Source organism: Oryzias latipes, chromosome 10 (genome assembly GCF_053564925.1).
Source record: "Oryzias latipes strain Hd-rR chromosome 10, Olatipes_Hd-rR_3.1".
Classification (NCBI taxonomy): domain Eukaryota; kingdom Metazoa; phylum Chordata; class Actinopteri; order Beloniformes; family Adrianichthyidae; genus Oryzias; species Oryzias latipes.
In genome coordinates, this window is record NC_136246.1 from 32,820,700 (window position 1) to 32,949,814 (window position 129,115).

The 129,115-nt window shown below is 44.1% G+C and overlaps 1 protein-coding gene across 1 annotated transcript; it reads left to right on the forward strand.

Moving 5' to 3' along the window:
* The first annotated feature begins 6,310 nt into the window (after positions 1-6,310).
* On the forward strand, positions 6,311-100,227 carry fat2 (FAT atypical cadherin 2). Its single transcript, XM_023959404.2, has 29 exons — positions 6,311-6,534; positions 27,440-30,700; positions 32,711-33,022; positions 40,726-40,784; positions 41,680-41,991; positions 42,450-42,660; positions 48,688-48,827; positions 50,984-51,046; positions 51,361-51,573; positions 52,108-52,318; positions 53,332-56,999; positions 57,922-58,318; positions 61,417-61,616; positions 62,666-62,819; positions 63,895-64,128; positions 66,735-67,124; positions 74,389-74,600; positions 75,356-75,493; positions 75,576-75,719; positions 77,794-77,991; positions 78,089-78,686; positions 78,768-78,968; positions 85,467-85,624; positions 88,324-88,762; positions 89,785-89,938; positions 93,638-93,719; positions 93,797-93,945; positions 94,021-94,295; positions 97,957-100,227. Exons 2-29 carry the CDS (start codon positions 27,469-27,471, stop codon positions 98,448-98,450), a joined length of 13,038 nt encoding a protein of 4,345 aa, XP_023815172.1. The 5' UTR covers positions 6,311-6,534; positions 27,440-27,468; the 3' UTR covers positions 98,451-100,227.
* The last annotated feature ends 28,888 nt before the right edge of the window (positions 100,228-129,115 follow it).

Consider the following 129,115-nt stretch of genomic DNA (forward strand, 5'->3'; position numbering starts at 1 on the left):
TGCTTTGTGCTGGAGGAAATACTGCTTTGTCTCTTTAAAGAAGGTGAACAGAGGCTTCCCTGAGGCTTCATGTTCAGGATCTACTGGGTGGGGCTGAGAGACAAGCCGATATAGAGGAGGAGGATGGAGAACCTGTGGCGAAAAGAGGAGGAATGAAATGAAACTCCAGGAATGGTCCAGTGTTTTTAGGTTCAGGACATTTCATCATTTATTTGAAAGTCTAACATCTAGGATTACAAAATGTTTAACTGAAGTAGTTGTTGCAAAATTAACAAAAGCTGCCAAGAAGTGGAGTAAAAGTGAGTTAGAAGACTGTTTGATAAAAAATAATCTACTTAGCTGCAAATCTGAAAAGCAGCTGCTGAACTGTTTTCACCACAGACGTTCATCTTTGGTTTCCCTTGATGCCTTTATTGCTGAAGTTCTGCTGCCCGTTTACGTCACTAAAAACACAAAGGAACCTTAAAAAAAATGACATTTCCAGTTTGAACAGAGACTATGAGCATGGAAACACATATGGAGGTAAAGCTGTAAACCGGTTTGTTGGAAGACTGAAGGATCAGTTTCAAGCCCCACAGACATTACTGCACATGTGTAAAGATGCTGGAATTACAGACTAGAGGGAGGATTCCTGGTGAAAGTTGGGCAGCAGTTTGAGGGAAGCTGAATGGATTGATTTGGTGAGAGTGGAGAAATCTCCTCCTAAACTTTCTAAGAAAACAACAGATGGGCCCCACCACCTCCCACTTTGAATCAAGTACCAGTTCTTTTGGGAAAGTCGTGACTGAGATATGTACTTGGGTGGCGGTCCTGTTAAAACCTAAAAAAGAAAACTTTATTTAAAAATGTGAAAACTTAAATGTCCCTGAACCTTACCATGAAACCAGAGGAGATCTGGCCTTCAGAGCGGTTGCCCCTCGGCCGAGCAATCCCCTCCCTTTGTCCGCAGAGACAGATCGACTCAGTTGAGTGTTTTAAAAGATAGTTCAAGACGTTTTTATCCAGAAGTTGTTGTTGATTTTAAACAGTCTTTTGCTGCAAGGATGAATGAGATGATTGTTATACAATATATACTCATTTACTTCTATGGGCGTGCTGCGAGCGACAGGCCTTAGGGAACACTTATACAACACATGAGAGGGAAGTGGGTGAGAACAGAATGACCTTGTTCCAAGAAAGCACCATCCCAAAGACATTACATCCCTCCTCCATACCCCCCCCCCCCACACACACACACGTGCATACACACTCTTTTGTTACCATTCATGGCCCAAGGCTTCCAGTTAGAGAGTTCTATCTACCGACTGCTTTTGCTGTGTTTACACAACATACACACAAAGCTTGGTGAGGCTAACTGCAGATTAATGGCTAATTGCCCCCCCTTCCCCATTCCACTATCAGACCCAGGCTGTTTTAGTTATCAAACCTAGCAGAGCCTCTGAGATACTCCCACAGTCATTAATGTAGCAAAGAATCACTTTTTTAATATTTGATGTTTTAGTACATTTGTAAAATTTAAAGTGGAGTATTTCTATCTTCTATAGTAAAAAACATTTAAACAAAAGTCTGCAAATAGACATTTTTCAGAGGCTCTAAGAGGCAACTCAAGTTTATTTATTAAAGAAGGAAACATTTTATGTTGAAAAAAGAAAGTGAGTAAGGGATAATGGTAAACGAGGTGTCCATTATCAGAAATTATACCATGGTCCGGGTGAATACTCGATTCTGATTGGCTGCTGGGTGTGCATTAAAACCTGATAATCGCACGGTGAAAAAAGAAGTTCCGGTCACCTAGCTTAAATGTTTTGTATCACTGCGCCGGCTTCTCTAAAACAACCTTTTGCTTCATCATCTGGACAAAAACAAGCGGTAAGAGGAGAACTTTCTCTCTGAACTGATGCTTTTTTCAACCCATCGGAAAGATCAGCATATATATCGCCGAATCTTGACTGCAGCGGTGATGCAGTCAGATGGTTCAGGCTTCCACGGCGTCGGTTAAAAAGTAATCGCGCACACTTCGTCGGCCATCAACCCTGACTTAACGGACTTTGCGGAAGCAGTGGTGACCTTGATGGCTAAGACCGTGGTCACTTACAAAAAAATAAATATTCACTTAATTTTAGTACTTTCTTCTTATCTTTTATTTAAATCGCTTTTTCACAAACAGCGGACCACTTGACGCGTGGTGTGGCGACTGACCTTAATGTCCGCGTTTTCACGTATTTACAGATTTTTTTTCTTCAGTCACGTGTCTCCTCAGGTTCATCACAAAAAGCTCATATGAGGCTTTTGCGTCTGAAGGAGGTGCTGGGGAGATTATTTAAGCTTTGTGACCAGAACTTCTTTTTTACTTGTGCATTATCACTGTGGTAGTCACTTTTTAATCCACACCAAGCAGCCAATCAGAATGGCCTTCACCTGGATCATGGTATAAATAAAAATATAATAATGAAACATAGACTGGAGTTTCCTACCCTTCATCCAAGCATTGGGTCAGACTACTAAATATTTTTTATTTTATCTGTTAATGCATTATTTTTAAAGAATGCGTTAATACACACGCACACATACAAATTTGATCCTTTTGTGTTCCCTATCTTCTATTTGGCCATTTTACACAAAAAATGCATGAATTTTATAACTCGTATTATAGGGAGGGGTCAAACTCAGTCGTACAGGGGGCCTGAATTAAAAACACCTTTTAGGTTTTGGGCCAAACAAGATAAACATTTACTGAACACACTAAAGCTGAACTTTTAACCTTTTAAACCTTTAAAACTGAACTTTTTGAACATAAATATGAATAAAAGCAGACATGAACATTAATCCAGAATAAATCAAGTTAAACCTTAAATAACATTTAATATTTTGCTGGTCTCCTGCATCATTTTAGCAATAATGTCTTGGTGTGTGACGTCCTGAGTGTGTCTTTGTGAAACATATTAGAAGGATTGGATTTAAAAAAAATAAAAATTCATTGTAAATATCATTTTTAGGTCTTATTAAACATTAAAAACTAAATCATAAAACCTATCACTGATTACTCCAAAAATATTTGGCATTTCCCTAATTTTGTGCACCAACAGTAAAAATCCTCCAAAAAACCTCAATACATTCATAACCAAATGATCTATAGATTTTTTATATTTCATAAAGTGTAGCTGTTTTCCTGCATTACCTGCTGTCTTTATGTCAAATACTGACACCAACTAAAACGCAGAAAAGACACGTAATAAAAATATCTACAATAGTTACTAAATAATGACATTATTACCTTGAGCTGCTGAGTCATCCAGGTGTTGCGTAATCGAGGCCACAGCCTGCGCCCACCACCCCTCCCCTTCCTTCTGACGTATGTGGCTCCGTCTCTATGACGGGGGGGCGTAGCTGCGGCCTAAAGATGATTGTTAGACTGAAAAAGACTCCCAATTACCTGTGTTAGTGTGATTCACCCAGCCAGCGGTGAGTTGCGCTCCCCTTCTTGAATTTTTTTACTTGTGTTCCAAAGACTACCGCAAAGAGGTGTGGGCGCAAGTGTCTTGTAGCAGAGGGCGCCTTGTTACATTCAAAATGAAACCTTCAGATGTAGTGCTGGTCACGTGCACGTTGGGTCTACTGTGTCGGAGCGGGGAATTGTGGGAAATAATTTCCTTTGCTTGCTCTGGTCAAAATTGGGTTGAGTACGGGTTTTTCTTCTGCCTAATTCCTTTTCATGTGGCTGTTTTACGTTGTTTCACTCTTTGTAATTTCACCCTTTTTTTTTTTGCACCATAAGTGTGGAGAGGGGAGAGGATGAAGACATGGGTGCCATGTTCAGTGTCGGATGTGTCAAAATAAAAGCTGAAAATCTCCTCGTTAACTGAGTAACTTTCTTCTGTGTATCACTGCGGTCATGGAAAATGCCGCCCCCTGTGCTGTGCCGCCCTGGGCAACCGCCCACCTCGCCCATATCAAAAACCGCCACTGAATATAAATAAAGTTTGGCCTCAAATACAAAAGGGGTTTGTAGAAATAAACACCTCGTTCTTCAGCTTTTATCTGTTTGCTCAGCTGCCGGACAGGACATTTAAGTGAGCTGTAGGTGAAGGTAAATGTTGCGTATTTGGTGAAATCTATTGGAATGTGTTTCCTTCCTTTCTCCTTTTTTAGTCTTAAACTCAAAGAAAACGAGACTTTAACTTTCTAGTTTTGGGGGAAATGAAATCATGAAAACCGATATTTCACAGTTCATCACCAGCTTCTTGCTGCTTCACTCCAGGTGGCTGTAAACCACTGAGGTCCACCACCACCACCACCTTTTTTAAAGTGAGAAGTGCCATTTGGGAATGCAACTGTGGTCTTGACAAAGGTTTACATAGTGATCCCTCGATCATGCAGGAACCATGACGGCTCTTGATAATGGATGAGTGATCCGACAACACGATCAGGCTTGCACCTTTCGCGCCTTTTGTCCAATGAAAGTCGCATTCTTTGCTTATGTGGGTTAATGATATTGCATTGTAGGGAGAAAAATAAAAAGAGAACATCTTTTTTTTTTGACAAGTATGTTGCAGATTGCAAATATGTTGGTAAATTCTTTGTAACTTTCTTAAAAACAACTCACAAAAGTGCTTTACAGAACACAAAAACTCATAAATTACAGGTAAAAACAGTCCTCTTCAGGTGTTTTCAGCTGTGAAATCAGAAAAAGGACTAGCGCCTGTAAGTTTTGGGACCGTTAGAGCAGTGTTTTTCAACCTTTTTTGAGCCACGGTACACTTTAACCTTGACAAAAATGCCGCGGCACGCCAGCGTCCAAATATAAAATAAAAAAGGAGAAAATCATAGTCTGTATTGATCTACAGCCCCTCCACAATCGCACATGCATTTTTGTGGCAGAAAAAGCTGCAGCTTTTTTTTCTAGAAGATGCAATAAAAGTTAAGTTAGAAGATTTAAAAACTGTTTGATTTGTGTTCGTTGTTTCAAGACGTTAAGAGGAGACACTCATTGTGCGCCGAGGCGCTGTCACTTGAACCCAATGCATCATGGGAGATGTAGTGCAAAAATCCACCGAACGCAGAAAGACTAGCATCTCTGAGCTTCATTCTTTTGTTCACGTGTTCCACGGTCTGACACCGGATTCTGTGGAAAGCTACACCGCTAAAGACGAGCTTTAGCTGGTATTTTTGTTGGAACTGAGCGACTTTACGAGCTAAATCGGGACAAGGAAGTGAAGACTTTAACCACTTCTGATTGGTCAGACTGATGACGTGTGATTAAGCCTCCAAGAATGGAGGGGCGGGACTTTTCAGAAAACGGCTTTAGTTGCAGCTAAATCGTTGTACGGTCATTCTTATCAAAATGTTGTTAATAGAATCAAATAAACACAAAGAAAAAAGTATTTTACGATCTTTCATATTCCTAACTACTCAGTGTTTTATCAGGGCCTGTTTGGATCAACACAGAGCTGATATCCTGGAGATGGGAAATGTTTTTAGATCAGTGAATGAGGGCAATTTCCCATGGCACACTGGTTGAAAAACACTGCGTTATAAGGTTCTGATCAGAAAAGATTAAAAGTTTCAAATGTTTTCAGAAGAGCTTTTCCAAGTAAATGCAGCACTAAAGAGTTCAAAATAACTCTGAACTTTACTGGTATTTGGTGAATGGATGATAAAATCTGAATGTGGTGGGCTGTTCTGCAGGATCCTGTTGGGACAAAGAAGAGCTTGAGTTGTTCACACAGAAGGAAAAGTCACAGTGAATGACGAGCCACTGCAGGTCTGACGTGCCTGGACACGCTGTTGGTCCATCACCGGGCTGCACTGAAGCGAAGCAGACAAACAAGCATGGCTTCTCACACTCGCCCCGTGGACAGTGGCTCACCCCGTCAAACCGCCAAGCTCCGAATGAGGCAGAACGCTCATGTCCCAAAGCAGAGAACGCAGTAATGATCAGCCACTCCTCCACCGTGCCGCCCCAGCTCCACCATGTAAAATGTCATTTTTTAAGTCTTCCCAGTTTTCCTTGTTCGGACTTGAAAGGAATGTTGCACAGTGTGGAAACATCCATTTTCCTAACTTTTTAATGTAATGTCTTCATGTGTTTTCTCTTTTTTTTTTAATCAGGGTGAATGTTCTGAATCAACAAGATGGGACTGGATGTACAGTATCAACACTCACTGCCCAGGAGCCGCCTTGGCTGAGGACCAAGGGCCTTGGCTCAAAGGCAAGGGGAGGGGGAGGGGGCCCACAATCTGTGCACATGGAGGAGGCGTGTGCGTGTCGCTATAGGAGGAGGAGGAGGAGGAGGGTGGGTGTGAGAGGTGGGTGGAGATGTGACTCCTGAATGTGTGGAGGTGTTTTTGGTGCAGCTCGGTTCAAAGTGGCCCCAGCGTTCGGCTGCTGACACCGATGCGTCCTGCTGTCGCTCCTTCTCCTCATGGACTTCATGGAAATCCTCGGTGGAGCCGGTGGGCCGTCTCCATTCCAGCAGAGGAGGTTTGACATTTGAGAAGAAAGTATTCCTGGAAAAGTTACCTAACTGGACCTCAGGTACGTTTGCTCACACTCACACTCACCGCTGTGCGGATGAGAGGCCAATTATTTATGAGCAAACATGAATGAACAAGAGTTCAGAAGTCTATCTTTTCTATGATTAAGAAACTTTCTGACAAATGTCCATGTTTGCTGATTTTTACCCTTATTTTACAACCAAATCTCTATTTTTATTGTAATTGCAAGAATCAGAATTAAAAACAGAAATACTTGATTGTTCCCACATTGATCCAAGAATTGTAATCATAAAAAGTAAGTAGAATGATATAAAAACAAAAGAAATGTGAACAAATAGGTTGGTTTAATTTAAACACTATTTGCAAACAGCACACAAATGTGCAGAAGTTATCTGTTACCCTGTGAGTTATTGTAAAATGTAGTTTATTACATTTTCAGAGGAAAAAGAGCAGAAATCCAAACTGATTTGATGCTTTAGACATTTCAAAGTTTGCTGCTATGAAACTTGAATCTCAGTTCAATGTTTTGAGAACATTTTGATTGCATCCATTTAGTTTAACCCATTTAAACAATTTAAAAAGTTAAGTTTGTGTTGCTGATCAAGGGTACATATCTCATTTCATCAATACGTTCAAAAACAGGCAGAAATCAATGGTAATGTGGTCCAGTTATTTCAATAGAAATGTCTTCATGAGTTGCTTTCACCCTGCAGAAACCCCCAAATCAAACTCTTCATTTACGGCATCATTTGAAATATTACGATTTAGTCAAGAAAAGTACAAAATCCCTATTGCCATGGCAACAATGCACTCATTGTGAAGGTAAAAATGTAAAGTTATGGAGGATTCAAAGAACAAATCCCAGCTTAAAAACTCTAAAGTAAAAAAAATATATGTTAAAAAGTATAGTTGCCATTCAGAATCAAATGTTGACATCCTTGTAATGGTGTTATGTCAATTATATTTGATTTGCAAAATACCTGCCCCCTAATTGTCCCATCGTCAGCACAAAACCACTTAAAATGACGAGCATCATGTACCAAACACCTTTACTCTTTATCAATCAGTCCCGTTGCATGGCATTGCTATGGCAACAAAATGAAAGGAATAGCTTATATAACAAGAAAAAAAAACTCTATTTGCTGAAACATGACATTAATCTGTTTACTGTTAAAACTATTGGCTGTCTATGAGAACTGGAGTGAGTGACATGTGACATCATCCACAGAAAATGCGACCAAATGGAATCAATTCAGTCCCTATTTTTTCGCGAACAGGACGCCGCCATTTTGGAGCCAGACGTTTCCAGTAGTTGAGTTGCTCTGAGTCAATGTTTCTATTGCAACCACTCTAGCCAATCAAGAGTGAGCTTGTTGGAAGGACTAACCCCTAACACTTTAAGAGGGCTTGGAAGAATCTGTCAATCAAACCATCTGAATCTTGGTAGTTTGATTTAAAAAAAAAAATGGATTAAGGCGTCTGATTGGTCAGTGAATAACTTGAACTAAAGAAAAATATCATAAAAAAAATGAGGATTATCAAGAACATGTTGAATAAATGTATTGGAGCCAGAATGGTTCTTCTGACCAATAGAACGACTGAGTAACAGCTGGTTTTTCTCTATAGAAGTCTGTGGGATTTTGGCTTCTTGGAGGAGTCGCTCAGTCCAGTTCCCATATACAGTCGATGGTTTTAGCTATCAACCTTATTTCTACCAGGTCAGCGAGCAGCTTAAAATTTTGGCTTGACGATATCTGAGGAAATGTCACATCTTCAGAAGAAGGTGCAGGTCTGAAGATGACGCGTCGGTTCCGAGCTGGAGGACAGTGTCCGGATGAAAAAAGGAAAATGGTTTAATCTGACTTTCCTTCTGTGGAATTTTAGAAAAACTGCAGAAAAAAAGGAGAATTTGAAGCATCAAGAACATGAAACCAGTTTGAACCTCGAAGCTGCTCATATGTTTGAGGCTTGAGTCAAAACTCAGACTTGTAATCCTCGGTAGTTGTGGGACGGGTGGCAGCAGAGATATTTTTTCTACCCCACCCCTCACCCCCCTGCCCCCTTGTGATTATGGTGGGTGTGCTTGGGCGGCGTGTCCGTTTAACTTAAAGCGAGTCCCTTAACCTCTCGATTTAACCTTTCACCCCTGCAATCACATGACAGAACCCCACAGCTGGGAGACCCTCCCCACAGAGAAATCCCCCCCCCCCCCCCCCAGTGTGTGCAGTATAGAAAGCTTTTATTAACAGAGCAGGGCAGAGGTGTCATCATGATCATGCGTTGGGGGGGTTTCCACCCTCATGTGTTCCTACTTGAGCACGGATGTGGATCCAGAACTGACACTCCGGTTCTTATGAGCGCTGATCCTGTTGGGGGGGGGGGGGGGGGGGGTGTTATGTTAGACTTTGGTGACGTAATTTAAAAAAGGACAGTTTAGTAAGTAAACAATCAAGAAAAAAGAAAACTGTGTCTTATTTTGACATGTCTCAGTGTTTCTGGATACTTCCTGTTGTTGCACCTGCCTGTGGCTCTTCACTTGTGACATCTGAGGCTCAAAGGACATTACAATGAGCAGGACGAGTGTTTGGGAAGGTAAAGCAGCTGGACAGATAAGATCTGACTGTTGTGGTGCCGATGCTGTGCTGCAGATCCACCTCATTAACTTCTACATTAACATCACAGGCAGTGGCTGCACACGCTTTGTTTTCTTGCAAAACATTTTCAAAAGTGAGCATGTTTCATATGGAGGCGTCATGCAGGCTCTGTGGCGCTTCGTTCTGGAAGTTGGTCCTTTCTCACCCACTGTTTTGGTTCAGTTGGGTACGATTGGGATTTGACCTTCATTGACCTTTGGGAGCATGAAGTGGGTTCCTCATAATTACAACCGACTGAAAGTTGGATATTGAGAGTTTGTGGTTGGGAATGCTGTCGGGATGCACTTTTGTTCCCAGATAGTCAGAACCACAGATTCACGCTGGACCAAGGAAGACTTTAAAATGTGGAGCGGTTTAGTTTGTTGTCTGGACTTTTCTGTGGGTCTGTGAGCCTAATGATCCTTCCTCAACACACAGGTCTCTTGGACAATCTGAGACATTTTGCTTCACACGCTGTGATTTTTTCCCAAAGGAAGAGAAATGAACTAACAAGTGGGTTTGGGATCATACCCAGGACCTTTACAGAAACAAACTGATTACAGAACTCAGCAGGTCTGATGAAGGCCGGTTTGCTTCAGTTAAGCTGGTCTGTAAATGAAGTCCAATCGTCTGGACGAAAATCTCTCTTTTGTGACTTTTCCTCGTCTACTTTAGCTTCAGAAGTCTCTCAGTCTGAATAAAGACGTGTTGGTCCAGCGAGGGTCATCACATTGTGATTGAAAGTCCAACTTTGTGATATGTTTTCAAACGATGTTAAATTTTTTGTGGAGAGTCAGGGAAAAACATAAAATATTGGACTCCATCGAGACGACTGTTGTTGTGAATTTGGGCTCTACAAATAAAATTGAATTGAATTGATTTGAACATAAGCTTGGCCTGTACATCACCAGTGCCCTCTACGTCACGAGCGGCCTGTACGTCGCATTCAATGGCTGCACGTTTTGCACGTAGTGGCCAAAAGCGGCTGTAGAAACTCGCGTCGAGATCTCAGTGCTGTCCCACCTCACTGTTGACTCTGGATTACACAAAGTACCAAGAATCTGACTATAGAAAGGATGGAAGAATTTGAATCATAACAGAAATGGCGTTTATGGTACAAATCAATGTAAAAGTATTCATTGTTAAGCAACCCCGCCCCTGGTGTTTACCCGACAACACTGTAGTCGTCACACAGCACAAACGTTTTACATTGAAGAAGCTGCAAGAACTCCACGTTTGAGAGAAGAACAACGTCTCTCACGTCTTACAGCTCTGCAAGAACAAATGACGTCTTCCGGTTTATTCCCATCATTGACTTTTTTATTGTATTAATTTTTATGAACTGCACTGTTTATTGATTCGTTTAAATATGAACTTCTCTTTTAGTTCAGTGCTTTAATGATTTTTGATCAATCTTAAAGGATAACTTTGATGTTATTTCTTCAATTAATTTGAATTTCTTCAACAATTGTCCCATTGAATATCTTAAGGATAAATGTATTCAGACTTCAACTTTTCTTCCCTGCATGGCTGAATATTAGTATTAGTTGTGTTTTTGCTGCCAATGACGATAGTCACAGTTGTTTTTGCTTCGGTTTAGTCTAATTTTCAAGACTGCAGCCATGTTTGTTCCAAACTCTTTCTGTTCATGCTTCTTTCTTTGAAGAGGCAGTTGATCAGCCTGCTGGACAGAAATGCAGTTTGTTCACTGAATTTGGATATCAAACACTTCTGTTTTTCTTTTTCAACCACGTCCACGTCGCTCCGTCTTTCCCAGGAATCCAGCGCAGACCAGATGTTGTCTTGTGTCCTGCAGGTTGGGGTGGTGAAGTGCTGCTCAGGAGGAGCACGGCTGAACAGAACCTGAGATCAGAAGGAAGGTTTATTAAGCAGAGTTAATAGTGTCTGTGTGGGCTCCTCGTTTTGCTGCAGCGTTTGTTTCAGGAGGTTTAATTGGTTTGTGAAACATTTTACAGGCTTTAGCTCAGCCCATAAAGATTTAAGCTCTTCTCTCATGAACTCTTGTGGAAAGAGTGGATTCATGCTTCATGTTTTTCATCCTCAAGGCGGTTTTATGGATAACACCATGAAATATCTGGTTACGTTTAATTCCTTCATCCTTTTCCAGTGTTGCTATAGCTTGAGTGGAGGTTCTCGCGTTGTTTTCTTGTCCCTGAACGTTTCTCCTCCCTCCAGTCCCATCAAGGTTGAAGTCCCTGCAGACCACTGCTGCACAGCTTCATCTCCACGGGAGCTTCTCTTTGGTGAGGTGGGTGTGAGAGTGGCTGGCTTTCACACCGCGCCCTTCTCAACCTCAGACAGAGGGTTAGCGCCGTAACCCCGCCCTGGTCTAATCCAGGAGCTCTCGATGAAATCTGAGCGTCTTCTTCTTCAGCCGGGAAAAAGTCTCAGCTGGCATTGAAGTGTCGCCGTCATGCAGACGCAGAAAGGAGCAGAAACTCATGCCTGGTGAGAGAAACAGCGGGTCATTTATGGCAGCAGATAATGAGTGGAGGACGAGACGTTACCATGGTCCCGATAACAGTCATGCAGGACAGATGTGATAACGGGGGAGGGGGGCAGAGCGCTGGAGGACAATTCCCATTAATGACAGTTAGAGAGACTCGTCCAGACGTATTCAGACCTACCTCTGACCCCCAGAAGCCCCTCAGCCCAGATTTAATTACCATCCACAAAGACTTATTAGAGAGGAGGAAAAGTTTATAGAGTTTCTGTTCTCTGGTTCAGTTTTTACATTCCCCTTCTGTCCTGAAGCCTCCCTGACAGCACCCATCTGTAGCCGGATTTGGAGGTTTTAGTGTGAGGTTTGAATCAGAATCTTTATGTATAACACACTTACCAACACTTCAGAAGACAGAAAATGCAAAATTAAGTATTAAAAAAGCAAAATAAGTCTAAAAATTTAAAACAATAGCATAGAATTACATAAAAGACAGATGCAATTAAATAAAACCAGAAAACCAAATAACATTTTTGGTAAAACTTTAACCGTCTAGAGACAAATCTGAAAGGTTTGGCCATGAAATCCCTTAAAAGTGGATGCTTTTTTTTTTATTACTTTATTTTTATTAGTTTTTGTTACATGTAAACAAAATAAAAATCAAAAACAAGGGTCATTCTAGGTGCTCCTTGTGTCTATTTGTTATAAAGTATCCATTTTTCCCATTTTCTGTGTAATGGTGCCTCTTGCAGTCTCAGCCTGAATGTTATTTTTTCCCTTGAATGGATGTCGTTAATTGTTGAAGTCCATTGCTCCTTTGATGGGATGGACGCAGTGCCCCAGTTCCTGGTAAATGATTTTTTAGCGGCTAGTGACATAACTTTAAATAAGTATTTGTCACTTTGGTGGACAGAGTTCCCTGAGAACATGTACAAATAAAACAGTTCTGGTTCCAAAACACACCATTTTCCAAAAACCTGTCACATTTGAACACTTCCAAAATACATGAGAATGGTCTACATTTATTTCTCCACATCCACGCCAACAGCTCTGATTTGTTTTTAACTGTTTGTTCTTCAGTTTTGGTGTTATGAAAAATCTAATAAGGTTCTTCAGGTGAACTCTCTCCACGTTCGTGATCCGGTGGTGGTATTGTGGTGTCTCCACATGTCTAACCAATCCTGCTCAGTTATCTTTATGTTTAATTCTTTGTCCCAGTTACATTTAACTTTTAAAGTTGTGTTTTTGTCATACTCCATTAGAGTTTTATATAGAGTACTAATCACTTTAGAATTGCTGTCTTTACATGCCTTTGTTATTGTTTGAATGATCTCACCCTCATCCCCAGAAGAGCCGCTTTGAATTTTAGTCTTATAATAGTTTCTCATTTGTAAGTATCTAAAAAAATCCAGATTTTCAAAGTGAAAATGCTTAGACAAGTTCTCAAAACTCTCCAGCTGCCCATCCTTCTTTTCTGATAAGCACCATAAAGGTGGGTGCTTTTGTGTTTTTTTGGAGATTCTTTCTGCAAAAATGGAACAGAAATGTACCTCAACATTCTGTTTTCTCTGAACTAGAGAAGTGCCAACCAAAAACAACGACGCCTAAGGAGATAAAATGCGAATGGATTTGAATGTTGTGTGTGGTTTTTGCAGCTGAAATCTCATCTGAAGTTCTAGAGTTTCTGAGGGAATTTCGTCCCGTTTTGTCGGCTTTGTTTTCAGACAGTGACGTTCTGATCTTGGACTCAACTCGCCGCCAAGCTGTAAATATTTGACAAAATATGAAAAAAAGTAATCCAAAAGTACAAAGGATGAGAACAGAACTCTTGAAGGATAAATTTTTTTTTGCTCTGAGGACTGTTCAGATTCAAGGTCATCTTCTTCTGAGGACAGAATTTAAGACTTTATTTGCTGCTGGCAGAGATTGCAGAGAGCGAATCTCGATAAATCAGGGTCAGAGGATCTCCATCAAAACATTTGCAACAAGGTCAGACAGACTGTGCTGCATACGTAATGCCAAGTCTGTTTTTAATCAAAGCAGGGATTGAAAACCATTTAGAGCGATACTCCACTCAGAGTCTGTGATGTCATGGGGAGGATGGAAACGCGGAGGTAAAAAAATGGACGGTTATTGATCAGCTGTCATCTTCATCCAACACGTCTGCTCCTACACCTGGCTGTGGTTCCTGTCTCCGGCTCGACTCGCGCCTTTGACTGTCCCCACAACCACGGCTGGATGAAGCTCGTCTGCTGGACTTTTATATATGTAGTTGTAGATTTAGATAAGTTAATTCTTCTCTAAGAGTTCTGGTAAATCGCCTGTCCGTCCTGGGGGAGGATCCCTCCTTCATGTGGGCACCCCTGAGGTTTCTTCGTTTTTTCCGGAATCCGTTTTTTTTTTTTTGGGAGTTTTTCCTTACCGCGAAGGGGGGTCTAAGGGCAGGGATGCCAGTATAGCTTAGTCAGTTTGTTAGTTCATTTTAGTATTTTTCTATTGAACTCTTTGTATTCGTGATCCTTTTGATTTCATGTTTTACTTCGAAGCCCATCGAGACGACTGTTGTTGTGATTTTGGGCTATACAAATAAAATTGAATTGAAAAAAAAAATTGAATTGTTACTGTGGTCTGTAATCCTTCCTGAAGACATGAGTCACAACCTGCCATTGCTTCCTGAAGGAGCCATGTGGGTTCACACACAGGAAGCTGCTCTGTTTCAAAAAAAACAGTGATTGATGATCACAGAAGTCAGCGGGTCTGATTAAGACCAGTTTACTTCAGTCAAGCTGGTCTATAGTCTTAGTCACATGTAGCCATGTGGGGGTGGACCCGTCCGGGGACGTTATGACAATTGTGACGTCCCATTGTCGTGCACGCGTATGGATACGGTGTCCTTACGCCACACTTAGTTGTTAGTGAAGTGCAAATGGGCGTGCACGTGATATGTAAGCGCCTGTCAGATGTCCACACAAACTACCCTGTGATTGTCAACTTTTCTAATAGTCAGACTTCACGCAAAGGAGCGCGCTCGTCTCACGTCAACAGCACCAACTGGCTCCTTTGGAGGGGAGTTGAAAAAAATCAAAAATATGCATGACACCTACGTCACCCCAATGTGGTGGAAGGCGCTCACTACGACCTGTCGTTCAAATCATTCCCATAGAAAGAATTGTGTATGACCTTTTTTTGCTCCATGGCTTCACCAAGCGGCCTAAAACCTAAAAATGTTATTTCTACCCTTTTTTCACCCACAGAAAGCCTGTATCTACCCATGAGGACAGTTGTGACTGAGGCTTTACCTTTACTTGTAAATGAAGTCCAAACGTCTCTGCTTCTGGACAAAAATCTCCGGGACTTTATCGTAAAAGTCCTCCTCGTCTTCTTTTAGCTTTCAAAGTCTCTCTGTCTCCATGGAGATCAGTTGGTCCGCCATCGTGTGAGATGTCCATCATTTGTTACTCCACAGATGTCTTTTTTTGAAAAACTTTTGAGCTGACAAATCAAATCCACCATTTTTATGGTCAGAGAAAACATAACAAACTGACCTCTATTGAACTTTAGTAGCAACCACTGAAGAACAAGCGTGAGCTCTGGAGCTCTGCAGAACCCAGAGACACAGAAAGACTTTCCTTTAGAGACAAATCTCTAGAGATACGTGCATCAGAGGACGTCTGCTAACTGTCAAGAGTGATGCACGGTCAGCAGAGTATGGAGCGGAATGTCGGCTTGTACCACACAGAAAAGTATTAAAGAGGATTTTCCTTTAGGGTTTTTGACAGGAACCAACTTTTGAACTCTTTCTTTCTCGTCTTAAAGGTTTGTGTTTGAGCTGTCGGCGAACAAAATCCTGCAGAAAATCCCAAAGTTTCCATCTCTTCATCAACACCTCTTCAGTAGTTCAGTGAAGCCGCTGGGAAAACGGTCTGCTGGTGTTGGCCCTGCCTGAAGGAGACCAGCTTTAGTCGTTTATTGTGTGACATTCAGAGGTCGTTCCTCTGAATCCTGAAGTAGGGAAACTGAAATCAAGTGTTTACAAAAGTGAACACTTAATAAAGTGACTCCATCCATCATGGCTTAATGCTGCAGCACAGTCATTACCGCCTTAGGTTGTTGTTGTTTTTCTCACTTTTTTGGATTAAGATGGAAATAAATTGAACTTGGTCATTATGCAAATGGGAGTCAGGAAGTGATGAAATGTAAAAGAGAATTATTATTTCATGTTCTTGACTGGTTAAGAAAAAAATCTATAGAATATTGATATTTTTTAATGTAAGGATAAAGCCACCTGGTTCATATGAAGCACTTAAATTATTTTTTATCAGACACTGGGTTTGTTTTGTGTAAAACCTACCGACATGTTGCGGCGGAATGCCTTCCGCCTTCGTCAGGGTCGTGACACGGCACCATCTGATGACGACCCTGACGAAGGCGGAAGGCATTCCGCCGCAACATGTTGGTAGGTTTTACACAAAACAAACCCAGTGTCTGATAAAAAATAATTTAAGTGCTTAATAGAACTTATAGACACAATGAACTTCATTGAATCACCTGGTTCATACTTGACCAGATGTCAAGAAGAAGCCGTTGAGACTCACTGTTTTGGTCATGGCGAGCCCAAAGCAAACCTATGGCGTGCTGAGTGGCACAGAGATGGATGTCCTTCCTTTGAAAAGTTTAACAAATGGAAAAATGTGCATTTGAAACAAAATCAACTATCTAATCGTTCAATTGTTCATTTAAAAGTGTAGAAAAAGGTTGATAAAAGTTTTGCAAAGACACCTCATGGATGACTTGAACCAGTTCTGTAGAAGAAGAATCAGATTGTGGTTATTAGGCTCAACTCATCTCTCCTGGTTTTTAGAGGTTGTTGTGTTTTTTGACATTCTTTTGAGTTTGGATGAAAGTAAAAAAATACAGAATATAGATGTAGAATTACCTGAATTCTAATAAAAGACATAAGAGAGGATTACAGACCCAGAACGGTTCTTCTAATAGAATGACTGTGGAACAGCTGTTTATTTCTCTATGGACGTCTAGGGGATCTTGGCTTCTTGTAGCCACTTCCTGTTTGGAACACCAGTCCAGTTCTCGTTTACAGTCAGAGTTGTGACTTTTTACTAACATTAATGCTGTACTTAAAAGTGTGATTCCTATTAAAAAACAATGTTTTGGTGGGAATAGGAGAATGTAAAAACTACGTCACACTGTCTCTCACTAATTTCAACAAACCTTTTAATCCACTTTCATTAGCTTCATATAAATATCTCAGGGATGAAGGGTTTAGTCCTATGTAAAAAATATATATATATATATTGAAGAAAAGTCTGTTAATGTATAAAAATAGTGTCTTTGTATGTTAGAGGTTTTTTAGAAAGTGCAGGCATCCCGGCCAGTACCTCATTGTGATATTGAATTGCCGTTAAATCCACTGTTCTTGGATTACAGTTTGTCTGGAATCACCTGACAGAAACCAGGAAGCAGGTTGATATAATGAACACCGTCACAGCAGGTGGGGGAATAATAGCGTCTAATTATAGTGACACAGAACATGCCTGGATTTTGTTCTTCCATTTAGAATTTGTTCTTCACTTTTCTATTTCTGCGTCGCCTGGCACACTGGTCCAGAGGACCGGACAAAGGCGGGCTGCTAACAATACAGGTCGATAATCTAAGAGCTGCAGTCGCAGCCTCTCAGGAAGCCAGGGCCTCTGCTGCCTTTAAACTGACAAAGACCCACCATGCCAGCAGGACGGTGTGTTTTTGGATGGGCGGTCCCTGGGAGTCCCCTGGAACGGGAAGGAATGGCTGATAAATGTTTGTCCTCTTTACCCTTTGGTCATCAGAGAGAACCAAAGACTCAAACCAGCCAAACTGCCTGAAAATACAAGTATTTTTGTCTGAAACGAGGCCAATGAAAAAAGGTTTTAAAAAAATGCCCACATGTTCTGCTCGTCCTCTGATAATCATCTCTGAAAAAGCTCCTGCACCAGCTGACATTTCCAAACTTTTTCATGGTTCCTGCTTCTTCAGATTCACGCAGTGGCTGTAATTCTCCTCTCAACACACCAAACACACAACCGCTTCTCGCTTTTGGTTCTCCTCCTCTTTTGGTTCAGTTGCGTTCACACTGATGTGAACTGGACCAGAGCTTATATGTGTCAGAACAGAGATCCTCATTCTGACATGTGCCTGAGTTTTTTTTAGTTCTGGGGAACTTTCAGACCTGCTACGAGAAGAATATAGTATCCAACTCAGTGGCCTAGTGGTAGAGTGGGTGTCCTGGAACTGGAAGGTCTTGAGTTCAAATCCATGGTCGATTCATACGACAGACTCTGAAAGCGTTTGACCTTTTACACCATCAATCCGCTGGTTTTGTGGCGGAGAAAAGCGGTTTTGGGTCGTTATGCAACACTTGACATTCACATTTGATGGCGCAAATGGTCAATGACCTACAGTAAGTCAAAGAGTGTGTGTCATTGTGGTGTTAAGGGGTTGAATTGGGGGGTTGAACAACCAAATGGTTCCTGGGCTGGGTCTGCAGCTCAGTGCTCCACCAGGGGAAAGGTCAGATGTGGAGAACAAATTTCACACACTCAGGTGTGGATCAAGTAATGCGACTTTGAGTGGAGTGCCATAAGAAACCAGTTCTGCGGAGGATCAAACCTGCCTTTGCTTCCATCTGCTACCTCTTCTCATTGGTGGAACAGATCAGGTTCAGGTCTTCAGTAGGATGTTTGAAAACCAGACAGGACAGGACAAATGGAACTGATTTAAAGGTTAAAGACCACCTGATCATGAAAACGCACTTCATAAAAGAGGTGCGTTCTTTTTGAACCCAGATTTCCTTAGAATACAGAAGACAAACGTTTCATCGCAGCTTTTCATTATAGGTTTGCCACCCCTAATGCACTTTATGTTGCAATCTAATTGCCCCCTGCAGTTACAATAAAGTATTTGAACCTTAAACCTTTATGCAACTTTATGCTTGTAGGTTCTGAAGAAGTTCATAATTCCTGTGACACACCGTCACCAAGGAAACAAAGTAAAGTTTAGCCAACGAAAAGAGTTTCTTTGATTTCTATGTTCAAACTTTTGGAAGTTTTTTTTTTTTTATAACTTTATTTATTGAACATTTTCTGTATTAAACAGACATACAGAGTGTAAAATGAAATGTAAAAAAAGCAATGTGTAAAAATAAACACTCACATGTCAACCCGTCCCACCCACCCCCGTCAACAACCCCCAGAGACCAAGTCAGACACAAAAAATAAATTTAAAAAAACACAAAACACTTGGGCTTTTTTTTTTTTTTAAATAAGAAATACGTCCAGAAAAAAGAAAAAAAAAAAAAAAAAGAAAAAAGGTAATTAAATACGTAGTAATAAGTGAGAAAACCAGGGTAACAGCAGTGGCTTTTTGTTGCACTGGTGCTCAGTCAGCCTCCAGATTGTGAGGAAATGTCAAGGAGTCCACATATTGTAGGAAAGGGCTCCAGGTCTCATGAAACGCCCTGAGTGAGCCTTGAAGTGAGTACCTAAGCCTCTCAAGTTTGAGATTGTAAAGCACCTCGCGGACCCAGCGGACATGCGAAGGGGGACGGGGGAGCTTCCAGTTCAGCAGGACCAGCCTGCGTGCTAATAGGGTGGTAAATGCAACGGCCCGCTTTAGTGCACTCGGCGTGTCTGAAGTTGGGGGGAGACCAAATATTGCCGACATGGGATTTGGTGTGACGGTGTATCTGTAAGCCCTCGTTAGTGTATCAAATACATCCGTCCAAAGAGCTGCGATCACTGGGCATGACCAAAACATATGGGCATGATTGGCAGGAGAGAGATGGCATCTGCTGCAGGCATCACTAATAGAAGGATAGATTTTGGCCAGTCTGGCATTGGTATAATGGACCCTGTAAACAATCTTACATTGAATCAATCTATGGCGGGCGCAAATAGAGGACAAATGGACAAGAGACAATGCCGACCTCCATTGTTGTTCCGTCATGTTAAGGTTTAGACTGTCTTCCCACGCAGTTTTGACAGTATCGGACGGCTTTGAGGATGCTGTCCAAATTGACTTGTAAACGCTTGAAATGCATCTATTAACAAAAGGGTCTTTGGAGAGAAGAACATCCAGAAGAGTTTCTGGTGGGCGATTTGGAAAATGAGGAAACAGTTTTTTAACATAGTCAGTGATCTGGAAGAAACGGAAGAGATGTTGATTCGGGAGGGCATATTTCTTTGACAATTGTTCAAATGAGGAAAATACATTGTTAGTGTATAAGTCAGAGATTGATTTAATCCCATTCCTGTGCCATAGTTTGAATGACAGATCTGTTTTGGACGGATCGAATCTGCAGTTTTTGTAGACTGATGTGAGGACTGTAGAATTTATAAGGCCGAAATGTTTCCTGAATTGACTCCAGATTTTCAAAGAAGTGGACACCACTGGGCAGGTATGGACACTGGGAAGGGGAAGCTGTGCACACAGTATTGAGCGGAGACAAAATTCTGAAGATTTCCCTTCCAGTTGAGTCCAGCTTGAAATGGCCGCATTGTCGTCGTTCATCCAGAAAAGAAGTTTCTGGATATTTGCTGCCCAATAATAAAATCTTAGGACTGGCAGGGCCAGTCCTCCCTCATCCTTCGGGGCTTGTAAGACTGATTTTCGCATACGAGCCGGCCTGCCCGACCATAAAAATGATGAAATGGTCCTGTCTAGCTTGTCAAAAAATGATTTGCCTAGGAAGATTGGAAGATGTTGGAATAGGTAAAGAAACCTGGGAAGGACGGCCATTTTGACCAGACTAACCCGACCTGCAAGCGAGATCGGCAGAGCTGACCAACGTAAAAAATCCCTCTCTGTCCTGTCAATCAGGGGGGTAAAGTTTGTATGGTAGAGCCCAGACAATAATGGGGTGACCTGGATGCCTAGATATCTGAACCCACCAGGTGACCACCGAAACGGAAAAGTAGAGGAAGGGATCATTCGGGCTAGGTCATTGATAGGCAAAAGTTCGCTCTTCTGATAATTAAGTTTGTAGCCAGATATATTGCTATACTCTTGTAGGATATTAAGGATGATGGGAACGGAGGTGATAGGGTCTGAAACGTAAAGCAAAAGATCATCCGCATATAGTGAGACCTTATGGACTGTGCCTAGACGCTTGATGCCAATAAAGGCTGCTTCTGAGCGTAACCAGATGGCCAATGGTTCAATAGCCAGGAGAAACAACAAAGGAGAAAGAGGACAAACTTTTGGAAGTTTTGTCTAAACTGATGTTATCATGTTTACATGAGTAAATGAAAATGTTTGCACACATTTATTAGAGCCTCAATCGAATCAACCAAGTTGAATGAAAATGGGACTTTTTTTGTATCATGGAGAGCTGAAACGCTTTTGTAAAGTCAATTATCCAAAGAAAATCCCCAAATGTTTTTTTTTTCCAGTTTATAATATTTTTGACCTGCAATAGATTTGAGATTTGTGTGAACAAGTCTCGTCGTGTGTTTTCCTGCTCCTCTAATGAGCCGTGAAAACCGGCGGCGGCGTTTCTGCGGCTCCATTCTGTGACATTCTTTGCCGTTTGACTCAAACTCTCACTGTTAAAAAAAAAAAAAGTCTTTTGAATTGTCTTCTACAAACCCGCATCTGAACAAGAACATAAAACGGTCGGTTATGTCTGCTTCATGCAGGCCTGTCAGACTCTGGTTCTGGTGAACCGCTGGCGTTTCAACGGTCTAAATCAGGAGTGTTCTGTGAGTTAGGATCGGTAAAGACCGGAAGGTTGGATGAGAAGCAGGACGAGCCGCTTAGGCCTCAAGTCTCTGACCTAATTATCAGTGTGTGTGGCCACCACACACAGACTTTAGGACTTAATGCTGCAGTAAGCTCGAAAGCGCTTCTTTAACCCTTGTGCTATCCTAGGCACTTTAGCGTTGGGAGTTGGGTCATCTAGACCCACTAGACAGTGCTCTGAACCTTTTTTCTTCAATGATTTGTGATCTTCACTGGTGTCCATGGATTACATGAAATCTTTCCACCTTTATCCACCTTTGTCATGGTAGGGAGAACACCTCAATGGAAGGGTGGGGTCATCTGGACCCCATAGGATAGCACAAGAGTTAAAGATTAAGGTTTGACTTGATTTGGTTTACTAAAGGCCAATAACACAAGAAAAAAAAGCTTTTCTTTAAAGTTATTCTCCCATAATCTGAAATTATTACAGCAACATGTTTTTCCATAGAATTTAACTTTAGAAGATTTTTTTTGTCTTCTTTGAACAAAACGTTTACAAGAAACAAAAAAAACGTAATCACACAAATGCTTCAAGTTATGTCAGACGAAACAACTACTTTCCACATCTAGAATCTGCTGATTCAAACCAAAATCATCTTTAGAAGCTGCTGAAAGAATGCAATTAAACCGATCCACAATAATAGGAATGGCATCATAATCAACCGTTTATTTTCTTAATTATTTAAGATAACTTTTGTTAGATTTACTCCAATGAATTCCTGGATTATATTTAATGTTGGCTTTATAAGTGACTAACATTTTCCTAATGTCAGCTAGAAACTGTTTGTGGAGTAAAACTGCTGGAAAGAGATGAGATCAGAGAAAAAATAAACGCTAAAGCATCTTTTATACGAAAAAGGGACCAAATAAGAAAACTATCACATAGACCTACATACATTTTAAGTTTTCTAAATGAAAAGGTTTAACCTGAGGAGAACCTGAGAACAATTTTCTTCTAGGCTTTTAAAATTCTTTTTTCTTCTTCAAAATATTTAAATATTCAAAATAAGTGGCCAAATTTGAACCCTTGGGTTCTCCAGGGTTAAAGTGAGGGAATGATTGACAACATTTCAGTTATGTCATGCTAATATAAAACGATGCAAAATGATGAAAATGAAAAGAATTATTCTAATTTAAGTCCCAAAAAGTCATCATTGTAAGTTTTTAAATTTTGCCTACAGCAGCTATAATTAAACGTGTTTATTTCCTTTGAGTCGTTTAGTGACAGAAATACAGATTTGTCATGACGCATCTGAGTTCAAATACACAAATGTTCCCACAGAAAGTCTGTTTTTTTTATGCTGCTTTCAGTCTGCGGTGCTGAAGACCTCTGTGACCTAATCTGTGTGGAAAAGGGAGATTTAGCCGAGCAGAGAGGGACCCTCATGTTCTCACTGAAAGACGGATAAAAGCCTGGAAAGGCCTTCCCCGTCTGCACTGGGGGGGCGTCATGTTGTAATGGGATACAGCTGCTGAACGTGTGGTTGCGGGCCGCCTCCTGGATCCCACCGCAGGCGAAGGGGGGAGGGGGACAGCAGCGAGTGAGCAGTGATGACCACGAGCCTTTGCCCTGCAGCCACCAAACGTTGGGACCCGCCTGCTGGTGGGGCCTCATCAGCTGGGGGGGAATGCTGGAATGCGGCCCGTCACTCCCCACTGTGACCGACGAGCTTTTTGAACCAAACCTTTGGTTTTGAGACAGAAAATCGTGGCGGTTCCTCTTTGGTAAATGGCGTATACTTATACAGCGCTTTTCTACCTAGAAGGCCCAAAGCGCTTTACAGTCACAGACCCATTCACCCAGTCACACACATTCACACACACATTCACCCCCCCAGCAGAACGCACACCAGGCCAGCAATAAAAACAGGATTTCAACACGTCCGGACAAAGCAAACAGGCTGATTTGTGGGATTCATTTCATGCCTGATAGAAGGTTTATTGCAGACAAATGGAGCTCCTAATTCAAAGGTGTTTTCAGTCAGACAGTCATCCATCGTCCTCTTCCTCCCTAACCACCCTCCTCTGGCTGTTCATTATGGGATTTACCTTACGATGACATACGATGTTGCCAAAGAGGGTTCGATGCCCTCCTCTGTATCAGCAGAACAAATTGTTGAGCGTGTGGGTTCATTAAAAGTGTTTTCCTTTGAGTAACAATCTTAAGGACTTTTTACTGAACTGAGGCTGGAAACTTGTGTCAGACTTTGAAAATGACGTTTGTGTTTTGAATTTCTGGATTCATGTTTTAAAAGTGCGAGTTTTTTTTTTTACATTTTCAGATTTTTGTGGAGAGAATTTTGGTACAATCTTCTAAAATGTTTCATATTTAGACAAGTTTCATTTTTATTTTGTGTGTGTCCTATTTCTGGAGCTTTTCCAGCATTCTTGGCTGTTTTAATTATCAAATCAAACTTTATTTATAAAGCACTTATACAACTGTAACACAAAGGGCTTTATAGACCTAAAGCAATTAAAAATGAAATTATGAAATACACAGAATGACCCCCCACCCCACATAAAATGCCTTATGAATAAAATCTTTACGCCACCCCTTATTATCTGCCCCCACTGGCTGAGCACGGTTTTGTCTCCATGGCAACCATTTGGTTGTTTTTTTCCCCACTTGTTGGTGACAAACAGGTCGATGTAATTGACTTGGACAACGGAGATTCTTCTTTGACCCAACAATTTACGGTTTGAATTTTCACTGTTTTTCTTGTAAAAACATGGAAACAACAGGGAAACGCCACTTCTGTCAGCTTTTTACGCTAACGATATTTGAAACTTTTGTTTTCCCGTAGTCTGTAAAAATATGAAAATTTCTAACTTGGTCCAAATCTGGCCATCCCATAATAATTTGAAAACGTCTTTTTAATATTCTTAACACATTTTATTTGTGGACTTTGAACTTTGTCGTTGTTTTTGTTTTTTGAGCCCCATAAGAGATTATGTCCCCGTTCCTTTTTTGGATGGGTTTTCCCACTGTGATGTCATCATTCTTTTGTTTCTTTCTGTTTTTTTGTTTGTTTCACTGGTACTAGGTGTGTGCACCTTTTGGTGAGTTTTTGAGTTTGTGGCAGGGGGAAATTTTGGCTCAAAGGCGCAGTACGTTGTCGATTCGCTGCTGTACGACACAAGTACAAACCAGAGTTTCTATCGTTTCTTCTGCCGCTTGAGACGAGCCAAAACCAGGACCACATGTTCAAATCCTTCATTTGCCAAAGTCCTCAGCAACGTGTTTTCCACTTTAGGACTCGTGCTGGTGTGCGGAGGCCCTGGTTATATCCTCCTTTACCCCCCACACTACCAAAGATATGCAGGTCTGCTGCACTTCAGGTGAAATTATCCGTGAAGTGGGGCTGCCCTGCTGAAATGTTAACACGCAGATCCTTTATGTCTCAACTAGGATTAATATTTAAGTTGATGCGGAGGACAAAGATCCCTTTTAAACCTGTAATTATCGCACTGGGGACTATTTTCATGTACTGTTATGAAACCCGTTCAGATCCAAATCCGTTATTGACATCTGTTTACGTTTGATGTTAAGATCTTGTGCATTAGCGGCGAAGCGTACCGGCTTCTCCGTGAAGAACTTTCAAAGCTTTCGTGGAAGAAACAGCCAGCAAGATTACAAAACTTCGTACATTTCTGTGAGCCCATACGGGCCCCGGACTGTTGTAATCTGCCTGCCTGTCACAGGGAAAATGAAGATAAAATCCAGCATACCTGTTACCCTTCATTTATAAACTGCAGCTCCAGTCTACCTGGAGGCTCCCACGCCGCTCGGCACATTCCACCGTTTTGGGGGAACTGCTCTCAAAAACCCGGAGAAATGCGGAGATCACGTTTGACGCTGGCATTCGTAAACGTCTTTCGTTTACACACCCGGATGGACCGAGTCATGTCGGGTTCTGTGTTCTGACAATGTTATTTTTGTCGAGACGCCACAGGGGTGAAGGGGGGAAAACTTGACAACGTTTCTCAATCTGCTTCCTTCACTGCTCTGTACATGCAAAGTGTGTTTTGCTCCGGTGGAGCTGTCAGACAGGACGTGAAGGACGAGGGCTCTAACCCACGGCGCTGTCTGCTGTCAGTTCTGGAAGCCGTGACATTTCAGCCGGCACCGGTGTGGTCCTGCAGCAGATGGAGGCTCATGCCTCTGCAGCGCACTTTGTCTTTGGAGTTCCATTAATGACAGCCTCGAGGGAAAGTGAAGTCTCCAAGCCTTCAAACCTGTTCAGATGCTGAAGGACACCAGTGAGAGACACATTCTGCACCTTCCCCTACAAACGGAGTTCACCCAGAGCACACCAGAAGCTCCTTGCGTGTTGGGGCAGAAAAATTATCAGGAAACGCCAAGATCATTTGAATATGAATAGATGCCAAAGCAATTATTAAACAGAAAACAGTAACCTGAAAAGATCTTGTTTAAACGTAAAGGAAACTAAGACCCAGACTATTTTAAAGAGCAAAATACATTGTGTTAAAAGAACAACAATGGTAGAAATATAAAAAGGAATCATTGCAACCAATAAAACTACTCAAAATTTGGATTAGATAATTCTATAATGAAGTGTTTGGGCCACCATTCAAGACGGAAATAGACAAATATATCAAAATAAAGTCATACAATTATCGGTAAAAGGTTCCACAATTATTTAAAAAAATGCAACAATTCAGAAGAATAAAGTCAAACGATTATGAGAATCAAGTTGTGCAACTTGTGGCCCGGCTACAGACTAGCGACCTGTCCAGGATGTCCCCTGCTTTTACCCATGAGTGGCCAGTATAGGCTCCAGCAGCAATGTGTCTTCGAAGGGACAAAACGGGTTTAGAAAAACAATGAATGAGCGAAAATTGTACAATTATTAGAAAAAAGTCATACAATTATCACAAGTTGTGCAAAAGAAGACGGTACACAATTATTAGAATAAAGTTGCAATAAGTCTTAAAAACAAGTTGTAAATTATAATTTACTATTATCAAAACAAAGTTATAAAATTAAAGGGACAAAGGTATTCAATTATCAGTATGAAATTGCACAAAGGGAAACAATTGTCACAATAACCCTTGTGCTATCCTATGGGGTCAAGATGACCCGATCCTTCCATTGATGTGTTCTCCCTACCATGACAAAGGTGGATAAAGGCGGAAAGATTTCATGTAATCCATGGACACCAGTGAAGATCACAAATCATTGAAGAAAAAGGTTCAGAGCACTGTCTAGTGGGTCTAGATGACCCATATCCCAATGGTAAAGTGCCTAGGATAGCACAAGGGTTACAAGGGTTGGAGAACAGTTGTAAAACTATCAGCTGAAAAAGTGATTTTTTGAAAATAAAATGTTTTCTTTAGCTTTTAAAATGTTTTCGTTTGCAGACAATTCAGAGAAATTTGCTTAAGAATCTGCTTTAGTCTGTACACAAACAATTTTACGCCTTTATTTATATGTATTCATTTTGTTTTATCTTTTGGTGCCCCTAATGTTCCATCGGTTTTAGGGAAACAAATAGTCAAGATTTGACAACAGAATTTCCTTTCATTGAAGACGCAGTTCCAGTGATTTGGATACCATCATATGTGCGATTATAGACCTGAAAAATGGCCAAAAGAAATTAAGCATGAAGGAAAAAAGAGGTATTCTCAAATTAAAAGTGAATAAATGATCAAATGATAGATAACTTATCTTCCCACATTCAAAGTTTAGAGAAAATTAAAAGGGTTAATCATCAGAAAGAGTTTTGGCTGTCACCCATGTAAAAGTTTGGAGGCAGGCTTCTGGTTTTTGAACAGTTGCTTTACTTGTTTTACAATTTTTCTTTTCTTCAGCGACAAGTTTGGACGAGTGAAAACGACCGCAGGCGTCCCCTCTGCAGCTGTGCTCTTATTTACTGTATATAAGAAGTGTTTGTACGGCCGTTATGTTGTTATGTGGTTTGTGTGGCAGCTTTACAAGCTGAGACAGATGAGGAGGACCTCGTTCTTTTCTTTTCTGTATGGCTTTCTTTTTCTTTTCCATTTCTAACCAGCATGTTTTACTCCTGATCTTCTCACAGGCTTGGGGTCGACAGTGGAACTGCTGAGGATGGGAACCTCAAGAGCGATGCGCCTCCTTTTAGCGGCGTTGCTGCTGCACGTGGTCAGAGGTCTGACGGGAAAGGGAAAGAACGGCTCTCCACTCAGGTTTACTCACCATCTATACAATACCACCATCAATGAAAACTCTCCGCCTCACATGTATGTCGACACACCAGTAAAAATGGGGATTCAACTCGCAGACTCTCTCTGGAACATCAAGTACGCCGTTGTTGTTGGCGATGACGATGGCCTCTTCCAAGCAGAGGCTCTCTCAGTTGGAGATTTCTGCTTTCTCAGGCTGAAAACCCGCAGCAGCTACTCCGCTCTGTTGAACAGGGAAGTCAGAGACACTTACACCCTCACCGTGGAGGCAACGGAGAGTATTTTTGATCTCAAAGCAAAGACAAAAGTCCTTGTGCAGGTGCTGGACACAAACGACCTGAAACCTCTGTTCTACCCTGCCTCTTACAACGTGGCCATCAGAGAAGACACGCCGCTGAAGTCGAGCGTGGTTCGAGTCAGCGCCACGGACGCCGACGAAGGCAGCAACGCAGAGTTTTATTACTTGTTCACCAGCAGAGCTCATCCGTTTGCAGTCGACCCCTTCACAGGCACCGTGAGCCTCGTCAAAAAGCTCAACTACACCCAGACGCAGAAGTTCGAGCTAACTGTGCTGGCTGAGGACAGGACAAAAAGGATATCTGGTGTGCAGAAGTTTGGGAATGCCGCCCAAGTCAGGGTTTACATAGAAAAGATGTCCATGGTCTTTCCAAATATAACTCCGCCCCCAAAACCTACAGTGTCTGCAGATGGAGAAGTGGACATCAGTGTCCATGTGGAGCCAGGAGTTAAACCTGTGGAAAGCCTTAACATCGTTGCAGGGGATCCTCACAAGTGTTTCCAGATTATTCCTTCAGGTGTGCACGGCAACGACTTTCACGTGATCTCCACCAAGAGGATCATGTGGTCTCAAACTCTGTTTGGATTTAATTTGTCCCTTCAAGCCAAAGATGGTAGTTCGCCAAGTTTACTCTCTCCAATTAAAGAAGTCCACATTCCACCAGATCATTATAGCCCCTTGATGTTTTTGGAGGACACCTACATCGTCACCCTGAGTGAATCTTCACCCCCTAATACTCATGTAGCTAAAGTCTCCGTCTCATCAGTCCCCTATAACGTCACCTTTAGCATGAAGAGTAACTCCGACAGCTCAGATTTCAAAATAAACCCCAAAACTGGAATCATCGTGACAGCTGCGAAATTCGACTACGAGAAAAAAGATCGATATGAGTTTGATGTTGTGGCCAATCATGGTGAGGCAGAGACTCATCTTGTGGTTGAAATTACAGATGAAAACGACAACAGCCCCCTGTTCACGCAGACGTCCTATCAGGCCACTTTGGATGAAAATACTCCTGTTGGCAGCAGTGTTGTAAAGGTCACAGCTTGGGACAGCGACAAGGGCAAAAATGGCTTTGTGACCTATTCTATTGCACATTCAGATCCCTTACCTTTCACTATAGACCCTTTCACAGGTGTCATTCTGACTTCAGAACATCTAGACTTTGAGCTGGCTAACCGGCTGTACCACCTGAGGGTTTGGGCCTCAGACAGCGGCAGCCCTTTCAGTCAGGTCAGTGAGTGTCCTGTCACAATAACCCTTAACAATATCAATGATAACTTCCCTGTGTTTGAGAGGGTGGGCTGCAACATCACAGTACCGCTCGATTTACCGGTGGGTCGCGAAGTCGCTAAATTGTCCGCCTTTGATTCAGACGAGTTAGAGCAGCTGCAGTACATTATTGAGTCAGGGAACGAGCTCCAAGTCTTTGGAATGGAAACCTTCTCTGGAGCCCTCTTCCTCAAAAAGCCAATTCCTCCTCAGGAGGGTTCATTCACTTTTCGAGTTGTAGTCAGTGATGGTAAACATCGCTCAGAGGCTTCAGTTGTCAGGGTGACGGTCAGAGACAAAGGCGACAAGCCAACACTCCACTGCTTGGAAACAGGCATTCAGAAACAGCAAACGGACAAACTTATAGAGTCAATGAAACCAGTTTTAGTCAATAAAAAGGAAGAATCCTTCTCAGACCAGCACATCACCAACCGGCACACTCCCAAGTTTGTGAAAAGTGTCCCCAGTTCCATTGACGTTGTTGAGAATCATCCTCTGAACTCCACCATTCTTCAGTTTAAGGCAGCAGACGGTGATTCGGGGTTCAACGGTCAGGTGGTGTTCGCCCTATCAAGCGGCAATGAAGATGGTTGTTTCTGCATCGACACTTTCTCAGGAGAACTTCGGTTAGTTTGTTCTTTGGACAGAGAGAGTAAGGAGTTCTACATTTTGAACATCACAGCTTATGACTTGGGAATGCCGCAGAGGTCAGTGTGGAAACTAATGGCCGTCAACATCCTGGATGTTAACGACAACCCTCCCATGTTCGATCAGCCCAGATATGTGATAAGAGTGCCTGAAAACACAGCGGTGGGTTCGGTCGTTTTCACAGCTCAAGCAGCAGACATGGACACCGACATGAGCGGGAAAGTCCAGTACCTCCTCCTGACATCCACCGATCTCTTTAGAGTAGATGAGCTGACTGGAGAGGTGATAGTGACGGGTCAACTGGATCGAGAAGCCGTGGCCAGTCATAACCTCTGGATCCAAGCAAGAGACCAGGCCAAGCATGGCCCTCAGCTCTTCTCCACCATCAGCTTGTTAATAATTTTGCAGGATATAAATGACAATCCACCTAGATTCGTACCCCCGGGGTACCGCATCAAAGTAGCAGAAGATGTTCCTGTGGGCACCATTCTACTTTGGGTGGAGAGTATTGACTTGGATCTGGGCAGAGCTGGTCTTGTCTCTTACAACCTAAAGAGCACAGAGAGTGGCATTTTTAACATCGAGCCCTCCACGGGAGCCTTGACTCTGGAGAGAGAGCTGGACTTTGAGAGGCGACCAATGTACAACCTCACGGTCCGCGCAGTGGACCACGGCCTCCCGCGCTCCCTCTCGTCCTCCTGCTTTGTGGAGATCCAGGTTCTGGACGTCAATGAGAACCTATACAGGCCGACATTCTCAGAGTTTGTGTATGAGGCTGCAGTAATAGAGGATGCAGCAGTGGGGAGCTCGGTGGTGACGCTCACCGCTTCAGACAAGGATCTAGGCCGGGATGGAGTCGTCAGATACCACATCCACGATGGCTCTGGACTCGGAGTTTTTACCATTGACGAGGAATCAGGTAATTCTATTCAACCATTGGTATCATATTTGATATGCATTTCTGAGACTCCTATCTTATTAGCATGACCCAAACTCAATTTATAGACCCAATGTAAAGAAACTAGTACGTGTTTTTTTGCCCTTCAGTGGAATATCACCCCACTAGGCGCAGAAGAAGGGGCTTTTCTGTGTCATTTCAAAATGGCAGCTTCCATGAAATCTCAAAAACACTTTTTGAAGGGAACATTAACTTTTAAAACTTCATGGTGAGAATTATGATGAAGTTTTAGGGCAACCATAAAAGATAAATACATACAGTATATATATTTATATATATATATAACGACCCTTTCACCCTTCCGCGGGTGGTTTCTCACCTACCTCTACGAGACTAACCCTAAACCTAAAAACGTTAGACTTTTTTTCATAATTGTGCATAGATTTTTTAGTTTGTCTTTCAAAATTCTACGTCTTTACTCTCATAAAAGTTTGACTTTTTCTCATAATTGTAGGACTTCATTAAAATTGTGACTTTTTTCACAAAAAAACTGAAATTCTACGACTGTATTCTCTGAAAGGTTTAACATTTTTCTCATAATTGTACAACTTTCCCATAAAATTTAAACTTTTCTTCCTAATTTGTCTTCTTTATTCTCGTAAAGTTTGATTTTTTTCTCATAATTTTACAGAGCTTGATTTTTTTCTCATGTTTTGAATTTCTTATCGCTAAAGTCTAATATTTGTCTCATAATTGTACAAATTCATAAAATTTAGACTTCTTAATTGTACGATTTTTTTCTTTCTTTTGTGGTAGCCCTAATATTTCATCGTAGAGAATAACTCATCCATTGTTAATCATTTAGATTTACTTGACAATTATTTTTTAACACATGTGCATCATGTTAAAAATATGTGTATCAAATTTGAGACATTGGATAAATAAGGAGCTTTTTCCTCAACTCTCATGTTATTTTTTTTATAGCTTAAACCATATTGTCAATATATCTCGTATAAAATTACATTGCATTTTTTTTATTTCCCGGATTTCATCAAAGCTTTTAAAAACGTTTAAATATCAAAACAATGTAATTTTCTTTTTCTCAATTCTTTGATGTAGTAGCCTTTCCGGGTTTAATGAAGAGGTTTGACAATTATCTGTGTCCGTCTTGTTACTGAATTTATGTAAAAGAATCTAAATTTTTGACCAAAATAGGCTATAAATACCTGTTTTTGTGTCCAGCTACTATAACAAATGTAGAAAAAAAGGTTTCTTACAAAACCAGCAAAACCCCAGGATGTTTTAGGCCAGGAAAGCCTCATTTTTCAACCAAATACAAAATTGTAATAAATTGACTAGAAGACTAACTTATCTTGAAGTCCCACAGGGCAGAAAATGCCTAATTTTATAGATATATTCTGTTATTCTTTATTTTGATTGACAAAGTGTTTTGGAATGAGTTTTGTAAAATCATCCAAGATTATATTATGGACAAATAAAATGTAAAATCAAATTTAGTTTCATTTTTTAAAGATGTTTCCATCAGTTTTGGGAGTGAATGCTGCTTTTCTGCCGGTTCTGCTGGCGATGAACCCATTTGTAATGTTTTCTCTGGTAAAGGTACTTTTCCATGAACACAATCCTCATGGAAACCCTGTAACCCCGCCATATGTTGTTGCATTCCATTAGCCTCCAGTTGCGCCTAAAGTTCAGATAAAATCAGGGAGATGGAGTCCTTCATCATGAGGGAACTGGGCTGAAACATAACCTCTGTGTGGCTGAGGACATGTTCACACAGAAAAGCCAATTCCCTGCTTGAGCAGCTTTTGATAAAGCTGTTGAAGTGCAAATATATGACCTGTGTTGTTGAGGAAGAGCTAAATACCTGTCTCACCTTTTGGCTCCAATCCAGGTGTTTTTAATTGCACTGTCAAATAAAAGGTAGTTGGCACTTCCTATTATTATTATTGTTAGAGGAAAGTAAACCAAACGTGTGAAGCAGAAAGTCATCGTCCCTTCATGGTGTTTCAGGTGTGATTCGGACGTCGGAGCTCCTGGATCGTGAAACGGTCCCTCACTATTGGCTCTCTGTGTTTGCCACGGACCTGGGCACCGAGCCTCTGGTGTCTTGGACCCACGTCTTCCTGGAGGTTCTGGACGTCAACGACAACGCCCCGCAACTTTCCCAGCCCATCTATTTTGCATCCGTCCAGGAGAACGTGGAGAAAGTGAACTCGGTCATCCAGCTGTCAGCCACAGACGTGGACGTCTCCTCTGAGGGCAAACTCTCCTTCCAGATGCTGGAATCCCACCGGGTCTATTTTGACATTGACCCTAAAACAGGTAAAAACCCATTTTCAATCAGGTGGTCTCTTTATTAAATAACAACGCCTCTTTTTTTCTTTTATCGAATTACAAAACCAGTTTCTGTGGAACAAAAGAAATCAGGCAGTCTTTCATTCTCTGATCTGTAAATATTGTTTCACGCCTCTAAAGAATCAAAACCTGTTCAGAAGTTATTAATTTCTGGGAGTGACAACACTTCCTACAACATTTAAAGTGCAGCAGCCCAACTGCTACCATTGCCAAAAATTAACCACAGGATTTTAAATCAGTAAAATGGAAATCTGGATCTTCATGCTTAAAAAAACCCTGACATTTTCAGCCCAAACTGTGTTTTGGAACAGAAAATGTGCCATGTTGGCTAACTCCATGAGTTATACAGATGATTCAAAACAGGAAAGCTTTTTTCTTTTTCATGCAAACATGTCAGCTATATATAAAGAAGGGCTTTTCAGTCAACCAAAGAGATTCAGATCCAATTCTGATGTCAAACTTTTAGGAAGAGACTGGATCAGAACGGCTCAGATCACTTCCGGTTCTCACAGAATTAACCCTTTAACACCGGAGATGTCGCCGGTGACGCCTAAATAACAAACGCTCTTTGGACTACCGTAACTCTCCAATTGTTTACGTGATCAACGTGATTAAATTGATTCTGATGCGGAGAAGAGCCACTTTCCTGTCGGCTTTGCACCGATTTCTAACATAAAGTGTTGCATAACAGCGCAAAGACGCTTTTCTCTGCTTTCGAACCCACTGGAACTGTGTGGGTGATGTGTGGGTTTTCTCTGGGAACTCGGGTTTCCTCCTGAAGTCCAAATAGGTTTTAACCCCACTTGCACTCAACATTAACTTTAATAGGTTCTGACGATAGATGGACCTCCAAAGCACTGACACATCCCTAACCTTCTGGTTCTGATGAACCAAAGGTTGCATTTAATAACATTTCTTACAGTCGTGGTTCCAACGCTAACAAAAAGTCTGAAGACTGTCTTTTCTGCTGCTCTTTGCTTTGGTGAATTTTACATGTCCTGCAAAGGCTGTTTGTGCAGAGTCAGCAGAAAGAGGCCTTTTGAAGATGGATTCTCCAGGTGCATGTCTAAGCAAGTGATGCAGAATCCGGCGTACCAAAAAAAGATAGGGCTGACATTTTTAATGAAAGTTGGTCCGTCACATTCTCCTCTATAATCTTAAGAAGAAAAGAGAAAACTAGTTGAGACTAAAGGAAGGAAAGGTCCTTAAACGCCTCGGGAACTTGTGCAGAGCTCCCTGACAGTTGCAGCTGATATTCTTTGATGTTTGGGGAAAGAGACCGGCGCGAGCGCTGATGCTGCAAGCCCGTGCGAGTCCTGTTGTGTTAGTGTCCCCGGGTGTTTGTCCACACCCGAGGGCCATTTACTGAGGGATTACCGAGAGAGAGGTTCCTGCAGCTCGGAGACAGACGTCACACAAAGGCGGGTCAGGAAGGAGGTGTCGACACCGCCGCAGCGTCCAATTAAAACAAGGTGTTTTTGTGTAAATGCAGGTGTTTCTGATATACCTTAATCCTGCACAGAAAACACGGATAAAGAGTTTTCAGCTGAAGGGGGTAATTGTGTGGAGAACTTTGTGATGTGGCCTGAGATCATTCAGCGGGTGGAGCAAATGGTGGATCACCATTAGTTTCCTAAAATAGGAACATAAAGTGAGCTGTGATTGCATTTCTTTGCAGCAGAAAAAAAACAGACTCATTGCGGTTAGATTTAAACCTTAAAAAACTTCATGGGGATGAAATGTCTCCAATAGCCTGGCAGACTGTTGAGGTTGTACTCCGTCTTGGCCCTTCAGGCGCTGGGATAGGCTCCAGCACCCCTGTGACCTGAACAAGAATAAAGTAGGTCCGGCACAGAAGACTGTCCAATCCTCCACACCAGAATGTCCGGGTGATTCCGGGTTTAGTCCGAACAAAAACAACTGTCAAACCAACTTTCCAACTGAGCCGGGACAGAAATAACGAATGAGGCTGCAGAACCATGCAGGGAAGCAGATGAAGATGGTTTGAACACGTTGAGAGGAGGAACAGGGATGTTGCTGGTAAAAGGAGCTACCAGGAAAGAGGTTAAGAAGAGTAGGTCCATGGATGAAGGAGGACATGAATGAGGATGCTGTGAGCAAGGAGGATAAAGAGAAAGGGGTTGGATGGAGGTGGATGATCTGACCAATGAATGAGGTCAGTTGTTTTTTTCCTGATTTGCACAGGTGGTTTGGCAGAAGAGCCCGGATGCACACAACCGTAATGAAGCCGTTACAATGGAGACGATTGTTTCCCGTTAAAGGAGATTTTAGCCTCATTCATTGTTGGTGTTAGAGTGAAATAGTCAGCAGCCTCTCTGTTCAAAACCAAGTATGTAAGTCAATATACCTATTGAATAAAACAATAGACTGTAAAATAAAACTGAAAGGATTCCCATGACTGATCGTGGAGATAACCCTGAGGATCAAAATGTGGCTTTATCAGTGAGATTGTGTCACAGTGAACAACAAAAACGTGCTGCTGAAACCAGATCCGTGGAACATGACCCACCTTGTCTTATTTTCACAAATGAACCACAGATTACTAAAGTGCACATTTGCTTAAGGTAGAAACCTCTCATGTCTCAACAGGAAGAAAGTGACTCAAAGGTTTTATTATGCTTTTATTTACTAAGAAGCAGGAATTACTCTGCACTGCAGCGTTTTGTCTTCCCGCTCCGACCTAAAGGAGGGATTTCTGCTTAAAAATGGGAAGAATGTCCAAGAAACGTGCCCAGGGCTTTTCCAAGTCTGCAGAGCTCCTGTTTTTGTACTTGGAATAAATCGCTAATACCTAAAGGACACACTATGCTCAGTATTGATGGCAATGCTATTGATTCTTGATGAGTTGCTTAGTTCAAGTTAAAAAAATTATTCGAAAGATCGTGCAAACTCTTTATGTTGGGCTGTAGATCGTCACTCAGGCGGCGATCTGATTCACCAATCAAGATCAACGATTCACAGATCAGAACAGGAGAACAGAATGAACAAAACATAACAAATAAAAACTAAAGAATTTAGACAGGGGGGCCCAAATCCAGGCCTGGAGGGCCGGCCCCCAGCTAGTTTTCCAGAAATCCTGCCTTATCTGCTATTGATTACCTGGATCAATGGTGTTTAGCCAAGAAGGAGCTTCAATGGCTCAAGGCCTGGATTCTGACACCCCTGATTAAGACAGACGGAAATGGTTTTTACCACGTTGAACAACATCACACTTTTCCTGTCTACTTCCTGGTTAACTTCAGCAGTGAACAAAACACAAACATCACTGTTGTTTCGGATCATTTAACAACAAATCCTGAAAATGCTCTCCAGGGTTTTTCCATCCTCAGAGTTTATTACAGATCCAGTAGATTGTTGACGGTAAAAGAAAACACAGCAAGGTACTTCAACAATCTGCATGAGCTAGCATCATCAGTTCTGAGCCAGTGCTGCCTGCTGCTGCAATGTGATTTCAATTATAATGTCATTCAACACATTTTTCATGGATTTATCTTTTGGGTGTGTCATTTTATTAAACAGCATGGTCTGGTACGCACATTTGTTTTGTCTTTCTGTTCAAAAAGTCTCGATTTGGAAGCAATAATTTGTCACTTTTCCCCGTTTCTTTATCACTATAGAGAAACTCTGGAGAATAGAGACTGTCAGTCAGTGTTGTCTGCCGTGGGGGATTTTAATGCTCTCCCTGTTAACACGCAGATGTTGTTGCTCTATTGCCCACAGTGGGGTAAAAGTTGCATGGCCCCAAAAGTTTGTAACTAAAAAGCTAGAAAGACATCCGTCATTGATGAGTTTTCCAGTGTTAGGTTGTGACATCAAACGGTCTAATGAAGTCTTGAGCTACAAACCCAAATGATTGTGACATAAGCTACAGATTAAAGAGGGAAAAAACAAACATTTCATTCTTGGAAAAGGTGAAATGTGTTCTGTTTCAGATGTAAGAAGGTTACCCTTTATGGACGTCCATTGTGTTTCTCAGAATTTTCATTAAAAACCCAAAAGAACACATCAGTTATAAATCTTTAGAGGTCTATTTATCACCAATGCTGCTTCTATAATGACTGAAATCTCAATAGACATGCTGGATTGTTCTCAGTCCCTAATTGGCCGCTGGTTAATAGCCTTGGATGATCAGCCTGTTCTTATTACCCTTCATCAATGGCTGTTCTGGAGGAGCTTTTTGAACTGCGTTTAGACGGTTCTGACCCACATGGATTCATTCACCCTGAAGAACGGACAGCGGCCATTATCCCTATTCTACTTCCTGTTTTCCAAAGGTTTTTGTGTTCAGAACATTTCTAGTCAATCCAAGTTCAGCCGAAGCTGTCGAACAACAGAGTTGTACAAAGCCTCCGACTGTCTGTGAAATCAGTTTGTTTCTTTGAGCCGCGCTGATTGCTTATCACCTTCTGCGCGTTAAATCCCGCCAACGAGGCGGAGGCCTGGGATCTCCATCAGGCTGGGCTGTAAGCGCTTCTTTGAGCGGCTTAGCCGAATTAGCTATAAACTACTTCCACCTGCACCCGTCCATGAAGTGGCTCTTTGGCATCTTTTTTTGTGTGTTTGTTTACCCGCATGACTGGGTTTGCATACATTTGTTGCATTCTCAGCTCAACAAAGAATTTGCGCGTCTTTCAACCCACCCGAGTGGATTTAAACGGTCCTTCTGTAATCTCAGTATACGCTTCAAGGGCTTTTCTTGTTTGAAAGCGCTCTTAGTCTCTGATATTTTCTGAAACGCTGCAGAGAACTTAAAATTCTTTCGTAAAAAGAAGCTCTTGCAGGGTTTAGAGGAGGAAACAAAGGCATTGGAAAACCAAAAGAGGGGCAAACGTTGTCCTTGGCAGTGCAGCGCGGCTGTGGAGAGACGAGGACAAAAACAGAAGCGGCCTTGACATGTCAGGCGTACAGTTTATCTTCATCTGGTTTTTGACATCCACTTAGCACGGCTGAGCAAAAACGGCCGATGTGGGAGAAAGCGCTCACGGGGGGCTCTGACAGAAACCCAGCTTCCCGTGTGCCCACCTGTCCCCTCTGTGGGGGTTTGTTTGCACATCGTAAAAGCCCCGAACGGCCCTCGGCGGGGTCTTTCACTCCACTTCTGACCCCCCGGCTCTGCGTTCACACCACCGCTCCTTCACCTCATTAGAGCCGTCTGACCGTCTTAGTGCTCCCCGTGGACAGCTAGGACCGACTCCCTCTTTCTGTTTGCTTTTGCAACAATAACTGTAATGGTGGGGACGGGGGGGGTATGGGGCACTGGGTTTTGTATTTTCAGAACCCTGCCAAAAGCAGTTGTTCCACGTCTCCAGGGCCCCACATTTAAGCCTTTCTCTCCTAACTTAGCTGCCCGCTGTAATATTGCAAAGCCATCGTCTCCATCTGGTTTCACACTGCGCTTGTTGGTATGGAGAGCAAGTATTGTGGTTTGAATGTGAACAGGCCCTCCAGCCAACGAAGAACATGCATTTCCAATAGGATCGCAAACACATGAAGATGCTTGAATCCTAAAACAGTCGGTAAACTTGGTTTAGCAAAACCGTATCGTCTTTTCGAGAAATAAGAAATTGTCAGAACTTGTTTTAGAACATACCAACCCCCAGAGCGGCTGTTGTAACTCCATGAGATTTCCCAGAGGTTTGGTCCACTCCTAAAAGTGGAGTGTGAACGCAAACTAAAGCAAATGAAGGTGAACCTCAGTTTTTAACACTGCACTTTCCCAGGATTTGGTTCAAACCTCCATTTTGGGTCACAGTTTTGTCTTCATGTGTGATTTGTGTATTTAAAGACAACAAAATACTACTTTTTTTTTCTAAAGGTGCGAATAATCCGGTAACAATGAAAGAAAACCCTTTCAGTTGGCTTTTACTAAGCCTCCTGTGATGTCACGATGTAATATTAAATATAGTAAATATAGCACAAAATCCACGTTTGACACTTTAAACAGAAACATTTTCAAATGTCGAAATGGGAATTTTCATTCAGTATAAATGGTGTAACATACGGTCCAGCTTTAAACCGAGAATTGTGGCATTTTTAGTGGTTTGTCTCAAAAATTAAACATCGTTTGTTTTTTTTCCTGGTGGTTTCTTAATCTATAGACATGTAGTTTAGTGGATATCACATTCATGATGTTGGTTTTTGGTAACGTTTTCTGGTTCATGACCTTTTTCTTCTGTGTAGAACACACATTGTCACTGATGTGTTCCTTTATAAAGAGCCTTTAATGACACAGTTGTTTTTATAAACAGAAGTTTGTAGATTAAACATTGTATTAGAGGTATAATGTAGTAATTTTTACTTTTTTCAACTGTCTCCAGTTTGAAACCCCTAAAAATGACGTTTTTCATCTGCCAGCCAGTTCATTGTGTTCTCCTCTTTTGTGTTCTCTAATAAAAGCAGTACTTCATGTTTTTGTCCCTTTCAGTCTTATTTTGAAAGGTCAGGCATCGCCTCGGTTTGACTCGTGTCATTTCCTGGAGTGGGAGCTGAAACTATGGCAGACATTCATCAACATCCGTGTTAGATTTGAAGCGTTTTGGACGCATGTTGTCAAACACTCGACACCTGACCCGGTTCTTCTGCCAGCAGAGTTAAGGTCGCTCTGAGGTTCAGCATGCAGCTGCTGTGAACCACTTCCCTTCATTTATCTGTGTGTGACACGACAGGAGAAGGAAGATGCTCCTGAAAGCTGAATGAGTGTTGGGAACTCTGTCAGCTCTCAGTCCTTTCTCATCCTCCGATCCGGTTCCGTCAGATCGATGGAATCGTCTGATCTGAAAGAGAAACGTTCTAGATATTTTTCCCCACAGTTTTCCAGCTGACCTCTGTTGACTGCAGTGACGTGTGTTTTTCAGTTTTCCTTTACATTATCCTCTCCAGAGCGTATTTGTTTTGTTTTTCTGAAGGATTTCAGTTTTAACTGTAAAGGCGGTAAATGTTGGAGTACATTCCCTTTCCACAGAAATCTGGTTTCTGTAGGTTCTGGTTTCAGACGTCTGCATGGCTCTGCAGTAGCTCCCAGCAGCTGGTATGAAACTCAGTCTGCAGCTGGATCTTCTGATCTCCAAACTCAAAAGTCCCATCAGTTATGACTTCACCTTTGACCCCTCTCCTGGGGAAGCTGTGAGCTGCAGACACAGGAACCATTTGGTTGGTTTAACCCCCCCAATCCAACCCCTTTGTGCTGAATGTAAAGCAGGGAGGCTTTGGGTCTCAGTATTAGAGTCTCTGGTATGACAAAGCAATGGATTTTAACCCACCAGTTTGAGGTCGGACACTCCGCCACTAGGCCACTGATCTGGTCTAATGGCTGAATCCTCAGAAGATCATCCAGCTGATTGACTGATTGATGGATGCCTCCTTCCACAAGAATGTTTAATTGCTTCCTAATCTCAACAAAAAGTTCTAATTTGCACCTTTATTTCAGTGACAAACACAAAATCGTCTCACACAGAGCTGATGGCAGATACTGCACAGAGCTACACACGCTCAGATGCACCAACAGCAACATGTGGCAGAAAATGTCAAAGGAAGTGTGTTTGTTAAGCTGTTGTTCTGCCCGGGGGCAGAACAACAGCTGGGGTAATTAGCACTCTCACTCCTCGGACCTCCACGGGGGCTCTAACCGCATCGATTGTGTCTGTCTGCAGGTGTAATCAGCACATTGGCCGCTCTGGATCGGGAGGAGAAGCCTGAACACAGCATCGAGGTCAGACTCTTGTAAACAACTTTTTCACTTCCCCCCAAACGGGGAAAAAACAAACTCTGCTCCGCCCTGTGATCCAGCCGAGGTTCAGGGCATCGATAAATCCATAGCCGTCCATGTTCTGCAGAACGCTGCCGCGTCACGTTGAGCCTCTGGCTGTGTGAGACGCATGCCTGTGGAAAACGTGCAGCAGAAAAACTGAGAGATTCTGGCACAGCAGCTGCTGCTGCAACACAAAGGCCTTCGCTATTTGTCTTTTCTTATTGATCAGTGGCAGGGGATTCAGAAAACTGCTTCCGCCACCAAACACGACAGAGAGGGAAATGTGCAGACGCATTTCTGTCACTTTCAGCCTTGCTGTTGGACTCTGTCCAGTCTAAACGTCACTGAAGCTGTCAAATGTTTGACTAATTCTAAGAGAATCTGAGGAGTGAAACATGTGTGCAGATTATTGGAGACCCATGAAGTCACGTTCAGTTAAAGTCACTATAATTGCTTTTTCAACATCTTGTGGCATTTTTCTGATGATTAAAACGGCATTACTGAGTATTTCTTTGTTCAAATCGTTGTGAATCAGGAGCAGACGAAAAAATGCAGTTTGAAACAAATTGAATTTGTGACGTAGAAAATACGGTGGGCAGGTTGTGAGCTCCCTGCTCTGCTCTATTCTGATGCATCCACTCACAGACTACAGACAAATAGATCAGACATCCCAGAAAACGTCACAGGTTTCTTTATTATAAATATAATTAAAAACCTTGTGGAACGGTTTGAAAATAGATCCAAAGACGATTAGAGTGGGACTTTAAGGGTACATTTGTAGATTCAGCGCATTCTAAGGTCACAGCCGACGAGCTCAGGTGTCCCGGCAGTAACTTGCGCTCCCCCCGCCCCACAGGTGGTCGTGTCTGATAACGCCGCTCCCGCTCTGAGATCCACCGCCACCGTCGTGATCAAAGTCCTGGACTCCAACGACAACAGACCCAAGTTTACCGACAAGCTCTTCCACGTGCAGCTGCTGGAGCGGCGGTGGCAGTCCGGGAAACGGGACGTCTGCAGAGTGGTGGCCAGCGACGAAGACGAAGGTTCAAACGCCGTCGTGACTTACAAGCTCCAAGACAACAGCGACGAGCGGTTTCAGATCGACCCGCTAACCGGGGTGGTGACGTCTCACGGCGACTTCTGGCCCGGGAACTACAGCATCCTCACGGTGAGTGATGACGAGTCCTCTTCATCCATGTCATCTGCTGATGTCCATCGACATGAATCCTGAGGCTTTTTTGCTCTGATTCAAGAATCTTGAAAGGTTCCTTTTCCTTAGAGGACACTTTCTCAGGGGAAACAGTCATTTGACGTAGAGAACAGGTGACGTCCAAACAGCTGCAGGACGTCCTGATGACTTTAATAAAGCTGGAATGTTTTTGGTCAAAACTTTCGCTTGGTCTTCAGATACTTGATGGTTTTAGTCCTTTAGATCATTCAGATGTTACAGCGAAACAGAAATCAGCTCCAAAGCAGTCGTGGACTAGAGCAGCACAGTTTTAAGAATTTAAGTTTAAAAGTCAGGCACGAAATGAAGTTTTAATCTTAAAAAAAAAACACACAACGGATTTGTCTTTGACAAACAACCTTCATTTTAATCTGCCAATAATTCCAATCCTCTCTCAGATTAAAGCCACAGACGGCGGCAGCCCGCCGCGCTCCTCCACAACTCGTCTGGACATTGAGTGGGTGGCCGTCCCGCCCCCCTCCGCAGACCCCATCACGTTTGAGGAACCCCACTTCACGTTTGCCGTCATGGAAACGGAGCCGGTCACCAACATGGTGGGCGTCATCATGATGGAGACGCAGCGGCAGCGGCTGTGGTTCGACATCACCGGTGAGTAAAATGTTCCCAGGAAGGAACTCGGAGTCTGAGTGGAGAAAAACGCAGACGGAAACAAACGGAGGTAAGCTCCGCCCCCGATGAGGAGAAACCCTCTCCACAAATGAGGGGCTTCAAGAAGACAAGGATGCTATTGAAGTTGGATCTCAGCGCACATTCTAGAGGATGAGGCGGAGAAGCATCTGGTTACAGACGGTGCTGATAACATAAGTAGTAATATTGTTAAAGCCATAGCAAAGGAAATTGCAGAACCTCTCGCTTAAACCATTAATCTCTCATTACCACATGGCAAAGTCCCTAAAATGACCAAGATAGCTCAAATAATACCCATATTTAAGTCTGGGGACAAAAAAGATATTCAAAACTACAGACCTATATCTATACTGCCAACTCCAAAGTATTTGAGCGAGTCATGTACTCAAGATTGATAGACTATTTAGGGAAATACAATGAAATAGTGCCTCAACAATATGGCTTTAGTAAAAAACACCAACACGTGTCTGGCCATCTTAGATCTTGTGGAAAAAAAATAATGATGCCTTGAAAGAGATGAATATGGTATTGGTGTTTTTTTGGATCTATCAAAGGCATTTGATACTACAGATCAGGAAAGATTACTCAGCAAAGAAAATGCACTACAGTGTCAGGAGACTAGCGCTTCAGAGGTTTGGGTCATGACGGCTCTCTGACCTCCCTGCGACCTTTAACTCCTGAAATCTGTCTTTGGTATTCAGCACATCACTGGTTTCACCCAAACGCTGCTGAAATACTGCAAACATCATCAATCCTTAGGAGTACAAACTGCAGGTTAATAGAGTAACACAACTCTGGCTTGTATTATATTACATGCACCTATCCAGGTCATGAAAATGGAACGTACCATTGTTGTGTAGGTGTAATGTAAAGGATTTGTAAGTTGAGTGGAAGTTGATGTCTTACGGTATCCTTCCTATGCTTTATGACTGTGAGTTAATGCTGTACGCTCGGGGTGTCCAGGTGATGCGTTTGGGTACGTAGGATTTTCACATAAACTACACGCCGATTTACTAATTTCCTAATTGTAAGTCGTGTTGGAGCTTGATCTTTTTTTAAAAAACAAAAACAAAAAAAGGGCTCCCATCACAAAGCCCTGGGGGACCCCATTAAGAGTTAAAAGAGCATTTCCCAAAGCCCTACTCTTTGTCCTTTAAGGCAGTAGCTGGATTGATTTTATTTAAAAAAAAATTTAAGATATTATAATCAAACATAAACCAAAACATTTTCTGAGCTCCCTCCATGAACTTTCTAATGGGAGGAATAAAGACTCATCTGATTGGAGTTTGAGTTGGTATTGCGTTTTCTCTGCGGTTTAGAGAAGATGGTTGTAAAACAAGGTCTGACTGAGGTTTTCCCATTTCTGGATGAAGAAAAAAGGAGGGTAAAGGTCTGCTTATCAGCAGGATGTTTTGGTCCGTGAGGATAAATCAGCGGCATTCTTGCTTTCATGAGCTGCCAGTTGACCACGAAGGGAGGCCTGGACCTTCCTCCTGCTCCTCTCCTCCTCTTCCTCCTGAACATTACTGGACTGTTACGAAGAGCTCCACCGGAAAAGGTGTGAAAGCACCTGAAGCTGCTGCTGCCAGAAGCCCTTTGTCTCTGGAGGTGTCGGCAAGCTGGATGGCGGAGCCTCAGGGTTTGCTAACAGTTACCTGACAGCTGTGGAAAGGGGCGGGACTTTTGCATGGAAGGCGGAGCCGGTATCATGTGCTGTTTGCCGTGCAAAGCTCGATTTGTGCCAGAACTTAGTCGGGCTGGCCTGTGGGTAGGGATGGGCGATTAATCAATCTGATCAATTTGTACCTTGTTGTCTCATGAGTGAGAGAAGCGTTTCTTTTTATCCAATTCAATACTGTTTTTTTTTTACCTGTGGGTGACTCTATCTCATTCTTGGGTGACTCTAGCTCACCTGTGGGCGGCTGTGGCTCACCTGTGGGTGAGTCTGGCTCACCCTTGGTTGACTCCATCTCACCTGTGGGTGACTCTGGCTCACCTGTGGGTGGCTGTGGCTCCGTCGCAGGGGAGGAGTCCCCAAACCGGGGGAATCTTTACCGTTTTCTTCCCGCTTGTGTCACAGATGTGGGAAGTTGCTTCCTGTCAAAGCCAGCCTGCAGACGTTGATAAACGAGAGGCGCCGTGTTCGACTCCGATAAGATTAAAAGCAGCTATAGATCTGAGGCGTTTAATTATCACTAATGGTCTGTCAGCCAGCAGATCAAACCCCCCCCCCCCCCCCCCCCCACTGCGCTCTTCTTTTCCCCCCTAATTTACCTTTTTATCATCATGGTTTTATGACGGGAGCAGCTGTGCTGTTTGCTGTATTTCTCTCCTTCCAGTCACTCATCATTCCCTCTCATCTCTTGCGAGGCGTCCTCTGCAGGCAGATGTGATCGCCGTCTTTTATTTGTCCAGATGCTTATCCGTCTTTTCAGGAGCACCATCACTCAATGACAAATCCAGGCTTTTTTCTGTCCCCCTGAATCTGCTCCTTAAACTCTGCTTTGGAGGAGGAACTGCCAGTCGTTCTGGTTCTGACCCGGCAGCCCTGGCTGTGTGGGACTGGTTCACACTTTTCTTCCTGAGGCGCTGAAAAGTTTTTCCGTCTCTCTCTCGGGTCAGAGGTTTTCTGCCCTCCAGGAGCTGAAAGTTGCATTAGTTTCTAGACAACAATTCTGACGAACAAAAGCTGTTTTTTTTCAGTTGATGATTTTAATTGTTCCAGCTCTGCTGGGTTTTCAAAACTAAGAAAGCGCAGCAGCGCAAGTGTCTGACGGGCCCCAGCAGCTGGGAGCGCTCGCAGATCTGAGCTTCTTCATAACCTTGAAGAAAAGCTGTGATATGAATGTGAAGCACCTGAAGGAGCCGGAGGAGAAAAACTCTGGAGGAAAAGACGCTTTTCAATGCAGCACGAGTCAGAGCTCTTCTCAGAAAGTTGGCTTCAATTCTGAATTCTCTTTGAATCTGCAGTCCTCATTGTTTTTCATTAAAATACGCCATTGTGTTGAAGAAGCTGAACCAAAATATTAAACACTCCAGATCTTCTGTGGCGGCAGAGTTTCTCTGCAGTCGTCACCGGATGAAGGTCTGGCCTGCTGTGTTCAGGTGCAGCCGGCGGTGTTTCTCCTAAACTCTCTCAACTCAAATCTACTGTCAGAGAAGAAGAATCTGCTCTGATGTTGAGTCCATCTCATCAGCCGGAACGTTTTTTTAGGTTAAGAACAGCACGGCCCCAACCCCAGATCATAATACCTCCTCCTCAGGTTGCGTCAGAGTATCCCATCGTCGCTCCTCTACTTCCGGTGACGAGTTCATTCTAAGGCTGGGCGATGGTCAAAAAAATAATAGTTTTTGTGGTAAAATGAGGATGAAGTGTTCAGGCAGGCTGACCAAACAACGGAAGCCTAAGAAAGCAGAGTGCTGGGCAAATAAAATCCCAATTCAATTTTGGAACAAAAAACTCAAATTTAGCGCTAAAATCCATTTATCGCCCAGCCGTAGCCTGGATTTAACACATCAACTCTGCATCAATTGAAAAATTATCTGATCATCTTTCCCAAACATTAATAGAACAGAAACAACCAGATGGATTCAGACACAGGAATGCTAACGTGCTGCTGGAAGAGAATCCGGCGGATCCAGAACCGGACAGTCTGGATCTCTCCGTGACAGCAGTGGATCTGATCAGAGAGGCAGATATGAAAACTGTCAGACCACCTGCTCAGGCAGGTCAGAGAACCTGGAGCTGACCTTGTGTGCACATGGGTGACCAGTTCATAGACCTGACCCCCCAGTACTGAGCCTGTGGAGATCATCTAACCTTCATGGTTAGGGGAGAACCAGGAGTTTCTTTCTGGTTAATTTACTTCTTTTTTTTTAAATGTTTAGTTTGCATTAAAGTGTTTTTCACTCATTCGTAATTTTTGTGATTTGGAGTCAGGAAAAAGTTCTCCAGATTAACGTCTGAGTGTAAACTTGTATCGATTCTTGGACAGAAACAGCTCTAGTTTGTCTGAGTTTAGAGGAAGCTGCAGAACAGATGACGTTCCTCCGTCGTCTTTGCGTCTAAAACATCTGAGGCTGAAGGTTTGTTGTTGGATGTTTTCCTGTTTGCTGCCAGACTTTCAAAGCTGCTGATCAGGACAACATGAGGAGGAAAAGGTTTTCTTTGTGTTCCTGTTTCATTTGCAGCGAGCAGCCGGCGCTCTGAAGCCGCTAACATGCCGCCCTCTGTGGTTTTTCCTTCAAAGTTGGCGTGTTTGATGGACTCGGTGGGATGCAGTCAGATTTGGGAGATCTGAGGATTGATTTGAAGCAGTTTTCTTCTTTAAAAGGTGTCCTTAGCTTCATAAAGAATGAGCTGGATTATGTTACTCTTCGCTGCGTTGGTGGCGGTCTCTCTGACTCCTGAAATGGGAGTGTGAGATAAAGCCGAGGCCGGGCTGTCAGGTGATGGATGGTCTCGGGCTCGACCTGCTCGCCGCGTCGCCTCTGGGGCGCTGACCCAGATAAACATTCAGAGGATAGATGGATGGAAATGAATGGAGTCCTTTCAGCATCCTTCCCTCCTAAGGAGCACTTTTGGTTCGACTAACCGCAGCAGAGATGCGCTCCGGCTGGCTGCGCTCAGAAAAAGGATCCTCCAACTGTGGCAGGAATATCATTTTTAGCAGGAGGCGAGCAGTAAGGTGAAAAATTGCCTTTTCTGTGAATCTTTTTCTTCAGCTGGGACTGTCAAAAGGCTTCCTGACTGCTGTGGATGTAGAAATGAGTCCAAACTGGCGGCGTTTGAGCTTCATCATCCAGATCCAACAAAAGTGTTCTTTTGCATCAAGAAGGAGAAGGAAGAGCTTTTAAACCCCCACTGCCTGCACGAAGGCAGCATCTCAAACCCATGTCTGCCCCGAGAGCTGCAAATGGACACCATCATAAACGCCATCTGGCTGAGGAGGAGTGACTCCACCTTTCCCACAAACCCACGAGCAATCCTTCCGAAAAACAGGAAAGGAGGAGGAACGGGTAGTGAAGGGAAGAGGTGGGGACGGAGAAGGAGCAGATGGGCCGAGTGAGTCAGGAGAAAGCAGACGAAAGCCCAAAGTGCTTCAAAATGAGGTCATTTGTGACAAAAGAGAAGAAAATCTCAGAAAGACAGAGCGGAGAAGAGAAGCCAAACAAACCTCCTCAAATCTACCGTTCCGTGTTTCTGTCGTCAACGTGTCTAGTTTATAAAACAAACATTCATGCTCGTTTCAGTTTAGGCATTCTCCGTGTTTAGTTCATGTTCCAGTTTATAATATTAAAAGGATCAGAACCAGAACAGAATAATAGAACAGATGAATGCTCATGAATGAACATTACAGACCACAGTGATAGGTTTAAAGGTTTATCAGTTCACAATTGACAAAGCCTTTTGGATAAGAGGTGAAACGTCTTCAAGTTTAAAAACCAAGTCCAGATGACCACCTTTAAACCTGCTGCTGTGATGGAATCTACCTGGATGAATGAGAGTCTTCATAGACGTATCCATTTGCAGAGTACAGTGAGAAAACTGCTGCAAACCGTCTGACAGCAGATTCAGGTTGTGTCTGCATTTCCTCAGTCCTGTAACCCCTATAGACTATAGAACTGTAACAGAGTTCTGACTATTACTCACTACTTTTCTCTATTTTTAAGTTGGAAAACGGACGTCACACATTTTCTGAAGCAAAAACTTGATAAATGTAAGAATTATGCAAAGATTGTTTATGAATCTACTGTGTTCTGATGATAAAAACTTGGATGATTTATAAGAAATAACATTAAATGCATTTTTCAAATGCAATACATTGTGGTTTATATTTGCTAGAATTGATTAAAAAAACACGTTTTTTGCAGACTTCTGGATTTTGGAAAAGTAGATTCGGATACCCAGAAAAAAATGGTGAATGCTCAACACGGTCTCTACTACTGAGTGAATTCAAACCCAACTGTCTTCTCCTTCATCTCTAGGTGGCGATGAAGACAAAGATTTTGACATCCAGAAGAACTCGGGCACCATCACCATCGCCCGAAAGCTGGATGCGGCGCGGCACGCTATCTACAACCTCACGGTGCAAGTCACTGATGGCCATCGCAGCGCCACCACACAGGTTAGAGGCGGAACTGCAAGAAAAGAACTGGAAGATGATTTTCAACATTCATTAAATCCAAATAATGTAGACAATATTTTCTCCCAAGAGAAAAAAACTATGGTCTAAGGGCCGGTTTGTCTGTAGTCCATCTGCATTGCGTCTGCAGTCCGTCTGCATAGCGTCTATAGTCAGTCTGTAGTCCGTCTGCAGTCAGTCTGCAGTCCGTCTGCGGTTAGTCTGCAGTCTGTCTGCAGTCCATTTGTAGTTTGTCTGCAGTCCATCTGTAGTCAGTCTGCAGTCTGTCTGTACTCTGTCTGCAGTCTGTCTGCGGTTAGTCTGCAGTCTGTCTACAGTCCATTTGTAGTTTGTCTGCAGTCCGTCTGTAGTCAGTCTGCAGTCTGTCTGTAGTCTGTCTGCAGTCTGTCTGCGGTTAGTCTGTAGTCAGTCTGCAGTCCATTTGTAGTTCGTCTGCAGTCTGTCTGCATAGCGTCTATAGTCAGTCTGCAGTCCGTCTGTAGTCCATCTGCGGTCCATCTGCAGTCCGTCTGTCGTCTGTCTGTCGTCTGTCTGTAGTTTGTCTGCAGTCCGTCTGTAGTCTGTCTGTAGTCAGCCTGTCGTCTGTCTGTCGTCTGTCTGTAGTCTGTCTGTAATATGTCTGTAGTCTGTGTGTAGTTTGTCTGTAGTCTGTCTGCAGTCTGTCTGCGGTTAGTCTGTAGTCTGTCTGCAGTCCATTTGTAGTTCGTCTGCAGTCTGTCTGCATAGCGTCTATAGTCAGTCTGCAGTCCGTCTGTAGTCCATCTGCGGTCCATCTGCAGTCCGTCTGTCGTCTGTCTGTCGTCTGTCTGTAGTCAGCCTGTCGTCTGTCTGTCGTCTGTCTGTAGTCTGTCTGTAATATGTCTGTAGTCTGTCTGTAGTCTGTCTGTAGTCTGTCTGTAGTTTGTCTGTAGTCTGTCAGTAGTTTGTCTGTAGTCTGTCTGTAGTTTGTCTGTAGTTTGTCTGTAGTTTGTCTGTAGTCTGTCAGTAGTTTGTCTGTAGTCTGTCTGTAGTTTGTCTGTAGTCTGTCTGTAGTCTGTCTGCAGTCTGTCTGTAGTCAGCCTGTCGTCCGTCTGCAGTCCATTTGTAGTTCGTCTGTCCTGCCCTCGTGTACACAAATAGCCAGACAGACCTCTCCTCTTCAGCGAGAATAGCAAAATGAATAACATCATTAATTAATGGACAATTGACGGACTTGGTGGGTTAAATAAGGCAGATAACGTTTGTATTTTGTGGGACACAAAAGAAAAGTGACTTCTCCAGTACAGATAGCAGAACTGTTGAGGTCAGATCTTAAAGATACTGCAGTCTTAAAGAATGTTGCCCCGGGGCTCGTTCAATACCGGGGCTCGGTACCCATCCCTAGTGCCCACGCTATAATGCATGTTAACACAGCGGATAACACCAGCGTCCAGACAGACCAGAGACGCAATGGAGACGGCTGTGAGAAGGACCCCCCACCCAACGTAAGGGAGGCGCAGACGGACCGGTGAAAATCAGGCGTGAGCCTTTTAGCCCAGCTGGAGGTTGACCCTGGTTTTTCTGCTGTGATTTGTTTTATCCTGACATCCATATGTCCTTCCCCTTTATCCTTTACACCTAAGTTAGTCCACTCCAAAGCAGAAAGAGCTCTACAATAGGGTTATGTGTCCAAAAAAAAGCCAGACTCCTAAAGAGTCTGATACCAGAATGGACATAATGAAGCTTTTCTCCAAGGAGAAACTTTAAAAAACTTGACAAAGTTTGCAGAAGTGCTACTCAAGGCAGCTTCAAAGGAGGAAGAGAAGGTCTTAAAGCAAAATGAGGAGAAATGTGGGGCAGCTTCTCTCTCAAGAACACAGGCCTGAACATTTGTATGAAGCCACAAATGCGCTGCAGCTTGGAGATCTGAGGAAAGCTCGGCTCTGCTGGGTTTTATTCTTTGAGCAGCGAGTAAAGCTAACCGCTTTTGAATTCACTTTTTGATCTGGGTGACTTCCTACAAAAGCTACAGTCTGCAGATGAACCTAAACTTTTTTTTTGCTTTGTCTGAACGACATTAAAAAGACACAACTGCACATGAGATTTCAGCAGTCTGACTCAGAAACCACAAACCTCTTTGTTCTGTCTGAGTAAAGTCTGTGTTCGTCTCCGAACTGCAGGCCTACATCCGCGTCCTGGACATCAACGAGCATCGGCCCGTCTTCCTGAAGCCGCTGTACGAGGTGAGAACCCGTTTCATGAAAACACACAAATCTGGCAGCGGACACACAAAAACAGCCTTTTTTTAGTAATTATGGGTGTGTACGCAGCTGTGGACCGCAGCTGAGAAGTGTCAACACTCTATATTCAAAAAGTCCTCAAGCATATTTCTGTGCACTCAGAGCTGATTAACGCTTTCCCAGCAAATGAGCAGAAGAAGAGAAGGGAAAAGTCAAAGCTAGCTTTAAACGACGTTCTTGTTGAGGGTTTTGAAGCAGCGTGGCTTTCCAGTTTGTTTCCCGCCTTCTACATCAGACCCCGTCACCGTCTCTTTCAGGTGAGCATTCCTGAGGACACGTCTCCATGGAAGGATATCCTGCAGATCAGCGCTCAGGACCTGGACTCCAACAGCAAGCTGGTGTTCTCCATCCACAGCGCCGTTCCCCCTGACAGCACCGGGCTCTTCCACCTGGACCCGAAGAGCGGCGTCCTGGTGATGACGGAGCCGCTGGACTTTGAGAGGACCGCCGTTCACACCCTCGTCGTCATGGTGATGTTATGAAAGGGTTGCTTTGAAGGGAATCAAAACCTCCCCCAGACTCTCCTGACAAAACTACATCTATTCACAACATTTACATGTGATTAGGATGCAAGAATTTTCCTTTTTTTAGCGACTGCTGTTATGGTTAGAGTAGGCTCCGCCCACTTTCATAGCTTGTTTTTTGTTGCAACATAAGGAAGTGAATAATTTGACTCTTAAACAAATAAGTATTTTGAAAATATATATAATATTGTTTTCTTAATCTTACAATGAATTTACATAAAGATAACTTCTACTGTTTCTACTGCATTTAGCTTAAATGAACTAAAGTTGAATAATCTGAATTTGACTGATTTCACTTAAAATCTGGATTAGCAGACGTTTCCCCACATGAGCTTTTTTCTTCTGTGCTTTTATTGTTTACAGCAGATGAAGTCGCAGGTGAAAGAAAACAGTTTGTCTCAGATGTTGAAGGGGGGGTCAACGCAGGAAATGAGATGTCGAGACTCTAAAAGCTCCGCCTCTTCTCCCGCTCCTCCTCAGGTGCGTGACCAGGAGATCCCGATGAAGAGAAACTTCGCTAAGGTTGTGATTCACGTGGAGGACTGTAACGACCACTCGCCAGCCTTCCTGAGCCCCCGCTATGAAGCCAGCATCTCTAACCAGGCCCCCACAGGCTCGGAGGTCATCCGAGTCAAGGCCCTGGACAAGGACACGGGAAGCAACGCCGACATCAGCTACTCGCTGCACTCTGGTGAGCAGAGGCCTATTTTTACATTTCATCGCCGCTCGCGGCGTTTTCACCTCCGGTCTGCTTCACATTCACCTGCCTATGCACAAACACACCTGGGAGGGGACAGCACCCCCCCCCCCCCCCCCCCAGCATCTTTTAAAGGTCAGACTCCACAGAAACAAAGAGCTGGAGGTCTCAGAGATGAAGTCTGAGACGCCTGACCCGCTGAAAGACACTCATCTTGGGTCATTATTAAAGCCTCACCCTGGGCTCACACTGCATCCAGTCCGACTTCGATGCAGCCACCGGAGCGGTGGAGCCACGGCAGATGACTCACATCGGCTATGGATGGCTGCAGTCCTGCTGCCGCCCAGCCTCGGCCCTTTTTGTTATCTTTCTTATTAAAAGGATGTGCAGTATCATTAAGGATGGGTTGGTTCTGGACTTCTCAGAGCAGCCTCTCGTCATCCAAGGTGTTAAACGACCGATATGACGCTCTGCCACGCACTTTGTGATACCGTGTCAACGGAAATGATGTACTGTTTACACCGCGATGAAAGCATAGCGAGTAAAGAGGAAAATAGGTTTCCTTTTGAGAAATGTACCAGATACACTTTCCACTCGCACTTTGGTTTAGGTCGTTTAATTTGCCCCAGCTTCACAAAAAAAATTGAAGCCAAAATGGACTTGGAGCACCGGAGAGGCTGGACCGGACTAGATACCGTGTGAGGGCTTCTCGCACAAGTTACGTAAAGACTCTGGCGGCTGCACCACAGCCGGACCGGATGCAGTGTGAACCCAGGGTCAGTCGGGGGGTTGACCTGTACAGGTAGGCAGGTTTTTGGGTTGTCAGAAGTAATTTGCTAATACATTGAACAACAAATTGAAAACAAAATGTACTCAATACTTTGTCATATTTCTGCACATTTGTTTAAAAACAGAAAGGAAATGATCTGAATACTTTTTTTTTAAGTTTGCTTCTCCAGGAAGCAGCAAACCCCACGTCTGAAGCTGCTTTACCTCTTTCTCTGCAGGAAACACCGACAACATTTTCTCCATCGATGCGGAGTCGGGCTCCATCCGTGTCTCCAAACCTTTGGGCCTCCAGCATCAGGACCACTTTCATCTGTCAGTGAAAGCCACAGATCAGGGTTTCCCTCAGCGCTCCGACCTCTGCACCCTCCACCTGCACATCCGCCTCTCCGACCGAACGCCCCCAACCTTCTCCTCGGATGAATACCTGACAGAAATCAGCGAGCTGAGTGCTCCTGGCACCCCAGTGGTGACCGTGTCGGCCTCCAGTCCTGCTGCAGTGCATTATGGGATAGAGAGCGGCAACACAAACGGGACGTTCTACCTCAACCCCTACACCGGGCTGATTTCTATCCAAAAACACCTGGACTTTGAGGACCACGAGTCCTATAGGCTGGAAGTTGCAGCCTCCACCACAGCTGGAGCTTTGTCCAAGACCTTCGTCAGCATCTACGTGATCGACGAGAACGACAACGCTCCGAGGTTTCAACAGAGTGAGTACCAAGGACACATCAGCGAGTCTGCTCATGTGAACAGCATGGTGATGGGACAGAGCAACGCGCCGCTGGTCGTTCATGCCTCGGATGCAGACCGAGGTTTCAACTCTCTGTTGACTTATCAAATCCTCGAACCAGAGGCTCTGAGAGTCTTCCAGATCGACCCGAGTATGGGCACCATCTCCTTAGTGTCTGCTGTCGACTTTGAGGCCAAGGCTGAGTATCACTTCACAGTGCAGGTGAAGGACTCTGGGGAGCTGTCACTGCGAGCAGCAAAGCCTGCCAAGGTCACCGTACGCATCCTGGACCTGAATGACTGCGCGCCGCAATTCGCCACGCCAGTCCTCCAGTCATCTGTCATCTGGCCGGCTGTCAGAGACGCAGAGGTTGTTCGAGTCACGGCCCGCGATGATGACTCTGCAGTCTCATACAGCATCACTGAGGGAAATCTGCACCAAGCGTTCTCCATCCATCCAAATACTGGAGTCATCAGCGTGAGCAACGTGACAGATTTCCAGCCGTTTTACCAGCTGCTGGTCAGAGCCTCAGACGGCCTCTATAAAGACTCTGCTGTGGTCAAGGTCAACGTCACAAACCTGACTGACAGCGATCTGCAGTTCCAGCAGAGGGTGTACTCGGCCGGCGTGTCAGAAAACCTAAAAGCGGTCCAAACTTTAGCTGCTCTCAAAGTCTCAGGATGCTTCTTAAACGAACCTCTGCTGTATTCAATCATTAACCCGATGGGAAAATTTAAGATTTCCCAGACTTCAGGTGTGCTCGAAACCACAGGTGTTGCTTTTGACCGAGAGGAACAAGACGTATATGACATTACAGTAAAAGTGCAGGACATGAGAGATCCGCCCAGAACGGCAACCACTCAGGTCAAGGTCTTTATAGATGACGTTAACGACAACTCCCCGCAGTTTCTGAACTTACCTTTCTCCATGATGATCTCTGAAGACTCTGAACCCGGAGATGTTTTGTATCAGGCCACCGCCATCGACAGCGATCAGGGGGAAAACGGCTCCATCATTTACTCCCTGGTGGAAGACTTTGACTTCTTCTGGATAGATCCAGACGTAGGCGACATATCTCTTAAAAAGCCGCTTGATTTTGAAGCTCTGAACAAATACGTGCTGACGGTCTTGGCCACAGATGAAGGCGAGCCCGGTCTCAGTACCGTTTCCCAGCTTAGTATTCAAGTTAGGAATCAGAGTAACCCGATTTTCCAAACACTACTTTATCCACTCAAAGTTCCGGAAAACGTTCCTCCGTTCACCACTATCCTGCATGTCCAGGCCAGGAACCCCGAGGGTTATCGACTCATTTACAACCTGGAGGAGGAGAACGCCTCCAGACATTTTCACGTGGACTTCAAGACCGGCGTGCTGACGGTGACCAACCCTCTCGACTACGAGAGCCAGACTGCGCACACGCTAACGGTCCGAGCCACTGACGCTGTAACAGGCTCCTTCTCTGAGGCCACCATCGAAGTGGAGGTGGAGGATGTAAACGATAACGCTCCCGTTTTCTCACCGCTAACGTACGCCGCAAACATTGCAGAAAGGCTTCCAGTCAACACGTCCGTCACACGAGTTTCTGCTTCAGACAAGGACTCTGGCAGGAACAAAGATTTGACCTATGCCATAGTGACAACAGGCGAGGACGATGCCGATTCTTTTGAGATTAACCAAAAAACTGGCCTGATTGTCACACGAAAAGTCCTGGATTACGAAGAAAGAAAGCAGTTCAAGTTGAAGGTCAGAGCCACGGATAATGGCTCTGTTCCTCTCAGCAGTGAGGCTTTTGTCACGATAAATATCACTGATGTGAACGACAACCCTCCAGACTTTATAAGCTCTGAGTTTAAAGCCAAAGTAGACGAAACTGCAAACTGTGGTCACTTAGTGGTGAAGATCCAGGCGTCTGATCCGGATTCAGCCGACACCAAAAACCTCAAATACAAGATCCTCACTGGGAATCGGGACAGATACTTCAACATCAACGAGTCCTCAGGAGTCATCTCCTTCTCCAATGTCTGTAAGAGGAATTTGGATCCTTTCTACAACCTGACGGTTGCCGTGTCCGACGGGGTGTTTCAGAAAACAGCGCCCGTCACCATAGACATGATCAACAGCAACAGGTACAGCCCGTACTTCAAGCAGAGCGTCTATGAAGCAGAACTGGCTGAAAACGCTCAGGCAGGGACCCGCGTCATCAGACTGGCAGCCATCGACCCCGACGAAGGGCCGTACGGCAGCGTGGACTACACCATCATCAACAAGCTTGCAGATGAGAAGTTTGCCATCCTCAAAGACGGACAGATCATCACGACGCAGCCGCTGGACAGAGAAAACTCAACCCAAAAGGTGGTTGCGATCAAAGTGATGGCCAAAGACGGGGGTGGCAGGGTGGCGTTCTGCACCGTCAAAATCATTCTCACCGACGAGAACGACAATGTTCCTCAGTTCAAAGCCTCTGAATATCAAGTTTCCATCCAATCAACCGTGAATAAAGGTTCCCCTGTCATTCAGGTCATGGCGTATGACGCTGACGATGGCAAAAATGCAGACGTCACCTACACTGTTGACGAAGCTGAAGAGGTCACAGAGGACATCATCGAGATCAACCCGTTCACTGGGGTTGTGAGTGTGAAGGAGAGCCTGGTAGGCATGGAGAACAGGATTTTCAACTTCAAGGTCAAGGCGCGGGATGGCAGCCTCCCCTTTTATAACTCCACCGTCCCCGTTCAGATGAAAGTGGTTCCTCCTGAAGTCCCCCTGCCAAAGTTCTCAGAGCCCCTCTACTCTTTCTCTGCCGCAGAGGACTTCCCAATCGGTTCGGAGATCGGCTCGGTTAGGGCGGACTCCGACATGCCTCTCATCTACAGCCTGGTGAACGGGAACACAGTGGAAAGCAACAAAGACAAAGTCTTCAGTTTGGACAAGGAGAGTGGAACTTTGCTGCTGCAGAAGCCCATCGATCACGAAAGAACAAAGTGGTACCAGATAGACGTAATCGCTCAGGGGAACCATAACGGAACAGACGTGGCATCGCTGGTCTCCGTCAGCATCCAAGTCCAGGATGTGAACGACAACCAGCCCGTGTTTGACGCCAGCCCTTACAGAGCTTTCCTGACAGAAAACATGCCCGCTGGAACCACGGTCATTCAGGTGAGACGAAGGCTCCTCCTTTCCATGACACGAACAACAACCTTAATCACTTTTGATATGTATGAGCACAGACGATAGAAAGACGAGGAGGATCTGTATGGAGTCCAAGAACCAAGTGAAACCTTTTTGGTTCAGACGCTTTAGAGAAAGTTTTGTTGCTGCAGACCTGAGATGAGGCCTTATTATATAAAACCTCATCAACAGTGGTTCCACAGAGGGTACTCAAAGGTCAAATCTGGCATTTAGTACACAAAAAAAACAAAAAATGGGATTTGAATTGTTTCTTATCTTCTGTCAGGTTGGTAAAGAATAGTTTAGTTGAAGCCGTGGACTTTAGTCCTCTGATGGATCTACTACATGGCCTGCTGAGGTCCCAAAAAGAGCAAAGATTCTCAGCTGACGCCTCATTGCCATTCGCGAACTGCAACACCTGTAACGGCCGCAGAAGTGACCTTTTATGGTCTGTCTTTATACGATGAAAGAGATGTTTTTAAACACCTTCTAGTGACATTTTTCAGATGATGGAGGACATATGTGAAGAAAATTAAGCTTGAAACCACATTTATGAGTTTTTCTCTATTGTAATTGTTGGGAATCAAACGACATACGTTTTTGGATTCTGGCTTAAAACTGCATCGGCATGATTAAAAGACCACTGGAAACTCCTTAAAACTTGGTCAGAAAATGTTAAAAGTGGAACTTTGAGAGAATCTGGGTTTACTGGATCGGTGCTTTTAGGATAACGTCTTCTGTGTTGTAGAAACAGAATCGAAGCTGAATTCAGACGGTTGCTTATTTTTCTCAAACAGACATTTTCTGCTCCATTTTCATCCAAGTCAGGTTCTAAAAAGATCTTGATAGTTTCAGTCCCAGTGACTGGGCTGTGGTCCGTTTTAACCGTTGGTATGTCCACATCCTCCAGGTGACGGCCAACGACCCGGACACGGACACCAACGGTCTGGTGACCTACAGCCTGGAGCCGCTGGCCGATGGCGCCCAGCTGGACATCTCCCAGGTGTTTTCCATCGACGGCGACAGCGGCTGGATCACCACTCTGCGTGAGGTGGACTGCGAGAGAAGCCGGATGTTTCGGTTTAACGTGGTCGCCACCGACCACGGCGGCGAGGTGAAGCTGTCGTCCAGCGTGCGGGTGGAGGTGATGGTGACGGACGAGAACGACAACCCGCCAACCTTTTCCGAGGAGGTGTACCGCGGCTCGGTGGTGGAGAACATCACGCCCTTCGAACCCATCGTCTCCATGACGACCTTTGACGCCGACGTGGCCCTGCAGAACCGCCTGGTGACGTGTTACATCACAGGTGTGTGCGCCCACGTGCGGAGTGATGCGTTTTCATTTTTTTTCTCCCAAAGTTTGTCCGTGCAGCAGGAATAAAAAAGTGTTTACTACTCGTTGACAATCTGCAGCTCGCTGGGATCTATCCAGATAGTAATGAGGTAAAATCAAATCTTTGCTAATCGCTTTCAACTGAGTCATGACATTCAGCAGAAGATTAATCATTGAAAAGGCTGGCGCTGACATGAATACCGACTGGATGCCCTGAAGCAAACAACACAAACAAAGCCATGAATGAATGCAAATCCAGGCGGTTAAACTGCTGCGGAGCGGCTCCCTGACATAACGTCAGCCTGAGTGGGAGACGGCTGTTTGTTCTGGCATCATTTGGAATGGCAGGGTTCCACTCCAGTTTGTCACAAAGCAGCAGAAACTAAGAGCGACGGGAAAGTTGCTCCTTTATGTGGTGAATTACTGCAGAAATGTGACTATAATGTTCAAACAATTATTTTGTTAAAAATACCACATTCTAAAACATTCTTTAAGCTACATCTGCTCCTGCATGTTTGTGGACATTGGCTGCAGCCAATCAGCTCACTCAAAACCGGTCTCATGACCTCATGTTCCGGCCTTCACTGCTTGGACAGCGAGGCCTGTGAACGAAAAAACTGTTCCTGCTAACTTTCATTTTGTCATGACATTTGCAGGAAGTGGAGAATACAACGACAAAAATCGTCTAGTATCAAAATTAGACACCAACTAACTTACCTTAAAACGTTAGATGTGCTCAACTTTATGCTGATGTTTATTCAAAGAGAGTCGACGCTGCAGCCTGGCAGGTCTGATCGATGCTTTGGAAGGACCTTCCGGTGGCTAAGCTACTCAGACGCTCATGCCTACAACATTATTCATTACCATTCATTACAGCTGTCAGCAGGTTGAAGGTCTGCATGCTCCCAGTGCTACCAATGCTGTCCCAGAAACCTGTCGGTCTACCTTCGATTTATTCTACCAGGACCTGTCAGCGCCTCATCAGACCCGAGCTGCCTCTGTTACCATCCGGCGGTTTTACCCTTTAACACCGGAGCTTTGGCTCCAGGGTCGACAGTCTTTCGACTGTAACTCTGTAAGCGATGACGCTTTAAATCAGCAGATCCACAGGTGTTGGATTCAGTTGTTGCCTGCAACGTTTCTAGAACAACTCAGATAAAAACAATGTTTTTGGCGTTTTTTTTAAATAAAATGTTCTTTTTCCTGATGATGGAGGACAAAGAAAATTCAACTTATTTGTGACGTAGGAAATGCGCCAGGCCGGCCACAGGCACCTCTGCTCTAGGGGAGCAATTTCTGATCAATTCCTGCCGCTGTGCAGAAACTATGTCCTAGAAAACGACACAGGTTTTTGGATTTGGCTAGAAACGGCATCATCATGAGGACAAGACCTCTGGGAACGCCTTGAAGACGGATCTAAAGATGTCCGGAGGGGAACTTTGAAGGGTTAAAGCTCTGACTGTTGGGGGGTTTTATTTTACAGGTTTAACTCTTTAATCTGTTGCTTTGCTAAAGTTTAGCTCATATATGTTCAAGTGATGTGACTCTCTTTAAAAAGGAGAGCGTTTGATGAAACCCCTTAAAGTAACTGCGGTTTCACAAAACAGCCTTTTCTTACAGAGGAAACTATGACAGAATATGAAAACAAACAAATACATGAGAATTAAGTGGTAAAATGATGAGAAAAAAGTTGACATTTAACAACTTAATTCAGTTAAAACTTTGCGTAAAAAGGTGTAATTTTATGAGAATGAAGTCCTAAGATTGCAAAAAAAAATTAAACATTTTATGAGACTAAAGTCGTACAATTACGAAAAGAAATGACGCAATTTACCGATTTACAAGAATAAGTCATACATTTATGCTTCACAAAGTTATTTCACAAGGAAAAAGTCATGCTTTTTTGAAAATATAATGTTTCTACAAAGACAATTAAACAATGTCTGTTCAATTTATGTTGTAAACAATTCAAGAATCCGCTTTACTTGTTTCTTATTTAGTAAACTGCATTTACATAACTTTACAACTTTATTTTGAAAACAATTTTTCCTTTAAACTTTTAAAATTATACATTTACTACTTTATTAAAATGTTGACTTTTTCCTGAAGACTTTTTTGTGATATGTTATTTACTTTCTTCAGTCAAAACGCTCAGTTTGATAGAAAACTGACGTTTTTCCTGTCGGTTATCACCACGCAGACAGGACCCTGCAGAAGTTCTCTTGTCTTTGTTTTTCACCTTGACAATTTATGAACATTTGAAAGTAGACTTTTTTAGTCTGCACACATCCTCCTTTAAATCCAGACGCCTCCGGATTTAGCATGCTTTGCTAAAGCAAACCAGAGCTGAGACTCTTTAGGAGTCACCTTGGTGCAAAAGCAGCGTTTCACGCTTTGTCAAGCTCAGTCAACTTTGTGGTGTTTTTGTTTATTAAACTAGAAACCCTGAAGAAATAGTTCATCTGTGGATCAGACTGCTAATACCGGGGCTATCCTTCAAATTAAGAGCCTGTTTTGTGGTAAAGTGATTCCGAGGTGACTGCGCAGCGTAAAAACATTACAACACCTGTCGGACAGGTGTGTCACTGACGGAGGGTCGCCGTCTGCTGTGAGACCAAACAGTTTGGTTGAAGCTGTTGTGTGGTAGAAACCCACAGTCTGCAAACATGCTTCATCGATTCAGGCAGGACAGGCTCCAGCAACCCGTCCTGAAGATGGATGGATTTACTTCTTTATGGAGTGGACAGTTTGTCAATGTTTGTCAATGTGTCTTTATCGCAGACGTGTAAACATAGAACCTTATCAACCCTAAACTCGGTCCATTTGTCTGCATCGTTTCAAAAGTTTTAGAAGCTACAGTTACGTTTCTTGCCAACATTTATAAGAGTTTATACTTTTCTTATTGAAGGTATTGAACAATATATTTGTAAACACAAAGTTTAGCAGTTTCTAGTTTACGATGTTGTCTGAGCAGATATTAGAATTTCCCTTCAGTCCACATGAAAATCATCCAAATGCCACATTTTTATGGATGTTTTTCCACAAGAACTGAACACAGACCTTGTCGTGCAGACGGGGACCCTCTAGGCCAGTTCGCCATCATCCAGGAGGACGAGAACCAGTGGGGTCTGATAGTGAAGGAGAGTCTGGATCGAGAGACCAAAGACAGATTTACCCTGAGAGTGACCGCCACTGACGGGAAGTTTGAGGCCGCCGTCACCGTGGAGATCCATGTGCTGGACCTGAATGACAACAGCCCAACGTGTGAACAGGTGAGGTGTGTCCAACTTTCCCAAAGAAATGTGCCTTTCCTTTATAATCTCTATACTAACAGTGAAGATACAAATTTAAGATTGAATGAATTAAGTAGAATACAAAGTTTGTAAAAAACGTGACGACATGGGTTATACCGGAATAAATAAATAAATTTAGGTAAACATCTAAATTCCTCCTGACTACCAGCTATGCAGACGTATCCTCTGTAGAAGACTTTCTAGACCTGAAAATCTCCGGACTGCTGCATTTTACTAAATGAACTCCTTCTGGGAATCTACAGAAGACATTTGAGGCTTTTCAATGATGTCAAATGTGAAGGGGGCGGGGCTTTGGGAATTCTAGTTTTAGGTGGATTTAAAAAAATGTTTTCCTGGTGGTCAGGAGGTTCCAATCTGGCTACAGACACAAAAACAGTTTTGAAAACCTAATTCTTTTTCTTTCTGATTGAATGTTTCAGATTGGAATGAATACAAGCAGCTTTGCTTTCGAGTAAAGATGCTAGCCCTTCAAAACCAACACTTCATTCCAACGCGTGGAAGCGTTCACGTAGCTTTGACCCTTCTCCACTGGAAGCTTTCCTTCTAGTCTTCACATTATTTCTCCTGCCGTAACTCTTCAACCGTTTAGCTAATTCTCGTTAATCGTCTTGAATAGTTACAGTACGTGAAAGATGGCGCGTGTTTAAGGCGTCTCCGCCGCTGACTCCAGTGTTAAAGGGTTAACTGGGGGTTCATGTAAATGTGTGACTGACTGTTTATCCACCTTGTGATCGAGCGTCGGTACGAGCACCTCACCGAGGATTTACTTTTGCAAAAATAAATGAACTTATGAGTTTTGATGTTCTGTTTTTTTTGTTACAAAAGTCATTTGTCCTGAACTGAGATGATTCAGAATCATTTTCTCAGTCTGGAAGACTCGGTTTTTTGTCTACGTTTCAAATAAAATCCTCGGGCGCTCTAGTGGTCTTCTACGTCCCAGAGCAGACGGGTCCAGGTCTCACAGACGTGCCTCAGACCTCCTGACTGTTCGGATCTTCTGGTTCCAGCTGCTCTACACAGAAACAGTGATGGAGAACTCCTCCCCGCGACGGTTCCTGCTCAAAGTTTCAGCCTCAGATCCAGATGTCGGAGCAAACGGAGAGATCTCATACACCCTCCACGGTCCAGACGCAGACAAGTTCCACCTGGACCACCGGACAGGTGAAGCACTCTTTGGTGTCGAACCCTCCCGTCTGTTTAAAGTTAGTTTCCTGTCCTCCAGTCTTTTGAAGGCTGTCCTCCGGTTCCCTTCATGAACAGAACTCACTTCTAGTCCTTAAGCTTTGACTCTGGTCATTTACCCTGAAGGGAGATCACTTCCATCTCTGTTTGCTCTCACCACAGTGTGACGTTCAGTCGACCTTCTTCTCCAGAAAATGTAAAATGTGTAGCTAGCCCTGATCTTCAAACACAAAAAGATCAACCTTTCCACCAAAATCCTACTTCCTGTTTTTTGTCAGTCAACAAAAATACTATCATTGTTAAATAAAAATAAAAAAAAGCAGGAAATTATTATTAACTATTATTGCATTGAAGTGGGCTGCACGGTGCCACAGTGGTCTTGCCACACAGCTTGAAGGCCTCCAGCTACAGGTCTCGGCTGGGGGACCTGGACCAGAACACCAATGGGGGACCTTTCTGTGTGAAGTTTGCATGTTCTCCCCGTGCATGCGTGGGTTTTCACTGGGGGACTCTGGCTTCCTCCCACCGTCCAAAAACATGTTTCATGGGTTCATTGGTTACTCTAAATTGTCCCTGGGAGTGAGTGTGCATGGGTGTGTGATTGTGGCCCTGCAACAGACTGGCCACCTGTCCAGGATGTCTTCAGCCGTGACCACAAGTGGCCGGCATAGGCTCCAGCAGCCCCGTGACCCAGAAAGGGAAAAAACGGATTAATTGAAGTTATTGTTAGCATGACTTCATCTGGAAAATAAGGGTAAAAATAGAAGAAAATCAGTCAAATTTTTTAGCATAAAGATGCAACAAACAAACGTGTATGATCTAAATGATTACATTTACACTGAAATATCACTGCACTCTGATAGTAATGAGATAACCCCGTCTCTGTAGCAAATCTATAGGCACAAACGTGCTTTTGTGATTAAAAACTTCTTATGAACACAGAACCCACTAAGACGTCATGTAGATGATCGCATACGTCTCTCCTGACCTCTATTCATGCATCCGAGAGGTAAAAATAAAAAGTGTGTTAAAGTTTCAGTCTGCCTCTCCTCAGGTGAGCTTTTAACCCTTGCTGTGCTGGACCGTGAGAGTGACGGCGAGTTCAACCTGGTGGCCAAGGCGACAGACGGCGGGGGCCGATCCTGCCAGGCCGACATCCAGCTCATGGTCCAGGACATGAACGACAACCAGCCGCTCTTCTCCGCCAGCCACTACATGGTGACGGTGTTCGACAACACCACGGTGCGCACGCCCGTCGCCGTCATCTACGCCAAAGACCCAGACGCCGGTGAGCCACATCCTGATGCTCGCTGCAGTGAGGACTTGAGCCTTTTGACTGCAGCTGAGACCGCAGAGAAGGTCCCATTGTTCCTGTCAGGTCACAACTTGTCCCGTTAAAACCTTTGTCCTGGTATCACCAGTCCTTTACAGAACTCCCAACAGGCCCTTCTTTGTGTTTGTGTTTGAGCTGAGCGCAAACATAATGCAGGACTAATCCAGAGATTTGGTGCTGGTGCTTTTTCACCGTCTTCGCAGCTGTGTCGGGGCTGGTTTGTTGCATAAATCAGCTTCAATCTTTTTAGCTCAGCCTTGTTAGACTTTAGCTGCCCTGAAAAATGTTAAATTTCATCTGAACTCATGACCACCACCGGAGAGCAAGTGTCTGGATTGTTTTAGGTCATCTTTCAAATGTTCCTGCAGAATTTTAATCTGAAGGTTGAACTTCAAAACATCGACTTTACAGGAAAACTGGACTGAGCGACGTCATCCATAGAAAATGGTTCACTTCCAGCTCCAACCAAATGAAACCAATTCAGTCGCAATGTTTTTGCGATACAGACGCCGCCGTCTTGGCAGTTGATCCAAGTTGCACTGAGTCAACATTTCTAAGATGAGCTCAACCACTGTCACTGATCAGGAGTGATCTTGTTTTTAAACATTTTGAACGGTGGACGTGGGCGCCAGCAGGCTTCACCTACGTTTATTGAGGAACCTGATTGGACAGTTTGTACCTTGATAAACTACAGAAAAACACCGACCAATAGAATGACTGAGTACCAGCTGTTTATTTCTCTATAGAAGGGATTTCGGCTTCTTGGAGCCAGCAGGTACTTCCTGTTTGGAAATCCAGAGGGGAGGAGTCACTCAGTCCAGTTCTCTTTTACAGTCAATGATATAATCCCCTCCTCGTTGTTCTCCTTACTCACACCATGCACCCCTACCCTTCACTATATCCATGAACGGTTGTCCTTTCTCCACAGACCCCAGCGCTCAGACCCTCATTCTGTCCTACTAAAGATTCTAGATGAGAATTTTTGCAGCAGGTTAGCTACATGAAACTGTATGTCGACGACAGTGTAGTTTTCATCTTAGCATCTTGGTTTCCTTCCTTGTGTGTGCTCATTCCAGGCCAGCTCATCTATGACTTCATGTACCGAGGACGTCACATCTCAGTCGAGGTTAAAGATCTTCTCGTTTTTGTACGAGTTTGCCTTCAAGAGGGGAAGAAAATGTTTCGTTAATGTCTTTAAAAACATTTCATGATGAGCTGAGATGTTAGTTCTTGTTCCGTGTTCAAAGCATAAAGCGGATGTGAGGGGGATGATCCAACCTTGGGGTCACATGGGCTTTTTTGGTTTATATGTGGCTCATTTGAAGTCTGAAGGTCAAGGTCTGGCCTTGACAGCACAGTGTGAAACCAAACCCAAGTTTGGTGCACAATTCTCTGAGCAACTGAATTCATCTTTGAGCCCTTATATCCCCACCAGCACAGCTGAAGGATCTTAATTCCTCTAGAGGAAGGGTGCAGGGAAGTGGAAGGAACCTTTAAAAAAATAAAAGCTGCAAAGACTAGACTACAAACAAATAGATGAGAGAAAAAAGCCCTTTCTTCTCATTGGCTTCTAGAAAAACAGCCAAAGTCTGGATCAGGCCTCAGTAAAGGTCTTTTTTGTGCATTATGGATCCAAACTCCTTTGTTTTAACAAGCAGAGTTTATGACGTCAGAAAATACTATGAGCTCCAAAGTTTCTTTTATTTACAGATAAACAAACCCCAGGCAGTCGGCGTGTGCGTCTCGTTTTTGTCCTTAAGCGCTCCTGATTGTGCGCTCTCGTTCTTCCCTCTAAACGGTTTAGCTGAACATATATCGGGCGATTCCAGACCAATTTTCCTGTTGCTGGTGTGTTGGAACGCCTCGGCGCCGCAGGCGGTTCTGTGTTCATTTGCAGCCTCTGATGCTCTTTTGGTCTCCAGTTATTGGGCCGCGAATGGGGGCTGTTTTATTTTTTTTTCCCTCACTGGTACGGGCTGCAGGGCTTTGAAGTGCGATTGAAATGCTGCTCAGAGTTTACACAAACACACCCACAAAATGCAGCTTCTGCTTGTGTAACAGCTGCGGTACAAAGAGCAGAACACGCACACCACTCCCTCATGCCTGCTGCAGCATGCCTCCCCGCTCGCGCCAAACTTTTCTCACAGACGGATCTCAGGCAGCAGGCCCATCGTCTGCTGCCGTCTGATGGTTTGTCGGGGTTTGGACGGAGAAACCAGCACATGTGACAAAAGGACAGTTTAACACTGATCCACGCAGATCCAGCAGTTAAGCTGCTGGCACATCCTCCGGCTGCTCTGATTCAGGAGAAACAGTCAGACGGGTTTTAATCTCCGTCTGAGTTTAATCCCGTCGGTCTCGGCAGCAGATCCTGGATCCCGCAAACCTGTCAGCCTTGCTGAGTCAGCTTTTTTAGTGTTCAGGCGTTGGATTGGTGGAGAACTTTCTTCCTTTATAACATCCCAGAGGCTGTTCATGGACAGAAGTGGTGAAGGCGTGTTAATAAAGTTTTATTTTTCCACCTTTGTGTGTGTGATGAATGACTGATTGTCTGTGCTCAGGTATAAACTCGGAGGTGAGGTACAGCCTCATCGCAGGCGATGCCGGCTACTTCTCCCTGGATGAGTTTTCGGGGGTCCTGCGTTTGGAGCGACCTCTGACCCCCGATACCCCGCCCACCTTTGTGCTGAAAGTGAAGGCAACCGACCGCGGTCTGCCTCGCCAACTCTACTCGACCGCCACGGTGACGGTGGACGTGGTCTCCCTGGACGACTACCAGCCCGTCTTCCTGAGCTCAGACTACACGGCGCAGCTGCCGGAGTCACTGGCGGTGGGCTCAGAGGTCCTGAGCGTGTCGGCGCTCACCGCAGACGGCGGCGGTCCGGACGCCATCGTGTACCGCATCATTTCTGGGAACGAGGACGGGCGGTTTCTGCTGGACGCTCACACAGGTAAGAAGAGATTCATGATTTCAACAGGTTCAAATGGGGGATTTCAGACAAAAATATATTTAAAAAGATCCAAAAGATTAATTTTATTCAAAGATCATTACCAAAATAGTGATCTGAAAGCAGCCTTAACTCAACATTTGCATGACTAGTTTGTTTTTTTAGGGTCGTCTAATCAGCCCTGACAACACAAATCACACATTTCTGGATCTGCATCAAAGGTGGTTTCAGTTTAAAACAAGAAGAAGAAGAGGTCAGTTTTAAAGCTATCGCTAAGAGAGTGGAAGATTATGAATTTCTTTAGAAAAATTGGCTTCTATAAAAGGCACAGTTAGTTAGATTCACTCCGCTTCCTGTAGAAATGAATCTGTCATCTGTAAATGAGGCTTTGGTTTATGGAGAAAAAAAAATAACCAAGAAGATAGAAAAATGTTCACGTTTCCCTCCGATCATCCTGATTATCTATTGTCAGTGTTCCCAGAGGTCTTTTTATCATGAATATGCAGTTTTTAGCCAAAATCCAAGGACATAGTTTCTGCAGAGCGTCAGGACTTGAGTCGTGGGCGGGACTTTTGTCACGGAAAACCCCGCCCCCATTGCTGTTGTCTGGAGCTCTTTGTTTACATGCTCTTCTGCTAGCTTACAGCCCCCTCACACCCCCAACTCAACAACAAAAATGGCGACCAATATTGGTCGCTGTCCAGGCGTCCAGTTCCGATCCAGATTCCAGCTCAGACCAGGAAAACAAAGACGTTCACGGATCTGTTTGTCTGCAAGTGGATGCATCAGAATGGAGCTTGTGGCCCCGCCCAGCATATTTTCTACGTTTTAAACGGCGTTTCATCTGCTTCTGATTTAAAAGGATTTGGAAAAAAAACACACCCCATCAGTGGAGCAGGTAGAACCTGTGCTGACCCAGGCTAACCTGTGCCATCATGTGCTAATCTGTGGGATTCAGCAACAGTCAAGTCTACAGATTAAGCTGTTTATTTAAAAAATAAACACTGAGAAGATGCTGATTTTGCTCTACAACATCTTTTTTTTTAACTTGTTCTGTCCAACAACTGAGCAAACAGATTAGAGTTGAAGGCCTTTTGTGTTGGACAGGTACACCCCCCACCCCCTCCCCCCACTACTCTACCCCCTACAACCCTCCTCATCCGCCATGTTCCTCGACCCCTCCTCTCATACCCCCCCCCCCCAATGCCTTCCCCTCTCTACAAAGGGGAGGGTGAGCCCCAGTGGGTCACGGTGAGCCAGCCCACAGGTCCGTCCTCACTCATGCACTCTCGCACACACACTCACAATCTACTGGTTGACCCCCACCCCCTGTCGCCACACAGTGTCCCGCTCCGGCCAACCATGCCCCCGGCGCAACACTCCCGACCCCCACCATAGCCGACAGGATACCCACAAGCCTGGCCACCCTGGGAGGACCAGGTGGGTGAAGACCGGCCCCCCCTCCCCGACCCCACCCATGTATGGTGGTGTGTGTGTGCTGTGTGTGTGTGCTGTGTATTTGCTGTGTGTGTTTGGTGCTGACATGCAATCTGTGGTGTGTATTTGCTGTGTGTGGTGTGCATTTCCTGTGTGTGTGTGGTGTGCATTTCCTGTGTGTGTGTGGTGTGTATTTGCTGTGTGTGTGTTTAAAGAAGAAGTTAAAATTGTGGGGCGGAGCAGTGAAAGATGAGCACGGATGTTTCACCGTACCCCCCCCTCCACCAGACCATCCCCACAGTAGATGAATCAATGTGTCTAATAGGCGAGTAAAAGTGGAATGGAGGGCGGGCGCCGACGTGACCCCAGTGAGCCCCGCCACCATGTCCCACCCATCCCGTTCCCGGAGCCCTATGAGCCTGTGTGCAACGTTTGTTTGGGTGGGAGCGGGGAGGAGCAGGCGAATGGGCACAACCGGAAGGAGGAAGGCTCCCCCCTCCTCCCCAGCCGGCCGGGGTAGACCCCCCCCGGGCAACCAGGCAGTCAGGAGGCGGCAAAGCCAGCTGCAGATAGAGGCCAGAGCCGACCCAGCGCCGAGAGACAGTCAGCAAGGAAGGGGCCCGGTGCCAACCACCAGGGGCAGGAGGTCCAGCCCCACCAATCGTACCCTGACTTTCCTGGGGGACAAGCACCCCCCCCAGGGCGCCCACCTCTCCTCTTAAAAACTAAATCCATAAATACAGGAAGAAAAAAAAACCTCTTCTACAACATTCCACAACATCACTTTCACTTTCCCTCAGACCGGAGGCCAACGCCGTCTAAACGTCGGCTCACGGCGAGTCAGCGCCATGGCCTGCCTGCACAGGATAAGAGGTCTTCTTTGTTTCTCTTCAAAGACATGAACGCAGCAGAAGTTCGCTGCTTTAAAGGGGAGCACACAAAAGAACAGAGTTTGAGCGGTTCCTGAACGCCTCACTCCGCTCTGTCTGCCTAAAAGTCCTGTGATAGTTTTAGGCGTTCAGATCGCACAAGAAGATGACGCTTGCCACCATTCACCCCCACATGGTGGAAGCTGTTGAAACACCTGCAAAAAAAGAAAAGACAAAGGTTTTCCTTCAGCACTTCTTCATCTCCTGGTTCTTCATAAGCAGAATCAGTTTTCTGGCGTTTGAATTAAAGCAGAGTCGTTGTTTTCCCGTGGACCGATGCCCTCGCTGTGATGTTGAGAACGCTCTGCATCATTTATGAGTTCCTGCTTTTTGATGCTCAGAAAGACTCAGCAAAAAAATGAATTATGGATCGTCCATCATCTGCAAACATCTCCAAGATGCCTTTAAGGACACGGCTGCAATCCGTAAACCTCAGAATGCCTTCCACACTCGCTTTGTTTCAACCCACTGATGGCGTCAGATTGGCGTGGCTTCGCCGTCATGGCATCGTCACAGCAAAGCCTCAAACGTCTGCGGAGGAAAGTCGGTGCGGTCGGACAGGGAGAGGTGGAAGAGGAGGAGGAGGAGGAGGAGGAGGAGGAGGAGGTGAAGCACTGAGCATCTTTCTGCTCCTCCTTTCCTTCCTTCCTCCTTTCCTTCCTTCCTTCCTTCCTTCCTTCTCCTCACATGAAATCAGATCTGCATGTTCTTTAGAAGCTTGTTGTGGGAGGAAACGCAAACAGAAGATGAATGGAAATAAAACCAAAACCCCACGTATATATCCTAAGGAAGTTTTACAATTATTATTGGATGGCCGCAGGACCTACATGTTGGCCTGTTAAAGCGTGAATTTCATTTTCTTCCACCATATGAAAACTGTTGTTTGAGCAATCTTCACGAGATTTCAAGCAAGTGCCACCAACTTGAGACCTGGCGTCCAAATACGACGACATCACATTGTGGGTTTTATCACCACCGAAGTTCAATGTGATTACTTGTGACGATGAAATAAAAAAAAAACACATTAAAAGGGAACTCAGGTTTCAAGAGGTTAAGTCTACAACCACAACTAAAGTTTGATTGACCTTTGACATCAGAGAAAAGGCCACCATCTTGAATTATTCCAAAATATATATATCCCCTTTTTCCATGGAAACTGTTGAAACTACCTCAAGAACCAAGACAAGACGAAGGTTTTCCTTAAGAACTTCTTCATCTCCAGGTTCTTCATAATCAGCATCAGTTTCTGGCGTTTGAATAAGATATTTTAGATGGGAAGAAAAGTGGTTACTTCCTGAGACGTACTTATTTTTTTCTATAAGTTTAAACAAAGTTTTAGTGATTAAAAAAAGAACAATAATTCAGCATTTTTGGTCAAATCTACCCCCTTATTAATCACCGATTTGGATTATCCCAGATTAAAGTTATCCTGGATCAGATTGGAATCCTGGTTACTGAGATGGGAAATGACTTCCTGTTTTTACTAAAACTCATCCATCTCTTCTGTTGGTCCCCATAAATGTTTTGACTAAAAAAACAGTTAAAATAGTAATAATCTAGGTGAAAATTCCCTCAAACAATCTTTAAATCTTCAGATGAAGTCAGAGGAATCTTGTGAATTACGTTGGTTCTGCTTTGTTTGGTGTTTTTTTTGGTCTCTGCAGCCTCATACTCTCACAGCGCTTCACTGGGACTGTCAGACCTTCAGTCATGACAACAAGCCTGTTGGTAACCAGGAGCTCAGTGACAAATTACCGCACTGCTTTTCTCTGCGGAAAGAGGCTGCACGCTGTGCAAGACCAGCTCCAACTGCTTCCAGCAAAACACAGAAATGAAAGCTGGCAGGAGGGAACAGCAGGGGGCTGATATCAAAGGTGCTCTGTGCAGGATTTACCATTCGCCACCACAATAATCTGACACATTAGCGGGATTACTGACGGTGCACAGGCACAGAGACGGAGCACAACGCCGTTGGGAATTCCAGTTCTCTTTTGAACCATCAAATCTGGGAATCTTTGACAAAGTTTACACTTGAAAAACCAGAAGATTAATATGACATTCTGATCCAAAAAGGAACATTTTCTTATGTCAATAAATTCTTGGATTAGTCCCACAGGTAAACCCGACGGCGTTCCCCTGAAGTACAGAGCGGGTTCAGGAGAAAACACAGTTCACGTTGTTCCAAGTGGGACTGGTTTAGGTTCAAATATGACGTAAACATGGATGCTGCTCACGACGTGATCGAGAAGGGAAGACAATGAAAACTCTGAAAACAGAATGTGGGACGGAAAGGAGGATGGATACACAGCAGAGAATCGATAGAAAACAAAATCTACTTGAAATCTAAGTTAATTATGCATCTTCCATCACACTGGGTGGACCAGAGGTCTCTGTGATCAGTCCTGGGGATCAATAAAGTGACTCCTGCGCTGCGAGTTAACGATTCTGAACTTGTTCAAACCTGGAGGGTCTGGGTTGGAGCGGAGGTGGTTGTTTTTATTGGATCCTGCTTTCTTAATGAAATGCGGCTCAGTAGACTGGCTGGCAGCCCAGAAAAACAGGCAGCACCCCCCCCCACCACCACCACCACCACACACAAACACACACATTCAGTCCCTGCTGGGGGCGAGGAGCTCCAGCAGCAGATTCACCGCTGCTGCGTGGTGGTGGTGGTGGTGGTGGGTGGGGGGGGTAAATTCTCACTCAGAGTACGAGAAACAAACACATTTTTACCGAATCAAACCATCTGGATTTGGATTACGTGATTTGGATTCAGTGGTTTGGATTCAGTTATTTGGATTCAGTGATGTGGACTCTGATTTGGACTCCGTGATTTGAATTTTAGTGATTTGGATTCATTGGTTTGGATTCCTTTACCTAGATTCAATTATTTGGATTCAATGATTTGGAATTAGTGATTTGGATTCAGCGATTTGGATTCAGGGATTTGGATTCAGGGATTTGGATTCAGCGATTTGGACTCCATGATTTGGATTCAGTGGTTTGGATTTACTGATCTGGATGCAGTGATCTGGATTCAATGATTTTGATTCAGTGATTGGGATTCAGTGATGTTGTTGCGGTTTCAGGAGATAAAAAGATCAGAGGTATTCCTGCAAACGTCTGATTTAGCAGTCGGTCCATACAGAGTTCTGGATCTTATGTTGCGTATACGACCCACACATCATGATATGATTATGTAATTGACACACGAATCACTAATGAATTGCATATAAACAGCTCAATAATCACACACGTGTCGATCTTTGTGTGATTTATTCGTACTTCTTCTTTGGTTTAAATGTGGTTCACTCCTGATACATCTGTGAAGATTTCAGCTAATTTTATGACGGAACACGCACACAAACACAGAGGAACACCCAAACAGACATGTGAAGACACAGATGAAGCCCATCAGAGTTGTATGATGTGACGGAGGAGCAGAGGGTCCAGCTGAGACGGGACATGACAGGCTGCATCAATGGAGGCGGAGCCACTGAACGATTTCTCTTTTACTGCCTTCATAAATCCAAATTGGACTCCACACGTGGATGACGGCGAGCACACGCAGGCCGCCGTTCGGAGATTTACAGTTCATGAAAGATGAAACAACTGAGCTCTCAAAAACGAGGGTTTATGGGGCTGGTCACATGACCCCCCACACATCACTTATCGCCGCTGTTAACATCCAGAGCGCCTCCCTGAACATCCGTTAAAGCCTGTCACTCTGCATATTATTGACTCTGCATTCCTCTGTGACGAGAGCTGCAGCGGAGCGATGATGAGAGGAAACGTGGAGGAGAAAGAGCTCAAAGAAATCCTTTAAAAACATGTTTGTTCTTTAAAGAAACACTAAAGGTGACATTTTTCACTCATCAGCCTCTCAGAACAGTCGGTTTGCTGCATGTTCCTCACTTCATACATCAACAGCATTTATGCAACATCACACATGAGGAAAACACGCCTCTTGGTCACTTTTTATCTCATCACAGTTAAAAATGAAAACATCTTTGTTTTGAGAATTATTCCTTACGTTTAAAGTTCTTCATTTAAGACAGAAAAGAAGTAAGTTCTTCAGCAGCAGGACAGAGATTTGAAGCTGGTTTGGACACCATGAACAAAGACCGGAGCAGCTCCTGTTCCTGAAGTCTGATACGTCCAGACAGCTTCACAGGTCTGAACATGAGCAGCTGTCCATCAAAAACACGCAAACAAGTGGCTTTCATAACAAGAAAAACCTTTAAAAGGGCCACAGGCTCCCTGCTATGCCTCACTCTTTTTTTTTTTTTTTTTTTACCTTGTCCTGTCCAACAGCTGGGCAGACAGATGAGAGCTGAGGGCCTCTTGTGTTGGACATATTTTACTTTAACAAGAGGGGTTATTAATCTTCAGACAAACCAAAGGTATGTCTGGATAAACCCCTTTTGTAATTGAGGCCAAACTTTATTAATTTCAATCATGTTTGAAGATCTTTGGTGTTGGACGGGACGGAAAAGGAAAGAAGGGAAGAAGAGAGAGGGACGTTAGAGAGAGGGGGGGAAGGAGGGTGATAGTAGGAGGGGAAGGGGGATAAGACCATGAAGCAGCATAAAGCAACAAGTTTACTGGTTGTTAATCACCATGGTAAGGCTCAAATGCAGTACAAAAAGGGCGGAGCCTGTCCACACACACACCCAAGTGTCAAACACACCTGCTAGCTGCAGAAATGCTATGCCTCACTCTGATGCATCAACTTGCATTTCCTCGTCAGGATAAATCACAGGTGTGGGACTCTAAACATGAGTGAGAAGGTGGGGGTACGTGTCCAGATGGGACTCATGTCAAACATGTTTCACATCACAAATGATGTTTGATTTTCTGCGTCCAGTCAGACTGAGTCTTTTAGCATCTTCTCCTTTCAGGCCTTCTGACCCTCATGGCGCCGCTGGATTTTGAAGTTTCCCGGGAATACTTCCTGTCAGTGGAGGGGAGCAGAGGCAAGTCCCCCCTCAAAGACATCACCACCATCATCATCAACGTGACCGACGTCAACGACAACGCGCCAGTGTTCAGACAAAGCGACCGCAGCGTGGACATATCCGAGGACCTGACACCAGGAAGTCTGGTGATGAAGGTGAGTTTCTACTGAAGTCCTGCATGGTTCAGAGGGTAAACATCTGCAGAAGCGACGCTAACTTACAGGAAGACTGAACACTCAGATCAGCTGCTTTTTCAAATCAGATCATGAGTGAAGGTCTGGACTTCTGGACTAGCTTGACAGCGTTCAGCAGGTATTGATAACGGCACAGAGTGATGACAGGACAGCCGGAGACCATCCGAGCCGCAAACCAGATGGAACACGCTTGCTGCAGGTCAGCAGGCATGTCGGCTGTCACGTCGGACCAGCGGCAGATAACGCAGCAATAACACAGTTCAGCAGCTCGCTGATGTTGGCGCCACAGCTGGATGAGTCTGGAATCACGGCGCTTCAGCGTCGACATTTTCGCCTGCGCCGCCATCTGCCTCCCATCAGTTTACCTGTCCATGTTGAGACACTTAGAGCGTCACACGGCTACAAACGATAAAGATGATTTGAAACGGGTGGCTTTTTTAAACCATGCCGTCTTTTCTGAATGTTTAGTCTTTTCAGGGAAACAAATCAACAAAAACAAAGCAGATTTAAGTAAAACACAAAATGTCATTAAAGAAAAATAGAAGGAAGCAAAACAAAAAGACACTAAAAGAAACTTAAACCGCAAAACTAATGTTTGTTTTATCATAAATGTGTCAATTAGGAGGACACTGAGAATAAACTGTGCTGCTCTGCTGTCACTCTTCTGGTTTGGTTCTGGTGATGACATGTGATTTGTACCTGCTCCACCTCTACAGGTGACAGCCACTGATCAGGATGGTCCGATCAATAATCTCCTGCGCTACTCCATAGTGAGTGGAGACCCTCTGCAGCAGTTCTCTATAGACCATCGCAGTGGAGAAATCACCGTCCGCACCGCTCTGGACAGGGAGCAGGTCGGTGTGCATCTCGTAAATTAAAGACCGGGGAGGAAAAAAAACACGTTTCAAATAGAAAATGTTATGTTTGTGTCTGCAGACCCCTCATTACTCTCTGACGGTGCAGGCGGCGGACGAAGGCAGCCCCCCGCTGTCGTCGGCTGCCCTCATCACCATCACCGTCAGTGACGTTAACGACAACCCCCCTGTCTTCTCTCAGGTCAACCACCATCTCCTGCTGCAGGTATGACCGTGACCCGTACGGTCCCCTTAGGTCCCTTCAAACGGTTCTGATCGCTTCTCTGTTTTTGAACGCATCAGACATGCAAACTTTTACTTTCACCCATCAAATCCTCTCGATCGGTGGGACTCAGTTGATCAATATTCTTATTTACAAGCTCTTTTTCAACACTTTACTGTGGAGGAACAAACCTCCACAGCAACAACTGCAAGAAAACAAACATGAGGTTGAAGCCAAAACCGGAGATGCATCACAGGAGATGGTCCTGATGGACCTTCAGCTTCACTCCTTCACCGCTTCACCGTTTCTGGTGATCTGAGTGTTGCCCGCTGACACACTCCAGGTTCGCCATCGGGTGTCACTGCTGCAGATCTGGAGACTCCTTTCAGTCCAGAGTCTTGTTGGAAACTGAGAGACGGTGGTTCCATCTGCTCGTTCCTGCGCATCCATCTCTGACGGGTGCAGGTCACTGTCAGCACTGACCTGATAGATGGAAACTGCTGGGGGTCACCTTTGCAGTCGGATGCTGCAGGTCAACCAGCCTTCATTCTCCCTCCTTTTGCAGTAATGACCTGTTTAGAGTAGCTGGATGGCTTTTTTTTTTTTACGTGTTTTGGGGAAGTATACTTGAAGATCCACTGGAAAATTTGCAGACCACGTCTGCTTCCCAGCATGACTCTGTGTGGAAACTTTAAAAGGTGAAACTCAAACGACTCTGAAAATCTTCAAAAGGTTTCTAAATGCAACAGCAGAATAAATCCATCTAGACTAGAAGAAAGAAGCAGCAGCAACTATAAACATTCATTTTGATCCAGTTGGAAAAGAATGGAAGGACTCTTCCACTGTAGCATCTCTGAGGGTTTACTCACAGCAGCTAATCTGGACCACAATATGCTGGATCTGGATTATTTTCTGTCTTCTTTCTGTTAAGTCCCCCGGTGTCCATAATGACCTGAGCTTGAGTGTTTTCCCCACACAGCAGTGGTCGGAGTGACCTCTTCTCGAACCATAAAAACGGTCTTAAATGTGCTCTGATTCAGTACATTTTCCAACAGAACCAGTGCTTCCGTGGTTCGACTCCCTGAATTGGTTTATCATTTGTTTTCCACACGTGGTCGGCTGTGTGCAGAGAGGTGGATCTCCATCACCAGCACCGGTACGATGCTGCCTTCCTGTCCCCCGGGCTGATGGAAGGGTCCTTTAACAAAGCCCCCACATGTCTTGTGATGCATGCTGTAATTGAAATCTCAAAGACCTTGCATCAGGGGCCACGCTTGTATCCCATTACCTCCATATTGTTTTCCTTTCTTGACATCCATCTCCTTCAGTGCGCTGTGGTTTGGATTAATAGCTTACTTTGGAAGGAACTGCACGTTAAAAGGGGGGGCTCTGCGATGGGAAGGGTAATTCATCACAGCGAGCGGCTTGACTTCCTGTAAATAATTTGGTCCGGGGTTCGGGCTTGGTTCTGAAGTTCTGACGTGATGGATGTAAACTGCAGCGCTAAAGGCTGTTTCTAACAAGATGAACGGCGGTCTGACGCGAACGTCGTGAAACACTGATCTGATGACGTGTCAAGGCTGAAACCCTCTCTTATAAAAAAAAAAAAGGCTATTCTGGTGCATCGGTTGATTATTGATACCCCGAACGTTTTGAAAACTCCTTAAAATTATCATCACGCTAAATCGGTGAGTGACTATGCTCACGTAAAGATGTTACCATGGCAACCACTGAAAAGTTGGGATTAGTAAGAGGAGTAAAACTGAGAATCGATTGGTTAACACGAAGTATTATACTTGAAGTATAAATTGCCAGAAAAAGATGCACCTTCACTGCCCTGGATCTGTGGAGGGTTCAAAAAGGGGGTCAAATAGTTTTCATGTCCTCCATTTGGCCATGACAACAGCTGTTGTTAAAACCCTTACAAGGAGCTCCGCTTGTCATTAATGGAAAAAACGTCGCCATCCAACATCCCCAAAGGATGATTACGGCGTTCTCGAAGGTCCTCCTTGTTCTCCACGCGTTTGAAACTGATCAAAGTTGTAGGAAAGTCTGAATCGGCGTCGGTCTCCTGCAGGAGGGCGAGGCCGTCGGCAGCACCATCCTGCAGCTCGTGGTGATGGACAGGGACATGCCCAAAAACGGCCCGCCGTTCTCCTTCCACATCGTCAGCGGCAACGAGGACCGCCGTTTCCACGTGGATCAGGGCGGTCTGCTGTCGCTCTCCGCCCCTCTGAGGAAGAAGGTGAAAGCCCACCATCAGCTGAAGATCCAGGTTAGTTTTCCGTGCAGACGCAGGGATGTGGATGTTCTTCTGCATAGATGGTGTTCTGGTCTGACCTGCTCGGTTTGATCTCTGCCATGGTTTTCAGGTGACGGACAGCGGCCATCCTCCTCTGTCCTCCATCTGTGTAGTCAACATCAACGTGACCGAGCAGAGCAAGTATCCTCCCACCGTCACGCCGCTGGAGGTCTTCATCACCACCACCGGAGGCCAGTTCCCGAACCGGGTCATTGGCTGGGTCCATGCAGCTGATCAGGACCTGCAGGACGTGCTGATCTACAAACTGGTGACACCGGATAACGGAAACAAGTTTTCCATCGACGCCAACAACGGGAAGCTTTGTGCTGAAGGAACTCTGGAGGACGGCACATACGCTTTGAACGTGAGCGTCAGCGATGGGAAGTTTACCGTCTGGGCTGGGGTTAAAGTTCACGTGTGGGCAGCCAATCAGAGGGCGCTGGACTCCGGCCTGACTCTGGTACTGGCTGGAGTGAAAGCGGAGGAGTTCCTGGGGGACCACTGGAGGGGTCTTCAGCGCAGCCTGGGTCAGGCTGTGGGTCTGCCCCAACAGCAGCTTCTCCTGGCCAGCATGCAGCAGCTGAAGAACCCCGAGGTCCTGGAGGTCTTGCTGATTTGGAAGCCCGAAGATGGCCTTCCCCGGGCCCTTCCGTCCACCAGGCTTGCAGGTCAGGCTTCAGCACATCTGCTCATTCAGTAAACCAGCTCTGGTTTGGTCAGTGTGTGACAGTGATGTGTCTGCGGTGTAGGGATCGTCTCGGACATCGAGGACTCTCTGGGCCTCAGCATTCTCAGGGTCAGCCATAACGGGTGTCTGGGTAGCAGCTGCCCCCCGCGTGGCTGCAGGAACGCCGTGCTGCTGTCATCAGAGACACTCGGCCTCTTCTCCACCAACAGAGCCAGTTACATCACCCCACTGCACCGCTGGGAGAGCGTCTGCCCCTGTAACGGTACGTCAGCGGAGCACCGCTGCCTCAGAAGGTCCTAGAGAAGCAGAGAAGCATCTCTGAGCAGGAACAGAGCTCCTGAAGATCAGACGGACTCTAAAATGTAAAAATGTCAGCCCGATGTCTGAGAGCGTATTGCTCTCAGCTAGTTCTCAACCACGCAGAAAATACATCAAGTTTTTGTCTTTTCTCATCAGATAAACCTGATGATTGAACCTTGGAGAAGAAGCTGCTGCCTCATAAAGTCCATTAAGGACAGAAAAACTAATTAAGTTACTAGAAAGACAGGCAGGATATTAAGAGTTTATTTCAGAAAAGACATTGAAATAAAGAACACAACACAACAAAGAACACAAAGAACAATGTCTGCTGTGAAAAGGTCTTCTAGATGAATCTTCAAGGTCTGACCTGGATGACGTAGAATCTAAACATTTTCCAGAAAGGCCGAGATTTTTGATCCAGAACTCCAACTATCCACCTGGTTTGAAGTAGCAGTGGGGTAAAAAAGAGCAGTTTTCTTTTCAATTTTAAACCTTAACACAAAAAAATGGTTTAAAAAAAACTAACTCTGGCAGCTATAAACTCAAAGAACTTCTTTTATCACCAGTCAGGCACGGCGGTGGGCAGCTAATAATTTGGGCACCGAATTCCTTCCCTACTTAATACTTATTGGTGAACTATATAGTTTTATAAGGGTAAGGGTGGGAATTAGAACATAGCTGTAGATTTTACATTGTGAAGTTTTCTGTTTTTAAAGCAGTTTTTAAAACAGATCGACGTCAGTTTCAGACGAATCGGAAAAAGTTAACTTTTTGATGTCCTTAGCAACAGAGGTTTTTTGCTAACCACGCCCTCATGCCTTATATGGCCATATCCAGTGTGTTTTAATATGTTCAGTTCCAGACATGGATGCACACATTACATTTTCACAGTATTCCGTTAAAAAACGTAGGAGTTATTACAGTGCGCCATATTTGCTAGCTCGCCACACCTTTCAAAATCTACAACTTGTAATTGCAACATTTTTTCCATAGTAGCTTGCCATTGATGCCCAAAAAGTTACGAGATGATCGATAAAAATCCCAGCGACAAGTTTACATTTGTTTCTGATATTAAATATGCTTTTTTTTTTAATTCAACATGGCGGCCAGTTTCCTGAAGTTAAACGTTGACGAAACTCCAGAGTGTAGCTAGCAACGTGTGCTAGCTACACTGTGCGTGAAATTTTGAGAAAGTCGCTCGAAAAAAGTTCATTTTCCCATATTATGTTTAAACGTGAAAATTGCGAAATCCCAGAATTTGGCACAAAATGCCGCCAAACCGTAGGTCGTGTTGCCATCTTGTAATGATTTCAAAACTTCCTCTGGATGTCGCCGACAAGGATATATTGGTTTTGTGAGTCAATTCTCAAAAAAAAAAAAAAAAATTTTCTCGTTTTTGCAGAGTCAGCACATTTTTTTGTAATGTTTGCAATGCTTACCACGCCCACTTTCCTTTATCGATCATGTCCTATGTTACATCGTTTTGTTCAGTGTGGGCCAGGGAGTCGCATATTTCATTTTCACAACAAATGTGCGAGCTAGCTAAGATCGCAACGGTTGTGAATTCTCCACAGACACGTTGTTCAAAATCAACAACTTCTAATTCCAACATTTTGCTATGGATGCCTAAGATGTTACGAGACGATCGCTTAAAATCCCTAGGACAAGTTTTCGTTTGTACCTGCTGCTAAAGGTGGTTTTTTTTTTCAAAATGCCAGATGGCGGCCTTTTCCCAAGGTTAAAGGTCAACGACACTTCTGTGGTGTTTGTAGACTGGAGCTGGCAGCAAGTGTCTGCAATTTCGTGAAAATCACTCAAACAAAAGTGTCGTTTTCCCATATTGTGGAAAAACACAAAAATCTCCAATTCTCAGAGTTCGCCACAAAATGGTGGTGTGGCCATCCCATAATGATTTCAAAACTTTCTTGGGATATCCTCGACACGTGTGTTTTGGTTTCGTAACTGTATTTGGGGGAAAATATTTCGGTCATCGTCTTCAGGGTGGTGACGTTGTCTTTTTGGAAAATTCTTTTTCAATTTATCCGAGGTTTGTGCACATTTTGGTGACTTTTCCAGTATTTGGCGGGGGTCAAATTTTCGCTGAAAGGCTCTGAAATTGTTCCAACTGCGAAAACAATCTGGTCCTTGCAGTCAGTGGCCGCTGCTGCGGGCCATAAAAATACAAATATTTGCGGGATCCATGGAAGAATTTCTGCCTTCTAGTTGTTTCCAGTCAAACTTCACGCCAGTTTCTAGGCTGCTGCCTCCAGGAGAAGGATTTAAACATTGATTTTTGTCACAGGAAAAACTCAAATCCTCTGAAAAATCCCACCTGATTTAGAAGCGAAGGGTTGTTTTATGCTTCTGTCATCTTGTAGAGGTTTCATCAAGATTCAGGAGCTCAGGTGTTTGGATGACAAAGTAAATAAAAACCTGAATTCACCGTTGCAAAGAAATGCTTTTTTTACCGTCTGTAACGACTGTACTTCCTGAAAACCCCTTTTCTTGATCTGGACTCAAAGTTAGTGGAACCCCGAGGCCACGTGGACGCCGAAGTTGGTCGGCGGTTTTCGGTTTCAAGCAGCGTGCCAGGAGCAATGAGGCGTGAGCGGCGCATGGGAACGTATCCCGTGTTATTGCTGTCAGCTCTGCATGAATTCACAGGAATAAAAATCATTTCTGCCGTTGCAGACGTTCAGTCAAGCAGGACCAGGGTGCATCGGCGCTCCTCCTTTGTGCATCATTGTTTCTGTTGCACAAAGTGAGAGGAAAATGTAAATACTCCCGTCTTTACTATAAATCACTCCCAACCCTTTTATCTGTAAATATGCCCTCAGATCAGTTTGATTACGGCTGGCAGACGTGTCGAGCCCCTCGGCGGAGGCGCCAGCCTGCCGAACGTCTTCAAATATTTAATTCCCATTCCTGCGAGGATTAGCGCCGCGCTCACACAATCCAAGCTTGCTGCGGGTGATGCGGGAAGACGGCAGCGGTTTTCCTCTGAAATGTCCCGCCATCCCTGCCTCCGAAACGCCATTCCGCTTTCATCCTCAACGTCTCAAAGGTTTGGGAGGCTCAGGGCGTCAGAGGAGCTCAAAGGATGAATCTGAAGGAAATCTTTTCAACGCGGGCGCATAATAAAATCATTTTCAGGGTTTGTTTTCTAAACGGTGGGGGGGGGGGTCGGCTGTATCGCCGAGTGACATGACCTGAAGAGGCCTTCTATTGTGGAGACACTCCCATGCAGCAGATCACTGAGGGTGTCTTTATCATCGCAGGGGAGACAAAGCTTCCTGTTGGAGAGGAGATCATCTAGATCAGAGTTTCAGACGCCGTTTGGGTTGAAAAAGCAGCGATGGATACGGTTGCAGCCAAAAAAGTAAATAAATCATCCAGAACGGGGGGAAACCAAAGATTTAACCGTAATCAACTTGGTGGCTCACAACGAGAGTGCAAATCCTGAAACGGGATCTCAGGGAGGGGAGGGATGGAGTCCAGGAGGAGCATCCTCGCATTGATCCTTTGGTCCTGTGGTGACGGCGTCGTCACACCACTGACGTGTCTGAAGAGCGTTTAGCCTTCTCCCAGGCGAGGACCTGAAGGGTTTCTGGTGGCCTCCGCTCCAACTTTCTCAGCCGCCGCTCCAAAGTTTGTCAAGAGCCGCAGATCAACAGCATTGACGGCTTTTCTTCAGGGCTGTGACCTTTGAGGCAGAATTCCTCCTTCAGACCTTCAGATCCCTCTGCTGGATGAGCTGGAGGGTGAGCCGCCTCCCCCCTCCTGGCATCGATAAACCTTCACATTAGACACTAAGAAAAGCCACTTGGTTTGGGTTCTGATCCGCCGCTCCATGAAATCCCTGACTTTCTCCTGTCCTTTTCTTGTCCAGGTCTTTGTTGTTGTTTGTGTTATTCGTTTTCTGCTTTTGGCTAAAGGTGATGAAGATGAAGGAAAATGTTAGAGTTTGACTTTTCCTTCAGAGACGCGTCTGTTAGATCAGGAATCAAAGATTTGCTTCTCGCCGCCTTTCGTACGCTGACTCAGAAACAATGCGTCTCCGTGGAGATTTGGAGATAAGCTCTTTAAAAAAGGCGTTTCATCTGAAAACACGCACGTGTGATCAGTGAAATGCCAAAGTGCTGCTTCAACCCAGAACTTCAGGGAAACTTCTGAAAATTACTTTTTAAGTCTCTTAACCCTTGTGCTATCTTAGATGACCCCCCCCCCCCTTCCATTGACGTGTTCTCCCTACCATGACAAAGGTGGATAAAGGTGGAAAGATTTCATGTAATCCATGGACACCAGTGAAGATCACAAATCATTGAAGAAAAAAGGTTCAGAGCACTGTCTAGTGGGTCTAGATCAGTGTTTTTCAACCAGTGTGCCGCGGCACACTAGTGTGCCGTGGGAGATGGTCAAGTGTGCCGTGGAAAATTGCCCTCATTAACTGATCTAAAAACATTTTCCATCTCCAGGATATCAGCTCTTTGTTCATCCAAACAGGCCCTGATAAAACACTGAGTAGTTAGGAATATAAAAGATCATAAAATACTTTTTTCTTTGTGTTTATTTGATTCTATTAAAGACATTTTGATAAGAATGACGCGAAATAGCTGCAGCTATAACTGTGTAAGGAAAAGTCCCGCAGCTTTTACTGTCTCCACGACTCCACCAATCATTCTTGAGGGGCTTAATCACATGTCATCAGTCTGACCAATCAGAAGTGGTTAAAGTCTCCACTTCCTAGTTCCAATTTAGCTCATAACTCAGTCAGTTCCAACAAAAATACCAGCTAAAGCTCGTCTTTAGCGGTGTAGCTTTCCACAGAATCCGGTATCAGACCGTGGAACAAGTGAACAAAACAATGAAGCTCAGAGACGCGAGTCTTTCTGCCGTTTTCTCGCAGTTTTCACACTACATCTCCCATGATGCATTGGCTTAAAGGGACAGCGTCTTGAAAACACAACGAACATACAGTTTGTATGTAACTTAACTTTTATTACATCTCTTAGAAAAACATCTGCAACTTCCTGCTTTTTCTGCCACAATTATCACAAAAATGCACGTCAGATTGCCGGGGGGGGGGGGGGGGGGGGCTGTAGATCAAAACAGACTATGAGTTTCTGCTTTTTTTTGGGGGGGGGGGGGGGGGGTGCTGGTGTGCCGCGGGATTTATGTCAAGGTTAAAGTGTGCCGTGGCTCAAAAAAGGTTGAAAAACACTGGTCTAGATGACCCCACTCCCAACGTTAAAGTGCCTAGGATAGAACAAGGGTTACAAGTGAAATGTGGGTTCTGTAAGAAAATAAATCAGGGATTTATTCTTTGAAATACATTAAACACAGAGCAAATATAAGGAAAGATGAGTCATTCAGCAAAGTGAAGCAGAAATCTTAAAGATCTGTCGTCTATAGGTGTGAACAGAGGTGGTTCATACTAACGTGCAGTGATGATTTTTAGTTCCTGACACACCAGCATCACCAGTTTAGTTTGCTCACTTGAGAATGATTTTTTTTTTCAAACATTCACACTTAAAGGGTTATATTTGCCCAATTCTATGACTACTTCTTAAAAAGTGTCTATTTTTGTTCATTATTTACATCTTTTTTCTTTTTTTTTGTTTTAAAGTCTCTTAGTTTTCTTCAGGTATTTCTGACATCACAGTTCTTTAACATCTCACTCCCATCATCTTTAGATCACAAGAAGGCTTTTTTTATGGCCGAAATCCAAAAACCAGTGTGGTTTTCTAGGACATAGTTTCTGCAGAGCGGCAGGAGTTCATTGGAAATCTCCCCCTTGTTGCTGATAGCTCTCTGTTTACATGCGCTACTGCTAGCTTACAGCCCTCACAACCCCCAACCTAACATTAGTGGTGCAAAAGAAAAAGAAATGGCGAGCAATATCAGAGCCATCCAGCCGTACAGTTCGGAGCCAGATTCAAGTTTCAATCTCATTTTCCTTCTCTGAGCTGGTATATTTTACTCCAGTTTGCATTTTAACCTACTGCATTTCCTGAATACGTTGTTATTTGCAACAGAGAAGCCCAGAAATTCGTACTTTGTCGTGTGCTCTGTGCCAACATATACAGGGAATGCAATACGTTAAAACCAGCTCAGACGAGGACAACGAAGGCGTACATGGATGAAGTCGTCTACAAGTCGGGCAGGGAGCTTATAACCACCTAGTTTATTTTTTCGTCACAAAAATGATCTTTGTCAAACTGCATTTTTCCTTCTTATTTACCACAATTTGAATAAAAAAAATACCCAGAAATAGCATTTTAATCCTAGTTATCCTTTTTATATGTCCTCCATCTTAAGAAAATGCTACAAGACCATGATAAAACCTCAAAAAGACCATTTTCACTGGAGTTGGGCTTCAAAGAAAAGAAATGTTTCCCAAACGTGTCACAAAATGACTCCTGGCTTGTCTCTGTGACTGACAGAGCCGTTTGTGTTTCAGAGTCGGCTCTGAGGTTCGACAGCAGGTCCTACCTGAAGTACCTGCACGGGCAGGACGAGGACAGCTGGGAGTTCAAGCTGTCGCTGGGGTTCAAGACGCTCCACACGCAGGGCCTCATCATGTCCACGCACGGCGCCGGCGACTGGGGAGCTCTGCAGGTACTTCCCCCCGTTCTGCTTGAAGGAAACGCAGCGACAAACACGCCACGCGTTTCCTTTCGGCTGAATCTCTGCTTTGGTTGGTTCCCAACCGCACACTGCTGTTTGGAAATGTCACGACAGCACAGGGAGACGAGGATGAAGCCAGTGATGCATTTATTACAGTCGGAGCCAGAGAATCAGAATTCCATTCATCTGAAGGAGGTGGAAGAACTCACTGAGTTTTCTCTGATCAAGATGGAAGGAGGGAGGGACGGATGGATGGACAGATGGATGGAGGGAGGGAGGGAGGGAGGGACGGATGGATGGATGGACAGATGGATGGATGGATGGAGGGAGGGAGGGAGGGAGGGAGGGAGGGACGGATGGGTGGATGGATGGAGGGAGGGAGGGAGGGAGGGACGGATGGATGGACAGATGGATGGAGGGAGGGAGGGAGGGAGGGAGGGAGGGAGGGAGGGAGGGAGGGAGGGAGGGAGGGAGGGAGGGAGGGAAGGAAGGACGGATGGACGGACTGAGGGAACGCCCACAGCGGCTGAAGCATTTCAAATGTCTCCAGATGCAAAAAAATAAATAAAATAAAAAATAAATAAATAAAAAAATTAAAAAAACATCTCCAGATGCAGCTGGAACTAGTTTGACGGATCTGCTCCCCAACATGGACGTGTCACACAGAGAGCGGCAGGATCGTTTGTTTGTATCTCGTTTACACAGCTGGTCTCAGCTGCCTCACCTGTAGGACCATGTGTCAGAGGTTAGAAGAGCAGGAGCGTTTTTTACGTGGATTGTTGTTTTTATTGTTATTTAAAGCCAACATCCTCAATTGAAACACTGGAAGAAGTTCTGGTCTTGATTCATCGTCACGTTGGGTTTTCTTGATAATCACTTCCAGAATACAGCTCTTCAGGGTAAAACCATCACTTGTTTCTTCTATCACATTGATCTCATGAATCAAACGATGACAGAGATGAGCTAAAAATATAAAAAGCAGATAAGCCCACATGATCTTAACTCCACCCCCATGCCTGATCTGTTTGGATTACGCGTTGATAAAGCATTTAACCACCTCTGTGGGTTGTGTTTCTCTGTCACAGATATCCAATTCGCTTCACATTCTGCATCTATTCGAGGCTTTGATGCCAAAAACTGCAACAGACCTGGCAACTAAAACCCCCCAGCAGGCAGTTGGATTATTATTAATCTTTAAACTGCAACTTTTTGAATAGTTTTATTGAAGAAAAACCCAATAATAGGTAAAAAAATATAACCAGAACCCATGGAGTGCAGAATTCTACGACAGTGAAAAGGGTTATTTGTATTTTTCCCTCCAATCCTCTTAATGCTCTCTCTTCAGCAGCTTATTTTTTAAGGGGAAGGAAGAATAATGCAAATGCATTTTCTTTGAGAAGCTTGAACACTTTTCTAAACATAAACATTCGACGTAGGAGCGCGCTGTCCTTGTGGCGCTCCTCTTGGGCTGAATATTTCATCGTCTGCGAGCTCGGGGAAACTTCAACAGAGCCGTTCAATCTTTTCCAAGAATCCGGGGTTCAGGGTAACGGCGTGCAAAATCAACTTTAAACTGAATTTCTGAACACCTGAGAGCAGCCTAGCGCTGTGATGACTCAGAAAGCACCTGATCGGCGGAGAGTGCGGACCCAAATGCTGAGTGGTTCCCCTTCAAGTCCTGTTCATGTTTGGGGTTCACCGCCATCACCAGCTGCGACGTGGAATCTGACTGATGGAGCCGGGCTGAGCGGCCAGAAGTGAAAAAACAAAAGAATGTCACGTTACAAACAACAGCAGAGTGCGTGTCCAGAGAGGAGAGGCTGAAACTCTTTGAGTTCCACGGTTTTCTTCTGGGACAGATCAGGTGGCGGCAGGTAGCCCCGGCACCGGGTCGGATCAGCTGCTGCTGCGTCCGTCAGGCTCCCAGCTCCGGTTCCACGTGTGGACGTAACCACAGCAGTGTTCCTGCTGCTCCTTCTGTTCGTCAGAACATCCCTGAAGCTTTGATCGCAGCGGGGGGAGCAGCAGCACCGCCTCCTGCTTTTACTCCACAGTAGAAACCTGTGCAGATTAAAAACCTGACAGCAGATGGGAGGCTGGACTTCAGCCGACAGCTTTAAAGCTCGCTGCCGCCGCCGCGCTTCTGCTTTGATTTACGGAGTCGTGAAGAAGCGCTGACGAGGAGATCTTTGTCCCAGAGGAGTTTGGCTGGACGCGCTGCAGCGGCCGCTGCTGCAAACTCTGCAGTATCCAGCGACAGTCTCACGAGGAGACGTCACGTGAAATAGATCCCATTACATCAGCTGTGATCTGAGCAGAAGATCAGTGATCCACCGGGAAGATCTCTGAGATTTGTTCCTTTGTTCTGTCCTTCAGCTGGAACAACAGAAACATTTGAGATGAACAACATTTAATGGATGAACATCCAAGATTAAAAACAGAGAAACCCAGACTGTAATGTGGATCAAACCCCAACATGAAAACAGCTGCTTTCTGTAAAACACACATTCAATGTATGCAAACATAACAAACAGCACTTAAAAATCGAGAAAATGAAAGAGCTGAGACGGTTTCCCAGGAACACTCAAGAGCCAAACATTACATTTAAGCCTCAAAAGCTGCATGAACCTTTTTCAAGTTGAGTTCATTGAAGTCTGATCTGAGCAGCTGCTTCCTGTCATCCCTTCCAGGTGACTGAAGGTGAGCTGCAGCTCAGGTACGAATGTGGAAAAGGCTCCTCCAGGACGCTGCGGCTCCAGTCTCCTCCAGTGGCGGACGGCCGCTGGCACAGCGTCCTGCTGGAGGTCAACTCCACCTTTCTGAGACTGACCCTGGACCAGCATCGTCCCACCTCCGTCCCCCTGACGGAGCCGTGTAGGATGCTGCGTTCCCATGGTGCCTTGCTCTTCGGCTCCACGGAGACACCTTCACAGCAGCGACGGGACTTCATCGGCTGCCTGGAGGACCTGCAGTTCAACGGAGAGCCAATCCCAGCGGGGGATGCGCAGGAGTGGGCGGGGTCAGGGAGCAGACGGGTGTTTGGGGTGTACGGGTGCTGCAGCGCGGCGGGAGGCTGCAGTCAGCAGGCCTGCCTGAATGGAGGGAAGTGCAAAGAGGACGCTGGTGGAGGTGAGTGGAGAATGTGGCCTTCATCATCATCTTTGAAGTGTCGACTCGTCATTACTGACTGTTTTTACAGACTGGGATGTTAGAGATACGGCCATAAAGAGAATCCAGCTGGAAAGGATTTTTTTAGTTCAGTCGTCTTTAAAAGAAAGTTTTGGCTACAAAAACCTGAATTCTCAGTGAAATGGAAGACAGGTTTACCGTCAAAATAAAACACGTTTACGTTCCAAAACTCAGGCTCTGGTGATCCCAAACTTATTTTAGATTTAAGTCAAAAACTATAAATTCTCCAAAACGACAAAACAAACTCCAGTTGTGATCTTTGATTTTTTTGCTCGTCTGATAAAGTAAAGTAGTAAGTCAGACGTTTCTGTGTTTTCCTCAACAATTAAAGAAGATTCGGCACATTTTTCAAAAGCTTTTGCTGTCTCTGATATCCTTCCACTTTTTTATTGATAGTCCACCAAACCAGCAGCAACACTGACTGGTTACTGCTGCTGGCGTTCTACATTTAGCCGATGAAGATACCCGCCGCTCTACAGATGAGGAGAGGAGATAAACCTTCTCTTCAGGAGCTTCAGCCTGAAGGCTGCAGATTTCCTGCAGCTGATATCAGAAAACGTTGCTCCTGATGTTTCCTCTCAGGTCACTGAGCTGCATTCCTTTTAATTCCTCCATCAAAAAACATCAAAACTGCAAACCCAGGCACAGAATTTTAATCATTACGATAAATCACATTTACTCAGCTGTCAAACATGTTTCATTTTGAAATGAATTGGCCGTCGAGTAAACCAGAAGCTGAATGTTTTTCTGGTCAATTTTCCTCCTTAACAGACGACAAAGAAGAAATAAAAGCAGTGCAAACGTTTACTACCTTTGGAAGTAAAGTTGCAGATGGCTGCATTTCTATGAGTTTAGCTCTTGAGTCTGTGTGGGATTTCTCCTCTCACTGCTGACATGTTCCTGTCAAACGTTCCGGCTGCGGTCAGAGCTCAGCCGCTGTCGTCTTGTTTGACTCGCCGCAGAGCCTCGGTGCAGCTGTGAAGGACCGTTCCACGGCGCCCGCTGTGAGCTGCCCAACAACCCGTGTGCCTCGCAGCCGTGTGCGCACGGCTCGGCGTGCACGCCGCAGGCCGACGGCTACATGTGCAACTGCTCAAAGGAAAACCCTCAAGCCAGGTATGAAACCGAGCCGACACATTAGAAAATAGCTTTTTATTAAAAGGAAGCAGAAAACGGCAGCCGTAACCTCAGTTTGGTTTGATGATGTTTGTAAACAAAATAGCAAACCAATATATTTTTTTATTAATATATTAATATTAATTAAATTAATATTCCAAACCGAATCAATTTAACAAGCCCTAATTTAATTAATTGAAGGTATTCTTGAGTTTAAGTATAGCAAGTACATAGACCATGTTTGTGTAGTGTAGGAAATATACTAACTGAATACTTCTTCAGACTAAATTGGAACATTTGAAGTTTATAATATTTTAATAGTTTATAAAAAAGTAAACTTCAAATATACTACCTCTCTACACTTTAAGGGACTACTTTTAGCTAAGAGAGGTCAAAGGTCAGTTTTGTTTTCATTCATGTTAGTCTGTGTGCCTCCAAGTAAAAGTTTTATTTCATATCCATTTTTTTTGATCAGCGCCCTAGATTCAGGTCAAAGGTCAATCTCATAATCCTTTTTGTTGTCGTCCAGCAGTTGACGCTTCACGCGGTTAACATTTGTGTCGTGTTTTATACTTCCAGTGAAAATCAGAAATATATTTCCGTCAAACTCTTGTGTTTGAAGCTAAACTTTATGTAAAGTTCTAGACTGGATGACAAAAAAAAAAAAATGAGGAAGAGTCAGAAACATGAGAGTTCCTCTGCACACACACACACACACACACACACATTCACACAAACACAATGAACGCACAGCAGAGGACCTCTGACCAACCAACCAACCAACCAACCAACCAACCAATCAACCAACACCCCCTATCAATGAGAAGTTGTCCTTTTAATGTTAGAGTCCTATTCGTTGTCACACACTTGATGTGAAATCTGTCCTCTGCATTTGACCTTGGTTAGCCACAGCCAACGCCGTGCCAGGGTGGTTAATGATAAACCTTTGGGTGGTTCAACCCCTAATGCTGAGTTTCAAGCAGGGAGGCACTGGGTCTCATAATTAGAGTCTCTGGGGCGGACACTCTACCACTGGTCCACTGAGTTGGTGGAAATGGAAGGCCGACTGATTTAACCGGATCTTGTGATTTAGGAGCAAAACCAAAGCCAAGATGTTAAAGACTACATGACCTTTGGTCTACCAATACCCAACGGCGGTATGAAGGTTACAGAAATCAAATCTAAGAAGAAAAGAAAAAGTGTTTCTAAGACCAGTCCACTATTTTGAGCCTTTCCATTTTTGGGCCCCCGTTGGTTGTTGATCCATAGAAAAAGGGAACGGACCGGTTCGGGTGGAGCTATACTGTTGAAACCTGTTGATTGGCTGAAGGTCACTACGACAAAGGAAAGCTCCGAGAAAGCGTCTTGGCTGCCTGCAATCGTCTCTCAAACAGCATTAAATAAGCTGGAGGACGTTGTTTTTGTCAGCTTTACCCCACATGCGTCCAACTTTGATCGGAAACACTCACCTGGATTACCTGGACCCTTCTGAACCGGACAGCAAAAACAAGACTATAAATATTAAGAGTCCTACTGATCCATTTCTCAGGGACTTTATTGTGGTTTTCAAACTACAAACTCAGGCTTTTTAAAGCTTGAGACAGTAAAAGTCGGTCGTGCCGCCAGCGCCAACGCTTTGATTCACACTGGGAGTAGTTTAATATGCAACAGCACTACAATGTCACATGTTTTCCTTAATTACATGCAGCCCCACTTCATATAAACCCCAATGAATTGTGGTCAAGAGCAGCACACACCCACAGAACTGTAATTACATGCTGGGAGGGGGCTGTTGTGGTTCCAGCAAGGACAAACAAATTGAAAAACAGTGCAAACCTCATTAAACACAACATCTCAGCAGCACATGCTTGTTGCATTTTTAAAAAACCCGCATTTGCATATGCATGACATGAGGCGTCCTCAAACCACAGCACACGCACACAAACGCACAGAATGTTTGCATTCCGGCAGCCGGCTAAATTCCAGTCACACCTCCACAGCTGTCAAACAAATTACAGCAGCATTTGCATAGTCGCCCTTCGTTTAATGTGTTTGTGGAGTGGGCCTCACCGCTACTGACAGCAATCCATCCACGCCACGGCGGAGGCTTTCGTTGTCTGTTGGTGAGGCATAATTGGAAGGATGAGTTTGGTCCGTTAGATTCATTTAGGATGCAAACCCAATGTTTTCTGAAGAAACTTCCCTAACGCTGTTCAGAAACGACGGGACTGAGGATGAACCTTTTCCAAAGAACAGGGGTTCTGCTCATGGTGGAGTAAATCTCAACACCAGAAAGTTTCCTACTGAACAAAAGCTTTCTGTGGGAACAGCAGCTCCGGCACTGAGCAATCACAGTTCTGCCGGTCCTCAGGGTTCTGCTTCACATGTGCGACGGAAGGAAGACGGCGCTGCAGAAAAGTTTGCCACATCAGCAGCAAAAGTAACCTTCAAAGTGGCCGCTCCGCTGCTGCAGCTATACGCTGGTCACACCTAAATACACAAGAGCTTTTCAGCAGTTTAAGGAACAGGAATTGTTCTGAAAGAAAATAACAAACATCAGGAGTACACAATGCTGATTTCAGATTTTATCCATTTCTACTGACAAAAGGAAAATCAATCACCTTTCTGTTATTTTCATGAAAATAAAACACTTCATAAGGACAAAAGAAAATATAGAAACACTGAACCAGTGGAACTCAACTCCACGGGCAGCGGACCAGTCCGGTCAATGGGGCAGTTGGTACTGGCCCGCAGAGTAGAAACACAACCTACATTTTCTGTTTCATTTCTAATCTGATTCTGAAGGAAGTTTTATTTTGAAAAACTACCCTATCCACCCCATCAAAATCCGTCTTGTGGCATGTTTAGTCGCTCGGTCACGTGGGAAAAATCCATCCGCTGCTTTCTTAAAGCTAAACTGAAACCCCCAAGCTAGCAAAGTCAACAAAGGACAAACATATTTGTAAAGTTTTATTTTTGGCAGAAAAGATCCTGAGAGGAAACAGAAGAACTTCAAAATAAAAGAAATATGCATTTACCAGACAAAAACCTGTACTCCAAATATAAACGTATATATATATTATTATTTTTTGGGGGGGATTGATCGGTCCTGCCTAAAAGTTGGACGAGGGTGAAGCTGGCATCTAATTTTTTTGCTTCTTCTTTGACAGTTATGGGTTAAGGAAAAATCTAGAGCAGATTTTAATGGTTTCTATGTGAAATCCAGTGAAAAAAATGAATTTTTAAGAGCTGCAGATAATTTACAGAGGGTTAAGATAAACTTTACCTTCAAATGTTGAGAAAAAATGGAGGTTAAAACAAAAAACACAATTCAAATGGCCCGTTTGAGCACTGTTCAGAACGGTCCGTTAAATTATTGCATGACTGCCACGGCCTGAAAAAGGTCAACTAAGCCACACACATTTTAGAAACACAATAACTGTGTCAGAGCATACAGTATTTTACAGAGGTGGGCACTGAGGGCCGCATTCCTGCATGTTTTCCATCATACCCTGCTCTGGCATGTTCTGATTGGCTGGACACACCTGAACCAGGTAATCAGCCATGAGTAGGGCAAGGATGTCTGGAAATCATGCAGACACACCGGCCCTCGAGGCCTGGAATTGCCCAACCCTGCGAGTACAAGGATAACACAGCTGTGTTTGTGAAGAATAATGATTATTGTGTCTGATCTTTTAGATGTCACTGCTTGACAAGTTCCTGTTCCGGAGGCTTCAACTGTGAGGTTCTGGACGGTCAGATCCGATGCAAACTGCCACTGGTCAGTCAGAGCGGCAAGTCACGACAAACTCCCAGCTTTCGGCAGGACACTGAATGCATCACTGCCTTTTTTAACAGGAACATCAAGGGATGGGTTTTGTGGAAATCATAGAGATTTGTGCAGGCCTTCTTGGAATCCTGTCCCTGGTCGTCATCTTTGTCATCATAAGAAAACGATACGTTCGGCAGAAGAAGAAAAAGCCGGCGTGCGTTCAGGACTCCAACGGGTGAGAAAACTGCCGTTGTGAGAAAATTGGTCAGATTTTTCTCAAATCAGGCATTAAACTGCTCCATCTCCACAGCTATTTCCAATCCAGTCCGGCCAAGGATGCCAAAGCAGCCCCTCAGGAAACCCCCCCGGTGGAGATGAGCTCCCTGGCCGGCTCCACCAACAACCTGGACCACACGCCGTTCAGATCCCTTAGACCCAGGAGCCAAATCAGTTCGTCTGGAGGCAGATCGCCAAAGACGCATGGACCGGTTGTGTGCAGCGTGGCTCCCAATCTTCCTGCCAGACCACCGTCCAGCTCCGACAACGACTCCATCAGAAAAGGACGATGGGACATGGAGTACGAAGGTGCATTTTGGGAACACTGTACATTATTCAAATTGCTTACAGCTGTCTTTTTTTCTTTTTTTTTTAAATAATTCTGCAAAAAGAATTTTCAGGTGAATGTGTGGTTTTGTAAAACACTTTTTGCTGAATTTGAAGAGCTGTTTAGGATGATTCTACTTTGGTTTCTTGTAAACTTCTTTAGGCCTTTGTCTAATTTATCCTGATTTAGCAAAGTTTTTACTTATTTCCACCCTCCAGAATGCTTTCACATCTGCCTGTTTAATGCATGCTGGAGCCTGTTTTCTCTTGGTTTGGTTGGAGGTGAAAGATCACTTAAACTCTGGTGCCACATAGCCTGTAGTCTAGTTTCTGTTCACTTTCAGGCAAACGTAGAAATCAGCAGAGGTGAACTAAAGAGAGCTCACGTTGCTCTTCCGTGTCGTCAGGTCATTTCGGATAACGGACAGCTCATTGGACAGTAACCCTAACTTCAATGAAGTTCATGAAAGTCTTTTTTTTTATCGGAAACAAACATCTCATCTAACAAATAGATTGATACTGACATTTTTGAAAGATCTAAATGGGGTAAAAAAATATAAATGATTCCATTCATAGACACGACACAAATCATCAAACATCGTCATACATCTAACCCTTGTGCTATCCTATGGGGTCCAGATGACCCCACCCTTCCATTGACGTGTTCTTCCTACCATGACAAAGGTGGATAAAGGTGGAAAGATTTCATGTAATCCATGGACACCAGTGACGATCACAAATCATTGAAGAAAAAAGGTTCAGAGCACTGTCTAGTGGGTCTAGATGACCCAAGTCCCAATGTTAAAGTGCCTAGGATAGCACAAGGGTTATGGTGAAACACTGGAATGCATTGACAAGTTAGACCAGACAGAAGAAACCAATCAGTACCGTGTGTGATAGGACGACATGACTACCACCTGCAGACCGATTCCTGCTGCTAATCTTCAAACGTTTGAACCAACAACATTGGATGAAAGCAGGTTTTATAATAACCTCAAAAGTTATTTTGGCTGTTGGTGTGAACCGCCTCCACCTTTCTGCTCCACATGGCAACTCTTTTGCCTTTCTACCCAGATCAATACATCTGGGGCAGGAGTCATAAATCCTCTGATCTGTTCTGGAGACAGACTGGGAGGAGGGTCAGACGTTGGTCGTTCCTTTGCTCCTCAGGCAGGGCGGGATCATTTATCGGTTTGACCTTTTCGGGCAGGACGAAGGACGCTGAGATACAGCTCTACTTCTTATCAAGCCTTGTTTAATAGGAACAGAGCCTGCCTCTTTTTACTGCCTCTCTCCTACTGGCCGCATGTTGGCGCTCAGTGTTTTCTAATGGGGACAACGCCCAAAGCTAGCATAGACTCTGAACGAGTCAGGTCTGCAGCATTTCAGTCCATTACTGATGTTTAACAGGGAGGCAGAATCTTCCATCAGAATTACTTTTGATGGAATGATGAAGCATCCAATCAGAAAGCGACGTCGACCTGCCAAGCATCAGGAAGTGATTGATGGCCACCAACTCTGTCAACAGTAAAATAATCCCCCAAAACTTAAATGATGCTGTCTGCGGCAGCAACCATGTATGATAATGCCATTGTATTTACTAAAGTTTGACAAATGATTATCTTTACTAAATTTTAAGGATTCAGTTTAACTTCCATTCTATTATTCGTAAAAGATGAAATGACAACAATATAAACAATAAACGTGAAATGATGTCACTTTTTACCAGCAACAACTCAGGATTTTTTTCCCCACAAAGTCCCAGAGATGCAAAATGTTACAAATCAAAGATTTAGCTGCAGTGCATCTTGGGAAAAGCTTGATTTGTCTATAAAAGCACTTTCAGGACTTTTTGTTTCTCATTTCCTGAGCTGTAACAAACAGAAGTTCAGGCATGAAAAACGCCACACTGAAGATTTTAACACCATTTATTAGTCTTTTTTCATTCACTTTAATTTATTTTATTCTTGGAAAAAGGCCCCAAGGTTAAAAACCCTCACAGCCTGTTTGATCAATTATTTGTAGTATTGAATTTTTCCCGCATAAACAGAGCGTATTCCAGGTAAAAATAAAAACCTCATTATAACTCATTTTATTTCCAAATGTTTTAAGTGACAGTGTCAGTTTATCGTCTGCACAGTAAACAGTAACCCTTGTGCTATCCTAGGCACTTTAACATTGGGAGTTGGGTCATCTAGACCCACTAGACAGTGCTCTGAACCTTTTTTCTTCAATGATTTGTGATCTTCACTGGTGTCCATGGATTACATGAAATCTTTCCACCTTTATCCACCTTTGTCATGGTAGGGAGAACACCTCAATGGAAGGGGGGGGTCATCTGGACCCCATAGGATAGCACAAGGGCTAGTTTGGGGTTTTGAAAATAAAGGTTACATCAATAAATACAAATTTGTTTTAAGGAATAAACCTGATATAATTTACCATGTAGGCCAAATAAAAGTTGTATACAGTAAACCCTTGTTTTTCGCGGGGGTTACGTTACAAAAAGAACCCGTGATAGGCAAAATCCGTGAGGTAGAAACCTTTCTTTTTTTCTTACAATTAATGTACAATTAAATACTCTATTATACATTGAAAAGGGAGAACAAATTATTGTACAGGCTCAAGCTTTGTTTCACAAATAAAGTACTTTAGAAACAAATACCATCTGTACTGTACTGTCAAATAATAATTTTAATCATCAATTTGAACAGAAGGCTTCAAATTGCGAAGATTAGCCCCGCCCACCACGACCCGAGTAAAATTGGATTAAACGGGAGAAAATTTAAAATGATTATGAATTAAATACAAAGTAAAGTGTGACAAATAGTGACTCAGGTGTATTTCACTGCTCTTCAGACTGAGCCGCTGCATCCTGACTCCTCTCTGCAGTGTTTTCTTCTTCAGGTGTGTTTGTTCAGGAGAAGAACATGGTGATAGGCAGTTGTTGTTGTCGCTCTTTTTCTATGGGTTTTAGAGAAACTAGAAATTGCAAGAGAATTTGCACGTACATAATGTTAATTTGGTAAGCTGTTTTACGTACGAATACATATTAAACTGCAGCGTTATTGACGCACAGGTAGAGAAGAAGCGTAGTGACTTTTTAGCCAATCAGAATGCAGAACACAATGCACGATACAAATCCGTGAAGTAGCGAAACCGTGAAAAGTAAACCGTGTTATAGCGAGGGATCTCTGTGTTGTTAATATCTTCCAGTAACTAAAAAATTTTCTTTTTTTATATTTGCTTGAATTTTCCTTTCCTGTCGTAATTCCTAATTCGTTACGGTGTGTTAGTGATGTGAAGATCTGCAGATTTTTTTTTCTTCATTTGGTTTATGATAGTTTGTTTGAGAAAACAGGACGAAGTTCATAAATCTGTCGCTATGATCCTAAACAATGTTTAAAAACAGCTTTGACAGATCTGAAAATAGATCATCAGAATTGATCAAGAACTTCAGAAAAGAATGCGTTAGTAGATTCTGTGGGACTTTAAGCAGCATTCATGCAACATCAATGCAGCGTAAAGTTATTTTCTCTTCTGGTCCGACTTCATTTGTCCTAAATTCTTCGTCAGCCCGTCCGTCTGCGCCACATCAATGTATGTTTAACGGCTGGTTCTGATGTCTTCCTCTCGTCTCCAGTGTACCCGGCTGATCCGGACTATTACGGTCGTCCCACCGTTCAGGAGTTTCCGCAGTTCGACATCGTAGAGGACACCTACTCCACCTCCACGGTGGACTCTCGCAGAAACTCTCGATTTGGGGGCTTCCCCTTCCCCCTAGACCGCTGTGACCGGCGCGCTCCGCTGCCGCCGTGCTACAGCAACCAGAACCTGGATGACTTTTTGGGTCCGGACGGGCTCCCGCTCCCGAGCTCCCAGTGCCCGAACGAGTACACCGCCGTCAGCTACTACCCCCGCCAGCACGCGCGCAGCCTCGACAACGTTTCCGGAGGCTACAAGAGGCTCAGCATGCGCTTCAGCATGGCCATGCCGTCCTACACGGAGCAGGCCGGCCCGCCGCCACCCAACGCCGCCCAGCCTCAGACTCGACCGGCGAGACAGAACCTGCACAGCTACGACGGTTCCAGCATGGTGGGGAGCGATTATGGGAGCTGTGAGGAGGTCATGTTTTAGGGGGAAAAAACGGCTCCACTTCTGCGGATTATTTTAGTCTGAAATGTGAATTTGACTGGAGCAATTAACCCCCCACCCCCCCACCTGCTCCCCTTACTTAAGGCAGCTTGAGGATCTGACCAGGTGACCTGATCCATTTCCTCTCAGAGATAAAGTCTCTGCGGTCAGTCGTCTTTGATTTGATCGACGGGCCGAGGTCATCCAAGGTCGCTGTTTACCTCAGCAGGGAAGTTCAGCAGAAGTTCATCTTTTGGTGAAGAGACACTGCCGAGGGGCTCGCTGACTCATCGCGGCTGTGAAATCACTAACAGTATTACTGACTCTGCTGTGCACTCTTCAGATGACGCTAAATGATGTGGTCGTGGAAGAAGGAAGCCACGTCTGCACGCCGCTTCTCCGTCGTTTCCTTCCATCTGACTGAGAGGGCGGCCGCCGTGTGCAGAACGAGTCCAGATGTGTTGCACTGATTTCAAAGGACCAGTGAGATGTTTATGGGAAAGCATAGATGTAAATGTATTAGAAGTGACGTGAACCACATTGCAATCAGCATTAACATTTCAGCATCTGTCACTCAGAAGAGGGCTGGATCCTCTGTTACAAATAATAGAAAGATGGATGGAACATACATTACAAACATCAGTGCTGTGTGGATCTTGCAGATTTGGAATCTGTTCCCCCACCCCCACCCCGTCCCCGGCGTGCAGCGCTGCCTTGGACTTAATAAGGAGTACTTTGAACAGCAGAAAACAAGTCGATGCAGCAAATTTTAAAATACAAATATACAGCCTCCCAGATAAAAGCAATGCGTGTTTAGGTCAAAAACAAGTCGTGCTGAATGCAGCACATTAAAGCAGGACGTGTTTGAAGTGTGGGGGGGTGGGGGTCAGTATTTATGAGCAGATCCTCTCTGTCTCACCTGCAGCTGATCGAGGAACCATCGTTTAAAAAAAAAAGGCAGATGATCCTCTGCTGCTCAGGTCCAACAGAGTTCCCATGTTTTAGAGCGGACATCTGATGTTTAATGTCCTCCCAGAGTGTGAGACGGATGACGATGCTCTAGTTTAAATCTCATTTTTATTTTCATTGTTTTTTAAGTGGAAAAGCCCCCCCCCCCCCCCCCACACACACACACACTGGAGGTTTTCATGTGTTGAAACTTGACGGACATTGACTGTACTGTTGATGGCCCTGAACACGTGGGCGGAGCTAAGAATCCCCAAAATAAAAATCTTTAACTGTAATTTGTAAAAGTCATAACTCTTCTCAAAACTGCATATTTAATATGAACAATATGGTAGAATTTTGACAAATTAGGATTTTTTTTTAAGAAAAGCTGTGTTTTGCGTGAAAAGTGCTTTGAAAAACGGTTTAATGGGATTAATGAAAGTAACGATCCTATTATGATCAAAGTGTTTCAGACATTTTCTGTACATTTGACGCGTTTTCATGCTGAACTGGTGATTTCCCACTGCAGCCGCTTGACCTCCAGTCATCTGACATCCGCTCTCACTCCCATTAATTTAAACCAGGATAGAACTTGAGGAGTAGGTTGTGTTTGTTTGTGTGTTCGTGCAATCCCACTGGTTTGTTGTCATGCAGGTTTTGTGTTGTACTGTGCAAAGATGTAACTGTCGAATGTGTGTAAGAAACGTTTATTTTTGTAAGGGTGTAAACTCATCCACGTTTCCTCTGTGAGTGATTTTATTCCAAAGTTGTCATTCCTGTTCTGTTTAAAAAAAAACAAAAGAAAATCTAAATAAAGTTATTCTAAATCTTACTGCTGCAGATCTCAGGGATGTGAAGCCTCTGGGGGTTAAAGGTTATGGTGCTAAACAGGACCAGAAGAATTCATAGTTATCGTCTTTTATCTTTTCTTACACCTGATCCAGGATGTTTCTGAGAAACAATCCTAAATGTGTTTCCATTAGCTAGCAAATTGCGCTAATCAAACCTGCGATAAAAAATTTGTCTAATTGAAATGCGACAATTTTGAAAAAACTTTAGGCGCTTGGAGGTGAGGTGGTTTTTGAGGCGAAATTGACATATTTTGCAAACTTCAATGGAAACACTTTGTTTTTAATGTTACGAGTCATGTGACCAACAACCGGGTCACATGACATGCTTAGCGCTGCTGCACAGCGGGCGCCACCAGAGGTCCCACAGCGTCACAGGTAAGGTCAACAGGTACAGGTTTCACGCAGTAAATGCTGTAAAGTGTTGTTCACACCTGTCACTAGGAGTTTGAATGATGTGTTTATCATGATTTAATGGAAACAACGTAATAGCAAAATTGTATTTTTTCAACATGTCTACAATTTTTTGTTAACATGATACATACTGTTAGAAATGAATGTAGTTTGAGGCACAACGATATATAAATAATAAGGCATGAACTGAACTCTTTGAGTGGCCTCAAAATATGAATGTCAGGGCCATATATGCTTTTAACCCTTGTGCTATCCTATGGGGTCCAGATGACCCCACCCTTGCATTGACGTGTTCTCCCTACCATGACAAAGGTGGATAAAGGTGGAAAGATTTCATGTAATCCATGGACACCAGTGAAGATCACAAGGGCTAGACTGGATTCTGTGAGTGAATTTTAAGTTTCAAATAAATAAAAAACTTTTAATTAAAGACAACTAACATCTCTCCAGAGACTCTACAACTGAAGGGACTGAAAAGTGTTTTAACATCAAAGTGAGCAGTTTATTGGTTGAACTCACAGACGCCCTTTTTTATTAACCACAGCTCTTTGTGCTTTACCAGGAAAAACTGTTTTTGAAGTGAAAAACGACTGAATATGAAACAACAACTGAACTGCAGTTTGATGGATCAGAATATAAAAAATATCAACTCAGCTACTCGTTTGTTAGGGACCATCATCAAAGAAAAAGAACAGAAAGTAGAAGAAAGACGATGTCTGTGGGGAACAAACTTCTGTTTTTGATTTTAGAGACTTTAGGTTCCGTCTTCAAAACATTACAGCTACAGTTTTTGAAAATACATGTGTTACTAATTTTATTCTAAAAGTATAAAAACAATGACATTGAATAAAACCTTCAAAACTTTTATTTGGCATTTTCAGCAATCATTCCAAAGTGTGAGTTTAATGAAACGTTGGTAAATTTTATGTGGGGAGATTAAATGACTGTTTAGTGATAAACATCCAATTTTTCAGAATAACTTTAGAATTAGTTTTTAATTTTCAACAAAGATCTTTTGCTTTTGATCCCTTCATGAGTTTTATTATTAAAATAAAAATTACAGTAATATTTTGATGTTTTTTTCATCAACTTTGACTCGTTTGCAGCTTAACATTTTTAATAATTAACAAAAACCTACAATAATAAAAAAAATAATGTCTATTAAATATTTAGTAAGTACATTTTTGCAAACTTATATTCTCGCACGGACGGTTATCAAAATATTAGTTTCCATCTGTATTTTTAGAACTGATATTGTTCTTTTAAATTCTAATTTAAAATCTGAAAAAAACAAAATATTTAACAAATATAATCATTTAAGCTTAAAAACAAAAAATACCGAATTGGTCCAACAGCGTTCTGATGTTTTTTGTTGCTATAAGCACAAAATTTCAATTTCAGGAAGCTTAACATAAAAAAGGACAAACTCCCCATGTTCCACTTTTTATTTCTTCTCATAGGTTTTCACCATCATCATCAACCTTTACAACACAATGAAAAGAGTCGAATACAGTGTAACCCTTGTGCTATCTATCAAGGGTTAAAAGAATAAAAGACAGTGTGAATAAAGAGGAAGAAGAAGAGCTCATGTAATAATAATAATGTTCTACAATAAAGATGCCGTTAAATCGCTTTATCAGCTTTTTAGATCTTTAGTGTCCTTTTGTATTATGCTCTGCAATTTAACATCTTTGCATTAAAAACATAAAATCAATGTTAAAAAAATAGAACCACAATGAAGCTTTAGAATTTAGAGGGAAAAAAAAGAAAAAGAAAAAAAGTCAGAACATGTGATTTTTTTTTTTTTTTTTTTTTTGACGATTGACATTTTCAGCCAAAATCTTTTAGATCTTTTTCTTCAGGGAGCTTAAACACAAACCAGATTCTTGGTTCCAGCAGAAATAAAATTACCAGAATTTCTTGTCTCTTTGATTGTAAGAAACCAAACGAAGGCGTGTCTGCCAGACGCACGTCTGTAAAGTCCGGCGACTGGAGCCTGTATGTGCGTGAAAACCTTCACACAGCAGCACACGGAAAAACGAGAGCTCCAGCTTTTGATCTGACATCATTTACAGGAGAAGACCTTGAAGGTAGAAGTGAAAGCTTTGAGGCTAAGAAGAGCTTCTGATCTGCATCTATGGATGCTCCTCAATCAAATTCCTGATTGGATCTTCACCAAATCAATCCCATCAATTGACTTATTTATTTTTAAGCGCAAAGTGACACATGTGGGAAGTGAAGCGAGCAGCTCAGGCCGCCGGATGTCAGGCAAGAAGGCAGCAGAGGGAAGGCGAGATAAAGGCGGGATGACACTGACTCTGCCTTCAAGATGTGGAGTGTGTGTGTGTGAGGATTCTGGAGTGCAGACTTAACAAAACATGTGTGTCTGTGGGTGTGTGTGCGTGTCTGTGTGTGTGTGTGGATGAGAGGAAAAGAGGCAGAGAAGGTGACAGATGGAGGCGCTGGTGTCCCTGTTTTTAAGCTTTAATCAGAACACAGCAGCTCTTATCTGCCCCAGTTTGCAACTTTCTGCTAAATCCGGACATTGTTGGACAGGTGAGTGTGTGCGTGTGTGTACTGGTGTGTGTAACCTGCTCCACTTTCTCTCCCTCTGACACAACAAATAAAAGACTGTGCGGCTGAGCTTCCATAAACTCTAACCATCACGCCCTCTACTGTCATTAATGGGTTTTTAAGTGACAGACAGTTTTGTCAGAAAAAAAAAACCCAAAACAAATCAATTCTTCAGTTCCTGAACTAAAATCAGTAAAAAATAACTGTCATTCTTTATCTGGTATAAAAACATTACAATAAATAAAGTCACAAGCGGCGTTGTATAGCCCCACCACCCCCACATGATCCGCCCTCATTGGCTGACTGGCCGAACAGAGAGGAGTAGTGAACCAGGCATGGAGCATCACATTTATCCCCTAACACCTGTGAGCCTCACACCGCACAGGAGCTCTCCTACCCCTCCAGCGCCCCCTCCACATCCTTCACCCAAAGTCCCTCCAACACGGCCTTCATCCAAACCCCCTCCAACACGCCCCCTCCGTCGTTCACCCAAATCCCGTCCAGCTCCCACTCCTCCCGGTCCATCACCCAAACTACCCTCAACTCAACCTCTCCTGCGCGCCTCTAGAGGTGCTATTCCCCGGAGCTAGGATGAAACGGGCCCCCAGTGTCCTAGGAAAGGTTATGTCAAACTGGGGCCCTGTGATGAACAGCTTCCTTCTGGTGCTATACCTGTAGTTGCACCACGTAGAATGCAAAAAAGGGCAGTTAGACTGTCCAATCAAAGAAATCTAGTTGATATCCCTTGCAAGAAGGTTTTGACCAGTCCCAAGGAAACTAATCTCAAACTTGCTGCACTCAATGTCAGATCTTTATGCAACAAATCATTTTTAATCAATAATCTTATCTCTTCTTTTAATCTTGATTTTATGTTTTTAACTGAAACATGGCTTGACAAAAACACAGGAAACATAGTTCTAGTCGAATCAACTCCCCCCAACTACAAACATGAATCGGAAATATGAGAAAATAAAAAGGGTGGAGGCGTTTCTGCACTGTTTAGAGATAATATTGCAACCCGCAGACTATCATTTGGTGTGTTTTCATCATTTGAGTATGTGTCCTGTAACCCTTGTGCTATCCTAGGCACTTTAACGTTGGGAGTTGGGTCATCTAGACCCACTAGACAGTGCGCTGAACCTTTTTTCTTCAATGATTTGTGATCTTCACTGGTGTCCGTGGATTACATGAAATCTTTCCACCTTTACCCACCTTTGTCATGGTAGGGAGAACACGTCAATGCAAGGTTGGGGTCATCTAAGATAGCACAAGGGTTAAGATTGAGTTAAAACAAACTCCTCCCTTACTCTGCATAGTTATGTACAAACCTCCTCAGCACAGCCAAAGTTTCATTGATGATTTCACTGAAATGCTCTCAGTTGTGTGCACAGACTTTGATGGTCTAGTCATTACAGGTGATTTTAATGTTCATGTTGATAATGTCAATGACAGAAATGCAAAAGAGCTCAATGCTGTCCTTGAAACCTTTGATCTAATTCAGCATGTGAGTTGCCCCACCCACAGCAGAGGGCACACTCTGGACCTGCTCATCACAAAGGGGGTTACTATTTACAATGTCAGTGTGGTTGATGTCGCCCTCTCTGATCATTTCTGTGTATTCTTTGACCTGTCTGTTGCTCCCAAACCACCGCCTGGCCCTGCAGTTGTCCAGGGGAGACAAATAAATGAGAGCACTAGGGCACAGTTTGTAGAAATGATAAACCCTGAAAACGTCTCTGGTGCCAATGTTGATGAAATGCTGAATTCTGTTACTTCTAGCATCTTGAATGTTCTGGATGCCATTGCCCCTATGAAAGTTCAATTGAGAAAACATAGACAGAAAGCTCCCTGGAGGAATGATGATCTAGTCAGGGCACACAAACAACAGTGCCGCAGAGCCGAGCGAAAGTGGCGCAAGTCAAAACTCCAGGTTCATTATGGAATATATAAGGCGGAGTTGTACGCTTATAACCAGATCTTATGCAGAACAAGGGAAAGGTACTTCTCTGAAATAATTGGAAGTTGCAGCAGCAACTCTCGTATCCTGTTCACAACAGTTAACAGATTAACTAACCCCCCAACCCAGCTACCAATAGAATTGGTTTGTACACCTAAATGTAATGAGTTTGCTGTATTTTTCAATGACAAGGTTCAGGGCATTAAAAAAGCCATCAACTCCACAACACATATAACTATCGAACGGCCACCTACTCACTCTAAGCTGACTCACTTTATACCTGTCACTGACCAAACTGTCCAAGAGACCATCACCCGTCTGAGCTCGTCTACATGCTGCCTTGATGTGTTACCCACTAGATTTCTAAAGTCTGTCTTGAACAGTGTGTTGCCATCAATTACTCAAATAGTTAACATGTCTCTTCAATCTGGAATATTTCCAGAGGCCTTAAAAACTGCAGTCATTAAACCTCTCCTGAAGAAAAGCGGTCTTGATCCCACTGTACTGAATAATTACAGACCTATCTCTAATCTGCCATTTTTAGGAAAAGTCCTTGAAAAAGTTGTCTACCAACAGCTCACTGACTTTCTCTTATTAAACAATTCGTTTGATGTTTTCCAGTCAGGTTTTAGACCCCATCATAGCACAGAAACTGCTCTTATCAAGGTAACCAATGACATCCGCCTGAACACTGATGATGGAAAAGTCTCTGTCTTAATCCTGCTAGACCTGAGCGCTGCCTTTGATACTGTTGATCATGGGATCCTTTTGCACAGACTCCAAGACTGGGTTGGCATCTCTGGATCTGCCCTAAGTTGGCTCAAGTCTTATCTGGAAGACAGGAAATATTTTGTTGAAATTGGGAGTTGTGTCTCAGACTACATGGGCTTGAATTGTGGTGTGCCCCAGGGATCGATCCTGGGACCCCTTCTGTTCAACCTCTACATGCTGCCACTAGGGCAGTTAATACGCAGTAATAACATATCTTATCACAACTATGCAGATGATACTCAGATCTATGTGTCACTGACAACAGGTGAATATGGGCCGGTGGATTCTCTCAACCACTGCCTCCAACAGATCAGTGCGTGGATGCAGAACAACTTTCTCCAGCTAAACTCAGACAAGACCGAAGTTATTGTTTTTGGCCCACAGAAACAAAGAGAAATTGTCAGCAGCTACCTTCATTCTCTGTCTCTTAAACCCTCAAATCAAGTCAGAAATCTAGAGGTAATCATGGACTCTGACCTGAACTTTAACAGCCATATCAAGTCAGTAACATCAGCGGCATTTTACCATCTGAAAAACATTGCCAAAATCAAAAACATAGTGTCAAAGCCAGACCTGGAGATACTTATGCATGCATTTGTCTCCAGTAGGTTAGACTACTGTAACGGCCTGCTCACCGGCCTGTCCAAACGAGCTGTAAAACAGCTTCAGTACATCCAGAATGCTGCTGCTCGAGTCCTGACCAGAACCAGGAAGTATGATCACATTAGTCCTGTGCTCAGGTCTCTGCACTGGCTCCCTGTACCTCAAAGAATAGACTTCAAAGCAGCTCTGCTTGTGTACGAGTCTCTCCATGGCCACGCACCAAAGTACATCTCTGACATGTTAGTGCCATATGAACCATCTCGTACTCTGAGGACCTCAGGGACCGGCCTCCTGTTGATTCCCAGAGTCAGAACTAAACAAGGGGAATCAGCGTTTCAATATTCTGCAGCTAAAATCTGGAACAGCCTCCCTGAAGTCGTAAGACAGGCCTCTTCTGTGTTCATGTTCAAATCTAGACTTAAAACATTTCTGTTTAGCCGTGTATATGACTGAAAGGTCCTATCTGCACTTTTCTTTCCTTCCTTTCTTTTTAAATCTTTTTTTCCTTTTCTTTTAAAGTAAATTTTATGTTGATTATTTCTATGATGTATTGTGATTTTAATGCATTTTTCTGTTTTGTGAAGCACCTTGAATTACTTTGTGTACGAATTGTGCTATACAAATAAACTTGCCTTGCCTTGCCTATCCCGGCTTATTTGACCCAACTTTTAATCTTGGAGGTGTGATTACTAAAAGGAGTAATTGTCTCCAACTCAGTGTCCAGCTTCCCGGTCAGCTGTAGACACCAAAAGTATTAGCCTGCAATAACTGTTTGGGGTCCTGCCACTAATGATGACGTCACACGACGGTAACACCGCTCGGACAAACAGCAAAGCTACGCAGCGTTGAGCTGTTCTTCTCCCTCATAACTAATAATGACTTCCCCGGTACAAACAAAAAAGCCATTACAACCTGCCTTTACTTTGAACAGTTGATGTGCAGTTTATTGTTTTTTGTTTTTTCTACTGTATGTCACCTGTGTTCTAAAATAAAATAAAAACTAAAAATAAATAGTCATTTTGAACTTTACGGAGTGTCCGACATAATTGTTTGTTACACCAAATGTATAATAGGGAGACACATTAGCAATGTAAACTTATTTTTCAAACGTGAGGAAATGAATGACTGTAAGAAACAATATTTATTTATGGTGTGCAGTCTGGTGTAACCCTTGTGTTATCCTAGGCACTTTACCATTGGGAGTTGGGTCATCTAGACCCACTAGACAGTGCTCTGAACCTTTTATCTTCAATGATTTGTGATCTTCACTGGTGTCCATGGATTACATGAAATCTTTCCACCTTTATCCACCTTTGTCATGGTAGGGAGAACACGTCAATGGAAGGGGGGGGGGGGGGGGTCATCTATGATAGCACAAGGGTATATACATCATTTGTTGTTAAATAGGAGAAACAGTCAGCCTTAAAAGCTCAAACTTTAATAAAAATGCATAGTTTCAGGACTTCTTACAAATAAAAAAAAATAGAATTTTTAAAAATAATTTCTAAACATTTAGAAGTTTTAGACCTCTGTGATATGTAATTTAAATTGTTTAGAAAAGTCAAAAAATTAGTCATTAATAATAATATTAATATTAATAAATCAACAGTAAGTCAATATTAATAATACTGAATCAATAACAAATAATAATAATAATAAATGATAACAATAAATCCATGATAAGTCAACAATAAGTCCAAAAGTTAACAACAGATTTACCCTTTAAAAAAAACAAAAAAGAATAGATTTACTAATTCATGTGAGTGATCAGTTTGTGTAACACTACTAATCTAATCAAAATCTGTTTCCACTGAATCGTTTGAACAGTCAGACTGTATTACTAGTTGGTACCACAGTGATCCATCTGGGTTGGCTCTTTTTATTGCTAAGATCCACTTTTTCCTGAAGTCTGAATCCATTGGAAACCTGCAAGAAAGGTTCAGTCACTGAGTCAGAAATGTATTAATCTATATTACAGCCTAGTCCTATTATACTGTATATAGGTTTAACTAAATAAAGTTTACATTTATGTCGACAGCAAATTATATGTACAACATGCAGCATGTTGTTAATAATAATTATTTAAAAAAACAAACGTGTACTATTACTGAAGCCCCTGCAGTATTCTTGAGACTAAATTAATTCCATACTGCAGCATTAAAAAGACAAAATTATAGTATCTACCTGTGAGATGTTATGCCTTCCTCCTTCCTGGACTCATTTCTCTGATTTTGGCCGTTGAAACCCGCACAATGAACTGGTATATGCAAAAAATGAGTTGACATGAATGCACTGCAGCAGTGACTTGACCTCACCATGATGTCTGTTCTAGCGATATAACTCGTAAGGGTTAATGGCCGACGAAGTATTACTTTTTAACGCACGCCGTGGAAGCCTGAACCGTCCGACGCTTATGTTCTTGTTTTCTTACATTAAAATCCCTTTTTATGCAGAAGTTAGACGAAAATGAGCCTTTGCTTTTTGAACTCAAAACATTCTTTCTGTATGTAGATCACCTCCTGAAACCAAATCTTAGGGTTAAATATGGATCAGTCTTGTGGTTTATTATGTCAGATTTTTCTTTTTGAAAAGGAAGGATCTTTAAAATAGCACCTTTTTTATGGTTCTCCACAAATATCTCGGACTAAAATTGGACCCTTTCTACTTGGATTCCAACATTTTTTAGAGCCAACCCGATTCCAGCGGAAGGATCGATTGCTCCACCCAAAGCAGGGGTTGTTAGATCTGCTGCAGCTCCGGGTGGCCTTTGGGGACCGCTCACTGTCAGAGCATCAGTCCATGCTGATCACGCCACGTTTTCATTTGCTTGGACTGATAATAAAGATGAACGGCCAATGCACTGAACAGCTTCACTTGACCGAGCTGCTGTTTGCCTTTCACATTAAAAAATCTGTAATTTCATCCTTTTGTTTGTAAATTGCTTGCACTGATGATAATTATGTTATCAAACGTCTGTTTCTCTGGATATAAAAGCTTTCCTAACCTTAATTTAAATCAAGCGTAGAGACAAAAACAGTGTTGTTGTTGCATCAGACGGCTTTGAGCGGCCGATTCTGCCAAAGAATGAAGTCCTTCCGCAATTAAAAGGTCACGGACACGAGGTGGAGGGTTTTCTGCACAGATAAAGCGTGTGATACTCGCGCTCATCAATATACGCTGAGTGTTGACATACTGCAATTACTGATGTGTCACCTTCTCTTAATTCTCACAGCTCGTCGCTGCTCTCAGCATTGCTGAATTAAGCTGCCTGCAGAGCCGCAGGGAAAACAAAGCTGAGCCCTTTTTTTCTGTCTGCAAACACTCGACAAAATGCAGCAAATGCCAAATAAGCGGCTTAATGTACATGTTTGGTTTTATTGCTTTTCACTCGGGTCTCCTGTGTGGATCCACAGCTCTTTCACTGCTTCCATTATTTTGGAAATATTCTTATTTAACCACAAAGAGGATGTGGAAGAAAGGCTAAATTACTAAGTTCTTCTTCTGGGATCAAAAGGGGGGTTGACCTTCTGAGTGGGACTGTAAACTCTGTTTCTCTTTCATTCAGAAATTGTGTAAAGGTTTTTTACGTGAGCTTTAGTAAATCTAAACCTGGTTTTCATGTAAGCCAGAATCCTGCTTTCCAAAATCGAGGTGAGTTTAGGACTTCCTGGTTCTCTCAGGTCGATTTCTCCCAGTTGCACAAAAAAGGATTCTGACACACTGAACTTTTGGAAGAAAGACGCAGAAATAGGAAACTGGAGCTGTGGAAACCTGGTTAACCGTGAGCTGTTTTTCTAAGAGGCAACTTTCACTCAGAAAGCGGATTAGTGAGGCTTCTGTCACACAAGGATTATTCCTCTGTCTGGCTCAAAGGCACAGGGGTGTTGATCATTTTCACACCTTCATCTGGTGTGGTTAATCATGATTCACTCGGGGGAGAATCAAGACTGAATCACCTGGAAAATGAGGCTATGGGGTTCCAACAGCTATGGGGCGCAATCGTCTGAATCATTTTCAGGTCAAGGAATCATATGTCTGTCCATATGTCCATCCATTCATCTGTCCATCGATCCATTCGTTCATTCATCCATCTATTTATTCAACCATCATTCATCCATCCATCGATCCATTCGTTCATTCATCCATTCATCCATCTAAAGAATGCTCTCGACCCCTTTCAAGGTCATGAAATTGCTGGAACCAACCCAGCAACTGTTATTAGTCACCTTGCACCTAGGTGTTTGTAATTTGTTCTTCATATTTTTTTTTTTTTTTTTTTTTTTTTTTTTTTAACTTGTCCTGTCCAACAGCTAGGCAAACAGATGAGAGCTGAGGGCCTCTTGTGTTGGACATATTTTATTCTAACAAGAGGGGTTATTCATCTTCAGACAAACCAAAGGTATGTCTGAATAAACCCCTTTTGTAATTGAGGCCAAACTTTATTAATTTCAATCATGTTTGAAAATCTTTGGTGTTGGACCGGACGGAAAAGGAAAGAGGGGAACAAGAGAGAGGGACGTTAGAGAGAGGGGGGGGTAGGAGGGTGATAATAGGAGGGGAAGGGGGGTAAGACCATGAAGCAGCATAGAGCAGGCAGGTTTACTGGTTGTTTATCGTTACGGTACGGTTCAAATGTAGTACAAAAAGGGCGGGGCCTGTTCACACACACTCAAATATTATCAACACACCTGCTAGCCGCAGAAATGTCCACATGTCAACATGCACACAAAACAGATAGTGTTCACGAACGCATACTTATGCCTTTAAACCAACTAGTGTGAAATCTTTCATTCATTCAATCATGCAAACTATTAGTGCAAAGGTGAGCTAACACCTGTGCTCAGGTGAGTGTTTATGTTCTTCTAAAATGGATGGTGGAATGTGAAAAGAAGGAGGAGGAGCGCCCAGCCACCCCCACACCCATACCCCCGCCGCAGCAGCAGCGGCAGCCGGAATTCCCCCAGCGCCACACGGGAACAGGCAGGGAACAACCGCCCCCCGGGCGACCAAGACCGCCACCCAGGCCAGGGCCAGCAGGACCGCCGCGAGGCCCCCAGAGCCAGAGAGCAGGGAGGCGCAGAGGGAAAGAGAGCGCCGCCCCAGCCCAGCCAGGAAAGCAGCCCCCCGCCGCGCCGGAAGAGCCCAACGCAGGGCCCCACCGGAGAGGGACGCCCACAGCCCCAGACGAGCACCCCACCACCACCCAGGAGTTCCGGGCATCCCCCCGCCCCGACCCCAGGTACGAGCCAGGACCCCCCAAGGGAGACCCGCTCCGCACTCCAGGCAGCCACCCACCCGGCCCACGGTTGGTCCAGGTAGGAGCAAGGCAGGGGCCCGCCGCCCCCGCCCAGGAGGGGGGAACCCCGGGGAAAAAAGGGCGGCCCATAAGGGATGTTATAAATATGGCCCGACCAGGCTCGGCCATGTTGGAAGTTTGGCGGGGCCCAGCGCCCAGGGGCAAGGACCAGGACCCACCCCCCAGGGACACGAACACCCCCGGCTCAGGTGTAATATGAACCCCCCCACCGTGCGGAGAGAGCACCGCCGGGCCCAGGGAGCCGGCACCCAAGGGACACGGCCGCCATCGCCAAGGGGCCCACACCCCCCACCAGGGACGGGGTAGGGGACAGATGGACCCAGGTCCCACCTTCCTTGTAAAATGTGTGTGCGTCTATGGGTGTTTGAGAGGGTGTTTGTGTGCATGTGTGTGTGTTTATGTTTGAATGTATATATTGAAGGGGGAGGGGTGTGTGTACTAAGGGGGGTGCAGTTAAAATTGGCGAGTAGGGCACTAAGGGGACATCTCCTGATTACTCACAGTGATGTCCCCTCACCCTCCACACCAAGGGGCCCTAAATGTCTAAGGTGCGGTTAAAATTGGCGGGTAGGGTGCCAGGAGGACATCTGCTGCTTGCTGGCAGTGATGTCCAAGCACCCCCCCTACCAAGGACCCTACGTGTCTAAGGTGCAAATAAAACCGAAAGAGGGGGGGCCCACTCCATACAGCAACCATAGGAGGGGGGCCACTCCCAAGTAGCCCCCCCCCAAGGCGCATCGCAGGCTAAACCCCCCACCCCCTCACCCTAATATGAGGTTATATAAGGAAGGGGGTAAGTTGGGGACAGCTGGTAGACTGTCCCCCGGTGGTCAAACAGCCGTCCCCCAGCCCACCCCCAGCAAAGGGGCCAGGGCCACCCAGCCCAGGGGCCCACCCCCGGAGGCGCCGACACCCCAGGCCCGGCACCACCCACCCCACACAGAGAGAGAGGAGCCAGAAAGCGTCGCCCCCCCCCGGAGCAAGCCCAGGCCCCCACCCCCAGACGCCGGCCCTAGAAGAGCTCTGGTCAGGCCTCGACGGGACCGAGGAGGCCAACCGGCCGAGGCAACCACTGATTGCCTCAGCGGAGACCCCGACCCGCTAGCCCCCCCGACCCGTACTAATAATGGGCCCCCCCTCCCCCCCAGAACGCCCCCCCACAGGACAGGGCCGACAAGCCCCCCACCCCACCCCACCCCAGACCCCGCAGCCGAAGCGGGTGACACCCAGAGTGACCGGGGGCCCCGAGAGGGTTGCCCCGTCCCGTCCCAGAGCCAGGGAAGGGCCGATCCCAGCCCCAGGTGCAGATGGGCAGCCCATCCGGCGCCGCTGGGCCCCCCCCACCCGAGCAGGGCCCCCCGCCAACCCCCCCCAGCACAGGCAAAGGGACCACCCCCCCAAGCCAAGCCAGACCACCACCCCACCCCCCCACCACGCACCCCCACACCCAAGCCCAGAGGACCACGCAGCGCCCCAGCCCGCCCCACCCAGGCACCGGACCCGACCCCCCGACCAACGGAGCCCCCCACCGCCCCCGCCAGGCACCGGAAGCCCCGACCCCCACCCCAAACCACGGCAGAAGGGCAAGGAGCAGCGACGACCAGGCCCTCCACCCCCTAAGTCATGGAGTCAACCACAGGAGACCAGAGAGACTGAATTCTTTCAAAGTTACTTGAGCTTTGGGCTGACATTTTTTCCAAGCTGATATGATCAAACAGCAGATTTCTGTGTTGACTTATGTTTATATTTTTCTTGTTTTTCCAATTTATTAAAATAGTTTTTTTGGCAATACAAAGGGTTATGAAAATGATAGATGCTAATCCTTCTTCTATATCGATGGCACTCATGTCACCAAGCACACAAAGTGACGGTGAGGCAGTGATTGAAACCTTAAGCCAGACTGATAAATCGGCACATACCTGCTGCCAGAGAGCCCTGACAGGAGTGCAGAACCACAGTGCGTGCATGTAGCTGTCGGGTAGATTATTATCACAGTGCTCGCAAATGTCTGAGTTACTGAGACCCATCTTGAACATCCTCTGTCCAGTGTAGTAAATTCTGTGAAGAGTTTTGAGATGGATTAGCTGCAGATTTGGACTTTTTGTCAGTTTAAAGGTGTTTAGACAAAGTTCTGACCAGAAGCTTTCATCTGTGCTGATGCTCAAATCTGCATCCCATTTTTTTGTTGGAAGGGCAATATTGTTATCTAAATTACATAAAAGTTTGTATATTTTGGAGAGAGTTCTATTCATTGAAAAATTAATCAGAGTGGTAACTACATCTGGTAGCTTTAAATCGTCGTCTTTAATTTTATACTTTTTAGTAATACTTGATTTAAGTTGCTGATATTCCAAGAAGTTATTTATTCCATGTTTGTCTTGAAGTTCCTGGGGGGTTATGAATCTTCTATCAATAATTACGTGCTCTAGTTGTTTTATGCCCCCTGCTTGCCAAGCTGGGAAGTGAATCATTTTTTTTGTTAATAAGGATGTCCGGGTTGTTCCAGATGGGTGTCATTTTGCACGGTTGAATTGATGATTTTGATATTTTGAGAAATTCCCACCAGGCTGTTAAGGTGGCATTTATATTAATGCTTTTGAAACAATCCTGTTTTTTAACTGTTTGGCTAATAAATGGTAGCTGTGACAGGTTGATCTTTCCACATAACACCTGTTCCAAGTCTAACCATGAGTTGGTTTCTGGATTATTTTTTAACCATTTTAAGATATATTGTAATCTATTTGCAAGAAAGTATTTGTGGAAATTAGGTAGTTCTAATCCTCCACAGCTTTTTGCAGATTTTAAAGTTTTTAGACTAATTCTTGCAGGTTTGTTGTTCCATAGAAAGCTTGATATGGATGAGTCTAATGTTTTGAACCATTTTAATGGCGGTTGTGTGGGAATCATTGAGAAGAGATAATTAACCTTGGGTAAGATTTTCATTTTAACCGTGGCTACCTTGCCCATAAGGGACAGAGGCAGGTTGGTCCAGCGTGTTAGATCGTCCTGTATGCTTTTCAGTAATGGGGTGTGGTTTAGCTGCACCAGTTCTGATAGTTTGGGGGAAAAGTAGATACCCAGATATTTGATATTTCCTGTTTTAACTGGAATTGTGAGTCTTTGTTCCATATTCCTGTTGAGTGGTAATAAAACAGACTTATTCCAATTAATGGAATAGTCTGATATGGAGGAGAATTCATTTATGATCATTGCTGTTTCATTTACAGAATGTAAATTCCTTAAAAACAGTAATATGTCATCCGCATAAAGACTAATTTTATGATGGCTGTGTTTGGTTTTTATTCCTATAATGCTCTCATTCTGTCTTATTGCTGCAGCTAAAGGCTCAATGAATATAGCAAAAAGAGAAGGAGAGAGTGGGCAGCCCTGTCTGGTTCCTCTTCCAAGAAAAAACCTGTTTGAAGTCTGTTTATTAGTTCTAACTGATGCATTGGGGTTGTGATATAATATTTTGATCCAATTGATGAATGCTTCTCCAAAACCAAACTTATGGAGGGCAGCAATAAGGAACTTCCAATTAACTCTGTCAAAGGCTTTTTCAGCATCCAGCGATAGTACCGTCATTTCCTGTTTTTTAATGGTGGCAAAGTCTATTATATTAACTAGTCTACGGACATTATCATCCGAGTGTCTGCCTTTGATGAATCCAGTCTGGTCGAAGTGAATTATGTGAGGAGTGATTTTTTCTATTCTCTGTGCTAGTGCTTTGCAGATAATTTTTACATCTGCATTGATTAAAGAAATGGGGCGATAGCTTGAAGGACTAGTGGGATCTTTGTCTGGTTTTAGAAGAAGAATTATGTTGGCTGAGTTCATGTTAGGTGGCATTGATTGGCTCTCATTAATAGATGTGACAGTTTTATAAAATGTTGGTGCCAGTTGTTCCCAGAATTCTTTATAAAACTCAGCAGGAAAGCCATCAGGCCCTGGTGCTTTACCATTGGGCATAAGTAACAGAGCTTCATGAAGCTCAGACGGCAAGAGCGGAGAATCTAAGTTTGTGATTTGATCCTCATTTAGCCTGGGTAGGTTTACATTATTAAGAAATGAGTCAATACTTTGCTCTGACGGATTGATCTGCGGTGTGTACAGGTTTTTATAAAAGTTTTCAAATTCGTTATTAATTTTGACCGGGTCATGGGTGACATTTCCTGTTTGGTCCATAATAGAGGTGATTGATGATTTTTCTCTGTTAATTTTAAGCTGATTAGCCAGAAATTTGCCAGATTTATTAGAGTTTTCAAATCTTTCAAGTCGTAGCCTTTGTATTTGAAATTGTGTTTGTTTATTAATGATGTCATTTAACTGCAGCTTTAAATTTTTCAGATCTCCCAGAATGCGTTCCTGTGCAGAAGCAGCATAAGCAGTCTCCAGGGTTTTGATTTTATTTTCTAATTCTAATAAATCTGCTTTCTCTTTGCGTTTTTTGTGCGTTGAATAAGAAATGATTTTCCCTCTCATGACTGCCTTTGCTGCTTCCCAAAGAACGCACGGTGGGATGTCTGGAGTATTGTTGAAGTCTAAGAAGGTTGCCCACTCTTTTTTAAAGAATTCAAGAAATTCCTGGTCCTTTAACAGAGACGTATTAAACCTCCAGGTTGTACCAGAGGGTGTGGATTTTTCCCTAGAAATGTTTACAGAGACTGGTGCATGATCACTGATAATAATTGGATGGATATTGGAGCTTTGAATATTTTTTAAAAGAGAGTTACTGATTAATAAATAGTCTAAACGGGAGTGTGAATAGTGAACTGGAGAAAAAAAGGTGAACCCTTTAGTGCTTGGGTGACATGAGCGCCACGCGTCGCAGAGACCCAGATCATTCATGTACTGCTTTAGAATACTTGCAGACTGCCATGTACGCTGATTTGCTGCTGTGCTGAGTCTGTCAAGTTCAGGGTCCAAAACAAGGTTGAGGTCTCCTCCTATAATGATTGTGGAGTCAGAGTGAACTGAGAGTGAGGTGAAGAATCTGTGAAAGAAGGAAGAGTCGTCAACATTAGGACCATAAATACTCACTATACAATAGTCCTTATTCTGAATGGATATATTAATGATTACAAATCTGCCTTCTGGGTCAGTAACTGTATCCTTATGAGTAAAATTAAGATTTTTATTAATTAAAACAGCAACTCCTCTTTGTTTGGAGTTGTAACTGGCAGAGTATATAACTGGAAATTGTAAGCAGCACATAAGGTGATTCAAAGAATCTGATAAATGGGTCTCCTGCAGTAGAGCTATATCTGCTTTTAGACCATCCAGGTGATTTAACACTTTCAATCTCTTTGGCTCAGAGCCAAGTCCACGCACATTCCAGCTAACGATGTTAAGACTGTTCATAACTGCTCTGACTGAAAAGGTGTAAAGCTAAGTAGTGCTTGTGTGCCAGTCCGTGTGCGCGTGCCCGCATTTGAGAAGCGCTGTGCGCGTGAACGTTTTCTGGTTATGTGAGCTGTGTGTCGCGTGCGTCCTATGAGAGCCTGTGTGAGGTGATTGCAGTATGTCAGCGTGTGTGTGCGGGATCGCATGTGCACGCCCCTGTGTGCGCTTGTGTGAGCGCGCGCCCGTTCCGTGCATAAATAAATACTTACCGAGGATGAGTTGCTTCCAGGTGATTTACATATAATGAGGGGGGAGAGGGGGGGGGGAGAGTAAAGGAAAGAAAAAAAGAGATAGAAGGGAAAACGAAAACAACAACAAAACAACAATAGAAACATCAGTGGGACTGAAGTGACGAAGAAAAAAAAAAGACTGTTTTCCTGCGATCGAGGTGTGGATTATTGATGATCCGGTTTTCCATTCATTGAAGTAAGTTTAGCGGGTTTCTTCTGGGCAGCGCAGATGTTCTCAGCGCGGATCTGAAAGCCTTCAGCACAGCCAGGGGGTGATCTCCGGGTCCCGGAACAGCCGTCCGTCCACGTACAGTTTGTCAACGGCCACAATCGCTCTCGAACCAGCAGCAAGATGCTTCCTCCTCAGCGGGAACAGGATCTTCCTTCTACGGAGGATTTCTGCCGGGAACTGGTCATTAACGCTGTAATGCGTGCCTCTCAGTTCCCGTCCGCGGCCCTTCACCAACTCCTTCTGTTTGAAATGTTCGAATTTAGCCACAATAGGACGCGGGCGCTGGTGGTCGGACCTTCTTCCTCCGAGGCGGTGAACCCTGTGGAAGGAGATCTTCTGCACCTCCTCCTTGGGGAGCTTCAGGTGGACCTGTAAAAAGGATCTCACGGTGGCTTCGGGGTCTTCTCCTACCTCCTCTGGAACCCCCGCGACCACTAGATTGTCCCTCATGCTCCTCGACTGAAGATCCAGGAGGGTTTCCTTGATGGATCGGTTCTCCTCGGAGAGACGGGCGGTGTCACTGCTCAGGGTCTTCACGGTCTCTCTGAGGGCCTGGTTCTCCGCTGCGAGCTCCCGCACCTGCTGCTGGCTGAATTCCAGAGACTCCCGCAGACCTTGAAATTCTCTATGGAGGATCTCCAGCAGATTGAGGCGGCCATCAAAGCTGGAGAGCTTTTTGTCAATCGAATCCAGGATATCGCTCATTCCGCTGCCCGGAGAGGACACAGCCCCGGGAGAGTCCTCAGGCCGTTCACGCTTGGCGGAGGGGGTGGTGGTGGCGGTTCTGGGCTTCACCATGTTGCAGGTATTAAAACACTCGTCAATGAAATTCTCCAGGTCCTCCAGGCTGACAGAAGCTTAATACTCTTAACAGGTTATGTTAGTTAGCAGGAAATGTTTTAATATGGCGGAAAAATGAAACAAGATCGAAAATGTTTGTTCAAATGCTTACGCGCCGCCAAGTCGACTCACCACACTCGTCTCGCTGGGTCTCGCGATACTACAGCATCACGCCCGATACTACAGCAATCTTGTTCTTCATATTTGATCGAACCCCTGGAGAAGCGCTAAGCTTTAGACTAGAGATGCGGTATCAAAACCGGCCCCCTTTTAGGCCTCAACAGGATTGTTAACAGTGCCAGTTAGGTCAGCCCTGGTAGGGCGGTCAGCGCTACGAGAAGCAACCTGGCTAGCAGGCTTCTAATTGCTTCTAACTGCTCTATTCTGGCCTCCAAGTGTAAAATAAGACTAGACTTAACACAGTTAAGTTCTGCTGAGTCGTATCAAAGGCGGTCCACTGTCTACCAGCTCTCATCCACACCCTGAACAACTCCAACGTTCTCCTCTGCCACAACAGACGTCCTCATCCAAACCCCATAACTACAATTTTGTATTAACTACAGACAAAGATTAGAATCATTGTTGTTCTTTAAAGAACAAACAACCTTTTTTTTATTTTATAATTAGGAGATTGTTGGTGACGTTTTAATTTTCATTGACTTGGTGTTCATACAAACTTAAAACCAGTAAACCTTCAAACCCTTGTCTGCATGGACCGATGGTTAGCAGTAGGGTCGAATCCTAAAAAACGGTTTTGTGAAACACGAAGACCAGGACTTCAATTGGAAAATCCCATCTGTAAAATACTTTTTGTGACTGTTTTGACAGAGTTCCTTAATTCATCTCCAAACTGTCACAAGTTTCATCGATAATATTACTGATTACTCATTCCAGCTGGTGGAAAAGCACGCTGACGTGCAAATGTTGTGGGGGGGGGGGTTTATTACAAGAAAGACAATCACTCTGTTTCCATGGAAACTGTGCAACATTCAGATAAAACTTTCATTTGCAAATTTCGAGGTATCCTCTGCAGATTTGTTGTCCTTCAGTCTTCAAGGTTTGGAGACAGTTCATTAAACTTTTATTTTGTTTTTTTTCATGGTGAGGTCCTGAGGTTATAATCCCTCCTGATGGGGATAAAATCTCACGAAGCCTTTCCCAATCCTAATCATTTTCAAAGTTGCTGTAGGAAATCCAAGCAGCAGAAAAAATGGAAACGGTATTTTGCAAAGGAGACACCGGCGTCGCTCCACGTGTGTCCCGGACTTCCACAGTGACAGAAAAATTGTACATTTGTAGCGGACCGGTCGCCGTTTGTTGAAGCTGACATTTTGAATCAAACGTGACCTTTTGTCAGGTGTTCAGACAGCTGGCAGCAACAAACAATCAAGCAGAATAAACAAATGCGGTTTTCAGTCTGGCCTGAGAGGAAAACCCATTCAACAGTGAGCTATAATTATTTCAAAGCCAGGAGAGATTTCAATGACAATTGCAACAGTTGCAGCAATCCACTACTGCCACACATGTATGCAATAATAAGCACGCCTGTCGACACGCATCACAAGTCTTTCTCATGCAGTTCACCAAAAAGCACAGAGGATGAGGAGCGTGGAGGAAGATGGACGTGTGCCCAAAGCTGGCTCTGCTGGTGTGTGTGTTGCTGTTCATGGCACTTACAGGGAAAGGTTAACGTGTGTGTGTGTCTGTGTGTGTGTGTGCACGTGTGTGAATGATATTTGATCAGACATCAAACAGCTTCAATTATTTCACCACCCCAGGTGTCGTCCTCATTATCCCCTTTTACCAGGCGAGACAGAGACGAGTTAACATTGTGGCTGCTGCTCACAAAGCAACACAACTCCATTCCTGAAGGTTCTCCCAGAACTGCAGAAAAACTCTGACTCCAGGCACACCTGCAGACTTTTCGGGTTAAAAACTTCACCAAAGAAATGTCAATTTTTATCCAGCAGTCCCCCCACTTGTTATTAAAATAAAAGATGCAGTGTTTTAAGGGACTCTATTCTTAAAATGGGACAAATTATTCCCACGTACAGTGGTGTGAGGAAGTTGTTGCCCCTCTTTTTTTCCATGTTTTCCACACTTAAGTGTTTCCTATAGAATACGTTTAAATAGGGGTCCAAGACGACACAAGCAACAATAAAATGCAGTTTTTAAATAAAAATTTTTATTGTTAAAGGAGAAAAAAAAAAACTTTATTGCCATGTGTGAAAAAACTGATAAAACATAACTCAACTGTGGTTTATCAAACCTGCGTTCAAATCTTCTGGCCACACCTGAGCCTGATGCTGCCACACCTGTCTTCAATCAGTGAATCACTTAAATGGGACCTGCCTGACAAAGTGACACAGGCCAAAAGATCCTCCAGGTCTAAAGACATTCAGGAACAAATGAGAAAGAAAGTAATAGAGATCGATGAGAGTAAAAAGGTTATGAAGTCTTCTCAAAAGCTTTGGGACTCCAGCGACCCACAGTGAGAGCCGTTACACACAACTGGAGGGGGCATGGATCAGTGTTGAACCTTCCCAGGAGTGGCTGGCCGAGCAAATTTACCCCCAGACTGCTGCAAAGACTCATCCAAAAAAGATCCCAAAACAACATCCCAAGAACTGGGGGCCTCAAACACAGCGGACACGGTTTAGCAAACGCCACACAGCTGCAGCCCCGTTTACCAGATGTGAGGCGTGCTGGATTGACAGACGACTGACTCCACCGCTTCGACAGGAAAGACAGACGGCCACTGCAGGTGAGTCCACTGACACCAAGACACCACCATGAGACCATGTGACCTGGAGAATGCAGCAATGTTCACCGATGGGTGTCAGGTGTTTGCTATTCGCCATCATTATCACTAGGATTGGCTTTAGTGGAGGAGGTGCAACAGTCTGGCAGCGCAAAACTGATTTGGTTATTGTAGATGGTCCAGTCACCATCCTCATCCAGAGACATCAAAGACCCATTATCACCCCCCAATTCCACCAGAACACCCCCAACTTTCTGTTCATGGACGCTCATAACGCTCCACCACATGGTGCCAAAATCGTCACAGCTGGACTGAAGGAAGTAGGCGTGGCCTCAGATGGTTTGGCCACCGATGACCTCTGACCTGAACCCCACATCTGGGTCCAGCTGAAACAAAGACTGGATAATTGGACCCCCAAGTGACCAGGTAGAACTGCATGTAGGACTTGTGGACGAGTGGAACACCTCAGAACATCATGAGGCTAGTGAGGAGCAGAAGACGTCGCGGTCGAGCTGTTGCTGCAGCAAATTGTGGAAAAAGCCGCCATTGACATGGCGGTCTATATTATAGTCTTTGATTTGGAGTTATTAAATATCAAACTAAGAAAAATTCTGTTTCTTTCCCATTCATTATTAGTTATCAAATCAAATGGGACTGTTATGTATTTGATAAAAGATTCAGACCAAATAGGAAAAGCACTCGTGTAAATCACAAAATCTCTGGCTTATTGTGAGCAGTGCACTTTTTTTTCACAGCATTTAGATCTGAAATTAAAAATCTGAATTTCTATGAAACCCAAAATCCCAACAAAATGGTTTGCTCACTGGAGATCCCAGACCGTGAGTGTTTTCTGTGCTCCCCATGCACCTCTGAAAACAATGACACAGCAAGGAGGCAGAGGACGACAGAACCAGGTCAAGCATGCAGAGAAAATGTAGCAAATGACGAGAATCAGACACAACCTAAAGCATATTTACAAAAACAAGAAGAAGAAATCTGGAATGAAAGGTCTGTAACGCGCAGAACTCCCTTTTCTCAGCCCTGGAATGTAATCGAAAGAGGGGAAAAAAATCGAAGAGGTCGATTATAAGAGCAGTGATGACATTTGAAAGCTCTTGCTTTGAACCTGCAGCACGCGATCAAAGGAACTCTTTATGCAAATCGAACCTGCAATCCATACGAGCTGCAAAAGGCACGTCAGCAGAGCTGGCAGGACAATCAGAGGAGGCCGTCAGTTACCTTTTGGGAAAGGAAACACATGAAACAACTCAGGCGTCCACCGATACTCCCATCCCTACCAAAGAATATTAAAAGCTGCTCTCAGCGTGCAGCGTATCAAAGGCCGCCGTCAAAGGTTTGATTCCAGAATAAGGAGCTTCTTCTCATATTTAGTTCAAACAATGCAGAGACTTTCCATTTTCATTCAGGTCACGAGGAACCCCCTTTTTAATCCGGTGGGGGTTACATTTTCACAGGTGAAATAAAGAAATGCTCGCTGACGTCTTGGAATCAGTGAATCAGACTACACGAGAAAGGAAATGACTGTGATTACATTTGCTTTAACAGCCTTTCAATGAAGAATCTGAGCATTGGATGGATTTAGGGAGTAAACTGATACCAAAAAAAAAAAAGAAAAACCATGCAGGAAGTCGCAGAGATACTTGATCACAGAAGACAAATGATGAAACAGCAGCAGATGCAGGCAGGAAGGTATGGGGGGGGTGGAGGGCACCGACATCCAATCAAAATGGGAAACAAAGGAGGAGGAGTCAAACAGAGGCCTCCAAATCAAGCTGAAGGTCTGTAGAAGGAGGAGGTGATGGAGGAGGTGTGTGGCGGGAACGACAGCATGACCAAACCAACACGAGCTCAAAGTGAATGAAAGGCTGAGCGTCCAAAACTAAAACCATAAAGCAGACAACCACTGATCCTCTGACAGGGTTTATTTTTGCTTCCAGAATTTAAACTTTAGACTTTTCAACAAACAGACTTTTCTAAAAATGCAGATCGCTCAAGAAGATAAAGGATTCATCCATTTTTCTATCTTTATGCATCAAAAGGAACTTTTCAAAATGATGTTGACTTCATGGTTGAAACTTTTCCTTCACTTGACTCAAAGTTAAAACGGTACAAATTAGAAATAATATGTTACAAATAGGAAGTTCTGAATTTGAAGCCACTTAAAATTAAATAAATTCTAGAACTTATCCGTTTATTAATTTATGGTTTATTATCTGGGCAAAATCAGAATCTAAACTTTTGTTCCCAATGCTTACAAGAAGAATTATTTTAGGTTGGGTCCAAATTCCCTCACAACGACTACTTGCACTTTATCGGGCGTTCTGCTTTCTGTTGGGGCGTTAAAATCTATTCTAAAATCCAGTAACCTAAAAAATTTCCCAGAAGTCTCTGCAAGAAACCCAAAGTGCATCATTGCTCACTAGATTGTTGAAGAGACCACAATGCATTGCTTTTGAATGATTTGTCACTTAAAAACATCCCAGTTTTTGTCAAAATGTTCATATTGCGTTTTTTTTTACTTTGGAAAATAGATGACCTTATATCTGGCGTTTAATAAAACGTAGTAAGTCCCTTTTGGAAGGACATTCGCCAGATTATAACCAGGATCCTGGGCTACAGTTTACCAAAGACAAGCTTGTTTCTGTATTTGGGCAATGTGCTTAAAAACGACAGATAAATCACAAGACAAAGGTGCACGACAGATTCATGCCAAAGAAATAAATGTGATGCAACTGCTGAGCTATAAGATCAGACCTCAAGAAGAACTTTGTCACAAGAGGAGGGAGAAACGGAGTGTCTACACAACGACAACATCACAAGGACTCGTACATGAAGCCACACTATTACACACTTCATCAGCCGCCGCATCGTCTGCACTCATTCACTCCCGTTTCTTCTGATTTCGTCAGAGGAAGACAAAGACGTGTCCATTGTATAAATGTGGAGAAAACCAAACGCTTAACCGGTTATTTCCAGGTAATAGATAATGAATGATTCATGGTGTGAGTGGGGCTCATGAATATGCAGATGTGGGTTTTTTCTTATCGTGATGATCGTGTAAAAGCACGGCGCCTGCGTCGAGTGTGTTTAAGCGTTGGGATTCCTGGGTAACGTCCCACGTGTGACCTGAGAGAGCACTAATGCAATCACGCGGCGCTTTATCAGGAACAGCACAGCAGTTCCTGACTGCAACGAGCCAGGGGGGAGAGGGAGACGGGTCAAAGGTGACCCGTAGCAGGTAGCAGGGATTTCTGGGAATTTATGTCTAAAAATGCACCTCATTGTTCTGCTACTGTGGGAAACACCAAGGGATTTGCTGCAGCAAATTTGCCCTGAATTACATTTTATATATGGAAACACTATTGTGGACAGTTTGGAGATAAACACACACACGCCGCGGCACATTTTGGTCAACACAAAACTGGCAATCATGTTATCTTTGCAGCCCGCTCTGGGAACTTCAGCTGGTGGATTGGCTTCAGACTGAGGACCAACATCAGCATCTATGAAATGTTTGGAGGGTCTGGGTGAAAAAGTCTTTTAAATCATTTTATAAGATGAGAAAAGTGGAATTATTTTCAACGTTTCCATGAAAAACTGCATGTACTGATAACAGATCTAGAATCAGTTAACCATGCATGAAGATGTCCTCAGGCAAAGTATTGAGCAGCACTGAAGGTGCTGCTGCTGCTGCTGGCTTTTTTTTTTTGCCTTGGATAAAGGGATGGAATTCAAAGTGCTCCACAGATTGTCGGGAAACTCTTTCTGAAAACGGACTGTAAAGTAATGCTGTTGTTTCTTACCCAGATTTCCAAACATAAACAAAGATTCAATAAGACTCAAGAGTCAAAAACACATCTTGAGCGTTTTACTTGCAGCAAGGACCGAATAGAAGATGGGTAACCCTTGTGCTATCTTAGGCACTTTACCATTGGGAGTTGGGTCATCTAGACCCACTAGACAGTGCACTGAACCTTTTTTTTTCAATGATTTACCCAGTGAGGGTCCTTGGGCAGGACCCTTAACGCTAATGCCTACCTCATAACATGAGAGACAATGCACCACATGTCATGCCGGCTCAGACGTCTCCCGGCCAAACAAGGTCTGCGGCAGGTGCTGGTGGACCAGAGCACCCTGATGGAAAGTGGGCTACTGGAACAAGACGGAAATGGACTAGATGTGAGAACAAGGTTCTGTTAGAATGCTACTACTCAAGTAATCCCACCCAGAGGGGTTACATACAGAGAATGTTAAATGAATGGATGCTTCAAAACTCACAATCAAGGCTAACTGCCAAACAACTGGTAGCTCAATGTTCTAATATCCACAAACGCAACTCCTATCACAACTTGAGATTTAAGCGGACAATACAATTGCAACACCACGGGGGAGCCAGAACAGCAGGTCAGAGAGGAGGTTATACCACACTCCCACCCTGAGATTGGGTACACAGCCCCAACAACCACAATTACGCTGAGCGAGGCAGCAACTGACCTGAAAGACAAGATCATGTCTACAATGAACACTAGGCAACCCCGACACCAGCTACAACGGTTAAGTGATGGACCGCCTGAAAGTCTACTGGAAACTGTGAATGAAGCATTGAGGGCAATTCCTACCACAACAATCACAGAAACCAATGAACTGGTTTACACTTCAGCAGCAGTGATCCCTGAGATGCTTGGCTATAAGAACAAACATGGAAGCAACGGTTAGAAGCTAAAATTAAGGCAACTCGGAAGGATGTGAGTAGGCTGACAGAGGCTCAAAGAGGTACAACGAGAAAGCAAGTACCTAAGAGATGCAGCCAGATGCCCATACCTGAAGACTGCCAAACAAAGGCTCCTAGCCTTGAGCAGCCGCCTAAAGAGGTACACAAGAGACAATGAAGCCAGACAAATAAACAGGCTCTTCGCAACTCAACCTGCAAAAGTGTACGCTCAGTGGAGGGTCAAAACAGCCGAGCAGACCCACCAAGGCTGGAAACTGAACAGTACTGGAAAAGTGTATGGGAGAAAGAGACAGCACATAACAGCAATGCCCAGGGGCTGGTCTCTCTGAGAAAAGAACACAGCAACCTCCCTGAACAGAATCCAGTAACCATCACAGTGGCAAACATCCAAGAAAGATTCTCAGGTATGAAGAACTGGACAGCACCAGGCCCTGACATGATACATGCCTACTGGCTAAAGAAGCTTACCGCACTCCACGAGCGCCTGGCAGCGCAAATGAACCAGCGGCTAAGAGATAGGACTCACCCAGAATGGCTAACGGAAGGGCCAATGATCCTAATCCAGAAGGATCCCTCAAAGGGTGCAGTCCCATCCAACTACCGGCCAATAACCTGTCTCTCCACAACCTGGAAGCTCATGTCAAACATCATGGCAACCAAGATAAATAGGCACATGGATCAATTCATGAGTGACACACAGAAGGGCATTGGTAGAGACTCCAGAGGAGCCAAACACCAACTCCTGGTCGACAGAACAGTCGCTCAAGACTGCAGGTCACGACACACCAACCTGTACACAGCCTGGATTGATTACAAGAAGGCCTATGACTCAATGCCACACACATGGATCACTGAATGCTTGGAGCTGTACAACAGCAACAGGACTCTAAGAGCCTTCATAGGAAACTCAATGAAGATGTGGAAAACCACCCTTGAAGCCAATGGGAAGCCACTTGCACAAGTGTCCATCAAATGTGGGATATACCAAGGTGATGCCCTGTCCCCACTGCTGTTCTGCATAGGTCTCAACCCCCTCAGCCAAATAATCGACAAGACTGGCTATGGATACCGACTCAGAAATGGGGCCAACATCAGTCATCTGAAGTCATCAGTCATGAATTGATCCATGTGCCTATTTATCTTGGTTGCAATGATGCCTGACATGAGCTTCCATGTTGTGGAGAGACAGGTTATTGGCCGGTAGTTGGATGGGACTGCACCCTGTTGTTCTGGCGGTCCCGTGGCATTGTATTGTATCGCTTCAATCTCAAGTTGTGATAGGAGTTGCCGTTTGTGGATGTTGGAGCACTGGGCTACAAGTTGTTTGGCAGTTAGCCTTGATTGTGGGTTTCGAAGCATCCATTCATTCCACATTCTCTGCATGTAACCCCTCTGGGTGGGATTACTTGAGTAGTAGCATTCTAACAGAACCTTGTTCTCACATCTAGTCCATTTCCGTCTTGTTCCAGTAGCACACTTTCCATCAGGGTGCTCTGATCCACCAGCACCTGCCGCAGACCTTGTTTGGCCGGGCAACGTCTGAGCCAGCATGACATGGTTCATTGTCTCTCATGTTGTGAGGTAGGCATTAGCGTTACGGGACCCTCACTGGGTGATGTTAATTGCCCGTCATTGTTATGGTAATTGCCCCATTTCCATTGTTATGGTAATTGAACCATTTCCATTTTTCCATTACCATTAATTGTTCGTTCGGGTTTCCTGCATGACAGTCCTGCACCTTACCAACCGAGCTACCCAGCCGGTTATATATATATATATATATATATATATATATATATATATATGCTTCAATAAGCTAACAGCAAACAAACCCTTCATTGTTGTGCTCCTTTGACGCCTCTGACTCTGACATCCCACAGAAACTTGGGTTTAGTTTCCTCATGTTTCCTCGTGTTTAAACGTCTCTCCGCATTCAACTCCTCACAGATAGTGAAAGTGATTATTCTAAAAAAAGATTTGAGGCATTCAAACACCAACAAAGTGCATTTGAGATGAGCCAGGCCAGAGCTTTGGTCCTGCTTGGATGAAAACCCAAAGACTTTCAGAATGCTGCATTTGATGTGGAAATGCATGATTTGGATTCTCTGCGCTCCATTTTTGTGCCCAAATCAAACCTCTTTGTTTTGGAAGAAGCCAGAGATCTATCTGTGTTCAAACCCACACATGTCCCAGTTTTCCTGCTGTTATTAATAGAAATTCTGTTCTATTTGTGTTTAAGTTTCTATTTTTGTCACTTTTTTGTGGCTTAAACCTCAGGAAATAAGAGTTGGAAAAACGGAAACTGTAACAAAGGTCAAATGTTTTACTTGTCCTCTGTTTTAAATGTAGCCTTGATCAGTTAGATCTGAGAGAAATGGACAGTTTGGGGTGGGGTGGTTGATGTTTTAAGCATTTCCGCTGCAAAACGTCAAAGATTTAGAGTCAAAGCTGGAGCAGGAAGAAGACAAAAGCAGATTCAGAACCGGAAGAGCCTCATTTACAGAATCCAGGACATATTAAATAAAATGTGAATGGATTTGACATTCATTGTAGTTTACTTGTTTGTTTGGACACATATTTAATTTCCACTTGATGATCTGGAAGAAATCCAAGAATCTGGAAAACTTCACTGTCCAGTAGCAGGAATTTCTCTCTGAGTCTCACTGCTGGAAGTTTGGATGAAGATGATCTGGATCCACTTTAGGTCAGTGATTAGATTAAATTGGATCATTCATAACTGACCAAAAATCAGCAACCACAAATGTTGAGTCGAGTCGTTGTTCAAATGAATCGTTACAGCCCTACGTCAGTGTTTGAAGTGACTTCAAATATAAATCAAAATGTTGTGAGAACTCCTAAAACCTGAACTTTTTCCACATTTAAAAAATATGTTCCACTATTTAGAAGAAATCCACAGATTTTAGGGCTGAAATATGTTGTATGGAGTCCTTTCTAATGTCTGCAGGATGATTTCTCTTTCTCACTGTTGGATCTCATCTTGTTTTTCGGGGAGAATG

Bases quoted from the DNA above. Each gene is read 5' to 3' on its own strand.
- fat2 (XM_023959404.2), top strand. From the start codon at position 27,469: ATGGGAACCTCAAGAGCGATGCGCCTCCTTTTAGCGGCGTTGCTGCTG. The intron at 61,617-62,665 runs GTGAGGTGTGTC...TTCTGGTTCCAG, and splicing joins ACAGCCCAACGTGTGAACAG to CTGCTCTACACAGAAACAGT. The intron at 94,296-97,956 runs GTGCATTTTGGG...TCTCGTCTCCAG, and splicing joins ATGGGACATGGAGTACGAAG to TGTACCCGGCTGATCCGGAC.